The sequence below is a fragment of the Pleurodeles waltl genome, chromosome 8, assembly GCF_031143425.1.
Source record: "Pleurodeles waltl isolate 20211129_DDA chromosome 8, aPleWal1.hap1.20221129, whole genome shotgun sequence".
NCBI lineage: Eukaryota > Metazoa > Chordata > Amphibia > Caudata > Salamandridae > Pleurodeles > Pleurodeles waltl.
Genome location: NC_090447.1, coordinates 739016997 through 739158929, shown reverse-complemented (window position 1 = coordinate 739158929; position 141933 = coordinate 739016997).

Genomic DNA, 141933 nt, shown 5'->3' with positions numbered 1-141933 from the left:
GGAGACGTGGGGGAATGCTGGGTGGAAAGAAATTTGTGGCTCCTCTCAGATTCCAGAACTTTCTGCCACAGAAATGTGAGGAACATGTGTTTTTTTAGCCAAATTTTGAGGTTTGCAAAGGATTCTGGGTAACAGAACCTGGTCCGAGCCACACAAGTCACCCCATCTTGGATTCCCCTAGGTCTCTAGTTTTCAGAAATGCACAGGTTTGGTAGGTTTCCCTAGGTGGCGGCTGAGCTACAGGCCAAAATCTACAGGTAGGCACTTTGCAAAAAACACCTCTGTTTTCCTTCAAAAATTTGGCTGTGTCCACGTTGCGCTTTGGGGCGTTTCCTGTCGCGGGCGCAAGGCCTACCCACACAAGTGAGGTATCATTTCTATCGGGAGACGTGGGGAAACGCTGGGTGGAAGGAAATTTGTGGCTCCTCTCAGATTCCAGAACTTTCTGCCACAGAAATGTGAGGAACATGTGTTTTTTTAGCCAAATTTTGAGGTTTGCAAAGGATTCTGGGTAACAGAACCTGGTCCGAGCCACACAAGTCACCCCATCTTGGATTCCCCTAGGTCTCTAGTTTTCAGAAATGCACAGGTTTGGTAGGTTTCCCTAGGTGGCGGCTGAGCTACAGGCCAAAATCTACAGGTAGGCACTTTGCAAAAAACACCTCTGTTTTCCTTCAAAAATTTGGCTGTGTCCACGTTGCGCTTTGGGGCGTTTCCTGTCGCGGGCGCTAGGCCTACCCACACAAGTGAGGTATCATTTTTATCGGGAGACGTGGGGGAACGCTGGGTGAAAGGAAATTTGTGGCTCCTCTCAGATTCCAGAACTTTCTGCCACAGAAATGTGAGGAACATGTGTTTTTTTAGCCAAATTTTGAGGTTTGCAAAGGATTCTGGGTAACAGAACCTGGTCCGAGCCACACAAGTCACCCCATCTTGGATTCCCCTAGGTCTCTAGTTTTCAGAAATGCACAGGTTTGGTAGGTTTCCCTAGGTGGCGGCTGAGCTACAGGCCAAAATCTACAGGTAGGCACTTTGCAAAAAACACCTCTGTTTTCCTTCAAAAATTTGGCTGTGTCCACGTTGCGCTTTGGGGCGTTTCCTGTCGCGGGCGCTAGGCCTACCCACACAAGTGAGGTATCATTTTTATTGGGAGACGTGGGGGAATGCTGGGTGGAAGGAAATTTGTGGCTCCTCTCAGATTCCAGAACTTTCTGCCACAGAAATGTGAGGAACATGTGTTTTTTTAGCCAAATTTTGAGGTTTGCAAAGGATTCTGGGTAACAGAACCTGGTCCGAGCCACACAAGTCAACCCATCTTGGATTCCCCTAGGTCTCTAGTTTTCAGAAATGCACAGGTTTGGTAGGTCTCCCTAGGTGGCGGCTGAGCTACAGGCCAAAATCTACAGGTAGGCACTTTGCAAAAAACACCTCTGTTTTCCTTCAAAAATTTGGCTGTGTCCACGTTGCGCTTTGGGGCGTTTCCTGTCGCGGGCGCTAGGCCTACCCACACAAGTGAGGTATCATTTTTATCGGGAGACGTGGGGGAACGCTGGGTGGAAGGAAATTTGTGGCTCCTCTCAGATTCCAGAACTTTCTGCCACAGAAATGTGAGGAACATGTGTTTTTTTAGCCAAATTTTGAGGTTTGCAAAGGATTCTGGGTAACAGAACCTGGTCCGAGCCACACAAGTCACCCCATCTTGGATTCCCCTAGGTCTCTAGTTTTCAGAAATGCACAGGTTTGGTAGGTTTCCCTAGGTGGCGGCTGAGCTACAGGCCAAAATCTACAGGTAGGCACTTTGCAAAAAACACCTCTGTTTTCCTTCAAAAATTTGGCTGTGTCCACGTTGCGCTTTGGGGCGTTTCCTGTCGCGGGCGCTAGGCCTACCCACACAAGTGAGGTATCATTTTTATCGGGAGACGTGGGGGAACGCTGGGTGGAAGGAAATTTGTGGCTCCTCTCAGATTCCAGAACTTTCTGCCACAGAAATGTGAGGAACATGTGTTTTTTTAGCCAAATTTTGAGGTTTGCAAAGGATTCTGGGTAACAGAACCTGGTCCGAGCCACACAAGTCACCCCATCTTGGATTCCCCTAGGTCTCTAGTTTTCAGAAATGCACAGGTTTGGTAGGTTTCCCTAGGTGGCGGCTGAGCTACAGGCCAAAATCTACAGGTAGGCACTTTGCAAAAAACACCTCTGTTTTCCTTCAAAAATTTGGCTGTGTCCACGTTGCGCTTTGGGGCGTTTCCTGTCGCGGGCGCTAGGCCTACCCACACAAGTGAGGTATCATTTTTATCGGGAGACGTGGGGGAACGCTGGGTGGAAGGAAATTTGTGGCTCCTCTCAGATTCCAGAACTTTCTGCCACAGAAATGTGAGGAACATGTGTTTTTTTAGCCAAATTTTGAGGTTTGCAAAGGATTCTGGGTAACAGAACCTGGTCCGAGCCACACAAGTCACCCCATCTTGGATTCCCCTAGGTCTCTAGTTTTCAGAAATGCACAGGTTTGGTAGGTTTCCCTAGGTGGCGGCTGAGCTACAGGCCAAAATCTACAGGTAGGCACTTTGCAAAAAACACCTCTGTTTTCCTTCAAAAATTTGGCTGTGTCCACGTTGCGCTTTGGGGCGTTTCCTGTCGCGGGCGCTAGGCCTACCCACACAAGTGAGGTATCATTTTTATCGGGAGACGTGGGGGAACGCTGGGTGGAAGGAAATTTGTGGCTCCTCTCAGATTCCAGAACTTTCTGCCACAGAAATGTGAGGAACATGTGTTTTTTTAGCCAAATTTTGAGGTTTGCAAAGGATTCTGGGTAACAGAACCTGGTCCGAGCCACACAAGTCACCCCATCTTGGATTCCCCTAGGTCTCTAGTTTTCAGAAATGCACAGGTTTGGTAGGTTTCCCTAGGTGGCGGCTGAGCTACAGGCCAAAATCTACAGGTAGGCACTTTGCAAAAAACACCTCTGTTTTCCTTCAAAAATTTGGCTGTGTCCACGTTGCGCTTTGGGGCGTTTCCTGTCGCGGGCGCTAGGCCTACCCACACAAGTGAGGTATCATTTTTATCGGGAGACGTGGGGGAACGCTGGGTGGAAGGAAATTTGTGGCTCCTCTCAGATTCCAGAACTTTCTGCCACAGAAATGTGAGGAACATGTGTTTTTTTAGCCAAATTTTGAGGTTTGCAAAGGATTCTGGGTAACAGAACCTGGTCCGAGCCACACAAGTCACCCCATCTTGGATTCCCCTAGGTCTCTAGTTTTCAGAAATGCACAGGTTTGGTAGGTCTCCCTAGGTGGCGGCTGAGCTACAGGCCAAAATCTACAGGTAGGCACTTTGCAAAAAACACCTCTGTTTTCCTTCAAAAATTTGGCTGTGTCCACGTTGCGCTTTGGGGCGTTTCCTGTCGCAGGCGCTAGGCCTACCCACACAAGTGAGGTATCATTTTTATCGGGAGACGTGGGGGAACGCTGGGTGGAAGGAAATTTGTGGCTCCTCTCAGATTCCAGAACTTTCTGCCACAGAAATGTGAGGAACATGTGTTTTTTTAGCCAAATTTTGAGGTTTGCAAAGGATTCTGGTTAACAGAACCTGGTCCGAGCCACACAAGTCACCCCATCTTGGATTCCCCTAGGTCTCTAGTTTTCAGAAATGCACAGGTTTGGTAGGTTTCCCTAGGTGGCGGCTGAGCTACAGGCCAAAATCTACAGGTAGGCACTTTGCAAAAAACACCTCTGTTTTCCTTCAAAAATTTGGCTGTGTCCACGTTGCGCTTTGGGGTGTTTCCTGTCGCGGGCGCTAGGCCTACCCACACAAGTGAGGTATCATTTTTATCGGGAGACGTGGGGTAACGCTGGGTGGAAGGAAATTTGTGGCTCCTCTCAGATTCCAGAACTTTCTGCCACAGAAATGTGAGGAACATGTGTTTTTTTAGCCAAATTTTGAGGTTTGCAAAGGATTCTGGGTAACAGAACCTGGTCCGAGCCACACAAGTCACCCCATCTTGGATTCCCCTAGGTCTCTAGTTTTCAGAAATGCACAGGTTTGGTAGGTTTCCCTAGGTGGCGGCTGAGCTACAGGCCAAAATCTACAGGTAGGCACTTTGCAAAAAACACCTCTGTTTTCCTTCAAAAATTTGGCTGTGTCCTGCGCTTTGGGGCGTTTTATGTCGCGGGCGCAAGGCCTACCCACACAAGTGAGGTATCATTTCTATCGGGAGACGTGGGGAAACGCTGGGTGGAAGGAAATTTGTGGCTCCTCTCAGATTCCAGAACTTTCTGCCACAGAAATGTGAGGAACATGTGTTTTTTTAGCCAAATTTTGAGGTTTGCAAAGGATTCTGGGTAACAGAACCTGGTCCGAGCCACACAAGTCACCCCATCTTGGATTCCCCTAGGTCTCTAGTTTTCAGAAATGCACAGGTTTGGTAGGTTTCCGTAGGTGGCGGCTGAGCTACAGGCCAAAATCTACAGGTAGGCACTTTGCAAAAAACACCTCTGTTTTCCTTCAAAAATTTGGCTGTGTCCACGTTGCGCTTTGGGGCGTTTCCTGTCGCGGGCGCTAGGCCTACCCACACAAGTGAGGTATCATTTTTATCGGGAGACGTGGGGGAACGCTGGGTGAAAGGAAATTTGTGGCTCCTCTCAGATTCCAGAACTTTCTGCCACAGAAATGTGAGGAACATGTGTTTTTTTAGCCAAATTTTGAGGTTTGCAAAGGATTCTGGGTAACAGAACCTGGTCCGAGCCACACAAGTCACCCCATCTTGGATTCCCCTAGGTCTCTAGTTTTCAGAAATGCACAGGTTTGGTAGGTTTCCCTAGGTGACGGCTGAGCTACCGACCAAAATCTACAGGTAGGCACTTTGCAAAAAACACCTCTGTTTTCCTTCAAAAATTTGGCTGTGTCCACGTTGCGCTTTGGGGCGTTTCCTGTCGCGGGCGCTAGGCCTACCCATACAAGTGAGGTATCATTTTTATCGGGAGACGTGGGGGAACGCTGGGTGGAAGGAAATTTGTGGCTCCTCTCAGATTCCAGAACTTTCTGCCACAGAAATGTGAGGAACATGTGTTTTTTTAGCCAAATTTTGAGGTTTGCAAAGGATTCTGGGTAACAGAACCTGGTCCGAGCCACACAAGTCACCCCATCTTGGATTCCCCTAGGTCTCTAGTTTTCAGAAATGCACAGGTTTGGTAGGTTTCCATAGGTGGCGGCTGAGCTACAGGCCAAAATCTACAGGTAGGCACTTTGCAAAAAACACCTCTGTTTTCCTTCAAAAATTTGGCTGTGTCCACGTTGCGCTTTGGGGCGTTTCCTGTCGCGGGCGCTAGGCCTACCCACACAAGTGAGGTATCATTTTTATCGGGAGACGTGGGGGAACGCTGGGTGGAAGGAAATTTGTGGCTCCTCTCAGATTCCAGAACTTTCTGCCACAGAAATGTGAGGAACATGTGTTTTTTTAGCCAAATTTTGAGGTTTGCAAAGGATTCTGGGTAACAGAACCTGGTCCGAGCCACACAAGTCACCCCATCTTGGATTCCCCTAGGTCTCTAGTTTTCAGAAATGCACAGGTTTGGTAGGTCTCCCTAGGTGGCGGCTGAGCTACAGGCCAAAATCTACAGGTAGGCACTTTGCAAAAAACACCTCTGTTTTCCTTCAAAAATTTGGCTGTGTCCACGTTGCGCTTTGGGGCGTTTCCTGTCGCGGGCGCTAGGCCTACCCACACAAGTGAGGTATCATTTTTATCGGGAGACGTGGGGGAACGCTGGGTGGAAGGAAATTTGTGGCTCCTCTCAGATTCCAGAACTTTCTGCCACAGAAATGTGAGGAACATGTGGTTTTTTAGCCAAATTTTGAGGTTTGCAAAGGATTCTGGGTAACAGAACCTGGTCCGAGCCACACAAGTCACCCCATCTTGGATTCCCCTAGGTCTCTAGTTTTCAGAAATGCACAGGTTTGGTAGGTTTCCCTAGGTGGCGGCTGAGCTACAGGCCAAAATCTACAGGTAGGCACTTTGCAAAAAACACCTCTGTTTTCCTTCAAAAATTTGACTGTGTCAACGTTGCGCTTTGGGGCGTTTCCTGTCGCGGGCGCTAGGCCTACCCACACAAGTGAGGTATCATTTTTATCGGGAGACGTGGGGGAACGCTGGGTGGAAGGAAATTTGTGGCTCCTCTCAGATTCCAGAACTTTCTGCCACAGAAATGTGAGGAACATGTGTTTTTTTAGCCAAATTTTGAGGTTTGCAAAGGATTCTGGGTAACAGAACCTGGTCCGAGCCACACAAGTCACCCCATCTTGGATTCCCCTAGGTCTCTAGTTTTCAGAAATGCACAGGTTTGGTAGGTTTCCGTAGGTGGCGGCTGAGCTACAGGCCAAAATCTACAGGTAGGCACTTTGCAAAAAACACCTCTGTTTTCCTTCAAAAATTTGGCTGTGTCCACGTTGCGCTTTGGGGCGTTTCCTGTCGCGGGCGCTAGGCCTACCCACACAAGTGAGGTATCATTTTTATCGGGAGACGTGGGGGAACGCTGGGTGGAAGGAAATTTGTGGCTCCTCTCAGATTCCAGAACTTTCTGCCACAGAAATGTGATGAACATGTGTTTTTTTTAGCCAAATTTTGAGGTTTGCAAAGGATTCTGGGTAACAGAACCTGGTCCGAGCCACACAAGTCACCCCATCTTGGATTCCCCTAGGTCTCTAGTTTTCAGAAATGCACAGGTTTGGTAGGTTTCCCTAGGTGGCGGCTGAGCTACAGGCCAAAATCTACAGGTAGGCACTTTGCAAAAAACACCTCTGTTTTCCTTCAAAAATTTGGCTGTGTCCACGTTGCGCTTTGGGGCGTTTCCTGTCGCGGGCGCTAGGCCTACCCACACAAGTGAGGTATCATATTTATCGGGAGACGTGGGGGAACGCTGGGTGGAAGGAAATTTGTGTCTCCTCTCAGATTCCAGAACTTTCTGCCACAGAAATGTGAGGAACATGTGTTTTTTTAGCCAAATTTTGAGGTTTGCAAAGGATTCTGGGTAACAGAACCTGGTCCGAGCCACACAAGTCACCCCATCTTGGATTCCCCTAGGTCTCTAGTTTTCAGAAATGCACAGGTTTGGTAGGTCTCCCTAGGTGGCGGCTGAGCTACAGGCCAAAATCTACAGGTAGGCACTTTGCAAAAAACACCTCTGTTTTCCTTCAAAAATTTGGCTGTGTCCACGTTGCGCTTTGGGGCGTTTCCTGTCGCGGGCGCTAGGCCTACCCACACAAGTGAGGTATCATTTTTATCGGGAGACGTGGGGGAACGCTGGGTGGAAGGAAATTTGTGGCTCCTCTCAGATTCCAGAACTTTCTGCCACAGAAATGTGAGGAACATGTGTTTTTTTAGCCAAATTTTGAGGTTTGCAAAGGATTCTGGGTAACAGAACCTGGTCCGAGCCACACAAGTCACCCCATCTTGGATTCCCCTAGGTCTCTAGTTTTCAGAAATGCACAGGTTTGGTAGGTCTCCCTAGGTGGCGGCTGAGCTACAGGCCAAAATCTACAGGTAGGCACTTTGCAAAAAACACCTCTGTTTTCCTTCAAAAATTTGGCTGTGTCCACGTTGCGCTTTGGGGCGTTTCCTGTCGCGGGCGCTAGGCCTACCCACACAAGTGAGGTATCATTTTTATCGGGAGACGTGGGGGAACGCTGGGTGGAAGGAAATTTGTGGCTCCTCTCAGATTCGAGAACTTTCTGCCACAGAAATGTGAGGAACATGTGGTTTTTTAGCCAAATTTTGAGGTTTGCAAAGGATTCTGGGTAACAGAACCTGGTCCGAGCCACACAAGTCACCCCATCTTGGATTCCCCTAGGTCTCTAGTTTTCAGAAATGCACAGGTTTGGTAGGTTTCCCTAGGTGGCGGCTGAGCTACAGGCCAAAATCTACAGGTAGGCACTTTGCAAAAAACACCTCTGTTTTCCTTCAAAAATTTGGCTGTGTCCACGTTGCGCTTTGGGGCGTTTCCTGTCGCGGGCGCTAGGCCTACCCACACAAGTGAGGTATCATTTTTATCGGGAGACGTGGGGGAACGCTGGATGGAAGGAAATTTGTGGCTCCTATCAGATTCCAGAACTTTCTGCCACAGAAATGTGAGGAACATGTGTTTTTTTAGCCAAATTTTGAGGTTTGCAAAGGATTCTGGGTAACAGAACCTGGTCCGAGCCACACAAGTCACCCCATCTTGGATTCCCCTAGGTCTCTAGTTTTCAGAAATGCACAGGTTTGGTAGGTTTCCCTAGGTGGCGGCTGAGCTACAGGCCAAAATCTACAGGTAGGCACTTTGCAAAAAACACCTCTGTTTTCCTTCAAAAATGTGGCTGTGTCCACGTTGCGCTTTGGGGCGTTTCCTGTCGCGGGCGCTAGGCCTACCCACACAAGTGAGGTATCATTTTTATTGGGAGACGTGGGGGAATGCTGGGTGGAAAGAAATTTGTGGCTCCTCTCAGATTCCAGAACTTTCTGCCACAGAAATGTGAGGAACATGTGTTTTTTTAGCCAAATTTTGAGGTTTGCAAAGGATTCTGGGTAACAGAACCTGGTCCGAGCCACACAAGTCACCCCATCTTGGATTCCCCTAGGTCTCTAGTTTTCAGAAATGCACAGGTTTGGTAGGTTTCCCTAGGTGGCGGCTGAGCTACAGGCCAAAATCTACAGGTAGGCACTTTGCAAAAAACACCTCTGTTTTCCTTCAAAAATTTGGCTGTGTCCACGTTGCGCTTTGGGGCGTTTCCTTTCGCGGGCGCAAGGCCTACCCACACAAGTGAGGTATCATTTCTATCGGGAGACGTGGGGAAACGCTGGGTGGAAGGAAATTTGTGGCTCCTCTCAGATTCCAGAACTTTCTGCCACAGAAATGTGAGGAACATGTGTTTTTTTAGCCAAATTTTGAGGTTTGCAAAGGATTCTGGGTAACAGAACCTGGTCCGAGCCACACAAGTCACCCCATCTTGGATTCCCCTAGGTCTCTAGTTTTCAGAAATGCACAGGTTTGGTAGGTTTCCCTAGGTGGCGGCTGAGCTACAGGCCAAAATCTACAGGTAGGCACTTTGCAAAAAACACCTCTGTTTTCCTTCAAAAATTTGGCTGTGTCCACGTTGCGCTTTGGGGCGTTTCCTGTCGCGGGCGCTAGGCCTACCCACACAAGTGAGGTATCATTTTTATCGGGAGACGTGGGGGAACGCTGGGTGGAAGGAAATTTGTGGCTCCTCTCAGATTCCAGAACTTTCTGCCACAGAAATGTGAGGAACATGTGTTTTTTTAGCCAAATTTTGAGGTTTGCAAAGGATTCTGGGTAACAGAACCTGGTCCGAGCCACACAAGTCACCCCATCTTGGATTCCCCTAGGTCTCTAGTTTTCAGAAATGCACAGGTTTGGTAGGTTTCCCTAGGTGGCGGCTGAGCTACAGGCCAAAATCTACAGGTAGGCACTTTGCAAAAAACACCTCTGTTTTCCTTCAAAAATTTGGCTGTGTCCACGTTGCGCTTTGGGGCGTTTCCTGTCGCGGGCGCTAGGCCTACCCACACAAGTGAGGTATCATTTTTATCGGGAGACGTGGGGGAACGCTGGGTGGAAGGAAATTTGTGGCTCCTCTCAGATTCCAGAACTTTCTGCCACAGAAATGTGAGGAACATGTGTTTTTTTAGCCAAATTTTGAGGTTTGCAAAGGATTCTGGGTAACAGAACCTGGTCCGAGCCACACAAGTCACCCCATCTTGGATTCCCCTAGGTCTCTAGTTTTCAGAAATGCACAGGTTTGGTAGGTTTCCCTAGGTGGCGGCTGAGCTACAGGCCAAAATCTACAGGTAGGCACTTTGCAAAAAACACCTCTGTTTTCCTTCAAAAATTTGGCTGTGTCCACGTTGCGCTTTGGGGCGTTTCCTGTCGCGGGCGCTAGGCCTACCCACACAAGTGAGGTATCATTTTTATCGGGAGACGTGGGGGAACGCTGGGTGGAAGGAAATTTGTGGCTCCTCTCAGATTCCAGACCTTTCTGCCACAGAAATGTGAGGAACATGTGTTTTTTTAGCCAAATTTTGAGGTTTGCAAAGGATTCTGGGTAACAGAACCTGGTCCGAGCCACACAAGTCACCCCATCTTGGATTCCCCTAGGTCTCTAGTTTTCAGAAATGCACAGGTTTGGTAGGTTTCCCTAGGTGGCGGCTGAGCTACAGGCCAAAATCTACAGGTAGGCACTTTGCAAAAAACACCTCTGTTTTCCTTCAAAAATTTGGCTGTGTCCACGTTGCGCTTTGGGGCGTTTCCTGTCGCGGGCGCTAGGCCTACCCACACAAGTGAGGTATCATTTTTATCGGGAGACGTGGGGGAACGCTGGGTGGAAGGAAATTTGTGGCTCCTCTCAGATTCCAGAACTTTCTGCCACAGAAATGTGAGGAACATGTGTTTTTTTAGCCAAATTTTGAGGTTTGCAAAGGATTCTGGGTAACAGAACCTGGTCCGAGCCACACAAGTCACCCCATCTTGGATTCCCCTAGGTCTCTAGTTTTCAGAAATGCACAGGTTTGGTAGGTTTCCCTAGGTGGCGGCTGAGCTACAGGCCAAAATCTACAGGTAGGCACTTTGCAAAAAACACCTCTGTTTTCCTTCAAAAATTTGGCTGTGTCCACGTTGCGCTTTGGGGCGTTTCCTGTCGCGGGCGCTAGGCCTACCCACACAAGTGAGGTATCATTTTTATCGGGAGACGTGGGGGAACGCTGGGTGGAAGGAAATTTGTGGCTCCTCTCAGATTCCAGAACTTTCTGCCACAGAAATGTGAGGAACATGTGTTTTTTTAGCCAAATTTTGAGGTTTGCAAAGGATTCTGGGTAACAGAACCTGGTCCGAGCCACACCAGTCACCCCATCTTGGATTCCCCTAGGTCTCTAGTTTTCAGAAATGCACAGGTTTGGTAGGTTTCCCTAGGTGGCGGCTGAGCTACAGGCCAAAATCTACAGGTAGGCACTTTGCAAAAAACACCTCTGTTTTCCTTCAAAAATTTGGCTGTGTCCACGTTGCGCTTTGGGGCGTTTCCTGTCGCGGGCGCTAGGCCTACCCACACAAGTGAGGTATCATTTTTATCGGGAGACGTGGGGGAACGCTGGGTGGAAGGAAATTTGTGGCTCCTCTCAGATTCCAGAACTTTCTGCCACAGAAATGTGAGGAACATGTGTTTTTTTAGCCAAATTTTGAGGTTTGCAAAGGATTCTGGGTAACAGAACCTGGTCCGAGCCACACAAGTCACCCCATCTTGGATTCCCCTAGGTCTCTAGTTTTCAGAAATGCACAGGTTTGGTAGGTCTCCCTAGGTGGCGGCTGAGCTACAGGCCAAAATCTACAGGTAGGCACTTTGCAAAAAACACCTCTGTTTTCCTTCAAAAATTTGGCTGTGTCCACGTTGCGCTTTGGGGCGTTTCCTGTCGCAGGCGCTAGGCCTACCCACACAAGTGAGGTATCATTTTTATCGGGAGACGTGGGGGAACGCTGGGTGGAAGGAAATTTGTGGCTCCTCTCAGATTCCAGAACTTTCTGCCACAGAAATGTGAGGAACATGTGTTTTTTTAGCCAAATTTTGAGGTTTGCAAAGGATTCTGGTTAACAGAACCTGGTCCGAGCCACACAAGTCACCCCATCTTGGATTCCCCTAGGTCTCTAGTTTTCAGAAATGCACAGGTTTGGTAGGTTTCCCTAGGTGGCGGCTGAGCTACAGGCCAAAATCTACAGGTAGGCACTTTGCAAAAAACACCTCTGTTTTCCTTCAAAAATGTGGCTGTGTCCACGTTGCGCTTTGGGGTGTTTCCTGTCGCGGGCGCTAGGCCTACCCACACAAGTGAGGTATCATTTTTATCGGGAGACGTGGGGTAACGCTGGGTGGAAGGAAATTTGTGACTCCTCTCAGATTCCAGAACTTTCTGCCACAGAAATGTGAGGAACATGTGTTTTTTTAGCCAAATTTTGAGGTTTGCAAAGGATTCTGGGTAACAGAACCTGGTCCGAGCCACACAAGTCACCCCATCTTGGATTCCCCTAGGTCTCTAGTTTTCAGAAATGCACAGGTTTGGTAGGTTTCCCTAGGTGGCGGCTGAGCTACAGGCCAAAATCTACAGGTAGGCACTTTGCAAAAAACACCTCTGTTTTCCTTCAAAAATTTGGCTGTGTCCTGCGCTTTGGGGCGTTTTATGTCGCGGGCGCAAGGCCTACCCACACAAGTGAGGTATCATTTCTATCGGGAGACGTGGGGAAACGCTGGGTGGAAGGAAATTTGTGGCTCCTCTCAGATTCCAGAACTTTCTGCCACAGAAATGTGAGGAACATGTGTTTTTTTAGCCAAATTTTGAGGTTTGCAAAGGATTCTGGGTAACAGAACCTGGTCCGAGCCACACAAGTCACCCCATCTTGGATTCCCCTAGGTCTCTAGTTTTCAGAAATGCACAGGTTTGGTAGGTTTCCCTAGGTGGCGGCTGAGCTACAGGCCAAAATCTACAGGTAGGCACTTTGCAAAAAACACCTCTGTTTTCCTTCAAAAATTTGGCTGTGTCCACGTTGCGCTTTGGGGCGTTTCCTGTCGCGGGCGCTAGGCCTACCCACACAAGTGAGGTATCATTTTTATCGGGAGACGTGGGGGAACGCTGGGTGAAAGGAAATTTGTGGCTCCTCTCAGATTCCAGAACTTTCTGCCACAGAAATGTGAAGAACATGTGTTTTTTTAGCCAAATTTTGAGATTTGCAAAGGATTCTGGGTAACAGAACCTGGTCCGAGCCACACAAGTCACCCCATCTTGGATTCCCCTAGGTCTCTAGTTTTCAGAAATGCACAGGTTTGGTAGGTTTCCCTAGGTGACGGCTGAGCTACAGGCCAAAATCTACAGGTAGGCACTTTGCAAAAAACACCTCTGTTTTCCTTCAAAAATTTGGCTGTGTCCACGTTGCGCTTTGGGGCGTTTCCTGTCGCGGGCGCTAGGCCTACCCACACAAGTGAGGTATCATTTTTATCGGGAGACGTGGGGGAACGCTGGGTGGAAGGAAATTTGTGGCTCCTCTCAGATTCCAGAACTTTCTGCCACAGAAATGTGAGGAACATGTGTTTTTTTAGCCAAATTTTGAGGTTTGCAAAGGATTCTGGGTAACAGAACCTGGTCCGAGCCACACAAGTCACCCCATCTTGGATTCCCCTAGGTCTCTAGTTTTCAGAAATGCACAGGTTTGGTAGGTTTCCCTAGGTGGCGGCTGAGCTACAGGCCAAAATCTACAGGTAGGCACTTTGCAAAAAACACCTCTGTTTTCCTTCAAAAATTTGGCTGTGTCCACGTTGCGCTTTGGGGCGTTTCCTGTCGCGGGCGCTAGGCCTACCCACACAAGTGAGGTATCATTTTTATCGGGAGACGTGGGGGAACGCTGGGTGGAAGGAAATTTGTGGCTCCTCTCAGATTCCAGAACTTTCTGCCACAGAAATGTGAGGAACATGTGTTTTTTTAGCCAAATTTTGAGGTTTGCAAAGGATTCTGGGTAACAGAACCTGGTCCGAGCCACACCAGTCACCCCATCTTGGATTCCCCTAGGTCTCTAGTTTTCAGAAATGCACAGGTTTGGTAGGTTTCCCTAGGTGGCGGCTGAGCTACAGGCCAAAATCTACAGGTAGGCACTTTGCAAAAAACACCTCTGTTTTCCTTCAAAAATTTGGCTGTGTCCACGTTGCGCTTTGGGGCGTTTCCTGTCGCGGGCGCTAGGCCTACCCACACAAGTGAGGTATCATTTTTATCGGGAGACGTGGGGGAACGCTGGGTGGAAGGAAATTTGTGGCTCCTCTCAGATTCCAGAACTTTCTGCCACAGAAATTTGAGGAACATGTGTTTTTTTAGCCAAATTTTGAGGTTTGCAAAGGATTCTGGGTAACAGAACCTGGTCCGAGCCACACAAGTCACCCCATCTTGGATTCCCCTAGGTCTCTAGTTTTCAGAAATGCACAGGTTTGGTAGGTCTCCCTAGGTGGCGGCTGAGCTACAGGCCAAAATCTACAGGTAGGCACTTTGCAAAAAACACCTCTGTTTTCCTTCAAAAATTTGGCTGTGTCCACGTTGCGCTTTGGGGCGTTTCCTGTCGCAGGCGCTAGGCCTACCCACACAAGTGAGGTATCATTTTTATCGGGAGACGTGGGGGAACGCTGGGTGGAAGGAAATTTGTGGCTCCTCTCAGATTCCAGAACTTTCTGCCACAGAAATGTGAGGAACATGTGTTTTTTTAGCCAAATTTTGAGGTTTGCAAAGGATTCTGGTTAACAGAACCTGGTCCGAGCCACACAAGTCACCCCATCTTGGATTCCCCTAGGTCTCTAGTTTTCAGAAATGCACAGGTTTGGTAGGTTTCCCTAGGTGGCGGCTGAGCTACAGGCCAAAATCTACAGGTAGGCACTTTGCAAAAAACACCTCTGTTTTCCTTCAAAAATTTGGCTGTGTCCACGTTGCGCTTTGGGGTGTTTCCTGTCGCGGGCGCTAGGCCTACCCACACAAGTGAGGTATCATTTTTATCGGGAGACGTGGGGTAACGCTGGGTGGAAGGAAATTTGTGACTCCTCTCAGATTCCAGAACTTTCTGCCACAGAAATGTGAGGAACATGTGTTTTTTTAGCCAAATTTTGAGGTTTGCAAAGGATTCTGGGTAACAGAACCTGGTCCGAGCCACACAAGTCACCCCATCTTGGATTCCCCTAGGTCTCTAGTTTTCAGAAATGCACAGGTTTGGTAGGTTTCCCTAGGTGGCGGCTGAGCTACAGGCCAAAATCTACAGGTAGGCACTTTGCAAAAAACACCTCTGTTTTCCTTCAAAAATTTGGCTGTGTCCTGCGCTTTGGGGCGTTTTATGTCGCGGGCGCAAGGCCTACCCACACAAGTGAGGTATCATTTCTATCGGGAGACGTGGGGAAACGCTGGGTGGAAGGAAATGTGTGGCTCCTCTCAGATTCCAGAACTTTCTGCCACAGAAATGTGAGGAACATGTGTTTTTTTAGCCAAATTTTGAGGTTTGCAAAGGATTCTGGGTAACAGAACCTGGTCCGAGCCACACAAGTCACCCCATCTTGGATTCCCCTAGGTCTCTAGTTTTCAGAAATGCACAGGTTTGGTAGGTTTCCCTAGGTGGCGGCTGAGCTACAGGCCAAAATCTACAGGTAGGCACTTTGCAAAAAACACCTCTGTTTTCCTTCAAAAATTTGGCTGTGTCCACGTTGCGCTTTGGGGCGTTTCCTGTCGCGGGCGCTAGGCCTACCCACACAAGTGAGGTATCATTTTTATCGGGAGACGTGGGGGAACGCTGGGTGAAAGGAAATTTGTGGCTCCTCTCAGATTCCAGAACTTTCTGCCACAGAAATGTGAAGAACATGTGTTTTTTTAGCCAAATTTTGAGATTTGCAAAGGATTCTGGGTAACAGAACCTGGTCCGAGCCACACAAGTCACCCCATCTTGGATTCCCCTAGGTCTCTAGTTTTCAGAAATGCACAGGTTTGGTAGGTTTCCCTAGGTGACGGCTGAGCTACAGGCCAAAATCTACAGGTAGGCACTTTGCAAAAAACACCTCTGTTTTCCTTCAAAAATTTGGCTGTGTCCACGTTGCGCTTTGGGGCGTTTCCTGTCGCGGGCGCTAGGCCTACCCATACAAGTGAGGTATCATTTTTATCGGGAGACGTGGGGGAACGCTGGGTGGAAGGAAATTTGTGGCTCCTCTCAGATTCCAGAACTTTCTGCCACAGAAATGTGAGGAACATGTGTTTTTTTAGCCAAATTTTGAGGTTTGCAAAGGATTCTGGGTAACAGAACCTGGTCCGAGCCACACCAGTCACCCCATCTTGGATTCCCCTAGGTCTCTAGTTTTCAGAAATGCACAGGTTTGGTAGGTTTCCCTAGGTGGCGGCTGAGCTACAGGCCAAAATCTACAGGTAGGCACTTTGCAAAAAACACCTCTGTTTTCCTTCAAAAATTTGGCTGTGTCCACGTTGCGCTTTGGGGCGTTTCCTGTCGCGGGCGCTAGGCCTACCCACACAAGTGAGGTATCATTTTTATCGGGAGACGTGGGGGAACGCTGGGTGGAAGGAAATTTGTGGCTCCTCTCAGATTCCAGAACTTTCTGCCACAGAAATGTGAGGAACATGTGTTTTTTTAGCCAAATTTTGAGGTTTGCAAAGGATTCTGGGTAACAGAACCTGGTCCGAGCCACACAAGTCACCCCATCTTGGATTCCCCTAGGTCTCTAGTTTTCAGAAATGCACAGGTTTGGTAGGTCTCCCTAGGTGGCGGCTGAGCTACAGGCCAAAATCTACAGGTAGGCACTTTGCAAAGAACACCTCTGTTTTCCTTCAAAAATGTGGCTGTGTCCACGTTGCGCTTTGGGGCGTTTCCTGTCGCGGGCGCTAGGCCTACCCACACAAGTGAGGTATCATTTTTATCGGGAGACGTGGGGGAATGCTGGGTGGAAAGAAATTTGTGGCTCCTCTCAGATTCCAGAACTTTCTGCCACAGAAATGTGAGGAACATGTGTTTTTTTAGCCAAATTTTGAGGTTTGCAAAGGATTCTGGGTAACAGAACCTGGTCCGAGCCACACAAGTCACCCCATCTTGGATTCCCCTAGGTCTCTAGTTTTCAGAAATGCACAGGTTTGGTAGGTTTCCCTAGGTGGCGGCTGAGCTACAGGCCAAAATCTACAGGTAGGCACTTTGCAAAAAACACCTCTGTTTTCCTTCAAAAATTTGGCTGTGTCCACGTTGCGCTTTGGGGCGTTTCCTGTCGCGGGCGCTAGGCCTACCCACACAAGTGAGGTATCATTTTTATCGGGAGACGTGGGGGAACGCTGGGTGGAAGGAAATTTGTGGCTCCTCTCAGATTCCAGAACTTTCTGCCACAGAAATGTGAGGAACATGTGGTTTTTTAGCCAAATTTTGAGGTTTGCAAAGGATTCTGGGTAACAGAACCTGGTCCGAGCCACACAAGTCACCCCATCTTGGATTCCCCTAGGTCTCTAGTTTTCAGAAATGCACAGGTTTGGTAGGTTTCCCTAGGTGGCTGATGAGCTACAGGCCAAAATCTACAGGTAGGCACTTTGCAAAAAACACCTCTGTTTTCCTTCAAAAATTTGACTGTGTCCACGTTGCGCTTTGGGGCGTTTCCTGTCGCGGGCGCTAGGCCTACCCACACAAGTGAGGTATCATTTTTATCGGGAGATGTGGGGGAACGCTGGGTGGAAGGAAATTTGTGGCTCCTCTCAGATTCCAGAACTTTCTGCCACAGAAATGTGAGGAACATGTGTTTTTTTAGCCAAATTTTGAGGTTTGCAAAGGATTCTGGGTAACAGAACCTGGTCCGAGCCACACAAGTCACCCCATCTTGGATTCCCCTAGGTCTCTAGTTTTCAGAAATGCACAGGTTTGGTAGGTTTACCTAGGTGGCGGCTGAGCTACAGGCCAAAATCTACAGGTAGGCACTTTGCAAGAAACACCTCTGTTTTCCTTCAAAAATGTGGCTGTGTCCACGTTGCGCTTTGGGGCGTTTCCTGTCGCGGGCGCTAGGCCTACCCACACAAGTGAGGTATCATTTTTATCGGGAGACGTGGGGGAATGCTGGGTGGAAAGAAATTTGTGGCTCCTCTCAGATTCCAGAACTTTCTGCCACAGAAATGTGAGGAACATGTGTTTTTTTAGCCAAATTTTGAGGTTTGCAAAGGATTCTGGGTAACAGAACCTGGTCCGAGCCACACAAGTCATCCCATCTTGGATTCCCCTAGGTCTCTAGTTTTCAGAAATGCACAGGTTTGGTAGGTTTCCCTAGGTGGCGGCTGAGCTACAGCCCAAAATCTACAGGTAGGCACTTTGAAAAAAACACCTCTGTTTTCCTTCAAAAATTTGGCTGTGTCCACGTTGCGCTTTGGGGCGTTTCCTGTCGCGGGCGCTAGGCCTACCCACACAAGTGAGGTATCATTTTTATCGGGAGACGTGGGGGAACGCTGGGTGGAAGGAAATTTGTGGCTCCTCTCAGATTCCAGAACTTTCTGCCACAGAAATGTGAGGAACATGTGTTTTTTTAGCCAAATTTTGAGGTTTGCAAAGGATTCTGGGTAACAGAACCTGGTCCGAGCCACACAAGTCACCCCATCTTGGATTCCCCTAGGTCTCTAGTTTTCAGAAATGCACAGGTTTGGTAGGTCTCCCTAGGTGGCGGCTGAGCTACAGGCCAAAATCTACAGGTAGGCACTTTGCAAAAAACACCTCTGTTTTCCTTCAAAAATTTGGCTGTGTCCACGTTGCGCTTTGGGGCGTTTCCTGTCGCGGGCGCTAGGCCTACCCACACAAGTGAGGTATCATTTTTATCGGGAGACGTGGGGGAACGCTGGGTGGAAGGAAATTTGTGGCTCCTCTCAGATTCGAGAACTTTCTGCCACAGAAATGTGAGGAACATATGGTTTTTTAGCCAAATTTTGAGGTTTGCAAAGGATTCTGGGTAACAGAACCTGGTCCGAGCCACACAAGTCACCCCATCTTGGATTCCCCTAGGTCTCTAGTTTTCAGAAATGCACAGGTTTGGTAGGTTTCCCTAGGTGGCGGCTGAGCTACAGGCCAAAATCTACAGGTAGGCACTTTGCAAAAAACACCTCTGTTTTCCTTCAAAAATTTGACTGTGTCCACGTTGCGCTTTGGGGCGTTTCCTGTCGCGGGCGCTAGGCCTACCCACACAAGTGAGGTATCATTTTTATCGGGAGACGTGGGGGAACGCTGGGTGGAAGGAAATTTGTGGCTCCTATCAGATTCCAGAACTTTCTGCCACAGAAATGTGAGGAACATGTGTTTTTTTAGCCAAATTTTGAGGTTTGCAAAGGATTCTGGGTAACAGAACCTGGTCCGAGCCACACAAGTCACCCCATCTTGGATTCCCCTAGGTCTCTAGTTTTCAGAAATGCACAGGTTTGGTAGGTTTCCCTAGGTGGCGGCTGAGCTACAGGCCAAAATCTACAGGTAGGCACTTTGCAAAAAACACCTCTGTTTTCCTTCAAAAATGTGGCTGTGTCCACGTTGCGCTTTGGGGCGTTTCCTGTCGCGGGCGCTAGGCCTACCCACACAAGTGAGGTATCATTTTTATCGGGAGACGTGGGGGAATGCTGGGTGGAAAGAAATTTGTGGCTCCTCTCAGATTCCAGAACTTTCTGCCACAGAAATGTGAGGAACATGTGTTTTTTTAGCCAAATTTTGAGGTTTGCAAAGGATTCTGGGTAACAGAACCTGGTCCGAGCCACACAAGTCACCCCATCTTGGATTCCCCTAGGTCTCTAGTTTTCAGAAATGCACAGGTTTGGTAGGTTTCCCTAGGTGGCGGCTGAGCTACAGGCCAAAATCTACAGGTAGGCACTTTGCAAAAAACACCTCTGTTTTCCTTCAAAAATTTGGCTGTGTCCACGTTGCGCTTTGGGGCGTTTCCTGTCGCGGGCGCAAGGCCTACCCACACAAGTGAGGTATCATTTCTATCGGGAGACGTGGGGAAACGCTGGGTGGAAGGAAATTTGTGGCTCCTCTCAGATTCCAGAACTTTCTGCCACAGAAATGTGAGGAACATGTGTTTTTTTAGCCAAATTTTGAGGTTTGCAAAGGATTCTGGGTAACAGAACCTGGTCCGAGCCACACAAGTCACCCCATCTTGGATTCCCCTAGGTCTCTAGTTTTCAGAAATGCACAGGTTTGGTAGGTTTCCCTAGGTGGCGGCTGAGCTACAGGCCAAAATCTACAGGTAGGCACTTTGCAAAAAACACCTCTGTTTTCCTTCAAAAATTTGGCTGTGTCCACGTTGCGCTTTGGGGCGTTTCCTGTCGCGGGCGCTAGGCCTACCCACACAAGTGAGGTATCATTTTTATCGGGAGACGTGGGGGAACGCTGGGTGAAAGGAAATTTGTGGCTCCTCTCAGATTCCAGAACTTTCTGCCACAGAAATGTGAGGAACATGTGTTTTTTTAGCCAAATTTTGAGGTTTGCAAAGGATTCTGGGTAACAGAACCTGGTCCGAGCCACACAAGTCACCCCATCTTGGATTCCCCTAGGTCTCTAGTTTTCAGAAATGCACAGGTTTGGTAGGTTTCCCTAGGTGGCGGCTGAGCTACAGGCCAAAATCTACAGGTAGGCACTTTGCAAAAAACACCTCTGTTTTCCTTCAAAAATTTGGCTGTGTCCACGTTGCGCTTTGGGGCGTTTCCTGTCGCGGGCGCTAGGCCTACCCACACAAGTGAGGTATCATTTTTATTGGGAGACGTGGGGGAATGCTGGGTGGAAGGAAATTTGTGGCTCCTCTCAGATTCCAGAACTTTCTGCCACAGAAATGTGAGGAACATGTGTTTTTTTAGCCAAATTTTGAGGTTTGCAAAGGATTCTGGGTAACAGAACCTGGTCCGAGCCACACAAGTCAACCCATCTTGGATTCCCCTAGGTCTCTAGTTTTCAGAAATGCACAGGTTTGGTAGGTCTCCCTAGGTGGCAGCTGAGCTACAGGCCAAAATCTACAGGTAGGCACTTTGCAAAAAACACCTCTGTTTTCCTTCAAAAATTTGGCTGTGTCCACGTTGCGCTTTGGGGCGTTTCCTGTCGCGGGCGCTAGGCCTACCCACACAAGTGAGGTATCATTTTTATCGGGAGACGTGGGGGAACGCTGGGTGGAAGGAAATTTGTGGCTCCTCTCAGATTCCAGAACTTTCTGCCACAGAAATGTGAGGAACATGTGTTTTTTTAGCCAAATTTTGAGGTTTGCAAAGGATTCTGGGTAACAGAACCTGGTCCGAGCCACACAAGTCACCCCATCTTGGATTCCCCTAGGTCTCTAGTTTTCAGAAATGCACAGGTTTGGTAGGTTTCCCTAGGTGGCGGCTGAGCTACAGGCCAAAATCTACAGGTAGGCACTTTGCAAAAAACACCTCTGTTTTCCTTCAAAAATTTGGCTGTGTCCACGTTGCGCTTTGGGGCGTTTCCTGTCGCGGGCGCTAGGCCTACCCACACAAGTGAGGTATCATTTTTATCGGGAGACGTGGGGGAACGCTGGGTGGAAGGAAATTTGTGGCTCCTCTCAGATTCCAGAACTTTCTGCCACAGAAATGTGAGGAACATGTGTTTTTTTAGCCAAATTTTGAGGTTTGCAAAGGATTCTGGGTAACAGAACCTGGTCCGAGCCACACAAGTCACCCCATCTTGGATTCCCCTAGGTCTCTAGTTTTCAGAAATGCACAGGTTTGGTAGGTTTCCCTAGGTGGCGGCTGAGCTACAGGCCAAAATCTACAGGTAGGCACTTTGCAAAAAACACCTCTGTTTTCCTTCAAAAATTTGGCTGTGTCCACGTTGCGCTTTGGGGCGTTTCCTGTCGCGGGCGCTAGGCCTACCCACACAAGTGAGGTATCATTTTTATCGGGAGACGTGGGGGAACGCTGGGTGGAAGGAAATTTGTGGCTCCTCTCAGATTCCAGAACTTTCTGCCACAGAAATGTGAGGAAAATGTGTTTTTTTAGCCAAATTTTGAGGTTTGCAAAGGATTCTGGGTAACAGAACCTGGTCCGAGCCACACAAGTCACCCCATCTTGGATTCCCCTAGGTCTCTAGTTTTCAGAAATGCACAGGTTTGGTAGGTTTCCCTAGGTGGCGGCTGAGCTACAGGCCAAAATCTACAGGTAGGCACTTTGCAAAAAACACCTCTGTTTTCCTTCAAAAATTTGGCTGTGTCCACGTTGCGCTTTGGGGCGTTTCCTGTCGCGGGCGCTAGGCCTACCCACACAAGTGAGGTATCATTTTTATCGGGAGACGTGGGGGAACGCTGGGTGGAAGGAAATTTGTGGCTCCTCTCAGATTCCAGAACTTTCTGCCACAGAAATGTGAGGAACATGTGTTTTTTTAGCCAAATTTTGAGGTTTGCAAAGGATTCTGGGTAACAGAACCTGGTCCGAGCCACACAAGTCACCCCATCTTGGATTCCCCTAGGTCTCTAGTTTTCAGAAATGCACAGGTTTGGTAGGTCTCCCTAGGTGGCGGCTGAGCTACAGGCCAAAATCTACAGGTAGGCACTTTGCAAAAAACACCTCTGTTTTCCTTCAAAAATTTGGCTGTGTCCACGTTGCGCTTTGGGGCGTTTCCTGTCGCAGGCGCTAGGCCTACCCACACAAGTGAGGTATCATTTTTATCGGGAGACGTGGGGGAACGCTGGGTGGAAGGAAATTTGTGGCTCCTCTCAGATTCCAGAACTTTCTGCCACAGAAATGTGAGTAACATGTGTTTTTTTAGCCAAATTTTGAGGTTTGCAAAGGATTCTGGTTAACAGAACCTGGTCCGAGCCACACAAGTCACCCCATCTTGGATTCCCCTAGGTCTCTAGTTTTCAGAAATGCACAGGTTTGGTAGGTTTCCCTAGGTGGCGGCTGAGCTACAGGCCAAAATCTACAGGTAGGCACTTTGCAAAAAACACCTCTGTTTTCCTTCAAAAATTTGGCTGTGTCCACGTTGCGCTTTGGGGTGTTTCCTGTCGCGGGCGCTAGGCCTACCCACACAAGTGAGGTATCATTTTTATCGGGAGACGTGGGGTAACGCTGGGTGGAAGGAAATTTGTGGCTCCTCTCAGATTCCAGAACTTTCTGCCACAGAAATGTGAGGAACATGTGTTTTTTTAGCCAAATTTTGAGGTTTGCAAAGGATTCTGGGTAACAGAACCTGGTCCGAGCCACACAAGTCACCCCATCTTGGATTCCCCTAGGTCTCTAGTTTTCAGAAATGCACAGGTTTGGTAGGTTTCCCTAGGTGGCGGCTGAGCTACAGGCCAAAATCTACAGGTAGGCACTTTGCAAAAAACACCTCTGTTTTCCTTCAAAAATTTGGCTGTGTCCTGCGCTTTGGGGCGTTTTATGTCGCGGGCGCAAGGCCTACCCACACAAGTGAGGTATCATTTCTATCGGGAGACGTGGGGAAACGCTGGGTGGAAGGAAATTTGTGGCTCCTCTCAGATTCCAGAACTTTCTGCCACAGAAATGTGAGGAACATGTGTTTTTTTAGCCAAATTTTGAGGTTTGCAAAGGATTCTGGGTAACAGAACCTGGTCCGAGCCACACAAGTCACCCCATCTTGGATTCCCCTAGGTCTCTAGTTTTCAGAAATGCACAGGTTTGGTAGGTTTCCGTAGGTGGCGGCTGAGCTACAGGCCAAAATCTACAGGTAGGCACTTTGCAAAAAACACCTCTGTTTTCCTTCAAAAATTTGGCTGTGTCCACGTTGCGCTTTGGGGCGTTTCCTGTCGCGGGCGCTAGGCCTACCCACACAAGTGAGGTATCATTTTTATCGGGAGACGTGGGGGAACGCTGGGTGAAAGGAAATTTGTGGCTCCTCTCAGATTCCAGAACTTTCTGCCACAGAAATGTGAGGAACATGTGTTTTTTTAGCCAAATTTTGAGGTTTGCAAAGGATTCTGGGTAACAGAACCTGGTCCGAGCCACACAAGTCACCCCATCTTGGATTCCCCTAGGTCTCTAGTTTTCAGAAATGCACAGGTTTGGTAGGTTTCCCTAGGTGACGGCTGAGCTACCGACCAAAATCTACAGGTAGGCACTTTGCAAAAAACACCTCTGTTTTCCTTCAAAAATTTGGCTGTGTCCACGTTGCGCTTTGGGGCGTTTCCTGTCGCGGGCGCTAGGCCTACCCATACAAGTGAGGTATCATTTTTATCGGGAGACGTGGGGGAACGCTGGGTGGAAGGAAATTTGTGGCTCCTCTCAGATTCCAGAACTTTCTGCCACAGAAATGTGAGGAACATGTGTTTTTTTAGCCAAATTTTGAGGTTTGCAAAGGATTCTGGGTAACAGAACCTGGTCCGAGCCACACAAGTCACCCCATCTTGGATTCCCCTAGGTCTCTAGTTTTCAGAAATGCACAGGTTTGGTAGGTTTCCATAGGTGGCGGCTGAGCTACAGGCCAAAATCTACAGGTAGGCACTTTGCAAAAAACACCTCTGTTTTCCTTCAAAAATTTGGCTGTGTCCACGTTGCGCTTTGGGGCGTTTCCTGTCGCGGGCGCTAGGCCTACCCACACAAGTGAGGTATCATTTTTATCGGGAGACGTGGGGGAACGCTGGGTGGAAGGAAATTTGTGGCTCCTCTCAGATTCCAGAACTTTCTGCCACAGAAATGTGAGGAACATGTGTTTTTTTAGCCAAATTTTGAGGTTTGCAAAGGATTCTGGGTAACAGAACCTGGTCCGAGCCACACAAGTCACCCCATCTTGGATTCCCCTAGGTCTCTAGTTTTCAGAAATGCACAGGTTTGGTAGGTCTCCCTAGGTGGCGGCTGAGCTACAGGCCAAAATCTACAGGTAGGCACTTTGCAAAAAACACCTCTGTTTTCCTTCAAAAATTTGGCTGTGTCCACGTTGCGCTTTGGGGCGTTTCCTGTCGCGGGCGCTAGGCCTACCCACACAAGTGAGGTATCATTTTTATCGGGAGACGTGGGGGAACGCTGGGTGGAAGGAAATTTGTGGCTCCTCTCAGATTCCAGAACTTTCTGCCACAGAAATGTGAGGAACATGTGGTTTTTTAGCCAAATTTTGAGGTTTGCAAAGGATTCTGGGTAACAGAACCTGGTCCGAGCCACACAAGTCACCCCATCTTGGATTCCCCTAGGTCTCTAGTTTTCAGAAATGCACAGGTTTGGTAGGTTTCCCTAGGTGGCGGCTGAGCTACAGGCCAAAATCTACAGGTAGGCACTTTGCAAAAAACACCTCTGTTTTCCTTCAAAAATTTGACTGTGTCAACGTTGCGCTTTGGGGCGTTTCCTGTCGCGGGCGCTAGGCCTACCCACACAAGTGAGGTATCATTTTTATCGGGAGACGTGGGGGAACGCTGGGTGGAAGGAAATTTGTGGCTCCTCTCAGATTCCAGAACTTTCTGCCACAGAAATGTGAGGAACATGTGTTTTTTTAGCCAAATTTTGAGGTTTGCAAAGGATTCTGGGTAACAGAACCTGGTCCGAGCCACACAAGTCACCCCATCTTGGATTCCCCTAGGTCTCTAGTTTTCAGAAATGCACAGGTTTGGTAGGTTTCCGTAGGTGGCGGCTGAGCTACAGGCCAAAATCTACAGGTAGGCACTTTGCAAAAAACACCTCTGTTTTCCTTCAAAAATTTGGCTGTGTCCACGTTGCGCTTTGGGGCGTTTCCTGTCGCGGGCGCTAGGCCTACCCACACAAGTGAGGTATCATTTTTATCGGGAGACGTGGGGGAACGCTGGGTGAAAGGAAATTTGTGGCTCCTCTCAGATTCCAGAACTTTCTGCCACAGAAATGTGAAGAACATGTGTTTTTTTAGCCAAATTTTGAGATTTGCAAAGGATTCTGGGTAACAGAACCTGGTCCGAGCCACACAAGTCACCCCATCTTGGATTCCCCTAGGTCTCTAGTTTTCAGAAATGCACAGGTTTGGTAGGTTTCCCTAGGTGACGGCTGAGCTACAGGCCAAAATCTACAGGTAGGCACTTTGCAAAAAACACCTCTGTTTTCCTTCAAAAATTTGGCTGTGTCCACGTTGCGCTTTGGGGCGTTTCCTGTCGCGGGCGCTAGGCCTACCCACACAAGTGAGGTATCATTTTTATCGGGAGACGTGGGGGAACGCTGGGTGGAAGGAAATTTGTGGCTCCTCTCAGATTCCAGAACTTTCTGCCACAGAAATGTGAGGAACATGTGTTTTTTTAGCCAAATTTTGAGGTTTGCAAAGGATTCTGGGTAACAGAACCTGGTCCGAGCCACACAAGTCACCCCATCTTGGATTCCCCTAGGTCTCTAGTTTTCAGAAATGCACAGGTTTGGTAGGTTTCCCTAGGTGGCGGCTGAGCTACAGGCCAAAATCTACAGGTAGGCACTTTGCAAAAAACACCTCTGTTTTCCTTCAAAAATTTGGCTGTGTCCACGTTGCGCTTTGGGGCGTTTCCTGTCGCGGGCGCTAGGCCTACCCACACAAGTGAGGTATCATTTTTATCGGGAGACGTGGGGGAACGCTGGGTGGAAGGAAATTTGTGGCTCCTCTCAGATTCCAGAACTTTCTGCCACAGAAATGTGAGGAACATGTGTTTTTTTAGCCAAATTTTGAGGTTTGCAAAGGATTCTGGGTAACAGAACCTGGTCCGAGCCACACCAGTCACCCCATCTTGGATTCCCCTAGGTCTCTAGTTTTCAGAAATGCACAGGTTTGGTAGGTTTCCCTAGGTGGCGGCTGAGCTACAGGCCAAAATCTACAGGTAGGCACTTTGCAAAAAACACCTCTGTTTTCCTTCAAAAATTTGGCTGTGTCCACGTTGCGCTTTGGGGCGTTTCCTGTCGCGGGCGCTAGGCCTACCCACACAAGTGAGGTATCATTTTTATCGGGAGACGTGGGGGAACGCTGGGTGGAAGGAAATTTGTGGCTCCTCTCAGATTCCAGAACTTTCTGCCACAGAAATTTGAGGAACATGTGTTTTTTTAGCCAAATTTTGAGGTTTGCAAAGGATTCTGGGTAACAGAACCTGGTCCGAGCCACACAAGTCACCCCATCTTGGATTCCCCTAGGTCTCTAGTTTTCAGAAATGCACAGGTTTGGTAGGTCTCCCTAGGTGGCGGCTGAGCTACAGGCCAAAATCTACAGGTAGGCACTTTGCAAAAAACACCTCTGTTTTCCTTCAAAAATTTGGCTGTGTCCACGTTGCGCTTTGGGGCGTTTCCTGTCGCAGGCGCTAGGCCTACCCACACAAGTGAGGTATCATTTTTATCGGGAGACGTGGGGGAACGCTGGGTGGAAGGAAATTTGTGGCTCCTCTCAGATTCCAGAACTTTCTGCCACAGAAATGTGAGGAACATGTGTTTTTTTAGCCAAATTTTGAGGTTTGCAAAGGATTCTGGTTAACAGAACCTGGTCCGAGCCACACAAGTCACCCCATCTTGGATTCCCCTAGGTCTCTAGTTTTCAGAAATGCACAGGTTTGGTAGGTTTCCCTAGGTGGCGGCTGAGCTACAGGCCAAAATCTACAGGTAGGCACTTTGCAAAAAACACCTCTGTTTTCCTTCAAAAATTTGGCTGTGTCCACGTTGCGCTTTGGGGTGTTTCCTGTCGCGGGCGCTAGGCCTACCCACACAAGTGAGGTATCATTTTTATCGGGAGACGTGGGGTAACGCTGGGTGGAAGGAAATTTGTGACTCCTCTCAGATTCCAGAACTTTCTGCCACAGAAATGTGAGGAACATGTGTTTTTTTAGCCAAATTTTGAGGTTTGCAAAGGATTCTGGGTAACAGAACCTGGTCCGAGCCACACAAGTCACCCCATCTTGGATTCCCCTAGGTCTCTAGTTTTCAGAAATGCACAGGTTTGGTAGGTTTCCCTAGGTGGCGGCTGAGCTACAGGCCAAAATCTACAGGTAGGCACTTTGCAAAAAACACCTCTGTTTTCCTTCAAAAATTTGGCTGTGTCCTGCGCTTTGGGGCGTTTTATGTCGCGGGCGCAAGGCCTACCCACACAAGTGAGGTATCATTTCTATCGGGAGACGTGGGGAAACGCTGGGTGGAAGGAAATGTGTGGCTCCTCTCAGATTCCAGAACTTTCTGCCACAGAAATGTGAGGAACATGTGTTTTTTTAGCCAAATTTTGAGGTTTGCAAAGGATTCTGGGTAACAGAACCTGGTCCGAGCCACACAAGTCACCCCATCTTGGATTCCCCTAGGTCTCTAGTTTTCAGAAATGCACAGGTTTGGTAGGTTTCCCTAGGTGGCGGCTGAGCTACAGGCCAAAATCTACAGGTAGGCACTTTGCAAAAAACACCTCTGTTTTCCTTCAAAAATTTGGCTGTGTCCACGTTGCGCTTTGGGGCGTTTCCTGTCGCGGGCGCTAGGCCTACCCACACAAGTGAGGTATCATTTTTATCGGGAGACGTGGGGGAACGCTGGGTGAAAGGAAATTTGTGGCTCCTCTCAGATTCCAGAACTTTCTGCCACAGAAATGTGAAGAACATGTGTTTTTTTAGCCAAATTTTGAGATTTGCAAAGGATTCTGGGTAACAGAACCTGGTCCGAGCCACACAAGTCACCCCATCTTGGATTCCCCTAGGTCTCTAGTTTTCAGAAATGCACAGGTTTGGTAGGTTTCCCTAGGTGACGGCTGAGCTACAGGCCAAAATCTACAGGTAGGCACTTTGCAAAAAACACCTCTGTTTTCCTTCAAAAATTTGGCTGTGTCCACGTTGCGCTTTGGGGCGTTTCCTGTCGCGGGCGCTAGGCCTACCCATACAAGTGAGGTATCATTTTTATCGGGAGACGTGGGGGAACGCTGGGTGGAAGGAAATTTGTGGCTCCTCTCAGATTCCAGAACTTTCTGCCACAGAAATGTGAGGAACATGTGTTTTTTTAGCCAAATTTTGAGGTTTGCAAAGGATTCTGGGTAACAGAACCTGGTCCGAGCCACACCAGTCACCCCATCTTGGATTCCCCTAGGTCTCTAGTTTTCAGAAATGCACAGGTTTGGTAGGTTTCCCTAGGTGGCGGCTGAGCTACAGGCCAAAATCTACAGGTAGGCACTTTGCAAAAAACACCTCTGTTTTCCTTCAAAAATTTGGCTGTGTCCACGTTGCGCTTTGGGGCGTTTCCTGTCGCGGGCGCTAGGCCTACCCACACAAGTGAGGTATCATTTTTATCGGGAGACGTGGGGGAACGCTGGGTGGAAGGAAATTTGTGGCTCCTCTCAGATTCCAGAACTTTCTGCCACAGAAATGTGAGGAACATGTGTTTTTTTAGCCAAATTTTGAGGTTTGCAAAGGATTCTGGGTAACAGAACCTGGTCCGAGCCACACAAGTCACCCCATCTTGGATTCCCCTAGGTCTCTAGTTTTCAGAAATGCACAGGTTTGGTAGGTCTCCCTAGGTGGCGGCTGAGCTACAGGCCAAAATCTACAGGTAGGCACTTTGCAAAGAACACCTCTGTTTTCCTTCAAAAATGTGGCTGTGTCCACGTTGCGCTTTGGGGCGTTTCCTGTCGCGGGCGCTAGGCCTACCCACACAAGTGAGGTATCATTTTTATCGGGAGACGTGGGGGAATGCTGGGTGGAAAGAAATTTGTGGCTCCTCTCAGATTCCAGAACTTTCTGCCACAGAAATGTGAGGAACATGTGTTTTTTTAGCCAAATTTTGAGGTTTGCAAAGGATTCTGGGTAACAGAACCTGGTCCGAGCCACACAAGTCACCCCATCTTGGATTCCCCTAGGTCTCTAGTTTTCAGAAATGCACAGGTTTGGTAGGTTTCCCTAGGTGGCGGCTGAGCTACAGGCCAAAATCTACAGGTAGGCACTTTGCAAAAAACACCTCTGTTTTCCTTCAAAAATTTGGCTGTGTCCACGTTGCGCTTTGGGGCGTTTCCTGTCGCGGGCGCTAGGCCTACCCACACAAGTGAGGTATCATTTTTATCGGGAGACGTGGGGGAACGCTGGGTGGAAGGAAATTTGTGGCTCCTCTCAGATTCCAGAACTTTCTGCCACAGAAATGTGAGGAACATGTGGTTTTTTAGCCAAATTTTGAGGTTTGCAAAGGATTCTGGGTAACAGAACCTGGTCCGAGCCACACAAGTCACCCCATCTTGGATTCCCCTAGGTCTCTAGTTTTCAGAAATGCACAGGTTTGGTAGGTTTCCCTAGGTGGCTGATGAGCTACAGGCCAAAATCTACAGGTAGGCACTTTGCAAAAAACACCTCTGTTTTCCTTCAAAAATTTGACTGTGTCCACGTTGCGCTTTGGGGCGTTTCCTGTCGCGGGCGCTAGGCCTACCCACACAAGTGAGGTATCATTTTTATCGGGAGATGTGGGGGAACGCTGGGTGGAAGGAAATTTGTGGCTCCTCTCAGATTCCAGAACTTTCTGCCACAGAAATGTGAGGAACATGTGTTTTTTTAGCCAAATTTTGAGGTTTGCAAAGGATTCTGGGTAACAGAACCTGGTCCGAGCCACACAAGTCACCCCATCTTGGATTCCCCTAGGTCTCTAGTTTTCAGAAATGCACAGGTTTGGTAGGTTTACCTAGGTGGCGGCTGAGCTACAGGCCAAAATCTACAGGTAGGCACTTTGCAAGAAACACCTCTGTTTTCCTTCAAAAATGTGGCTGTGTCCACGTTGCGCTTTGGGGCGTTTCCTGTCGCGGGCGCTAGGCCTACCCACACAAGTGAGGTATCATTTTTATCGGGAGACGTGGGGGAATGCTGGGTGGAAAGAAATTTGTGGCTCCTCTCAGATTCCAGAACTTTCTGCCACAGAAATGTGAGGAACATGTGTTTTTTTAGCCAAATTTTGAGGTTTGCAAAGGATTCTGGGTAACAGAACCTGGTCCGAGCCACACAAGTCATCCCATCTTGGATTCCCCTAGGTCTCTAGTTTTCAGAAATGCACAGGTTTGGTAGGTTTCCCTAGGTGGCGGCTGAGCTACAGCCCAAAATCTACAGGTAGGCACTTTGAAAAAAACACCTCTGTTTTCCTTCAAAAATTTGGCTGTGTCCACGTTGCGCTTTGGGGCGTTTCCTGTCGCGGGCGCTAGGCCTACCCACACAAGTGAGGTATCATTTTTATCGGGAGACGTGGGGGAACGCTGGGTGGAAGGAAATTTGTGGCTCCTCTCAGATTCCAGAACTTTCTGCCACAGAAATGTGAGGAACATGTGTTTTTTTAGCCAAATTTTGAGGTTTGCAAAGGATTCTGGGTAACAGAACCTGGTCCGAGCCACACAAGTCACCCCATCTTGGATTCCCCTAGGTCTCTAGTTTTCAGAAATGCACAGGTTTGGTAGGTCTCCCTAGGTGGCGGCTGAGCTACAGGCCAAAATCTACAGGTAGGCACTTTGCAAAAAACACCTCTGTTTTCCTTCAAAAATTTGGCTGTGTCCACGTTGCGCTTTGGGGCGTTTCCTGTCGCGGGCGCTAGGCCTACCCACACAAGTGAGGTATCATTTTTATCGGGAGACGTGGGGGAACGCTGGGTGGAAGGAAATTTGTGGCTCCTCTCAGATTCGAGAACTTTCTGCCACAGAAATGTGAGGAACATATGGTTTTTTAGCCAAATTTTGAGGTTTGCAAAGGATTCTGGGTAACAGAACCTGGTCCGAGCCACACAAGTCACCCCATCTTGGATTCCCCTAGGTCTCTAGTTTTCAGAAATGCACAGGTTTGGTAGGTTTCCCTAGGTGGCGGCTGAGCTACAGGCCAAAATCTACAGGTAGGCACTTTGCAAAAAACACCTCTGTTTTCCTTCAAAAATTTGACTGTGTCCACGTTGCGCTTTGGGGCGTTTCCTGTCGCGGGCGCTAGGCCTACCCACACAAGTGAGGTATCATTTTTATCGGGAGACGTGGGGGAACGCTGGGTGGAAGGAAATTTGTGGCTCCTATCAGATTCCAGAACTTTCTGCCACAGAAATGTGAGGAACATGTGTTTTTTTAGCCAAATTTTGAGGTTTGCAAAGGATTCTGGGTAACAGAACCTGGTCCGAGCCACACAAGTCACCCCATCTTGGATTCCCCTAGGTCTCTAGTTTTCAGAAATGCACAGGTTTGGTAGGTTTCCCTAGGTGGCGGCTGAGCTACAGGCCAAAATCTACAGGTAGGCACTTTGCAAAAAACACCTCTGTTTTCCTTCAAAAATGTGGCTGTGTCCACGTTGCGCTTTGGGGCGTTTCCTGTCGCGGGCGCTAGGCCTACCCACACAAGTGAGGTATCATTTTTATCGGGAGACGTGGGGGAATGCTGGGTGGAAAGAAATTTGTGGCTCCTCTCAGATTCCAGAACTTTCTGCCACAGAAATGTGAGGAACATGTGTTTTTTTAGCCAAATTTTGAGGTTTGCAAAGGATTCTGGGTAACAGAACCTGGTCCGAGCCACACAAGTCACCCCATCTTGGATTCCCCTAGGTCTCTAGTTTTCAGAAATGCACAGGTTTGGTAGGTTTCCCTAGGTGGCGGCTGAGCTACAGGCCAAAATCTACAGGTAGGCACTTTGCAAAAAACACCTCTGTTTTCCTTCAAAAATTTGGCTGTGTCCACGTTGCGCTTTGGGGCGTTTCCTGTCGCGGGCGCAAGGCCTACCCACACAAGTGAGGTATCATTTCTATCGGGAGACGTGGGGAAACGCTGGGTGGAAGGAAATTTGTGGCTCCTCTCAGATTCCAGAACTTTCTGCCACAGAAATGTGAGGAACATGTGTTTTTTTAGCCAAATTTTGAGGTTTGCAAAGGATTCTGGGTAACAGAACCTGGTCCGAGCCACACAAGTCACCCCATCTTGGATTCCCCTAGGTCTCTAGTTTTCAGAAATGCACAGGTTTGGTAGGTTTCCCTAGGTGGCGGCTGAGCTACAGGCCAAAATCTACAGGTAGGCACTTTGCAAAAAACACCTCTGTTTTCCTTCAAAAATTTGGCTGTGTCCACGTTGCGCTTTGGGGCGTTTCCTGTCGCGGGCGCTAGGCCTACCCACACAAGTGAGGTATCATTTTTATCGGGAGACGTGGGGGAACGCTGGGTGAAAGGAAATTTGTGGCTCCTCTCAGATTCCAGAACTTTCTGCCACAGAAATGTGAGGAACATGTGTTTTTTTAGCCAAATTTTGAGGTTTGCAAAGGATTCTGGGTAACAGAACCTGGTCCGAGCCACACAAGTCACCCCATCTTGGATTCCCCTAGGTCTCTAGTTTTCAGAAATGCACAGGTTTGGTAGGTTTCCCTAGGTGGCGGCTGAGCTACAGGCCAAAATCTACAGGTAGGCACTTTGCAAAAAACACCTCTGTTTTCCTTCAAAAATTTGGCTGTGTCCACGTTGCGCTTTGGGGCGTTTCCTGTCGCGGGCGCTAGGCCTACCCACACAAGTGAGGTATCATTTTTATTGGGAGACGTGGGGGAATGCTGGGTGGAAGGAAATTTGTGGCTCCTCTCAGATTCCAGAACTTTCTGCCACAGAAATGTGAGGAACATGTGTTTTTTTAGCCAAATTTTGAGGTTTGCAAAGGATTCTGGGTAACAGAACCTGGTCCGAGCCACACAAGTCAACCCATCTTGGATTCCCCTAGGTCTCTAGTTTTCAGAAATGCACAGGTTTGGTAGGTCTCCCTAGGTGGCAGCTGAGCTACAGGCCAAAATCTACAGGTAGGCACTTTGCAAAAAACACCTCTGTTTTCCTTCAAAAATTTGGCTGTGTCCACGTTGCGCTTTGGGGCGTTTCCTGTCGCGGGCGCTAGGCCTACCCACACAAGTGAGGTATCATTTTTATCGGGAGACGTGGGGGAACGCTGGGTGGAAGGAAATTTGTGGCTCCTCTCAGATTCCAGAACTTTCTGCCACAGAAATGTGAGGAACATGTGTTTTTTTAGCCAAATTTTGAGGTTTGCAAAGGATTCTGGGTAACAGAACCTGGTCCGAGCCACACAAGTCACCCCATCTTGGATTCCCCTAGGTCTCTAGTTTTCAGAAATGCACAGGTTTGGTAGGTTTCCCTAGGTGGCGGCTGAGCTACAGGCCAAAATCTACAGGTAGGCACTTTGCAAAAAACACCTCTGTTTTCCTTCAAAAATTTGGCTGTGTCCACGTTGCGCTTTGGGGCGTTTCCTGTCGCGGGCGCTAGGCCTACCCACACAAGTGAGGTATCATTTTTATCGGGAGACGTGGGGGAACGCTGGGTGGAAGGAAATTTGTGGCTCCTCTCAGATTCCAGAACTTTCTGCCACAGAAATGTGAGGAACATGTGTTTTTTTAGCCAAATTTTGAGGTTTGCAAAGGATTCTGGGTAACAGAACCTGGTCCGAGCCACACAAGTCACCCCATCTTGGATTCCCCTAGGTCTCTAGTTTTCAGAAATGCACAGGTTTGGTAGGTTTCCCTAGGTGGCGGCTGAGCTACAGGCCAAAATCTACAGGTAGGCACTTTGCAAAAAACACCTCTGTTTTCCTTCAAAAATTTGGCTGTGTCCACGTTGCGCTTTGGGGCGTTTCCTGTCGCGGGCGCTAGGCCTACCCACACAAGTGAGGTATCATTTTTATCGGGAGACGTGGGGGAACGCTGGGTGGAAGGAAATTTGTGGCTCCTCTCAGATTCCAGAACTTTCTGCCACAGAAATGTGAGGAAAATGTGTTTTTTTAGCCAAATTTTGAGGTTTGCAAAGGATTCTGGGTAACAGAACCTGGTCCGAGCCACACAAGTCACCCCATCTTGGATTCCCCTAGGTCTCTAGTTTTCAGAAATGCACAGGTTTGGTAGGTTTCCCTAGGTGGCGGCTGAGCTACAGGCCAAAATCTACAGGTAGGCACTTTGCAAAAAACACCTCTGTTTTCCTTCAAAAATTTGGCTGTGTCCACGTTGCGCTTTGGGGCGTTTCCTGTCGCGGGCGCTAGGCCTACCCACACAAGTGAGGTATCATTTTTATCGGGAGACGTGGGGGAACGCTGGGTGGAAGGAAATTTGTGGCTCCTCTCAGATTCCAGAACTTTCTGCCACAGAAATGTGAGGAACATGTGTTTTTTTAGCCAAATTTTGAGGTTTGCAAAGGATTCTGGGTAACAGAACCTGGTCCGAGCCACACAAGTCACCCCATCTTGGATTCCCCTAGGTCTCTAGTTTTCAGAAATGCACAGGTTTGGTAGGTCTCCCTAGGTGGCGGCTGAGCTACAGGCCAAAATCTACAGGTAGGCACTTTGCAAAAAACACCTCTGTTTTCCTTCAAAAATTTGGCTGTGTCCACGTTGCGCTTTGGGGCGTTTCCTGTCGCAGGCGCTAGGCCTACCCACACAAGTGAGGTATCATTTTTATCGGGAGACGTGGGGGAACGCTGGGTGGAAGGAAATTTGTGGCTCCTCTCAGATTCCAGAACTTTCTGCCACAGAAATGTGAGGAACATGTGTTTTTTTAGCCAAATTTTGAGGTTTGCAAAGGATTCTGGTTAACAGAACCTGGTCCGAGCCACACAAGTCACCCCATCTTGGATTCCCCTAGGTCTCTAGTTTTCAGAAATGCACAGGTTTGGTAGGTTTCCCTAGGTGGCGGCTGAGCTACAGGCCAAAATCTACAGGTAGGCACTTTGCAAAAAACACCTCTGTTTTCCTTCAAAAATTTGGCTGTGTCCACGTTGCGCTTTGGGGTGTTTCCTGTCGCGGGCGCTAGGCCTACCCACACAAGTGAGGTATCATTTTTATCGGGAGACGTGGGGTAACGCTGGGTGGAAGGAAATTTGTGGCTCCTCTCAGATTCCAGAACTTTCTGCCACAGAAATGTGAGGAACATGTGTTTTTTTAGCCAAATTTTGAGGTTTGCAAAGGATTCTGGGTAACAGAACCTGGTCCGAGCCACACAAGTCACCCCATCTTGGATTCCCCTAGGTCTCTAGTTTTCAGAAATGCACAGGTTTGGTAGGTTTCCCTAGGTGGCGGCTGAGCTACAGGCCAAAATCTACAGGTAGGCACTTTGCAAAAAACACCTCTGTTTTCCTTCAAAAATTTGGCTGTGTCCTGCGCTTTGGGGCGTTTTATGTCGCGGGCGCAAGGCCTACCCACACAAGTGAGGTATCATTTCTATCGGGAGACGTGGGGAAACGCTGGGTGGAAGGAAATTTGTGGCTCCTCTCAGATTCCAGAACTTTCTGCCACAGAAATGTGAGGAACATGTGTTTTTTTAGCCAAATTTTGAGGTTTGCAAAGGATTCTGGGTAACAGAACCTGGTCCGAGCCACACAAGTCACCCCATCTTGGATTCCCCTAGGTCTCTAGTTTTCAGAAATGCACAGGTTTGGTAGGTTTCCGTAGGTGGCGGCTGAGCTACAGGCCAAAATCTACAGGTAGGCACTTTGCAAAAAACACCTCTGTTTTCCTTCAAAAATTTGGCTGTGTCCACGTTGCGCTTTGGGGCGTTTCCTGTCGCGGGCGCTAGGCCTACCCACACAAGTGAGGTATCATTTTTATCGGGAGACGTGGGGGAACGCTGGGTGAAAGGAAATTTGTGGCTCCTCTCAGATTCCAGAACTTTCTGCCACAGAAATGTGAGGAACATGTGTTTTTTTAGCCAAATTTTGAGGTTTGCAAAGGATTCTGGGTAACAGAACCTGGTCCGAGCCACACAAGTCACCCCATCTTGGATTCCCCTAGGTCTCTAGTTTTCAGAAATGCACAGGTTTGGTAGGTTTCCCTAGGTGACGGCTGAGCTACCGACCAAAATCTACAGGTAGGCACTTTGCAAAAAACACCTCTGTTTTCCTTCAAAAATTTGGCTGTGTCCACGTTGCGCTTTGGGGCGTTTCCTGTCGCGGGCGCTAGGCCTACCCATACAAGTGAGGTATCATTTTTATCGGGAGACGTGGGGGAACGCTGGGTGGAAGGAAATTTGTGGCTCCTCTCAGATTCCAGAACTTTCTGCCACAGAAATGTGAGGAACATGTGTTTTTTTAGCCAAATTTTGAGGTTTGCAAAGGATTCTGGGTAACAGAACCTGGTCCGAGCCACACAAGTCACCCCATCTTGGATTCCCCTAGGTCTCTAGTTTTCAGAAATGCACAGGTTTGGTAGGTTTCCATAGGTGGCGGCTGAGCTACAGGCCAAAATCTACAGGTAGGCACTTTGCAAAAAACACCTCTGTTTTCCTTCAAAAATTTGGCTGTGTCCACGTTGCGCTTTGGGGCGTTTCCTGTCGCGGGCGCTAGGCCTACCCACACAAGTGAGGTATCATTTTTATCGGGAGACGTGGGGGAACGCTGGGTGGAAGGAAATTTGTGGCTCCTCTCAGATTCCAGAACTTTCTGCCACAGAAATGTGAGGAACATGTGTTTTTTTAGCCAAATTTTGAGGTTTGCAAAGGATTCTGGGTAACAGAACCTGGTCCGAGCCACACAAGTCACCCCATCTTGGATTCCCCTAGGTCTCTAGTTTTCAGAAATGCACAGGTTTGGTAGGTCTCCCTAGGTGGCGGCTGAGCTACAGGCCAAAATCTACAGGTAGGCACTTTGCAAAAAACACCTCTGTTTTCCTTCAAAAATTTGGCTGTGTCCACGTTGCGCTTTGGGGCGTTTCCTGTCGCGGGCGCTAGGCCTACCCACACAAGTGAGGTATCATTTTTATCGGGAGACGTGGGGGAACGCTGGGTGGAAGGAAATTTGTGGCTCCTCTCAGATTCCAGAACTTTCTGCCACAGAAATGTGAGGAACATGTGGTTTTTTAGCCAAATTTTGAGGTTTGCAAAGGATTCTGGGTAACAGAACCTGGTCCGAGCCACACAAGTCACCCCATCTTGGATTCCCCTAGGTCTCTAGTTTTCAGAAATGCACAGGTTTGGTAGGTTTCCCTAGGTGGCGGCTGAGCTACAGGCCAAAATCTACAGGTAGGCACTTTGCAAAAAACACCTCTGTTTTCCTTCAAAAATTTGACTGTGTCAACGTTGCGCTTTGGGGCGTTTCCTGTCGCGGGCGCTAGGCCTACCCACACAAGTGAGGTATCATTTTTATCGGGAGACGTGGGGGAACGCTGGGTGGAAGGAAATTTGTGGCTCCTCTCAGATTCCAGAACTTTCTGCCACAGAAATGTGAGGAACATGTGTTTTTTTAGCCAAATTTTGAGGTTTGCAAAGGATTCTGGGTAACAGAACCTGGTCCGAGCCACACAAGTCACCCCATCTTGGATTCCCCTAGGTCTCTAGTTTTCAGAAATGCACAGGTTTGGTAGGTTTCCGTAGGTGGCGGCTGAGCTACAGGCCAAAATCTACAGGTAGGCACTTTGCAAAAAACACCTCTGTTTTCCTTCAAAAATTTGGCTGTGTCCACGTTGCGCTTTGGGGCGTTTCCTGTCGCGGGCGCTAGGCCTACCCACACAAGTGAGGTATCATTTTTATCGGGAGACGTGGGGGAACGCTGGGTGGAAGGAAATTTGTGGCTCCTCTCAGATTCCAGAACTTTCTGCCACAGAAATGTGATGAACATGTGTTTTTTTTAGCCAAATTTTGAGGTTTGCAAAGGATTCTGGGTAACAGAACCTGGTCCGAGCCACACAAGTCACCCCATCTTGGATTCCCCTAGGTCTCTAGTTTTCAGAAATGCACAGGTTTGGTAGGTTTCCCTAGGTGGCGGCTGAGCTACAGGCCAAAATCTACAGGTAGGCACTTTGCAAAAAACACCTCTGTTTTCCTTCAAAAATTTGGCTGTGTCCACGTTGCGCTTTGGGGCGTTTCCTGTCGCGGGCGCTAGGCCTACCCACACAAGTGAGGTATCATATTTATCGGGAGACGTGGGGGAACGCTGGGTGGAAGGAAATTTGTGTCTCCTCTCAGATTCCAGAACTTTCTGCCACAGAAATGTGAGGAACATGTGTTTTTTTAGCCAAATTTTGAGGTTTGCAAAGGATTCTGGGTAACAGAACCTGGTCCGAGCCACACAAGTCACCCCATCTTGGATTCCCCTAGGTCTCTAGTTTTCAGAAATGCACAGGTTTGGTAGGTCTCCCTAGGTGGCGGCTGAGCTACAGGCCAAAATCTACAGGTAGGCACTTTGCAAAAAACACCTCTGTTTTCCTTCAAAAATTTGGCTGTGTCCACGTTGCGCTTTGGGGCGTTTCCTGTCGCGGGCGCTAGGCCTACCCACACAAGTGAGGTATCATTTTTATCGGGAGACGTGGGGGAACGCTGGGTGGAAGGAAATTTGTGGCTCCTCTCAGATTCCAGAACTTTCTGCCACAGAAATGTGAGGAACATGTGTTTTTTTAGCCAAATTTTGAGGTTTGCAAAGGATTCTGGGTAACAGAACCTGGTCCGAGCCACACAAGTCACCCCATCTTGGATTCCCCTAGGTCTCTAGTTTTCAGAAATGCACAGGTTTGGTAGGTCTCCCTAGGTGGCGGCTGAGCTACAGGCCAAAATCTACAGGTAGGCACTTTGCAAAAAACACCTCTGTTTTCCTTCAAAAATTTGGCTGTGTCCACGTTGCGCTTTGGGGCGTTTCCTGTCGCGGGCGCTAGGCCTACCCACACAAGTGAGGTATCATTTTTATCGGGAGACGTGGGGGAACGCTGGGTGGAAGGAAATTTGTGGCTCCTCTCAGATTCGAGAACTTTCTGCCACAGAAATGTGAGGAACATGTGGTTTTTTAGCCAAATTTTGAGGTTTGCAAAGGATTCTGGGTAACAGAACCTGGTCCGAGCCACACAAGTCACCCCATCTTGGATTCCCCTAGGTCTCTAGTTTTCAGAAATGCACAGGTTTGGTAGGTTTCCCTAGGTGGCGGCTGAGCTACAGGCCAAAATCTACAGGTAGGCACTTTGCAAAAAACACCTCTGTTTTCCTTCAAAAATTTGGCTGTGTCCACGTTGCGCTTTGGGGCGTTTCCTGTCGCGGGCGCTAGGCCTACCCACACAAGTGAGGTATCATTTTTATCGGGAGACGTGGGGGAACGCTGGATGGAAGGAAATTTGTGGCTCCTATCAGATTCCAGAACTTTCTGCCACAGAAATGTGAGGAACATGTGTTTTTTTAGCCAAATTTTGAGGTTTGCAAAGGATTCTGGGTAACAGAACCTGGTCCGAGCCACACAAGTCACCCCATCTTGGATTCCCCTAGGTCTCTAGTTTTCAGAAATGCACAGGTTTGGTAGGTTTCCCTAGGTGGCGGCTGAGCTACAGGCCAAAATCTACAGGTAGGCACTTTGCAAAAAACACCTCTGTTTTCCTTCAAAAATGTGGCTGTGTCCACGTTGCGCTTTGGGGCGTTTCCTGTCGCGGGCGCTAGGCCTACCCACACAAGTGAGGTATCATTTTTATTGGGAGACGTGGGGGAATGCTGGGTGGAAAGAAATTTGTGGCTCCTCTCAGATTCCAGAACTTTCTGCCACAGAAATGTGAGGAACATGTGTTTTTTTAGCCAAATTTTGAGGTTTGCAAAGGATTCTGGGTAACAGAACCTGGTCCGAGCCACACAAGTCACCCCATCTTGGATTCCCCTAGGTCTCTAGTTTTCAGAAATGCACAGGTTTGGTAGGTTTCCCTAGGTGGCGGCTGAGCTACAGGCCAAAATCTACAGGTAGGCACTTTGCAAAAAACACCTCTGTTTTCCTTCAAAAATTTGGCTGTGTCCACGTTGCGCTTTGGGGCGTTTCCTTTCGCGGGCGCAAGGCCTACCCACACAAGTGAGGTATCATTTCTATCGGGAGACGTGGGGAAACGCTGGGTGGAAGGAAATTTGTGGCTCCTCTCAGATTCCAGAACTTTCTGCCACAGAAATGTGAGGAACATGTGTTTTTTTAGCCAAATTTTGAGGTTTGCAAAGGATTCTGGGTAACAGAACCTGGTCCGAGCCACACAAGTCACCCCATCTTGGATTCCCCTAGGTCTCTAGTTTTCAGAAATGCACAGGTTTGGTAGGTTTCCCTAGGTGGCGGCTGAGCTACAGGCCAAAATCTACAGGTAGGCACTTTGCAAAAAACACCTCTGTTTTCCTTCAAAAATTTGGCTGTGTCCACGTTGCGCTTTGGGGCGTTTCCTGTCGCGGGCGCTAGGCCTACCCACACAAGTGAGGTATCATTTTTATCGGGAGACGTGGGGGAACGCTGGGTGGAAGGAAATTTGTGGCTCCTCTCAGATTCCAGAACTTTCTGCCACAGAAATGTGAGGAACATGTGTTTTTTTAGCCAAATTTTGAGGTTTGCAAAGGATTCTGGGTAACAGAACCTGGTCCGAGCCACACAAGTCACCCCATCTTGGATTCCCCTAGGTCTCTAGTTTTCAGAAATGCACAGGTTTGGTAGGTTTCCCTAGGTGGCGGCTGAGCTACAGGCCAAAATCTACAGGTAGGCACTTTGCAAAAAACACCTCTGTTTTCCTTCAAAAATTTGGCTGTGTCCACGTTGCGCTTTGGGGCGTTTCCTGTCGCGGGCGCTAGGCCTACCCACACAAGTGAGGTATCATTTTTATCGGGAGACGTGGGGGAACGCTGGGTGGAAGGAAATTTGTGGCTCCTCTCAGATTCCAGAACTTTCTGCCACAGAAATGTGAGGAACATGTGTTTTTTTAGCCAAATTTTGAGGTTTGCAAAGGATTCTGGGTAACAGAACCTGGTCCGAGCCACACAAGTCACCCCATCTTGGATTCCCCTAGGTCTCTAGTTTTCAGAAATGCACAGGTTTGGTAGGTTTCCCTAGGTGGCGGCTGAGCTACAGGCCAAAATCTACAGGTAGGCACTTTGCAAAAAACACCTCTGTTTTCCTTCAAAAATTTGGCTGTGTCCACGTTGCGCTTTGGGGCGTTTCCTGTCGCGGGCGCTAGGCCTACCCACACAAGTGAGGTATCATTTTTATCGGGAGACGTGGGGGAACGCTGGGTGGAAGGAAATTTGTGGCTCCTCTCAGATTCCAGACCTTTCTGCCACAGAAATGTGAGGAACATGTGTTTTTTTAGCCAAATTTTGAGGTTTGCAAAGGATTCTGGGTAACAGAACCTGGTCCGAGCCACACAAGTCACCCCATCTTGGATTCCCCTAGGTCTCTAGTTTTCAGAAATGCACAGGTTTGGTAGGTTTCCCTAGGTGGCGGCTGAGCTACAGGCCAAAATCTACAGGTAGGCACTTTGCAAAAAACACCTCTGTTTTCCTTCAAAAATTTGGCTGTGTCCACGTTGCGCTTTGGGGCGTTTCCTGTCGCGGGCGCTAGGCCTACCCACACAAGTGAGGTATCATTTTTATCGGGAGACGTGGGGGAACGCTGGGTGGAAGGAAATTTGTGGCTCCTCTCAGATTCCAGAACTTTCTGCCACAGAAATGTGAGGAACATGTGTTTTTTTAGCCAAATTTTGAGGTTTGCAAAGGATTCTGGGTAACAGAACCTGGTCCGAGCCACACAAGTCACCCCATCTTGGATTCCCCTAGGTCTCTAGTTTTCAGAAATGCACAGGTTTGGTAGGTTTCCCTAGGTGGCGGCTGAGCTACAGGCCAAAATCTACAGGTAGGCACTTTGCAAAAAACACCTCTGTTTTCCTTCAAAAATTTGGCTGTGTCCACGTTGCGCTTTGGGGCGTTTCCTGTCGCGGGCGCTAGGCCTACCCACACAAGTGAGGTATCATTTTTATCGGGAGACGTGGGGGAACGCTGGGTGGAAGGAAATTTGTGGCTCCTCTCAGATTCCAGAACTTTCTGCCACAGAAATGTGAGGAACATGTGTTTTTTTAGCCAAATTTTGAGGTTTGCAAAGGATTCTGGGTAACAGAACCTGGTCCGAGCCACACCAGTCACCCCATCTTGGATTCCCCTAGGTCTCTAGTTTTCAGAAATGCACAGGTTTGGTAGGTTTCCCTAGGTGGCGGCTGAGCTACAGGCCAAAATCTACAGGTAGGCACTTTGCAAAAAACACCTCTGTTTTCCTTCAAAAATTTGGCTGTGTCCACGTTGCGCTTTGGGGCGTTTCCTGTCGCGGGCGCTAGGCCTACCCACACAAGTGAGGTATCATTTTTATCGGGAGACGTGGGGGAACGCTGGGTGGAAGGAAATTTGTGGCTCCTCTCAGATTCCAGAACTTTCTGCCACAGAAATGTGAGGAACATGTGTTTTTTTAGCCAAATTTTGAGGTTTGCAAAGGATTCTGGGTAACAGAACCTGGTCCGAGCCACACAAGTCACCCCATCTTGGATTCCCCTAGGTCTCTAGTTTTCAGAAATGCACAGGTTTGGTAGGTCTCCCTAGGTGGCGGCTGAGCTACAGGCCAAAATCTACAGGTAGGCACTTTGCAAAAAACACCTCTGTTTTCCTTCAAAAATTTGGCTGTGTCCACGTTGCGCTTTGGGGCGTTTCCTGTCGCAGGCGCTAGGCCTACCCACACAAGTGAGGTATCATTTTTATCGGGAGACGTGGGGGAACGCTGGGTGGAAGGAAATTTGTGGCTCCTCTCAGATTCCAGAACTTTCTGCCACAGAAATGTGAGGAACATGTGTTTTTTTAGCCAAATTTTGAGGTTTGCAAAGGATTCTGGTTAACAGAACCTGGTCCGAGCCACACAAGTCACCCCATCTTGGATTCCCCTAGGTCTCTAGTTTTCAGAAATGCACAGGTTTGGTAGGTTTCCCTAGGTGGCGGCTGAGCTACAGGCCAAAATCTACAGGTAGGCACTTTGCAAAAAACACCTCTGTTTTCCTTCAAAAATTTGGCTGTGTCCACGTTGCGCTTTGGGGTGTTTCCTGTCGCGGGCGCTAGGCCTACCCACACAAGTGAGGTATCATTTTTATCGGGAGACGTGGGGTAACGCTGGGTGGAAGGAAATTTGTGACTCCTCTCAGATTCCAGAACTTTCTGCCACAGAAATGTGAGGAACATGTGTTTTTTTAGCCAAATTTTGAGGTTTGCAAAGGATTCTGGGTAACAGAACCTGGTCCGAGCCACACAAGTCACCCCATCTTGGATTCCCCTAGGTCTCTAGTTTTCAGAAATGCACAGGTTTGGTAGGTTTCCCTAGGTGGCGGCTGAGCTACAGGCCAAAATCTACAGGTAGGCACTTTGCAAAAAACACCTCTGTTTTCCTTCAAAAATTTGGCTGTGTCCTGCGCTTTGGGGCGTTTTATGTCGCGGGCGCAAGGCCTACCCACACAAGTGAGGTATCATTTCTATCGGGAGACGTGGGGAAACGCTGGGTGGAAGGAAATTTGTGGCTCCTCTCAGATTCCAGAACTTTCTGCCACAGAAATGTGAGGAACATGTGTTTTTTTAGCCAAATTTTGAGGTTTGCAAAGGATTCTGGGTAACAGAACCTGGTCCGAGCCACACAAGTCACCCCATCTTGGATTCCCCTAGGTCTCTAGTTTTCAGAAATGCACAGGTTTGGTAGGTTTCCCTAGGTGGCGGCTGAGCTACAGGCCAAAATCTACAGGTAGGCACTTTGCAAAAAACACCTCTGTTTTCCTTCAAAAATTTGGCTGTGTCCACGTTGCGCTTTGGGGCGTTTCCTGTCGCGGGCGCTAGGCCTACCCACACAAGTGAGGTATCATTTTTATCGGGAGACGTGGGGGAACGCTGGGTGAAAGGAAATTTGTGGCTCCTCTCAGATTCCAGAACTTTCTGCCACAGAAATGTGAAGAACATGTGTTTTTTTAGCCAAATTTTGAGATTTGCAAAGGATTCTGGGTAACAGAACCTGGTCCGAGCCACACAAGTCACCCCATCTTGGATTCCCCTAGGTCTCTAGTTTTCAGAAATGCACAGGTTTGGTAGGTTTCCCTAGGTGACGGCTGAGCTACAGGCCAAAATCTACAGGTAGGCACTTTGCAAAAAACACCTCTGTTTTCCTTCAAAAATTTGGCTGTGTCCACGTTGCGCTTTGGGGCGTTTCCTGTCGCGGGCGCTAGGCCTACCCATACAAGTGAGGTATCATTTTTATCGGGAGACGTGGGGGAACGCTGGGTGGAAGGAAATTTGTGGCTCCTCTCAGATTCCAGAACTTTCTGCCACAGAAATGTGAGGAACATGTGTTTTTTTAGCCAAATTTTGAGGTTTGCAAAGGATTCTGGGTAACAGAACCTGGTCCGAGCCACACCAGTCACCCCATCTTGGATTCCCCTAGGTCTCTAGTTTTCAGAAATGCACAGGTTTGGTAGGTTTCCCTAGGTGGCGGCTGAGCTACAGGCCAAAATCTACAGGTAGGCACTTTGCAAAAAACACCTCTGTTTTCCTTCAAAAATTTGGCTGTGTCCACGTTGCGCTTTGGGGCGTTTCCTGTCGCGGGCGCTAGGCCTACCCACACAAGTGAGGTATCATTTTTATCGGGAGACGTGGGGGAACGCTGGGTGGAAGGAAATTTGTGGCTCCTCTCAGATTCCAGAACTTTCTGCCACAGAAATGTGAGGAACATGTGTTTTTTTAGCCAAATTTTGAGGTTTGCAAAGGATTCTGGGTAACAGAACCTGGTCCGAGCCACACAAGTCACCCCATCTTGGATTCCCCTAGGTCTCTAGTTTTCAGAAATGCACAGGTTTGGTAGGTCTCCCTAGGTGGCGGCTGAGCTACAGGCCAAAATCTACAGGTAGGCACTTTGCAAAAAACACCTCTGTTTTCCTTCAAAAATTTGGCTGTGTCCACGTTGCGCTTTGGGGCGTTTCCTGTCGCAGGCGCTAGGCCTACCCACACAAGTGAGGTATCATTTTTATCGGGAGACGTGGGGGAACGCTGGGTGGAAGGAAATTTGTGGCTCCTCTCAGATTCCAGAACTTTCTGCCACAGAAATGTGAGGAACATGTGTTTTTTTAGCCAAATTTTGAGGTTTGCAAAGGATTCTGGTTAACAGAACCTGGTCCGAGCCACACAAGTCACCCCATCTTGGATTCCCCTAGGTCTCTAGTTTTCAGAAATGCACAGGTTTGGTAGGTTTCCCTAGGTGGCGGCTGAGCTACAGGCCAAAATCTACAGGTAGGCACTTTGCAAAAAACACCTCTGTTTTCCTTCAAAAATTTGGCTGTGTCCACGTTGCGCTTTGGGGTGTTTCCTGTCGCGGGCGCTAGGCCTACCCACACAAGTGAGGTATCATTTTTATCGGGAGACGTGGGGTAACGCTGGGTGGAAGGAAATTTGTGGCTCCTCTCAGATTCCAGAACTTTCTGCCACAGAAATGTGAGGAACATGTGTTTTTTTAGCCAAATTTTGAGGTTTGCAAAGGATTCTGGGTAACAGAACCTGGTCCGAGCCACACAAGTCACCCCATCTTGGATTCCCCTAGGTCTCTAGTTTTCAGAAATGCACAGGTTTGGTAGGTTTCCCTAGGTGGCGGCTGAGCTACAGGCCAAAATCTACAGGTAGGCACTTTGCAAAAAACACCTCTGTTTTCCTTCAAAAATTTGGCTGTGTCCACGTTGCGCTTTGGGGCGTTTCCTGTCGCGGGCGCTAGGCCTACCCACACAAGTGAGGTATCATTTTTATCGGGAGACGTGGGGGAACGCTGGGTGGAAGGAAATTTGTGGCTCCTCTCAGATTCCAGAACTTTCTGCCACAGAAATGTGAGGAACATGTGTTTTTTTAGCCAAATTTTGAGGTTTGCAAAGGATTCTGGGTAACAGAACCTGGTCCGAGCCACACAAGTCACCCCATCTTGGATTCCCCTAGGTCTCTAGTTTTCAGAAATGCACAGGTTTGGTAGGTTTCCCTAGGTGGCGGCTGAGCTACAGGCCAAAATCTACAGGTAGGCACTTTGCAAAAAACACCTCTGTTTTCCTTCAAAAATTTGGCTGTGTCCACGTTGCGCTTTGGGGCGTTTCCTGTCGCGGGCGCTAGGCCTACCCACACAAGTGAGGTATCATTTTTATCGGGAGACGTGGGGGAACGCTGGGTGGAAGGAAATTTGTGGCTCCTCTCAGATTCCAGACCTTTCTGCCACAGAAATGTGAGGAACATGTGTTTTTTTAGCCAAATTTTGAGGTTTGCAAAGGATTCTGGGTAACAGAACCTGGTCCGAGCCACACAAGTCACCCCATCTTGGATTCCCCTAGGTCTCTAGTTTTCAGAAATGCACAGGTTTGGTAGGTTTCCCTAGGTGGCGGCTGAGCTACAGGCCAAAATCTACAGGTAGGCACTTTGCAAAAAACACCTCTGTTTTCCTTCAAAAATTTGGCTGTGTCCACGTTGCGCTTTGGGGCGTTTCCTGTCGCGGGCGCTAGGCCTACCCACACAAGTGAGGTATCATTTTTATCGGGAGACGTGGGGGAACGCTGGGTGGAAGGAAATTTGTGGCTCCTCTCAGATTCCAGAACTTTCTGCCACAGAAATGTGAGGAACATGTGTTTTTTTAGCCAAATTTTGAGGTTTGCAAAGGATTCTGGGTAACAGAACCTGGTCCGAGCCACACAAGTCACCCCATCTTGGATTCCCCTAGGTCTCTAGTTTTCAGAAATGCACAGGTTTGGTAGGTTTCCCTAGGTGGCGGCTGAGCTACAGGCCAAAATCTACAGGTAGGCACTTTGCAAAAAACACCTCTGTTTTCCTTCAAAAATTTGGCTGTGTCCACGTTGCGCTTTGGGGCGTTTCCTGTCGCGGGCGCTAGGCCTACCCACACAAGTGAGGTATCATTTTTATCGGGAGACGTGGGGGAACGCTGGGTGGAAGGAAATTTGTGGCTCCTCTCAGATTCCAGAACTTTCTGCCACAGAAATGTGAGGAACATGTGTTTTTTTAGCCAAATTTTGAGGTTTGCAAAGGATTCTGGGTAACAGAACCTGGTCCGAGCCACACCAGTCACCCCATCTTGGATTCCCCTAGGTCTCTAGTTTTCAGAAATGCACAGGTTTGGTAGGTTTCCCTAGGTGGCGGCTGAGCTACAGGCCAAAATCTACAGGTAGGCACTTTGCAAAAAACACCTCTGTTTTCCTTCAAAAATTTGGCTGTGTCCACGTTGCGCTTTGGGGCGTTTCCTGTCGCGGGCGCTAGGCCTACCCACACAAGTGAGGTATCATTTTTATCGGGAGACGTGGGGGAACGCTGGGTGGAAGGAAATTTGTGGCTCCTCTCAGATTCCAGAACTTTCTGCCACAGAAATGTGAGGAACATGTGTTTTTTTAGCCAAATTTTGAGGTTTGCAAAGGATTCTGGGTAACAGAACCTGGTCCGAGCCACACAAGTCACCCCATCTTGGATTCCCCTAGGTCTCTAGTTTTCAGAAATGCACAGGTTTGGTAGGTCTCCCTAGGTGGCGGCTGAGCTACAGGCCAAAATCTACAGGTAGGCACTTTGCAAAAAACACCTCTGTTTTCCTTCAAAAATTTGGCTGTGTCCACGTTGCGCTTTGGGGCGTTTCCTGTCGCAGGCGCTAGGCCTACCCACACAAGTGAGGTATCATTTTTATCGGGAGACGTGGGGGAACGCTGGGTGGAAGGAAATTTGTGGCTCCTCTCAGATTCCAGAACTTTCTGCCACAGAAATGTGAGGAACATGTGTTTTTTTAGCCAAATTTTGAGGTTTGCAAAGGATTCTGGTTAACAGAACCTGGTCCGAGCCACACAAGTCACCCCATCTTGGATTCCCCTAGGTCTCTAGTTTTCAGAAATGCACAGGTTTGGTAGGTTTCCCTAGGTGGCGGCTGAGCTACAGGCCAAAATCTACAGGTAGGCACTTTGCAAAAAACACCTCTGTTTTCCTTCAAAAATTTGGCTGTGTCCACGTTGCGCTTTGGGGTGTTTCCTGTCGCGGGCGCTAGGCCTACCCACACAAGTGAGGTATCATTTTTATCGGGAGACGTGGGGTAACGCTGGGTGGAAGGAAATTTGTGACTCCTCTCAGATTCCAGAACTTTCTGCCACAGAAATGTGAGGAACATGTGTTTTTTTAGCCAAATTTTGAGGTTTGCAAAGGATTCTGGGTAACAGAACCTGGTCCGAGCCACACAAGTCACCCCATCTTGGATTCCCCTAGGTCTCTAGTTTTCAGAAATGCACAGGTTTGGTAGGTTTCCCTAGGTGGCGGCTGAGCTACAGGCCAAAATCTACAGGTAGGCACTTTGCAAAAAACACCTCTGTTTTCCTTCAAAAATTTGGCTGTGTCCTGCGCTTTGGGGCGTTTTATGTCGCGGGCGCAAGGCCTACCCACACAAGTGAGGTATCATTTCTATCGGGAGACGTGGGGAAACGCTGGGTGGAAGGAAATTTGTGGCTCCTCTCAGATTCCAGAACTTTCTGCCACAGAAATGTGAGGAACATGTGTTTTTTTAGCCAAATTTTGAGGTTTGCAAAGGATTCTGGGTAACAGAACCTGGTCCGAGCCACACAAGTCACCCCATCTTGGATTCCCCTAGGTCTCTAGTTTTCAGAAATGCACAGGTTTGGTAGGTTTCCCTAGGTGGCGGCTGAGCTACAGGCCAAAATCTACAGGTAGGCACTTTGCAAAAAACACCTCTGTTTTCCTTCAAAAATTTGGCTGTGTCCACGTTGCGCTTTGGGGCGTTTCCTGTCGCGGGCGCTAGGCCTACCCACACAAGTGAGGTATCATTTTTATCGGGAGACGTGGGGGAACGCTGGGTGAAAGGAAATTTGTGGCTCCTCTCAGATTCCAGAACTTTCTGCCACAGAAATGTGAAGAACATGTGTTTTTTTAGCCAAATTTTGAGATTTGCAAAGGATTCTGGGTAACAGAACCTGGTCCGAGCCACACAAGTCACCCCATCTTGGATTCCCCTAGGTCTCTAGTTTTCAGAAATGCACAGGTTTGGTAGGTTTCCCTAGGTGACGGCTGAGCTACAGGCCAAAATCTACAGGTAGGCACTTTGCAAAAAACACCTCTGTTTTCCTTCAAAAATTTGGCTGTGTCCACGTTGCGCTTTGGGGCGTTTCCTGTCGCGGGCGCTAGGCCTACCCATACAAGTGAGGTATCATTTTTATCGGGAGACGTGGGGGAACGCTGGGTGGAAGGAAATTTGTGGCTCCTCTCAGATTCCAGAACTTTCTGCCACAGAAATGTGAGGAACATGTGTTTTTTTAGCCAAATTTTGAGGTTTGCAAAGGATTCTGGGTAACAGAACCTGGTCCGAGCCACACCAGTCACCCCATCTTGGATTCCCCTAGGTCTCTAGTTTTCAGAAATGCACAGGTTTGGTAGGTTTCCCTAGGTGGCGGCTGAGCTACAGGCCAAAATCTACAGGTAGGCACTTTGCAAAAAACACCTCTGTTTTCCTTCAAAAATTTGGCTGTGTCCACGTTGCGCTTTGGGGCGTTTCCTGTCGCGGGCGCTAGGCCTACCCACACAAGTGAGGTATCATTTTTATCGGGAGACGTGGGGGAACGCTGGGTGGAAGGAAATTTGTGGCTCCTCTCAGATTCCAGAACTTTCTGCCACAGAAATGTGAGGAACATGTGTTTTTTTAGCCAAATTTTGAGGTTTGCAAAGGATTCTGGGTAACAGAACCTGGTCCGAGCCACACAAGTCACCCCATCTTGGATTCCCCTAGGTCTCTAGTTTTCAGAAATGCACAGGTTTGGTAGGTCTCCCTAGGTGGCGGCTGAGCTACAGGCCAAAATCTACAGGTAGGCACTTTGCAAAAAACACCTCTGTTTTCCTTCAAAAATTTGGCTGTGTCCACGTTGCGCTTTGGGGCGTTTCCTGTCGCAGGCGCTAGGCCTACCCACACAAGTGAGGTATCATTTTTATCGGGAGACGTGGGGGAACGCTGGGTGGAAGGAAATTTGTGGCTCCTCTCAGATTCCAGAACTTTCTGCCACAGAAATGTGAGGAACATGTGTTTTTTTAGCCAAATTTTGAGGTTTGCAAAGGATTCTGGTTAACAGAACCTGGTCCGAGCCACACAAGTCACCCCATCTTGGATTCCCCTAGGTCTCTAGTTTTCAGAAATGCACAGGTTTGGTAGGTTTCCCTAGGTGGCGGCTGAGCTACAGGCCAAAATCTACAGGTAGGCACTTTGCAAAAAACACCTCTGTTTTCCTTCAAAAATTTGGCTGTGTCCACGTTGCGCTTTGGGGTGTTTCCTGTCGCGGGCGCTAGGCCTACCCACACAAGTGAGGTATCATTTTTATCGGGAGACGTGGGGTAACGCTGGGTGGAAGGAAATTTGTGGCTCCTCTCAGATTCCAGAACTTTCTGCCACAGAAATGTGAGGAACATGTGTTTTTTTAGCCAAATTTTGAGGTTTGCAAAGGATTCTGGGTAACAGAACCTGGTCCGAGCCACACAAGTCACCCCATCTTGGATTCCCCTAGGTCTCTAGTTTTCAGAAATGCACAGGTTTGGTAGGTTTCCCTAGGTGGCGGCTGAGCTACAGGCCAAAATCTACAGGTAGGCACTTTGCAAAAAACACCTCTGTTTTCCTTCAAAAATTTGGCTGTGTCCTGCGCTTTGGGGCGTTTTATGTCGCGGGCGCAAGGCCTACCCACACAAGTGAGGTATCATTTCTATCGGGAGACGTGGGGAAACGCTGGGTGGAAGGAAATTTGTGGCTCCTCTCAGATTCCAGAACTTTCTGCCACAGAAATGTGAGGAACATGTGTTTTTTTAGCCAAATTTTGAGGTTTGCAAAGGATTCTGGGTAACAGAACCTGGTCCGAGCCACACAAGTCACCCCATCTTGGATTCCCCTAGGTCTCTAGTTTTCAGAAATGCACAGGTTTGGTAGGTTTCCCTAGGTGGCGGCTGAGCTACAGGCCAAAATCTACAGGTAGGCACTTTGCAAAAAACACCTCTGTTTTCCTTCAAAAATTTGGCTGTGTCCACGTTGCGCTTTGGGGCGTTTCCATTCGCAGGCGCTAGGCCTACCCACACAAGTGAGGTATCATTTTTATCGGGAGACGTGGGGGAACGCTGGGTGAAAGGAAATTTGTGGCTCCTCTCAGATTCCAGAACTTTCTGCCACAGAAATGTGAAGAACATGTGTTTTTTTAGCCAAATTTTGAGGTTTGCAAAGGATTCTGGGTAACAGAACCTGGTCCGAGCCACACAAGTCACCCCATCTTGGATTCCCCTAGGTCTCTAGTTTTCAGAAATGCACAGGTTTGGTAGGTTTCCCTAGGTGACGGCTGAGCTACAGGCCAAAATCTACAGGTAGGCACTTTGCAAAAAACACCTCTGTTTTCCTTCAAAAATTTGGCTGTGTCCACGTTGCGCTTTGGGGCGTTTCCTGTCGCGGGCGCTAGGCCTACCCATACAAGTGAGGTATCATTTTTATCGGGAGACGTGGGGGAACGCTGGGTGGAAGGAAATTTGTGGCTCCTCTCAGATTCCAGAACTTTCTGCCACAGAAATGTGAGGAACATGTGTTTTTTTAGCCAAATTTTGAGGTTTGCAAAGGATTCTGGGTAACAGAACCTGGTCCGAGCCACACAAGTCACCCCATCTTGGATTCCCCTAGGTCTCTAGTTTTCAGAAATGCACAGGTTTGGTAGGTTTCCATAGGTGGCGGCTGAGCTACAGGCCAAAATCTACAGGTAGGCACTTTGCAAAAAACACCTCTGTTTTCCTTCAAAAATTTGGCTGTGTCCACGTTGCGCTTTGGGGCGTTTCCTGTCGCGGGCGCTAGGCCTACCCACACAAGTGAGGTATCATTTTTATCGGGAGACGTGGGGGAACGCTGGGTGGAAGGAAATTTGTGGCTCCTCTCAGATTCCAGAACTTTCTGCCACAGAAATGTGAGGAACATGTGTTTTTTTAGCCAAATTTTGAGGTTTGCAAAGGATTCTGGGTAACAGAACCTGGTCCGAGCCACACAAGTCACCCCATCTTGGATTCCCCTAGGTCTCTAGTTTTCAGAAATGCACAGGTTTGGTAGGTCTCCCTAGGTGGCGGCTGAGCTACAGGCCAAAATCTACAGGTAGGCACTTTGCAAAAAACACCTCTGTTTTCCTTCAAAAATTTGGCTGTGTCCACGTTGCGCTTTGGGGCGTTTCCTGTCGCGGGCGCTAGGCCTACCCACACAAGTGAGGTATCATTTTTATCGGGAGACGTGGGGGAACGCTGGGTGGAAGGAAATTTGTGGCTCCTCTCAGATTCCAGAACTTTCTGCCACAGAAATGTGAGGAACATGTGGTTTTTTAGCCAAATTTTGAGGTTTGCAAAGGATTCTGGGTAACAGAACCTGGTCCGAGCCACACAAGTCACCCCATCTTGGATTCCCCTAGGTCTCTAGTTTTCAGAAATGCACAGGTTTGGAAGGTTTCCCTAGGTGGCGGCTGAGCTACAGGCCAAAATCTACAGGTAGGCACTTTGCAAAAAACACCTCTGTTTTCCTTCAAAAATTTGACTGTGTCAACGTTGCGCTTTGGGGCGTTTCCTGTCGCGGGCGCTAGGCCTACCCACACAAGTGAGGTATCATTTTTATCGGGAGACGTGGGGGAACGCTGGGTGGAAGGAAATTTGTGGCTCCTCTCAGATTCCAGAACTTTCTGCCACAGAAATGTGAGGAACATGTGTTTTTTTAGCCAAATTTTGAGGTTTGCAAAGGATTCTGGGTAACAGAACCTGGTCCGAGCCACACAAGTCACCCCATCTTGGATTCCCCTAGGTCTCTAGTTTTCAGAAATGCACAGGTTTGGTAGGTTTCCGTAGGTGGCGGCTGAGCTACAGGCCAAAATCTACAGGTAGGCACTTTGCAAAAAACACCTCTGTTTTCCTTCAAAAATTTGGCTGTGTCCACGTTGCGCTTTGGGGCGTTTCCTGTCGCGGGCGCTAGGCCTACCCACACAAGTGAGGTATCATTTTTATCGGGAGACGTGGGGGAACGCTGGGTGGAAGGAAATTTGTGGCTCCTCTCAGATTCCAGAACTTTCTGCCACAGAAATGTGAGGAACATGTGTTTTTTTAGCCAAACTTTGAGGTTTGCAAAGGATTCTGGGTAACAGAACCTGGTCCGAGCCACACAAGTCACCCCATCTTGGATTCCCCTAGGTCTCTAGTTTTCAGAAATGCACAGGTTTGGTAGGTTTCCCTAGGTGGCGGCTGAGCTACAGGCCAAAATCTACAGGTAGGCACTTTGCAAAAAACACCTCTGTTTTCCTTCAAAAATTTGGCTGTGTCCACGTTGCGCTTTGGGGCGTTTCCTGTCGCGGGCGCTAGGCCTACCCACACAAGTGAGGTATCATTTTTATCGGGAGACGTGGGGGAACGCTGGGTGGAAGGAAATTTGTGGCTCCTCTCAGATTCCAGAACTTTCTGCCACAGAAATGTGAGGAACATGTGTTTTTTTAGCCAAATTTTGAGGTTTGCAAAGGATTCTGGGTAACAGAACCTGGTCCGAGCCACACAAGTCACCCCATCTTGGATTCCCCTAGGTCTCTAGTTTTCAGAAATGCACAGGTTTGGTAGGTCTCCCTAGGTGGCGGCTGAGCTACAGGCCAAAATCTACAGGTAGGCACTTTGCAAAAAACACCTCTGTTTTCCTTCAAAAATTTGGCTGTGTCCACGTTGCGCTTTGGGGCGTTTCCTGTCGCGGGCGCTAGGCCTACCCACACAAGTGAGGTATCATTTTTATCGGGAGACGTGGGGGAACGCTGGGTGGAAGGAAATTTGTGGCTCCTCTCAGATTCCAGAACTTTCTGCCACAGAAATGTGAGGAACATGTGTTTTTTTAGCCAAATTTTGAGGTTTGCAAAGGATTCTGGGTAACAGAACCTGGTCCGAGCCACACAAGTCACCCCATCTTGGATTCCCCTAGGTCTCTAGTTTTCAGAAATGCACAGGTTTGGTAGGTCTCCCTAGGTGGCGGCTGAGCTACAGGCCAAAATCTACAGGTAGGCACTTTGCAAAAAACACCTCTGTTTTCCTTCAAAAATTTGGCTGTGTCCACGTTGCGCTTTGGGGCGTTTCCTGTCGCGGGCGCTAGGCCTACCCACACAAGTGAGGTATCATTTTTATCGGGAGACGTGGGGGAACGCTGGGTGGAAGGAAATTTGTGGCTCCTCTCAGATTCCAGAACTTTCTGCCACAGAAATGTGAGGAACATGTGTTTTTTTAGCCAAATTTTGAGGTTTGCAAAGGATTCTGGGTAACAGAACCTGGTCCGAGCCACACAAGTCACCCCATCTTGGATTCCCCTAGGTCTCTAGTTTTCAGAAATGCACAGGTTTGGTAGGTTTCCCTAGGTGGCGGCTGAGCTACAGGCCAAAATCTACAGGTAGGCACTTTGCAAAAAACACCTCTGTTTTCCTTCAAAAATTTGGCTGTGTCCACGTTGCGCTTTGGGGCGTTTCCTGTCGCGGGCGCTAGGCCTACCCACACAAGTGAGGTATAATTTTTATCGGGAGACGTGGGGGAACGCTGGGTGGAAGGAAATTTGTGGCTCCTCTCAGATTCCAGAACTTTCTGCCACAGAAATGTGAGGAACATGTGTTTTTTTTGCCAAATTTTGAGGTTTGCAAAGGATTCTGGGTAACAGAACCTGGTCCGAGCCACACAAGTCACCCCATCTTGGATTCCCCTAGGTCTCTAGTTTTCAGAAATGCACAGGTTTGGTAGGTTTCCCTAGGTGGCGGCTGAGCTACAGGCCAAAATCTACAGGTAGGCACTTTGCAAAAAACACCTCTGTTTTCCTTCAAAAATTTGGCTGTGTCCACGTTGCGCTTTGGGGCGTTTCCTGTCGCGGGCGCTAGGCCTACCCACACAAGTGAGGTATCATTTTTATCGGGAGACGTGGGGGAACGCTGGGTGGAAGGAAATTTGTGGCTCCTCTCAGATTCCAGAACTTTCTGCCACAGAAATGTGAGGAACATGTGTTTTTTTAGCCAAATTTTGAGGTTTGCAAAGGATTCTGGGTAACAGAACCTGGTCCGAGCCACACAAGTCACCCCATCTTGGATTCCCCTAGGTCTCTAGTTTTCAGAAATGCACAGGTTTGGTAGGTCTCCCTAGGTGGCGGCTGAGCTACAGGCCAAAATCTACAGGTAGGCACTTTGCAAAAAACACCTCTGTTTTCCTTCAAAAATTTGGCTGTGTCCACGTTGCGCTTTGGGGCGTTTCCTGTCGCGGGCGCTAGGCCTACCCACACAAGTGAGGTATCATTTTTATCGGGAGACGTGGGGGAACGCTGGGTGGAAGGAAATTTGTGGCTCCTCTCAGATTCCAGAACTTTCTGCCACAGAAATGTGAGGAACATGTGTTTTTTTAGCCAAATTTTGAGGTTTGCAAAGGATTCTGGGTAACAGAACCTGGTCCGAGCCACACAAGTCACCCCATCTTGGATTCCCCTAGGTCTCTAGTTTTCAGAAATGCACAGGTTTGGTAGGTCTCCCTAGGTGGCGGCTGAGCTACAGGCCAAAATCTACAGGTAGGCACTTTACAAAAAACACCTCTGTTTTCCTTCAAAAATTTGGCTGTGTCCACGTTGCGCTTTGGGGCGTTTCCTGTCACGGGCGCTAGGCCTACCCACACAAGTGAGGTATCATTTTTATCGGGAGACGTGGGGGAACGCTGGGTGGAAGGAAATTTGTGGCTCCTCTCAGATTCCAGAACTTTCTGCCACAGAAATGTGAGGAACATGTGTTTTTTTAGCCAAATTTTGAGGTTTGCAAAGGATTCTGGGTAACAGAACCTGGTCCGAGCCACACAAGTCACCCCATCTTGGATTCCCCTAGGTCTCTAGTTTTCAGAAATGCACAGGTTTGGTAGGTTTCCCTAGGTGGCGGCTGAGCTACAGGCCAAAATCTACAGGTAGGCACTTTGCAAAAAACACCTCTGTTTTCCTTCAAAAATTTGGCTGTGTCCACGTTGCGCTTTGGGGCGTTTCCTGTCGCGGGCGCTAGGCCTACCCACACAAGTGAGGTATCATTTTTATCGGGAGACGTGGGGGAACGCTGGGTGGAAGGAAATTTGTGGCTCCTCTCAGATTCCAGAACTTTCTGCCACAGAAATGTGAGGAACATGTGTTTTTTTAGCCAAATTTTGAGGTTTGCAAAGGATTCTGGGTAACAGAACCTGGTCCGAGCCACACAAGTCACCCCATCTTGGATTCCCCTAGGTCTCTAGTTTTCAGAAATGCACAGGTTTGGTAGGTTTCCCTAGGTGGCGGCTGAGCTACAGGCCAAAATCTACAGGTAGGCACTTTGCAAAAAACACCTCTGTTTTCCTTCAAAAATTTGGCTGTGTCCACGTTGCGCTTTGGGGCGTTTCCTGTCGCGGGCGCTAGGCCTACCCACACAAGTGAGGTATCATTTTTATCGGGAGACGTGGGGGAACGCTGGGTGGAAGGAAATTTGTGGCTCCTCTCAGATTCCAGACCTTTCTGCCACAGAAATGTGAGGAACATGTGTTTTTTTAGCCAAATTTTGAGGTTTGCAAAGGATTCTGGGTAACAGAACCTGGTCCGAGCCACACAAGTCACCCCATCTTGGATTCCCCTAGGTCTCTAGTTTTCAGAAATGCACAGGTTTGGTAGGTTTCCCTAGGTGGCGGCTGAGCTACAGGCCAAAATCTACAGGTAGGCACTTTGCAAAAAACACCTCTGTTTTCCTTCAAAAATTTGGCTGTGTCCACGTTGCGCTTTGGGGCGTTTCCTGTCGCGGGCGCTAGGCCTACCCACACAAGTGAGGTATCATTTTTATCGGGAGACGTGGGGGAACGCTGGGTGGAAGGAAATTTGTGGCTCCTCTCAGATTCCAGAACTTTCTGCCACAGAAATGTGAGGAACATGTGTTTTTTTAGCCAAATTTTGAGGTTTGCAAAGGATTCTGGGTAACAGAACCTGGTCCGAGCCACACAAGTCACCCCATCTTGGATTCCCCTAGGTCTCTAGTTTTCAGAAATGCACAGGTTTGGTAGGTTTCCCTAGGTGGCGGCTGAGCTACAGGCCAAAATCTACAGGTAGGCACTTTGCAAAAAACACCTCTGTTTTCCTTCAAAAATTTGGCTGTGTCCACGTTGCGCTTTGGGGCGTTTCCTGTCGCGGGCGCTAGGCCTACCCACACAAGTGAGGTATCATTTTTATCGGGAGACGTGGGGGAACGCTGGGTGGAAGGAAATTTGTGGCTCCTCTCAGATTCCAGAACTTTCTGCCACAGAAATGTGAGGAACATGTGTTTTTTTAGCCAAATTTTGAGGTTTGCAAAGGATTCTGGGTAACAGAACCTGGTCCGAGCCACACCAGTCACCCCATCTTGGATTCCCCTAGGTCTCTAGTTTTCAGAAATGCACAGGTTTGGTAGGTTTCCCTAGGTGGCGGCTGAGCTACAGGCCAAAATCTACAGGTAGGCACTTTGCAAAAAACACCTCTGTTTTCCTTCAAAAATTTGGCTGTGTCCACGTTGCGCTTTGGGGCGTTTCCTGTCGCGGGCGCTAGGCCTACCCACACAAGTGAGGTATCATTTTTATCGGGAGACGTGGGGGAACGCTGGGTGGAAGGAAATTTGTGGCTCCTCTCAGATTCCAGAACTTTCTGCCACAGAAATGTGAGGAACATGTGTTTTTTTAGCCAAATTTTGAGGTTTGCAAAGGATTCTGGGTAACAGAACCTGGTCCGAGCCACACAAGTCACCCCATCTTGGATTCCCCTAGGTCTCTAGTTTTCAGAAATGCACAGGTTTGGTAGGTCTCCCTAGGTGGCGGCTGAGCTACAGGCCAAAATCTACAGGTAGGCACTTTGCAAAAAACACCTCTGTTTTCCTTCAAAAATTTGGCTGTGTCCACGTTGCGCTTTGGGGCGTTTCCTGTCGCAGGCGCTAGGCCTACCCACACAAGTGAGGTATCATTTTTATCGGGAGACGTGGGGGAACGCTGGGTGGAAGGAAATTTGTGGCTCCTCTCAGATTCCAGAACTTTCTGCCACAGAAATGTGAGGAACATGTGTTTTTTTAGCCAAATTTTGAGGTTTGCAAAGGATTCTGGTTAACAGAACCTGGTCCGAGCCACACAAGTCACCCCATCTTGGATTCCCCTAGGTCTCTAGTTTTCAGAAATGCACAGGTTTGGTAGGTTTCCCTAGGTGGCGGCTGAGCTACAGGCCAAAATCTACAGGTAGGCACTTTGCAAAAAACACCTCTGTTTTCCTTCAAAAATTTGGCTGTGTCCACGTTGCGCTTTGGGGTGTTTCCTGTCGCGGGCGCTAGGCCTACCCACACAAGTGAGGTATCATTTTTATCGGGAGACGTGGGGTAACGCTGGGTGGAAGGAAATTTGTGACTCCTCTCAGATTCCAGAACTTTCTGCCACAGAAATGTGAGGAACATGTGTTTTTTTAGCCAAATTTTGAGGTTTGCAAAGGATTCTGGGTAACAGAACCTGGTCCGAGCCACACAAGTCACCCCATCTTGGATTCCCCTAGGTCTCTAGTTTTCAGAAATGCACAGGTTTGGTAGGTTTCCCTAGGTGGCGGCTGAGCTACAGGCCAAAATCTACAGGTAGGCACTTTGCAAAAAACACCTCTGTTTTCCTTCAAAAATTTGGCTGTGTCCTGCGCTTTGGGGCGTTTTATGTCGCGGGCGCAAGGCCTACCCACACAAGTGAGGTATCATTTCTATCGGGAGACGTGGGGAAACGCTGGGTGGAAGGAAATTTGTGGCTCCTCTCAGATTCCAGAACTTTCTGCCACAGAAATGTGAGGAACATGTGTTTTTTTAGCCAAATTTTGAGGTTTGCAAAGGATTCTGGGTAACAGAACCTGGTCCGAGCCACACAAGTCACCCCATCTTGGATTCCCCTAGGTCTCTAGTTTTCAGAAATGCACAGGTTTGGTAGGTTTCCCTAGGTGGCGGCTGAGCTACAGGCCAAAATCTACAGGTAGGCACTTTGCAAAAAACACCTCTGTTTTCCTTCAAAAATTTGGCTGTGTCCACGTTGCGCTTTGGGGCGTTTCCTGTCGCGGGCGCTAGGCCTACCCACACAAGTGAGGTATCATTTTTATCGGGAGACGTGGGGGAACGCTGGGTGAAAGGAAATTTGTGGCTCCTCTCAGATTCCAGAACTTTCTGCCACAGAAATGTGAAGAACATGTGTTTTTTTAGCCAAATTTTGAGATTTGCAAAGGATTCTGGGTAACAGAACCTGGTCCGAGCCACACAAGTCACCCCATCTTGGATTCCCCTAGGTCTCTAGTTTTCAGAAATGCACAGGTTTGGTAGGTTTCCCTAGGTGACGGCTGAGCTACAGGCCAAAATCTACAGGTAGGCACTTTGCAAAAAACACCTCTGTTTTCCTTCAAAAATTTGGCTGTGTCCACGTTGCGCTTTGGGGCGTTTCCTGTCGCGGGCGCTAGGCCTACCCATACAAGTGAGGTATCATTTTTATCGGGAGACGTGGGGGAACGCTGGGTGGAAGGAAATTTGTGGCTCCTCTCAGATTCCAGAACTTTCTGCCACAGAAATGTGAGGAACATGTGTTTTTTTAGCCAAATTTTGAGGTTTGCAAAGGATTCTGGGTAACAGAACCTGGTCCGAGCCACACCAGTCACCCCATCTTGGATTCCCCTAGGTCTCTAGTTTTCAGAAATGCACAGGTTTGGTAGGTTTCCCTAGGTGGCGGCTGAGCTACAGGCCAAAATCTACAGGTAGGCACTTTGCAAAAAACACCTCTGTTTTCCTTCAAAAATTTGGCTGTGTCCACGTTGCGCTTTGGGGCGTTTCCTGTCGCGGGCGCTAGGCCTACCCACACAAGTGAGGTATCATTTTTATCGGGAGACGTGGGGGAACGCTGGGTGGAAGGAAATTTGTGGCTCCTCTCAGATTCCAGAACTTTCTGCCACAGAAATGTGAGGAACATGTGTTTTTTTAGCCAAATTTTGAGGTTTGCAAAGGATTCTGGGTAACAGAACCTGGTCCGAGCCACACAAGTCACCCCATCTTGGATTCCCCTAGGTCTCTAGTTTTCAGAAATGCACAGGTTTGGTAGGTCTCCCTAGGTGGCGGCTGAGCTACAGGCCAAAATCTACAGGTAGGCACTTTGCAAAAAACACCTCTGTTTTCCTTCAAAAATTTGGCTGTGTCCACGTTGCGCTTTGGGGCGTTTCCTGTCGCAGGCGCTAGGCCTACCCACACAAGTGAGGTATCATTTTTATCGGGAGACGTGGGGGAACGCTGGGTGGAAGGAAATTTGTGGCTCCTCTCAGATTCCAGAACTTTCTGCCACAGAAATGTGAGGAACATGTGTTTTTTTAGCCAAATTTTGAGGTTTGCAAAGGATTCTGGTTAACAGAACCTGGTCCGAGCCACACAAGTCACCCCATCTTGGATTCCCCTAGGTCTCTAGTTTTCAGAAATGCACAGGTTTGGTAGGTTTCCCTAGGTGGCGGCTGAGCTACAGGCCAAAATCTACAGGTAGGCACTTTGCAAAAAACACCTCTGTTTTCCTTCAAAAATTTGGCTGTGTCCACGTTGCGCTTTGGGGTGTTTCCTGTCGCGGGCGCTAGGCCTACCCACACAAGTGAGGTATCATTTTTATCGGGAGACGTGGGGTAACGCTGGGTGGAAGGAAATTTGTGGCTCCTCTCAGATTCCAGAACTTTCTGCCACAGAAATGTGAGGAACATGTGTTTTTTTAGCCAAATTTTGAGGTTTGCAAAGGATTCTGGGTAACAGAACCTGGTCCGAGCCACACAAGTCACCCCATCTTGGATTCCCCTAGGTCTCTAGTTTTCAGAAATGCACAGGTTTGGTAGGTTTCCCTAGGTGGCGGCTGAGCTACAGGCCAAAATCTACAGGTAGGCACTTTGCAAAAAACACCTCTGTTTTCCTTCAAAAATTTGGCTGTGTCCACGTTGCGCTTTGGGGCGTTTCCTGTCGCGGGCGCTAGGCCTACCCACACAAGTGAGGTATCATTTTTATCGGGAGACGTGGGGGAACGCTGGGTGGAAGGAAATTTGTGGCTCCTCTCAGATTCCAGAACTTTCTGCCACAGAAATGTGAGGAACATGTGTTTTTTTAGCCAAATTTTGAGGTTTGCAAAGGATTCTGGGTAACAGAACCTGGTCCGAGCCACACAAGTCACCCCATCTTGGATTCCCCTAGGTCTCTAGTTTTCAGAAATGCACAGGTTTGGTAGGTTTCCCTAGGTGGCGGCTGAGCTACAGGCCAAAATCTACAGGTAGGCACTTTGCAAAAAACACCTCTGTTTTCCTTCAAAAATTTGGCTGTGTCCACGTTGCGCTTTGGGGCGTTTCCTGTCGCGGGCGCTAGGCCTACCCACACAAGTGAGGTATCATTTTTATCGGGAGACGTGGGGGAACGCTGGGTGGAAGGAAATTTGTGGCTCCTCTCAGATTCCAGACCTTTCTGCCACAGAAATGTGAGGAACATGTGTTTTTTTAGCCAAATTTTGAGGTTTGCAAAGGATTCTGGGTAACAGAACCTGGTCCGAGCCACACAAGTCACCCCATCTTGGATTCCCCTAGGTCTCTAGTTTTCAGAAATGCACAGGTTTGGTAGGTTTCCCTAGGTGGCGGCTGAGCTACAGGCCAAAATCTACAGGTAGGCACTTTGCAAAAAACACCTCTGTTTTCCTTCAAAAATTTGGCTGTGTCCACGTTGCGCTTTGGGGCGTTTCCTGTCGCGGGCGCTAGGCCTACCCACACAAGTGAGGTATCATTTTTATCGGGAGACGTGGGGGAACGCTGGGTGGAAGGAAATTTGTGGCTCCTCTCAGATTCCAGAACTTTCTGCCACAGAAATGTGAGGAACATGTGTTTTTTTAGCCAAATTTTGAGGTTTGCAAAGGATTCTGGGTAACAGAACCTGGTCCGAGCCACACAAGTCACCCCATCTTGGATTCCCCTAGGTCTCTAGTTTTCAGAAATGCACAGGTTTGGTAGGTTTCCCTAGGTGGCGGCTGAGCTACAGGCCAAAATCTACAGGTAGGCACTTTGCAAAAAACACCTCTGTTTTCCTTCAAAAATTTGGCTGTGTCCACGTTGCGCTTTGGGGCGTTTCCTGTCGCGGGCGCTAGGCCTACCCACACAAGTGAGGTATCATTTTTATCGGGAGACGTGGGGGAACGCTGGGTGGAAGGAAATTTGTGGCTCCTCTCAGATTCCAGAACTTTCTGCCACAGAAATGTGAGGAACATGTGTTTTTTTAGCCAAATTTTGAGGTTTGCAAAGGATTCTGGGTAACAGAACCTGGTCCGAGCCACACCAGTCACCCCATCTTGGATTCCCCTAGGTCTCTAGTTTTCAGAAATGCACAGGTTTGGTAGGTTTCCCTAGGTGGCGGCTGAGCTACAGGCCAAAATCTACAGGTAGGCACTTTGCAAAAAACACCTCTGTTTTCCTTCAAAAATTTGGCTGTGTCCACGTTGCGCTTTGGGGCGTTTCCTGTCGCGGGCGCTAGGCCTACCCACACAAGTGAGGTATCATTTTTATCGGGAGACGTGGGGGAACGCTGGGTGGAAGGAAATTTGTGGCTCCTCTCAGATTCCAGAACTTTCTGCCACAGAAATGTGAGGAACATGTGTTTTTTTAGCCAAATTTTGAGGTTTGCAAAGGATTCTGGGTAACAGAACCTGGTCCGAGCCACACAAGTCACCCCATCTTGGATTCCCCTAGGTCTCTAGTTTTCAGAAATGCACAGGTTTGGTAGGTCTCCCTAGGTGGCGGCTGAGCTACAGGCCAAAATCTACAGGTAGGCACTTTGCAAAAAACACCTCTGTTTTCCTTCAAAAATTTGGCTGTGTCCACGTTGCGCTTTGGGGCGTTTCCTGTCGCAGGCGCTAGGCCTACCCACACAAGTGAGGTATCATTTTTATCGGGAGACGTGGGGGAACGCTGGGTGGAAGGAAATTTGTGGCTCCTCTCAGATTCCAGAACTTTCTGCCACAGAAATGTGAGGAACATGTGTTTTTTTAGCCAAATTTTGAGGTTTGCAAAGGATTCTGGTTAACAGAACCTGGTCCGAGCCACACAAGTCACCCCATCTTGGATTCCCCTAGGTCTCTAGTTTTCAGAAATGCACAGGTTTGGTAGGTTTCCCTAGGTGGCGGCTGAGCTACAGGCCAAAATCTACAGGTAGGCACTTTGCAAAAAACACCTCTGTTTTCCTTCAAAAATTTGGCTGTGTCCACGTTGCGCTTTGGGGTGTTTCCTGTCGCGGGCGCTAGGCCTACCCACACAAGTGAGGTATCATTTTTATCGGGAGACGTGGGGTAACGCTGGGTGGAAGGAAATTTGTGACTCCTCTCAGATTCCAGAACTTTCTGCCACAGAAATGTGAGGAACATGTGTTTTTTTAGCCAAATTTTGAGGTTTGCAAAGGATTCTGGGTAACAGAACCTGGTCCGAGCCACACAAGTCACCCCATCTTGGATTCCCCTAGGTCTCTAGTTTTCAGAAATGCACAGGTTTGGTAGGTTTCCCTAGGTGGCGGCTGAGCTACAGGCCAAAATCTACAGGTAGGCACTTTGCAAAAAACACCTCTGTTTTCCTTCAAAAATTTGGCTGTGTCCTGCGCTTTGGGGCGTTTTATGTCGCGGGCGCAAGGCCTACCCACACAAGTGAGGTATCATTTCTATCGGGAGACGTGGGGAAACGCTGGGTGGAAGGAAATTTGTGGCTCCTCTCAGATTCCAGAACTTTCTGCCACAGAAATGTGAGGAACATGTGTTTTTTTAGCCAAATTTTGAGGTTTGCAAAGGATTCTGGGTAACAGAACCTGGTCCGAGCCACACAAGTCACCCCATCTTGGATTCCCCTAGGTCTCTAGTTTTCAGAAATGCACAGGTTTGGTAGGTTTCCCTAGGTGGCGGCTGAGCTACAGGCCAAAATCTACAGGTAGGCACTTTGCAAAAAACACCTCTGTTTTCCTTCAAAAATTTGGCTGTGTCCACGTTGCGCTTTGGGGCGTTTCCTGTCGCGGGCGCTAGGCCTACCCACACAAGTGAGGTATCATTTTTATCGGGAGACGTGGGGGAACGCTGGGTGAAAGGAAATTTGTGGCTCCTCTCAGATTCCAGAACTTTCTGCCACAGAAATGTGAAGAACATGTGTTTTTTTAGCCAAATTTTGAGATTTGCAAAGGATTCTGGGTAACAGAACCTGGTCCGAGCCACACAAGTCACCCCATCTTGGATTCCCCTAGGTCTCTAGTTTTCAGAAATGCACAGGTTTGGTAGGTTTCCCTAGGTGACGGCTGAGCTACAGGCCAAAATCTACAGGTAGGCACTTTGCAAAAAACACCTCTGTTTTCCTTCAAAAATTTGGCTGTGTCCACGTTGCGCTTTGGGGCGTTTCCTGTCGCGGGCGCTAGGCCTACCCATACAAGTGAGGTATCATTTTTATCGGGAGACGTGGGGGAACGCTGGGTGGAAGGAAATTTGTGGCTCCTCTCAGATTCCAGAACTTTCTGCCACAGAAATGTGAGGAACATGTGTTTTTTTAGCCAAATTTTGAGGTTTGCAAAGGATTCTGGGTAACAGAACCTGGTCCGAGCCACACCAGTCACCCCATCTTGGATTCCCCTAGGTCTCTAGTTTTCAGAAATGCACAGGTTTGGTAGGTTTCCCTAGGTGGCGGCTGAGCTACAGGCCAAAATCTACAGGTAGGCACTTTGCAAAAAACACCTCTGTTTTCCTTCAAAAATTTGGCTGTGTCCACGTTGCGCTTTGGGGCGTTTCCTGTCGCGGGCGCTAGGCCTACCCACACAAGTGAGGTATCATTTTTATCGGGAGACGTGGGGGAACGCTGGGTGGAAGGAAATTTGTGGCTCCTCTCAGATTCCAGAACTTTCTGCCACAGAAATGTGAGGAACATGTGTTTTTTTAGCCAAATTTTGAGGTTTGCAAAGGATTCTGGGTAACAGAACCTGGTCCGAGCCACACAAGTCACCCCATCTTGGATTCCCCTAGGTCTCTAGTTTTCAGAAATGCACAGGTTTGGTAGGTCTCCCTAGGTGGCGGCTGAGCTACAGGCCAAAATCTACAGGTAGGCACTTTGCAAAAAACACCTCTGTTTTCCTTCAAAAATTTGGCTGTGTCCACGTTGCGCTTTGGGGCGTTTCCTGTCGCAGGCGCTAGGCCTACCCACACAAGTGAGGTATCATTTTTATCGGGAGACGTGGGGGAACGCTGGGTGGAAGGAAATTTGTGGCTCCTCTCAGATTCCAGAACTTTCTGCCACAGAAATGTGAGGAACATGTGTTTTTTTAGCCAAATTTTGAGGTTTGCAAAGGATTCTGGTTAACAGAACCTGGTCCGAGCCACACAAGTCACCCCATCTTGGATTCCCCTAGGTCTCTAGTTTTCAGAAATGCACAGGTTTGGTAGGTTTCCCTAGGTGGCGGCTGAGCTACAGGCCAAAATCTACAGGTAGGCACTTTGCAAAAAACACCTCTGTTTTCCTTCAAAAATTTGGCTGTGTCCACGTTGCGCTTTGGGGTGTTTCCTGTCGCGGGCGCTAGGCCTACCCACACAAGTGAGGTATCATTTTTATCGGGAGACGTGGGGTAACGCTGGGTGGAAGGAAATTTGTGGCTCCTCTCAGATTCCAGAACTTTCTGCCACAGAAATGTGAGGAACATGTGTTTTTTTAGCCAAATTTTGAGGTTTGCAAAGGATTCTGGGTAACAGAACCTGGTCCGAGCCACACAAGTCACCCCATCTTGGATTCCCCTAGGTCTCTAGTTTTCAGAAATGCACAGGTTTGGTAGGTTTCCCTAGGTGGCGGCTGAGCTACAGGCCAAAATCTACAGGTAGGCACTTTGCAAAAAACACCTCTGTTTTCCTTCAAAAATTTGGCTGTGTCCTGCGCTTTGGGGCGTTTTATGTCGCGGGCGCAAGGCCTACCCACACAAGTGAGGTATCATTTCTATCGGGAGACGTGGGGAAACGCTGGGTGGAAGGAAATTTGTGGCTCCTCTCAGATTCCAGAACTTTCTGCCACAGAAATGTGAGGAACATGTGTTTTTTTAGCCAAATTTTGAGGTTTGCAAAGGATTCTGGGTAACAGAACCTGGTCCGAGCCACACAAGTCACCCCATCTTGGATTCCCCTAGGTCTCTAGTTTTCAGAAATGCACAGGTTTGGTAGGTTTCCCTAGGTGGCGGCTGAGCTACAGGCCAAAATCTACAGGTAGGCACTTTGCAAAAAACACCTCTGTTTTCCTTCAAAAATTTGGCTGTGTCCACGTTGCGCTTTGGGGCGTTTCCATTCGCAGGCGCTAGGCCTACCCACACAAGTGAGGTATCATTTTTATCGGGAGACGTGGGGGAACGCTGGGTGAAAGGAAATTTGTGGCTCCTCTCAGATTCCAGAACTTTCTGCCACAGAAATGTGAAGAACATGTGTTTTTTTAGCCAAATTTTGAGGTTTGCAAAGGATTCTGGGTAACAGAACCTGGTCCGAGCCACACAAGTCACCCCATCTTGGATTCCCCTAGGTCTCTAGTTTTCAGAAATGCACAGGTTTGGTAGGTTTCCCTAGGTGACGGCTGAGCTACAGGCCAAAATCTACAGGTAGGCACTTTGCAAAAAACACCTCTGTTTTCCTTCAAAAATTTGGCTGTGTCCACGTTGCGCTTTGGGGCGTTTCCTGTCGCGGGCGCTAGGCCTACCCATACAAGTGAGGTATCATTTTTATCGGGAGACGTGGGGGAACGCTGGGTGGAAGGAAATTTGTGGCTCCTCTCAGATTCCAGAACTTTCTGCCACAGAAATGTGAGGAACATGTGTTTTTTTAGCCAAATTTTGAGGTTTGCAAAGGATTCTGGGTAACAGAACCTGGTCCGAGCCACACAAGTCACCCCATCTTGGATTCCCCTAGGTCTCTAGTTTTCAGAAATGCACAGGTTTGGTAGGTTTCCATAGGTGGCGGCTGAGCTACAGGCCAAAATCTACAGGTAGGCACTTTGCAAAAAACACCTCTGTTTTCCTTCAAAAATTTGGCTGTGTCCACGTTGCGCTTTGGGGCGTTTCCTGTCGCGGGCGCTAGGCCTACCCACACAAGTGAGGTATCATTTTTATCGGGAGACGTGGGGGAACGCTGGGTGGAAGGAAATTTGTGGCTCCTCTCAGATTCCAGAACTTTCTGCCACAGAAATGTGAGGAACATGTGTTTTTTTAGCCAAATTTTGAGGTTTGCAAAGGATTCTGGGTAACAGAACCTGGTCCGAGCCACACAAGTCACCCCATCTTGGATTCCCCTAGGTCTCTAGTTTTCAGAAATGCACAGGTTTGGTAGGTCTCCCTAGGTGGCGGCTGAGCTACAGGCCAAAATCTACAGGTAGGCACTTTGCAAAAAACACCTCTGTTTTCCTTCAAAAATTTGGCTGTGTCCACGTTGCGCTTTGGGGCGTTTCCTGTCGCGGGCGCTAGGCCTACCCACACAAGTGAGGTATCATTTTTATCGGGAGACGTGGGGGAACGCTGGGTGGAAGGAAATTTGTGGCTCCTCTCAGATTCCAGAACTTTCTGCCACAGAAATGTGAGGAACATGTGGTTTTTTAGCCAAATTTTGAGGTTTGCAAAGGATTCTGGGTAACAGAACCTGGTCCGAGCCACACAAGTCACCCCATCTTGGATTCCCCTAGGTCTCTAGTTTTCAGAAATGCACAGGTTTGGAAGGTTTCCCTAGGTGGCGGCTGAGCTACAGGCCAAAATCTACAGGTAGGCACTTTGCAAAAAACACCTCTGTTTTCCTTCAAAAATTTGACTGTGTCAACGTTGCGCTTTGGGGCGTTTCCTGTCGCGGGCGCTAGGCCTACCCACACAAGTGAGGTATCATTTTTATCGGGAGACGTGGGGGAACGCTGGGTGGAAGGAAATTTGTGGCTCCTCTCAGATTCCAGAACTTTCTGCCACAGAAATGTGAGGAACATGTGTTTTTTTAGCCAAATTTTGAGGTTTGCAAAGGATTCTGGGTAACAGAACCTGGTCCGAGCCACACAAGTCACCCCATCTTGGATTCCCCTAGGTCTCTAGTTTTCAGAAATGCACAGGTTTGGTAGGTTTCCGTAGGTGGCGGCTGAGCTACAGGCCAAAATCTACAGGTAGGCACTTTGCAAAAAACACCTCTGTTTTCCTTCAAAAATTTGGCTGTGTCCACGTTGCGCTTTGGGGCGTTTCCTGTCGCGGGCGCTAGGCCTACCCACACAAGTGAGGTATCATTTTTATCGGGAGACGTGGGGGAACGCTGGGTGGAAGGAAATTTGTGGCTCCTCTCAGATTCCAGAACTTTCTGCCACAGAAATGTGAGGAACATGTGTTTTTTTAGCCAAACTTTGAGGTTTGCAAAGGATTCTGGGTAACAGAACCTGGTCCGAGCCACACAAGTCACCCCATCTTGGATTCCCCTAGGTCTCTAGTTTTCAGAAATGCACAGGTTTGGTAGGTTTCCCTAGGTGGCGGCTGAGCTACAGGCCAAAATCTACAGGTAGGCACTTTGCAAAAAACACCTCTGTTTTCCTTCAAAAATTTGGCTGTGTCCACGTTGCGCTTTGGGGCGTTTCCTGTCGCGGGCGCTAGGCCTACCCACACAAGTGAGGTATCATTTTTATCGGGAGACGTGGGGGAACGCTGGGTGGAAGGAAATTTGTGGCTCCTCTCAGATTCCAGAACTTTCTGCCACAGAAATGTGAGGAACATGTGTTTTTTTAGCCAAATTTTGAGGTTTGCAAAGGATTCTGGGTAACAGAACCTGGTCCGAGCCACACAAGTCACCCCATCTTGGATTCCCCTAGGTCTCTAGTTTTCAGAAATGCACAGGTTTGGTAGGTCTCCCTAGGTGGCGGCTGAGCTACAGGCCAAAATCTACAGGTAGGCACTTTGCAAAAAACACCTCTGTTTTCCTTCAAAAATTTGGCTGTGTCCACGTTGCGCTTTGGGGCGTTTCCTGTCGCGGGCGCTAGGCCTACCCACACAAGTGAGGTATCATTTTTATCGGGAGACGTGGGGGAACGCTGGGTGGAAGGAAATTTGTGGCTCCTCTCAGATTCCAGAACTTTCTGCCACAGAAATGTGAGGAACATGTGTTTTTTTAGCCAAATTTTGAGGTTTGCAAAGGATTCTGGGTAACAGAACCTGGTCCGAGCCACACAAGTCACCCCATCTTGGATTCCCCTAGGTCTCTAGTTTTCAGAAATGCACAGGTTTGGTAGGTCTCCCTAGGTGGCGGCTGAGCTACAGGCCAAAATCTACAGGTAGGCACTTTGCAAAAAACACCTCTGTTTTCCTTCAAAAATTTGGCTGTGTCCACGTTGCGCTTTGGGGCGTTTCCTGTCGCGGGCGCTAGGCCTACCCACACAAGTGAGGTATCATTTTTATCGGGAGACGTGGGGGAACGCTGGGTGGAAGGAAATTTGTGGCTCCTCTCAGATTCCAGAACTTTCTGCCACAGAAATGTGAGGAACATGTGTTTTTTTAGCCAAATTTTGAGGTTTGCAAAGGATTCTGGGTAACAGAACCTGGTCCGAGCCACACAAGTCACCCCATCTTGGATTCCCCTAGGTCTCTAGTTTTCAGAAATGCACAGGTTTGGTAGGTTTCCCTAGGTGGCGGCTGAGCTACAGGCCAAAATCTACAGGTAGGCACTTTGCAAAAAACACCTCTGTTTTCCTTCAAAAATTTGGCTGTGTCCACGTTGCGCTTTGGGGCGTTTCCTGTCGCGGGCGCTAGGCCTACCCACACAAGTGAGGTATAATTTTTATCGGGAGACGTGGGGGAACGCTGGGTGGAAGGAAATTTGTGGCTCCTCTCAGATTCCAGAACTTTCTGCCACAGAAATGTGAGGAACATGTGTTTTTTTTGCCAAATTTTGAGGTTTGCAAAGGATTCTGGGTAACAGAACCTGGTCCGAGCCACACAAGTCACCCCATCTTGGATTCCCCTAGGTCTCTAGTTTTCAGAAATGCACAGGTTTGGTAGGTTTCCCTAGGTGGCGGCTGAGCTACAGGCCAAAATCTACAGGTAGGCACTTTGCAAAAAACACCTCTGTTTTCCTTCAAAAATTTGGCTGTGTCCACGTTGCGCTTTGGGGCGTTTCCTGTCGCGGGCGCTAGGCCTACCCACACAAGTGAGGTATCATTTTTATCGGGAGACGTGGGGGAACGCTGGGTGGAAGGAAATTTGTGGCTCCTCTCAGATTCCAGAACTTTCTGCCACAGAAATGTGAGGAACATGTGTTTTTTTAGCCAAATTTTGAGGTTTGCAAAGGATTCTGGGTAACAGAACCTGGTCCGAGCCACACAAGTCACCCCATCTTGGATTCCCCTAGGTCTCTAGTTTTCAGAAATGCACAGGTTTGGTAGGTCTCCCTAGGTGGCGGCTGAGCTACAGGCCAAAATCTACAGGTAGGCACTTTGCAAAAAACACCTCTGTTTTCCTTCAAAAATTTGGCTGTGTCCACGTTGCGCTTTGGGGCGTTTCCTGTCGCGGGCGCTAGGCCTACCCACACAAGTGAGGTATCATTTTTATCGGGAGACGTGGGGGAACGCTGGGTGGAAGGAAATTTGTGGCTCCTCTCAGATTCCAGAACTTTCTGCCACAGAAATGTGAGGAACATGTGTTTTTTTAGCCAAATTTTGAGGTTTGCAAAGGATTCTGGGTAACAGAACCTGGTCCGAGCCACACAAGTCACCCCATCTTGGATTCCCCTAGGTCTCTAGTTTTCAGAAATGCACAGGTTTGGTAGGTCTCCCTAGGTGGCGGCTGAGCTACAGGCCAAAATCTACAGGTAGGCACTTTACAAAAAACACCTCTGTTTTCCTTCAAAAATTTGGCTGTGTCCACGTTGCGCTTTGGGGCGTTTCCTGTCACGGGCGCTAGGCCTACCCACACAAGTGAGGTATCATTTTTATCGGGAGACGTGGGGGAACGCTGGGTGGAAGGAAATTTGTGGCTCCTCTCAGATTCCAGAACTTTCTGCCACAGAAATGTGAGGAACATGTGTTTTTTTAGCCAAATTTTGAGGTTTGCAAAGGATTCTGGGTAACAGAACCTGGTCCGAGCCACACAAGTCACCCCATCTTGGATTCCCCTAGGTCTCTAGTTTTCAGAAATGCACAGGTTTGGTAGGTTTCCCTAGGTGGCGGCTGAGCTACAGGCCAAAATCTACAGGTAGGCACTTTGCAAAAAACACCTCTGTTTTCCTTCAAAAATTTGGCTGTGTCCACGTTGCGCTTTGGGGCGTTTCCTGTCGCGGGCGCAAGGCCTACCCACACAAGTGAGGTATCATTTCTATCGGGAGACGTGGGGAAACGCTGGGTGGAAGGAAATTTGTGGCTCCTCTCAGATTCCAGAACTTTCTGCCACAGAAATGTGAGGAACATGTGTTTTTTTAGCCAAATTTTGAGGTTTGCAAAGGATTCTGGGTAACAGAACCTGGTCCGAGCCACACAAGTCACCCCATCTTGGATTCCCCTAGGTCTCTAGTTTTCAGAAATGCACAGGTTTGGTAGGTTTCCCTAGGTGGCGGCTGAGCTACAGGCCAAAATCTACAGGTAGGCACTTTGAAAAAAAACACCTCTGTTTTCCTTCAAAAATTTGGCTATGTCCACGTTGCGCTTTGGGGCGTTTCCTGTCGCGGGCGCTAGGCCTACCCACACAAGTGAGGTATCATTTTTATCGGGAGACGTGGGGGAACGCTGGGTGGAAGGAAATTTGTGGCTCCTCTCAGATTCCAGAACTTTCTGCCACAGAAATGTGAGGAACATGTGTTTTTTTTAGCCAAATTTTGAGGTTTGCAAAGGATTCTGGGTAACAGAACCTGGTCCGAGCCACACAAGTCACCCCATCTTGGATTCCCCTAGGTCTCTAGTTTTCAGAAATGCACAGGTTTGGTAGGTTTCCCTAGGTGGCGGCTGAGCTACAGGCCAAAATCTACAGGTAGGCACTTTGAAAAAAAACACCTCTGTTTTCCTTCAAAAATTTGGCTATGTCCACGTTGCGCTTTGGGGCGTTTCCTGTCGCGGGCGCTAGGCCTACCCACACAAGTGAGGTATCATTTTTATCGGGAGACGTGGGGGAACGCTGGGTGGAAGGAAATTTGTGGCTCCTCTCAGATTCCAGAACTTTCTGCCACAGAAATGTGAGGAACATGTGTTTTTTTTAGCCAAATTTTGAGGTTTGCAAAGGATTCTGGGTAACAGAACCTGGTCCGAGCCACACAAGTCACCCCATCTTGGATTCCCCTAGGTCTCTAGTTTTCAGAAATGCACAGGTTTGGTAGGTTTCCCTAGGTGGCGGCTGAGCTACAGGCCAAAATCTACAGGTAGGCACTTTGAAAAAAAACACCTCTGTTTTCCTTCAAAAATTTGGCTGTGTCCACGTTGCGCTTTGGGGCGTTTCCTGTCGCGGGCGCTAGGCCTACCCACACAAGTGAGGTATCATTTTTATCGGGAGACGTGGGGGAACGCTGGGTGGAAGGAAATTTGTGGCTCCTCTCAGATTCCAGAACTTTCTGCCACAGAAATGTGAGGAACATGTGTTTTTTTTAGCCAAATTTTGAGGTTTGCAAAGGATTCTGGGTAACAGAACCTGGTCCGAGCCACACAAGTCACCCCATCTTGGATTCCCCTAGGTCTCTAGTTTTCAGAAATGCACAGGTTTGGTAGGTTTCCCTAGGTGGCGGCTGAGCTACAGGCCAAAATCTACAGGTAGGCACTTTGCAAAAAACACCTCTGTTTTCCTTCAAAAATTTGGCTGTGTCCACGTTGCGCTTTGGGGCGTTTCCTGTCGCGGGCGCTAGGCCTACCCACACAAGTGAGGTATCATTTTTATCGGGAGACGTGGGGGAACGCTGGGTGGAAGGAAATTTGTGGCTCCTCTCAGATTCCAGAACTTTCTGCCACAGAAATGTGAGGAACATGTGTTTTTTTAGCCAAATTTTGAGGTTTGCAAAGGATTCTGGGTAACAGAACCTGGTCCGAGCCACACAAGTCACCCCATCTTGGATTCCCCTAGGTCTCTAGTTTTCAGAAATGCACAGGTTTGGTAGGTTTCCCTAGGTGGCGGCTGAGCTACAGGCCAAAATCTACAGGTAGGCACTTTGCAAAAAACACCTCTGTTTTCCTTCAAAAATTTGGCTGTGTCCACGTTGCGCTTTGGGGCGGTTCCTGTCGCGGGCGCTAGGCCTACCCACACAAGTGAGGTATCATTTTTATCGGGAGACGTTGGGGAACGCTGGGTGGAAGGAAATTTGTGGCTCCTCTCAGATTCCAGAACTTTCTGCCACAGAAATGTGAGGAACATGTGGTTTTTTAGCCAAATTTTGAGGTTTGCAAAGGATTCTGGGTAACAGAACCTGGTCCGAGCCACACAAGTCACCCCATCTTGGAGTCCCCTAGGTCTCTAGTTTTCAGAAATGCACAGGTTTGGTAGGTTTCCCTAGGTGGCGGCTGAGCTACAGGCCAAAATCTACAGGTAGGCACTTTGCAAAAAACACCTCTGTTTTCCTTCAAAAATTTGGCTGTGTCCACGTTGCGCTTTGGGGCGTTTCCTGTCGCGGGCGCTAGGCCTACCCACACAAGTGAGGTATCATTTTTATCGGGAGACGTGGGGGAACGCTGGGTGGAAGGAAATTTGTGGCCCCTCTCAGATTCCAGAACTTTCTGCCACAGAAATGTGAGGAACATGTGTTTTTTTAGCCAAATTTTGAGGTTTGCAAAGGATTCTGGGTAATAGAACCTGGTCCGAGCCACACAAGTCACCCCATCTTGGATTCCCGTAGGTCTCTAGTTTTCAGAAATGCACAGGTTTGGTAGGTTTCCCTAGGTGGCGGCTGAGCTACAGGCCAAAATCTACAGGTAGGCACTTTGCAAAAAACACCTCTGTTTTCCTTCAAAAATTTGGCTGTGTCCACGTTGAGCTTTGGGGCGTTTCCTGTCGCGGGCGCAAGGCCTACCCACACAAGTGAGGTATCATTTTTATCGGGAGACGTGGGGGAACGCTGGGTGGAAGGAAATTTGTGGCTCCTCTCAGATTCCAGAACTTTCTGCCACAGAAATGTGAGGAACATGTGTTTTTTTAGCCAAATTTTGAGGTTTGCAAAGGATTCTGGGTAATAGAACCTGGTCCGAGCCACACAAGTCACCCCATCTTGGATTCCCCTAGGTCTCTAGTTTTCAGAAATGCACAGGTTTGGTAGGTTTCCCTAGGTGGCGGCTGAGCTACAGGCCAAAATCTACAGGTAGGCACTTTGCAAAAAACACCTCTGTTTTCCTTCAAAAATTTGGCTGTGTCCACGTTGCGCTTTGGGGCGTTTCCTGTCGCGGGCGCAAGGCCTACCCACACAAGTGAGGTATCATTTTTATCGGGAGACGTGGGGGAACGCTGGGTGGAAGGAAATTTGTGGCTCCTCTCAGATTCCAGAACTTTCTGCCACAGAAATGTGAGGAACATGTGGTTTTTTAGCCAAATTTTGAGGTTTGCAAAGGATTCTGGGTAACAGAACCTGGTCCGAGCCACACAAGTCACCCCATCTTGGATTCCCCTAGGTCTCTAGTTTTCAGAAATGCACAGGTTTGGTAGGTCTCCCTAGGTGGCGGCTGAGCTACAGGCCAAAATCTACAGGTAGGCACTTTGCAAAAAACACCTCTGTTTTCCTTCAAAAATTTGGCTGTGTCCACGTTGCGCTTTGGGGCGTTTCCTGTCGCGGGCGCTAGGCCTACCCACACAAGTGAGGTATCATTTTTATCGGGAGACGTGGGGGAACGCTGGGTGGAAGGAAATTTGTGGCTCCTCTCAGATTCCAGAACTTTCTGCCACAGAAATGTGAGGAACATGTGTTTTTTTAGCCAAACTTTGAGGTTTGCAAAGGATTCTGGGTAACAGAACCTGGTCCGAGCCACACAAGTCACCCCATCTTGGATTCCCCTAGGTCTCTAGTTTTCAGAAATGCACAGGTTTGGTAGGTCTCCCTAGGTGGCGGCTGAGCTACAGGCCAAAATCTACAGGTAGGCACTTTGCAAAAAACACCTCTGTTTTCCTTCAAAAATTTGGCTGTGTCCACGTTGCGCTTTGGGGCGTTTCCTGTCGCGGGCGCTAGGCCTACCCACACAAGTGAGGTATCATTTTTATCGGGAGACGTGGGGGAACGCTGGGTGGAAGGAAATTTGTGGCTCCTCTCAGATTCCAGAACTTTCTGCCACAGAAATGTGAGGAACATGTGTTTTTTTAGCCAAACTTTGAGGTTTGCAAAGGATTCTGGGTAACAGAACCTGGTCCGAGCCACACAAGTCACCCCATCTTGGATTCCCCTAGGTCTCTAGTTTTCAGAAATGCACAGGTTTGGTAGGTTTCCCTAGGTGGCGGCTGAGCTACAGGCCAAAATCTACAGGTAGGCACTTTGCAAAAAACACCTCTGTTTTCCTTCAAAAATTTGGCTGTGTCCACGTTGCGCTTTGGGGCGTTTCCTGTCGCGGGCGCTAGGCCTACCCACACAAGTGAGGTATCATTTTTATCGGGAGACGTGGGGGAACGCTGGGTGGAAGGAAATTTGTGGCTCCTCTCAGATTCCAGAACTTTCTGCCACAGAAATGTGAGGAACATGTGTTTTTTTAGCCAAATTTTGAGGTTTGCAAAGGATTCTGGGTAACAGAACCTGGTCCGAGCCACACAAGTCACCCCATCTTGGATTCCCCTAGGTCTCTAGTTTTCAGAAATGCACAGGTTTGGTAGGTCTCCCTAGGTGGCGGCTGAGCTACAGGCCAAAATCTACAGGTAGGCACTTTGCAAAAAACACCTCTGTTTTCCTTCAAAAATTTGGCTGTGTCCACGTTGCGCTTTGGGGCGTTTCCTGTCGCGGGCGCTAGGCCTACCCACACAAGTGAGGTATCATTTTTATCGGGAGACGTGGGGGAACGCTGGGTGGAAGGAAATTTGTGGCTCCTCTCAGATTCCAGAACTTTCTGCCACAGAAATGTGAGGAACATGTGGTTTTTTAGCCAAATTTTGAGGTTTGCAAAGGATTCTGGGTAACAGAACCTGGTCCGAGCCACACAAGTCACCCCATCTTGGATTCCCCTAGGTCTCTAGTTTTCAGAAATGCACAGGTTTGGTAGGTTTCCCTAGGTGGCGGCTGAGCTACAGGCCAAAATCTACAGGTAGGCACTTTGCAAAAAACACCTCTGTTTTCCTTCAAAAATTTGACTGTGTCAACGTTGCGCTTTGGGGCGTTTCCTGTCGCGGGTGCTAGGCCTACCCACACAAGTGAGGTATCATTTTTATCGGGAGACGTGGGGGAACGCTGGGTGGAAGGAAATTTGTGGCTCCTCTCACATTCCAGAACTTTCTGCCACAGAAATGTGAGGAACATGTGTTTTTTTAGCCAAATTTTGAGGTTTGCAAAGGATTCTGGGTAACAGAACCTGGTCCGAGCCACACAAGTCACCCCATCTTGGATTCCCCTAGGTCTCTAGTTTTCAGAAATGCACAGGTTTGGTAGGTTTCCATAGGTGGCGGCTGAGCTACAGGCCAAAATCTACAGGTAGGCACTTTGCAAAAAACACCTCTGTTTTCCTTCAAAAATGTGGCTGTGTCCACGTTGCGCTTTGGGGCGTTTCCTGTCGCGGGCGCTAGGCCTACCCACACAAGTGAGGTATCATTTTTATCGGGAGACGTGGGGGAACGCTGGGTGGAAGGAAATTTGTGGCTCCTCTCAGATTCCAGAACTTTCTGCCACAGAAATGTGATGAACATGTGTTTTTTTTAGCCAAATTTTGAGGTTTGCAAAGGATTCTGGGTAACAGAACCTGGTCCGAGCCACACAAGTCACCCCATCTTGGATTCCCCTAGGTCTCTAGTTTTCAGAAATGCACAGGTTTGGTAGGTTTCCCTAGGTGGCGGCTGAGCTACAGGCCAAAATCTACAGGTAGGCACTTTGCAAAAAACACCTCTGTTTTCCTTCAAAAATTTGGCTGTGTCCACGTTGCGCTTTGGGGCGTTTCCTGTCGCGGGCGCTAGGCCTACCCACACAAGTGAGGTATCATATTTATCGGGAGACGTGGGGGAACGCTGGGTGGAAGGAAATTTGTGTCTCCTCTCAGATTCCAGAACTTTCTGCCACAGAAATGTGAGGAACATGTGTTTTTTTAGCCAAATTTTGAGGTTTGCAAAGGATTCTGGGTAACAGAACCTGGTCCGAGCCACACAAGTCACCCCATCTTGGATTCCCCTAGGTCTCTAGTTTTCAGAAATGCACAGGTTTGGTAGGTCTCCCTAGGTGGCGGCTGAGCTACAGGCCAAAATCTACAGGTAGGCACTTTGCAAAAAACACCTCTGTTTTCCTTCAAAAATTTGGCTGTGTCCACGTTGCGCTTTGGGGCGTTTCCTGTCGCGGGCGCTAGGCCTACCCACACAAGTGAGGTATCATTTTTATCGGGAGACGTGGGGGAACGCTGGGTGGAAGGAAATTTGTGGCTCCTCTCAGATTCCAGAACTTTCTGCCACAGAAATGTGAGGAACATGTGTTTTTTTAGCCAAACTTTGAGGTTTGCAAAGGATTCTGGGTAACAGAACCTGGTCCGAGCCACACAAGTCACCCCATCTTGGATTCCCCTAGGTCTCTAGTTTTCAGAAATGCACAGGTTTGGTAGGTCTCCCTAGGTGGCGGCTGAGCTACAGGCCAAAATCTACAGGTAGGCACTTTGCAAAAAACACCTCTGTTTTCCTTCAAAAATTTGGCTGTGTCCACGTTGCGCTTTGGGGCGTTTCCTGTCGCGGGCGCTAGGCCTACCCACACAAGTGAGGTATCATTTTTATCGGGAGACGTGGGGGAACGCTGGGTGGAAGGAAATTTGTGGCTCCTCTCAGATTCCAGAACTTTCTGCCACAGAAATGTGAGGAACATGTGTTTTTTTAGCCAAATTTTGAGGTTTGCAAAGGATTCTGGGTAACAGAACCTGGTCCGAGCCACACAAGTCACCCCATCTTGGATTCCCCTAGGTCTCTAGTTTTCAGAAATGCACAGGTTTGGTAGGTCTCCCTAGGTGGCGGCTGAGCTACAGGCCAAAATCTACAGGTAGGCACTTTGCAAAAAACACCTCTGTTTTCCTTCAAAAATTTGGCTGTGTCCACGTTGCGCTTTGGGGCGTTTCCTGTCGCGGGCGCTAGGCCTACCCACACAAGTGAGGTATCATTTTTATCGGGAGACGTGGGGGAACGCTGGGTGGAAGGAAATTTGTGGCTCCTCTCAGATTCCAGAACTTTCTGCCACAGAAATGTGAGGAACATGTGTTTTTTTAGCCAAATTTTGAGGTTTGCAAAGGATTCTGGGTAACAGAACCTGGTCCGAGCCACACAAGTCACCCCATCTTGGATTCCCCTAGGTCTCTAGTTTTCAGAAATGCACAGGTTTGGTAGGTTTCCCTAGGTGGCGGCTGAGCTACAGGCCAAAATCTACAGGTAGGCACTTTGCAAAAAACACCTCTGTTTTCCTTCAAAAATTTGGCTGTGTCCACGTTGCGCTTTGGGGCGTTTCCTGTCGCGGGCGCTAGGCCTACCCACACAAGTGAGGTATAATTTTTATCGGGAGACGTGGGGGAACGCTGGGTGGAAGGAAATTTGTGGCTCCTCTCAGATTCCAGAACTTTCTGCCACAGAAATGTGAGGAACATATGTTTTTTTTGCCAAATTTTGAGGTTTGCAAAGGATTCTGGGTAACAGAACCTGGTCCGAGCCACACAAGTCACCCCATCTTGGATTCCCCTAGGTCTCTAGTTTTCAGAAATGCACAGGTTTGGTAGGTTTCCCTAGGTGGCGGCTGAGCTACAGGCCAAAATCTACAGGTAGGCACTTTGCAAAAAACACCTCTGTTTTCCTTCAAAAATTTGGCTGTGTCCACGTTGCGTTTTGGGGCGTTTCCTGTTGCGGGCGCTAGGCCTACCCACACAAGTGAGGTATCATTTTTATCGGGAGACGTGGGGGAACGCTGGGTGGAAGGAAATTTGTGGCTCCTCTCAGATTCCAGAACTTTCTGCCACAGAAATGTGAGGAACATGTGTTTTTTTAGCCAAATTTTGAGGTTTGCAAAGGATTCTGGGTAACAGAACCTGGTCCGAGCCACACAAGTCACCCCATCTTGGATTCCCCTAGGTCTCTAGTTTTCAGAAATGCACAGGTTTGGTAGGTCTCCCTAGGTGGCGGCTGAGCTACAGGCCAAAATCTACAGGTAGGCACTTTGCAAAAAACACCTCTGTTTTCCTTCAAAAATTTGGCTGTGTCCACGTTGCGCTTTGGGGCGTTTCCTGTCGCGGGCGCTAGGCCTACCCACACAAGTGAGGTATCATTTTTATCGGGAGACGTGGGGGAACGCTGGGTGGAAGGAAATTTGTGGCTCCTCTCAGATTCCAGAACTTTCTGCCACAGAAATGTGAGGAACATGTGTTTTTTTAGCCAAATTTTGAGGTTTGCAAAGGATTCTGGGTAACAGAACCTGGTCCGAGCCACACAAGTCACCCCATCTTGGATTCCCCTAGGTCTCTAGTTTTCAGAAATGCACAGGTTTGGTAGGTCTCCCTAGGTGGCGACTGAGCTACAGGCCAAAATCTACAGGTAGGCACTTTGCAAAAAACACCTCTGTTTTCCTTCAAAAATTTGGCTGTGACACGTTGCGCTTTGGGGCGTTTCCTGTTGCGGGCGCTATGCCTACCCACACAAGTGAGGTATCATTTTTATCGGGAGACGTGGGGGAACGCTGGGTGGAAGGAAATTTGTGGCTCCTCTCAGATTCCAGAACTTTCTGCCACAGAAATGTGAGGAACATGTGTTTTTTTAGCCAAATTTTGAGGTTTGCAAAGGATTCTGGGAAACAGAACCTGGTCCGAGCCACACAAGTCACCCCATCTTGGATTCCCCTAGGTCTCTAGTTTTCAGAAATGCACAGGTTTGGTAGGTTTCCCTAGGTGGCGGCTGAGCTACAGGCCAAAATCTACAGGTAGGCACTTTGCAAAAAACACCTCTGTTTTCCTTCAAAAATTTGGCTGTGTCCACGTTGCGCTTTGGGGCGTTTCCTGTCGCGGGCGCTAGGCCTACCCACACAAGTGAGGTATCATTTTTATCGGGAGACGTGGGGTAACGCTGGGTGGAAGGAAATTTGTGGCTCCTCTCAGATTCCAGAACTTTCTGCCACAGAAATGTGAGGAACATGTGTTTTTTTAGCCAAATTTTGAGGTTTGCAAAGGATTCTGGGTAACAGAATCTGGTCCGAGCCACACAAGTCACCCCATCTTGGATTCCCCTAGGTCTCTAGTTTTCAGAAATGCACAGGTTTGGTAGGTTTCCCTAGGTGGCGGCTGAGCTACAGGCCAAAATCTACAGGTAGGCACTTTGCAAAAAACACCTCTGTTTTCCTTCAAAAATTTGGCTGTGTCCACGTTGCGCTTTGGGGCGTTTCCTGTCGCTGGCGCAAGGCCTACCCACACAAGTGAGGTATCATTTCTATCGGGAGACGTGGGGAAACGCTGGGTGGAAGGAAATTTGTGGCTCCTCTCAGATTCCAGAACTTTCTGCCACAGAAATGTGAGGAACATGTGTTTTTTTAGCCAAATTTTGAGGTTTGCAAAGGATTCTGGGTAACAGAACCTGGTCCGAGCCACACAAGTCACCCCATCTTGGATTCCCCTAGGTCTCTAGTTTTCAGAAATGCACAGGTTTGGTAGGTTTCCCTAGGTGGCGGCTGAGCTACAGGCCAAAATCTACAGGTAGGCACTTTGAAAAAAAACACCTCTGTTTTCCTTCAAAAATTTGGCTGTGTCCACGTTGCGCTTTGGGGCGTTTCCTGTCGCGGGCGCTAGGCCTACCCACACAAGTGAGGTATCATTTTTATCGGGAGACGTGGGGGAACGCTGGGTGGAAGGAAATTTGTGGCTCCTCTCAGATTCCAGAACTTTCTGCCACAGAAATGTGAGGAACAAGTGTTTTTTTTAGCCAAATTTTGAGGTTTGCAAAGGATTCTGGGTAACAGAACCTGGTCCGAGCCACACAAGTCACCCCATCTTGGATTCCCCTAGGTCTCTAGTTTTCAGAAATGCACAGGTTTGGTAGGTTTCCCTAGGTGGCGGCTGAGCTACAGGCCAAAATCTACAGGTAGGCACTTTGAAAAAAAACACCTCTGTTTTCCTTCAAAAATTTGGCTGTGTCCACGTTGCGCTTTGGGGCGTTTCCTGTCGCGGGCGCTAGGCCTACCCACACAAGTGAGGTATCATTTTTATCGGGAGACGTGGGGGAACGCTGGGTGGAAGGAAATTTGTGGCTCCTCTCAGATTCCAGAACTTTCTGCCACAGAAATGTGAGGAACATGTGTTTTTTTTAGCCAAATTTTGAGGTTTGCAAAGGATTCTGGGTAACAGAACCTGGTCCGAGCCACACAAGTCACCCCATCTTGGATTCCCCTAGGTCTCTAGTTTTCAGAAATGCACAGGTTTGGTAGGTTTCCCTAGGTGGCGGCTGAGCTACAGGCCAAAATCTACAGGTAGGCACTTTGCAAAAAACACCTCTGTTTTCCTTCAAAAATTTGGCTGTGTCCACGTTGCGCTTTGGGGCGTTTCCTGTCGCGGGCGCTAGGCCTACCCACACAAGTGAGGTATCATTTTTATCGGGAGACGTGGGGGAACGCTGGGTGGAAGGAAATTTGTGGCTCCTCTCAGATTCCAGAACTTTCTGCCACAGAAATGTGAGGAACATGTGTTTTTTTAGCCAAATTTTGAGGTTTGCAAAGGATTCTGGGTAACAGAACCTGGTCCGAGCCACACAAGTCACCCCATCTTGGATTCCCCTAGGTCTCTAGTTTTCAGAAATGCACAGGTTTGGTAGGTTTCCCTAGGTGGCGGCTGAGCTACAGGCCAAAATCTACAGGTAGGCACTTTGCAAAAAACACCTCTGTTTTCCTTCAAAAATTTGGCTGTGTCCACGTTGCGCTTTGGGGCGGTTCCTGTCGCGGGCGCTAGGCCTACCCACACAAGTGAGGTATCATTTTTATCGGGAGACGTTGGGGAACGCTGGGTGGAAGGAAATTTGTGGCTCCTCTCAGATTCCAGAACTTTCTGCCACAGAAATGTGAGGAACATGTGGTTTTTTAGCCAAATTTTGAGGTTTGCAAAGGATTCTGGGTAACAGAACCTGGTCCGAGCCACACAAGTCACCCCATCTTGGAGTCCCCTAGGTCTCTAGTTTTCAGAAATGCACAGGTTTGGTAGGTTTCCCTAGGTGGCGGCTGAGCTACAGGCCAAAATCTACAGGTAGGCACTTTGCAAAAAACACCTCTGTTTTCCTTCAAAAATTTGGCTGTGTCCACGTTGCGCTTTGGGGCGTTTCCTGTCGCGGGCGCTAGGCCTACCCACACAAGTGAGGTATCATTTTTATCGGGAGACGTGGGGGAACGCTGGGTGGAAGGAAATTTGTGGCCCCTCTCAGATTCCAGAACTTTCTGCCACAGAAATGTGAGGAACATGTGTTTTTTTAGCCAAATTTTGAGGTTTGCAAAGGATTCTGGGTAATAGAACCTGGTCCGAGCCACACAAGTCACCCCATCTTGGATTCCCGTAGGTCTCTAGTTTTCAGAAATGCACAGGTTTGGTAGGTTTCCCTAGGTGGCGGCTGAGCTACAGGCCAAAATCTACAGGTAGGCACTTTGCAAAAAACACCTCTGTTTTCCTTCAAAAATTTGGCTGTGTCCACGTTGCGCTTTGGGGCGTTTCCTGTCGCGGGCGCAAGGCCTACCCACACAAGTGAGGTATCATTTTTATCGGGAGACGTGGGGGAACGCTGGGTGGAAGGAAATTTGTGGCTCCTCTCAGATTCCAGAACTTTCTGCCACAGAAATGTGAGGAACATGTGTTTTTTTAGCCAAATTTTGAGGTTTGCAAAGGATTCTGGGTAATAGAACCTGGTCCGAGCCACACAAGTCACCCCATCTTGGATTCCCCTAGGTCTCTAGTTTTCAGAAATGCACAGGTTTGGTAGGTTTCCCTAGGTGGCGGCTGAGCTACAGGCCAAAATCTACAGGTAGGCACTTTGCAAAAAACACCTCTGTTTTCCTTCAAAAATTTGGCTGTGTCCACGTTGCGCTTTGGGGCGTTTCCTGTCGCGGGCGCAAGGCCTACCCACACAAGTGAGGTATCATTTTTATCGGGAGACGTGGGGGAACGCTGGGTGGAAGGAAATTTGTGGCTCCTCTCAGATTCCAGAACTTTCTGCCACAGAAATGTGAGGAACATGTGTTTTTTTAGCCAAATTTTGAGGTTTGCAAAGGATTCTGGGTAATAGAACCTGGTCCGAGCCACACAAGTCACCCCATCTTGGATTCCCCTAGGTCTCTAGTTTTCAGAAATGCACAGGTTTGGTAGGTTTCCCTAGGTGGCGGCTGAGCTACAGGCCAAAATCTACAGGTAGGCACTTTGCAAAAAACACCTCTGTTTTCCTTCAAAAATTTGGCTGTGTCCACGTTGCGCTTTGGGGCGTTTCCTGTCGCGGGCGCTAGGCCTACCCACACAAGTGAGGTATAATTTTTATCGGGAGACGTGGGGGAACGCTGGGTGGAAGGAAATTTGTGGCTCCTCTCAGATTCCAGAACTTTCTGCCACAGAAATGTGAGGAACATGTGTTTTTTTAGCCAAACTTTGAGGTTTGCAAAGGATTCTGGGTAACAGAACCTGGTCCGAGCCACACAAGTCACCCCATCTTGGATTCCCCTAGGTCTCTAGTTTTCAGAAATGCACAGGTTTGGTAGGTTTCCCTAGGTGGCGGCTGAGCTACAGGCCAAAATCTACAGGTAGGCACTTTGCAAAAAACACCTCTGTTTTCCTTCAAAAATTTGGCTGTGTCCACGTTGCGCTTTGGGGCGTTTCCTGTCGCAGGCGCTAGGCCTACCCACACAAGTGAGGTATCATTTTTATCGGGAGATGTGGGGGAACGCTGGGTGGAAGGAAATTTGTGGCTCCTCTCAGATTCCAGAACTTTCTGCCACAGAAATGTGAGGAACATGTGTTTTTTTAGCCAAATTTTGAGGTTTGCAAAGGATTCTGGGTAACAGAACCTGGTCCGAGCCACACAAGTCACCCCATCTTGGATTCCCCTAGGTCTCTAGTTTTCAGAAATGCACAGGTTTGGTAGGTCTCCCTAGGTGGCGGCTGAGCTACAGGCCAAAATCTACAGGTAGGCACTTTGCAAAAAACACCTCTGTTTTCCTTCAAAAATTTGGCTGTGTCCACGTTGCGCTTTGGGGCGTTTCCTGTCGCGGGCGCTAGGCCTACCCACACAAGTGAGGTATCATTTTTATCGGGAGACGTGGGGGAACGCTGGGTGGAAGGAAATTTGTGGCTCCTCTCAGATTCCAGAACTTTCTGCCACAGAAATGTGAGGAACATGTGTTTTTTTAGCCAAATTTTGAGGTTTGCAAAGGATTCTGGGTAACAGAACCTGGTCCGAGCCACACAAGTCACCCCATCTTGGATTCCCCTAGGTCTCTAGTTTTCAGAAATGCACAGGTTTGGTAGGTTTCCCTAGGTGGCGGCTGAGCTACAGGCCAAAATCTACAGGTAGGCACTTTGCAAAAAACACCTCTGTTTTCCTTCAAAAATTTGGCTGTGTCCACGTTGCGCTTTGGGGCGTTTCCTGTCGCGGGCGCTAGGCCTACCCACACAAGTGAGGTATCATTTTTATCGGGAGACGTGGGGGAACGCTGGGTGGAAGGAAATTTGTGGCTCCTCTCAGATTCCAGAACTTTCTGCCACAGAAATGTGAGGAACATGTGTTTTTTTAGCCAAATTTTGAGGTTTGCAAAGGATTCTGGGTAACAGAACCTGGTCCGAGGCACACAAGTCACCCCATCTTGGATTCCCCTAGGTCTCTAGTTTTCAGAAATGTACAGGTTTGGTAGGTTTCCCTAGGTGGCGGCTGAGCTACAGGCCAAAATCTACAGGTAGGCACTTTGCAAAAAACACCTCTGTTTTCCTTCAAAAATTTGGCTGTGTCCACGTTGCGCTTTGGGGCGTTTCCTGTCGCGGGCGCTAGGCCTACCCACACAAGTGAGGTATCATTTTTATCGGGAGACGTGGGGGAACGCTGGGTGGAAGGAAATTTGTGGCTCCTCACAGATTCCAGAACTTTCTGCCACAGAAATGTGAGGAACATGTGTTTTTTTAGCCAAATTTTGAGGTTTGCAAAGGATTCTGGGTAACAGAACCTGGTCCGAGCCACACAAGTCACCCCATCTTGGATTCCCCTAGGTCTCTAGTTTTCAGAAATGCACAGGTTTGGTAGGTTTCCCTAGGTGGCGGCTGAGCTACAGGCCAAAATCTACAGGTAGGCACTTTGCAAAAAACACCTCTGTTTTCCTTCAAAAATTTGGCTGTGTCCACGTTGCGCTTTGGTGCGTTTCCTGTCGCGGGCGCTAGGCCTACCCACACAAGTGAGGTATCATTTTTATCGGGAGACGTGGGGGAACGCTGGGTGGAAGGAAATTTGTGGCTCCTCTCAGATTCCAGAACTTTCTGCCACAGAAATGTGAGGAACATGTGTTTTTTTAGCCAAATTTTGAGGTTTGCAAAGGATTCTGGGTAACAGAACCTGGTCCGAGCCACACAAGTCACCCCATCTTGGATTCCCCTAGGTCTCTAGTTTTCAGAAATGCACAGGTTTGGTAGGTTTCCCTAGGTGGCGGCTGAGCTACAGGCCAAAATCTACAGGTAGGCACTTTGCAAAAAACACCTCTGTTTTCCTTCAAAAATTTGGCTGTGTCCACGTTGCGCTTTGGGGCGTTTCCTGTCGCGGGCGCTAGGCCTACCCACACAAGTGAGGTATCATTTTTATCGGGAGACGTGGGGTAACGCTGGGTGGAAGGAAATTTGTGGCTCCTCTCAGATTCCAGAACTTTCTGCCACAGAAATGTGAGGAACATGTGTTTTTTTAGCCAAATTTTGAGGTTTGCAAAGGATTCTGGGTAACAGAACCTGGTCCGAGCCACACAAGTCACCCCATCTTGGATTCCCCTAGGTCTCTAGTTTTCAGAAATGCACAGGTTTGGTAGGTCTCCCTAGGTGGCGGCTGAGCTACAGGCCAAAATCTACAGGTAGGCACTTTGCAAAAAACACCTCTGTTTTCCTTCAAAAATTTGGCTGTGTCCACGTTGCGCTTTGGGGCGTTTCCTGTCGCGGGCGCTAGGCCTACCCACACAAGTGAGGTATCATTTTTATCGGGAGACGTGGGGGAACGCTGGGTGGAAGGAAATTTGTGGCTCCTCTCAGATTCCAGAACTTTCTGCCACAGAAATGTGAGGAACATGTGTTTTTTTAGCCAAATTTTGAGGTTTGCAAAGGATTCTGGGTAACAGAACCTGGTCCGAGCCACACAAGTCACCCCATCTTGGATTCCCCTAGGTCTCTAGTTTTCAGAAATGCACAGGTTTGGTAGGTTTCCCTAGGTGGCGGCTGAGCTACAGGCCAAAATCTACAGGTAGGCACTTTGCAAAAAACACCTCTGTTTTCCTTCAAAAATTTGGCTGTGTCCACGTTGCGCTTTGGGGCGTTTCCTGTCGCGGGCGCTAGGCCTACCCACACAAGTGAGGTATCATTTTTATCAGGAGACGTGGGGGAACGCTGGGTGGAAGGAAATTTGTGGCTCCTCTCAGATTCCAGAACTTTCTGCCACAGAAATGTGAGGAACATGTGTTTTTTTAGCCAAATTTTGAGGTTTGCAAAGGATTCTGGGTAACAGAACCTGGTCCGAGCCACACAAGTCACCCCATCTTGGATTCCCCTAGGTCTCTAGTTTTCAGAAATGCACAGGTTTGGTAGGTTTCCCTAGGTGGCGGCTGAGCTACAGGCCAAAATCTACAGGTAGGCACTTTGCAAAAAACACCTCTGTTTTCCTTCAAAAATTTGGCTGTGTCCACGTTGCGCTTTGGGGCGTTTCCTGTCGCGGGCGCTAGGCCTACCCACACAAGTGAGGTATCATTTTTATCGGGAGACGTGGGGTAACGCTGGGTGGAAGGAAATTTGTGGCTCCTCACAGATTCCAGAACTTTCTGCCACAGAAATGTGAGGAACATGTGTTTTTTTAGCCAAATTTTGAGGTTTGCAAAGGATTCTGGGTAACAGAACCTGGTCCGAGCCACACAAGTCACCCCATCTTGGATTCCCCTAGGTCTCTAGTTTTCAGAAATGCACAGGTTTGGTAGGTTTCCCTAGGTGGCGGCTGAGCTACAGGCCAAAATCTACAGGTAGGCACTTTGCAAAAAACACCTCTGTTTTCCTTCAAAAATTTGGCTGTGTCCACGTTGCGCTTTGGGGCGTTTCCTGTCGCGGGCGCTAGGCCTACCCACACAAGTGAGGTATCATTTTTATCGGGAGACGTGGGGGAACGCTGGGTGGAAGGAAATTTGTGGCTCCTCTCAGATTCCAGAACTTTCTGCCACAGAAATGTGAGGAACATGTGTTTTTTTAGCCAAATTTTGAGGTTTGCAAAGGATTCTGGGTAACAGAACCTGGTCCGAGCCACACAAGTCACCCCATCTTGGATTCCCCTAGGTCTCTAGTTTTCAGAAATGCACAGGTTTGGTAGGTCTCCCTAGGTGGCGGCTGAGCTACAGGCCAAAATCTACAGGTAGGCACTTTGCAAAAAACACCTCTGTTTTCCTTCAAAAATTTGGCTGTGTCCACGTTGCGCTTTGGGGCGTTTCCTGTCGCGGGCGCTAGGCCTACCCACACAAGTGAGGTATCATTTTTATCGGGAGACGTGGGGGAACGCTGGGTGGAAGGAAATTTGTGGCTCCTCTCAGATTCCAGAACTTTCTGCCACAGAAATGTGAGGAACATGTGTTTTTTTAGCCAAATTTTGAGGTTTGCAAAGGATTCTGGGTAACAGAACCTGGTCCGAGCCACACAAGTCACCCCATCTTGGATTCCCCTAGGTCTCTAGTTTTCAGAAATGCACAGGTTTGGTAGGTTTCCCTAGGTGGCGGCTGAGCTACAGGCCAAAATCTACAGGTAGGCACTTTGCAAAAAACACCTCTGTTTTCCTTCAAAAATTTGGCTGTGTCCACGTTGCGCTTTGGGGCGTTTCCTGTCGCGGGCGCTAGGCCTACCCACACAAGTGAGGTATCATTTTTATCGGGAGACGTGGGGGAACGCTGGGTGGAAGGAAATTTGTGGCTCCTCTCAGATTCCAGAACTTTCTGCCACAGAAATGTGAGGAACATGTGTTTTTTTAGCCAAATTTTGAGGTTTGCAAAGGATTCTGGGTAACAGAACCTGGTCCGAGCCACACAAGTCACCCCATCTTGGATTCCCCTAGGTCTCTAGTTTTCAGAAATGCACAGGTTTGGTAGGTCTCCCTAGGTGGCGGCTGAGCTACAGGCCAAAATCTACAGGTAGGCACTTTGCAAAAAACACCTCTGTTTTCCTTCAAAAATTTGGCTGTGTCCACGTTGCGCTTTGGGGCGTTTCCTGTCGCGGGCGCTAGGCCTACCCACACAAGTGAGGTATCATTTTTATCGGGAGACGTGGGGGAACGCTGGGTGGAAGGAAATTTGTGGCTCCTCTCAGATTCCAGAACTTTCTGCCACAGAAATGTGAGGAACATGTGTTTTTTTAGCCAAATTTTGAGGTTTGCAAAGGATTCTGGGTAACAGAACCTGGTCCGAGCCACACAAGTCACCCCATCTTGGATTCCCCTAGGTCTCTAGTTTTCAGAAATGCACAGGTTTGGTAGGTTTCCCTAGGTGGCGGCTGAGCTACAGGCCAAAATCTACAGGTAGGCACTTTGCAAAAAACACCTCTGTTTTCCTTCAAAAATTTGGCTGTGTCCACGTTGCGCTTTGGGGCGTTTCCTGTCGCGGGCGCTAGGCCTACCCACACAAGTGAGGTATCATTTTTATTGGGAGACGTGGGGTAACGCTGGGTGGAAGGAAATTTGTGGCTCCTCTCAGATTCCAGAACTTTCTGCCACAGAAATGTGAGGAACATGTGTTTTTTTAGCCAAATTTTGAGGTTTGCAAAGGATTCTGGGTAACAGAACCTGGTCCGAGCCACACAAGTCACCCCATCTTGGATTCCCCTAGGTCTCTAGTTTTCAGAAATGCACAGGTTTGGTAGGTCTCCCTAGGTGGCGGCTGAGCTACAGGCCAAAATCTACAGGTAGGCACTTTGCAAAAAACACCTCTGTTTTCCTTCAAAAATTTGGCTGTGTCCACGTTGCGCTTTGGGGCGTTTCCTGTCGCGGGCGCTAGGCCTACCCACACAAGTGAGGTATCATTTTTATCGGGAGACGTGGGGGAACGCTGGGTGGAAGGAAATTTGTGGCTCCTCTCAGATTCCAGAACTTTCTGCCACAGAAATGTGAGGAACATGTGTTTTTTTAGCCAAATTTTGAGGTTTGCAAAGGATTCTGGGTAACAGAACCTGGTCCGAGCCACACAAGTCACCCCATCTTGGATTCCCCTAGGTCTCTAGTTTTCAGAAATGCACAGGTTTGGTAGGTTTCCCTAGGTGGCGGCTGAGCTACAGGCCAAAATCTACAGGTAGGCACTTTGCAAAAAACACCTCTGTTTTCCTTCAAAAATTTGGCTGTGTCCACGTTGCGCTTTGGGGCGTTTCCTGTCGCGGGCGCTAGGCCTACCCACACAAGTGAGGTATCATTTTTATCGGGAGACGTGGGGGAACGCTGGGTGGAAGGAAATTTGTGGCTCCTCTCAGATTCCAGAACTTTCTGCCACAGAAATGTGAGGAACATGTGTTTTTTTAGCCAAATTTTGAGGTTTGCAAAGGATTCTGAGTAACAGAACCTGGTCCGAGCCACACAAGTCACCCCATCTTGGATTCCCCTAGGTCTCTAGTTTTCAGAAATGCACAGGTTTGGTAGGTTTCCCTAGGTGGCGGCTGAGCTACAGGCCAAAATCTACAGGTAGGCACTTTGCAAAAAACACCTCTGTTTTCCTTCAAAAATTTGGCTGTGTCCACGTTGCGCTTTGGGGCGTTTCCTGTCGCGGGCGCTAGGCCTACCCACACAAGTGAGGTATCATTTTTATCGGGAGACGTGGGGGAACGCTGGGTGGAAGGAAATTTGTGGCTCCTCTCAGATTCCAGAACTTTCTGCCACAGAAATGTGAGGAACATGTGTTTTTTTTAGCCAAATTTTGAGGTTTGCAAAGGATTCTGGGTAACAGAACCTGGTCCGAGCCACACAAGTCACCCCATCTTGGATTCCCCTAGGTCTCTAGTTTTCAGAAATGCACAGGTTTGGTAGGTTTCCCTAGGTGGCGGCTGAGCTACAGGCCAAAATCTACAGGTAGGCACTTTGCAAAAAACACCTCTGTTTTCCTTCAAAAATTTGGCTGTGTCCACGTTGCGCTTTGGGGCGTTTCCTGTCGCGGGCGCTAGGCCTACCCACACAAGTGAGGTATAATTTTTATCGGGAGACGTGGGGGAACGCTGGGTGGAAGGAAATTTGTGGCTCCTCTCAGATTCCAGAACTTTCTGCCACAGAAATGTGAGGAACATATGTTTTTTTTGCCAAATTTTGAGGTTTGCAAAGGATTCTGGGTAACAGAACCTGGTCCGAGCCACACAAGTCACCCCATCTTGGATTCCCCTAGGTCTCTAGTTTTCAGAAATGCACAGGTTTGGTAGGTTTCCCTAGGTGGCGGCTGAGCTACAGGCCAAAATCTACAGGTAGGCACTTTGCAAAAAACACCTCTGTTTTCCTTCAAAAATTTGGCTGTGTCCACGTTGCGTTTTGGGGCGTTTCCTGTTGCGGGCGCTAGGCCTACCCACACAAGTGAGGTATCATTTTTATCGGGAGACGTGGGGGAACGCTGGGTGGAAGGAAATTTGTGGCTCCTCTCAGATTCCAGAACTTTCTGCCACAGAAATGTGAGGAACATGTGTTTTTTTAGCCAAATTTTGAGGTTTGCAAAGGATTCTGGGTAACAGAACCTGGTCCGAGCCACACAAGTCACCCCATCTTGGATTCCCCTAGGTCTCTAGTTTTCAGAAATGCACAGGTTTGGTAGGTCTCCCTAGGTGGCGGCTGAGCTACAGGCCAAAATCTACAGGTAGGCACTTTGCAAAAAACACCTCTGTTTTCCTTCAAAAATTTGGCTGTGTCCACGTTGCGCTTTGGGGCGTTTCCTGTCGCGGGCGCTAGGCCTACCCACACAAGTGAGGTATCATTTTTATCGGGAGACGTGGGGGAACGCTGGGTGGAAGGAAATTTGTGGCTCCTCTCAGATTCCAGAACTTTCTGCCACAGAAATGTGAGGAACATGTGTTTTTTTAGCCAAATTTTGAGGTTTGCAAAGGATTCTGGGTAACAGAACCTGGTCCGAGCCACACAAGTCACCCCATCTTGGATTCCCCTAGGTCTCTAGTTTTCAGAAATGCACAGGTTTGGTAGGTCTCCCTAGGTGGCGACTGAGCTACAGGCCAAAATCTACAGGTAGGCACTTTGCAAAAAACACCTCTGTTTTCCTTCAAAAATTTGGCTGTGACACGTTGCGCTTTGGGGCGTTTCCTGTTGCGGGCGCTATGCCTACCCACACAAGTGAGGTATCATTTTTATCGGGAGACGTGGGGGAACGCTGGGTGGAAGGAAATTTGTGGCTCCTCTCAGATTCCAGAACTTTCTGCCACAGAAATGTGAGGAACATGTGTTTTTTTAGCCAAATTTTGAGGTTTGCAAAGGATTCTGGGAAACAGAACCTGGTCCGAGCCACACAAGTCACCCCATCTTGGATTCCCCTAGGTCTCTAGTTTTCAGAAATGCACAGGTTTGGTAGGTTTCCCTAGGTGGCGGCTGAGCTACAGGCCAAAATCTACAGGTAGGCACTTTGCAAAAAACACCTCTGTTTTCCTTCAAAAATTTGGCTGTGTCCACGTTGCGCTTTGGGGCGTTTCCTGTCGCGGGCGCTAGGCCTACCCACACAAGTGAGGTATCATTTTTATCGGGAGACGTGGGGTAACGCTGGGTGGAAGGAAATTTGTGGCTCCTCTCAGATTCCAGAACTTTCTGCCACAGAAATGTGAGGAACATGTGTTTTTTTAGCCAAATTTTGAGGTTTGCAAAGGATTCTGGGTAACAGAATCTGGTCCGAGCCACACAAGTCACCCCATCTTGGATTCCCCTAGGTCTCTAGTTTTCAGAAATGCACAGGTTTGGTAGGTTTCCCTAGGTGGCGGCTGAGCTACAGGCCAAAATCTACAGGTAGGCACTTTGCAAAAAACACCTCTGTTTTCCTTCAAAAATTTGGCTGTGTCCACGTTGCGCTTTGGGGCGTTTCCTGTCGCTGGCGCAAGGCCTACCCACACAAGTGAGGTATCATTTCTATCGGGAGACGTGGGGAAACGCTGGGTGGAAGGAAATTTGTGGCTCCTCTCAGATTCCAGAACTTTCTGCCACAGAAATGTGAGGAACATGTGTTTTTTTAGCCAAATTTTGAGGTTTGCAAAGGATTCTGGGTAACAGAACCTGGTCCGAGCCACACAAGTCACCCCATCTTGGATTCCCCTAGGTCTCTAGTTTTCAGAAATGCACAGGTTTGGTAGGTTTCCCTAGGTGGCGGCTGAGCTACAGGCCAAAATCTACAGGTAGGCACTTTGAAAAAAAACACCTCTGTTTTCCTTCAAAAATTTGGCTGTGTCCACGTTGCGCTTTGGGGCGTTTCCTGTCGCGGGCGCTAGGCCTACCCACACAAGTGAGGTATCATTTTTATCGGGAGACGTGGGGGAACGCTGGGTGGAAGGAAATTTGTGGCTCCTCTCAGATTCCAGAACTTTCTGCCACAGAAATGTGAGGAACAAGTGTTTTTTTTAGCCAAATTTTGAGGTTTGCAAAGGATTCTGGGTAACAGAACCTGGTCCGAGCCACACAAGTCACCCCATCTTGGATTCCCCTAGGTCTCTAGTTTTCAGAAATGCACAGGTTTGGTAGGTTTCCCTAGGTGGCGGCTGAGCTACAGGCCAAAATCTACAGGTAGGCACTTTGAAAAAAAACACCTCTGTTTTCCTTCAAAAATTTGGCTGTGTCCACGTTGCGCTTTGGGGCGTTTCCTGTCGCGGGCGCTAGGCCTACCCACACAAGTGAGGTATCATTTTTATCGGGAGACGTGGGGGAACGCTGGGTGGAAGGAAATTTGTGGCTCCTCTCAGATTCCAGAACTTTCTGCCACAGAAATGTGAGGAACATGTGTTTTTTTTAGCCAAATTTTGAGGTTTGCAAAGGATTCTGGGTAACAGAACCTGGTCCGAGCCACACAAGTCACCCCATCTTGGATTCCCCTAGGTCTCTAGTTTTCAGAAATGCACAGGTTTGGTAGGTTTCCCTAGGTGGCGGCTGAGCTACAGGCCAAAATCTACAGGTAGGCACTTTGCAAAAAACACCTCTGTTTTCCTTCAAAAATTTGGCTGTGTCCACGTTGCGCTTTGGGGCGTTTCCTGTCGCGGGCGCTAGGCCTACCCACACAAGTGAGGTATCATTTTTATCGGGAGACGTGGGGGAACGCTGGGTGGAAGGAAATTTGTGGCTCCTCTCAGATTCCAGAACTTTCTGCCACAGAAATGTGAGGAACATGTGTTTTTTTAGCCAAATTTTGAGGTTTGCAAAGGATTCTGGGTAACAGAACCTGGTCCGAGCCACACAAGTCACCCCATCTTGGATTCCCCTAGGTCTCTAGTTTTCAGAAATGCACAGGTTTGGTAGGTTTCCCTAGGTGGCGGCTGAGCTACAGGCCAAAATCTACAGGTAGGCACTTTGCAAAAAACACCTCTGTTTTCCTTCAAAAATTTGGCTGTGTCCACGTTGCGCTTTGGGGCGGTTCCTGTCGCGGGCGCTAGGCCTACCCACACAAGTGAGGTATCATTTTTATCGGGAGACGTTGGGGAACGCTGGGTGGAAGGAAATTTGTGGCTCCTCTCAGATTCCAGAACTTTCTGCCACAGAAATGTGAGGAACATGTGGTTTTTTAGCCAAATTTTGAGGTTTGCAAAGGATTCTGGGTAACAGAACCTGGTCCGAGCCACACAAGTCACCCCATCTTGGAGTCCCCTAGGTCTCTAGTTTTCAGAAATGCACAGGTTTGGTAGGTTTCCCTAGGTGGCGGCTGAGCTACAGGCCAAAATCTACAGGTAGGCACTTTGCAAAAAACACCTCTGTTTTCCTTCAAAAATTTGGCTGTGTCCACGTTGCGCTTTGGGGCGTTTCCTGTCGCGGGCGCTAGGCCTACCCACACAAGTGAGGTATCATTTTTATCGGGAGACGTGGGGGAACGCTGGGTGGAAGGAAATTTGTGGCCCCTCTCAGATTCCAGAACTTTCTGCCACAGAAATGTGAGGAACATGTGTTTTTTTAGCCAAATTTTGAGGTTTGCAAAGGATTCTGGGTAATAGAACCTGGTCCGAGCCACACAAGTCACCCCATCTTGGATTCCCGTAGGTCTCTAGTTTTCAGAAATGCACAGGTTTGGTAGGTTTCCCTAGGTGGCGGCTGAGCTACAGGCCAAAATCTACAGGTAGGCACTTTGCAAAAAACACCTCTGTTTTCCTTCAAAAATTTGGCTGTGTCCACGTTGCGCTTTGGGGCGTTTCCTGTCGCGGGCGCAAGGCCTACCCACACAAGTGAGGTATCATTTTTATCGGGAGACGTGGGGGAACGCTGGGTGGAAGGAAATTTGTGGCTCCTCTCAGATTCCAGAACTTTCTGCCACAGAAATGTGAGGAACATGTGTTTTTTTAGCCAAATTTTGAGGTTTGCAAAGGATTCTGGGTAATAGAACCTGGTCCGAGCCACACAAGTCACCCCATCTTGGATTCCCCTAGGTCTCTAGTTTTCAGAAATGCACAGGTTTGGTAGGTTTCCCTAGGTGGCGGCTGAGCTACAGGCCAAAATCTACAGGTAGGCACTTTGCAAAAAACACCTCTGTTTTCCTTCAAAAATTTGGCTGTGTCCACGTTGCGCTTTGGGGCGTTTCCTGTCGCGGGCGCAAGGCCTACCCACACAAGTGAGGTATCATTTTTATCGGGAGACGTGGGGGAACGCTGGGTGGAAGGAAATTTGTGGCTCCTCTCAGATTCCAGAACTTTCTGCCACAGAAATGTGAGGAACATGTGTTTTTTTAGCCAAATTTTGAGGTTTGCAAAGGATTCTGGGTAATAGAACCTGGTCCGAGCCACACAAGTCACCCCATCTTGGATTCCCCTAGGTCTCTAGTTTTCAGAAATGCACAGGTTTGGTAGGTTTCCCTAGGTGGCGGCTGAGCTACAGGCCAAAATCTACAGGTAGGCACTTTGCAAAAAACACCTCTGTTTTCCTTCAAAAATTTGGCTGTGTCCACGTTGCGCTTTGGGGCGTTTCCTGTCGCGGGCGCTAGGCCTACCCACACAAGTGAGGTATAATTTTTATCGGGAGACGTGGGGGAACGCTGGGTGGAAGGAAATTTGTGGCTCCTCTCAGATTCCAGAACTTTCTGCCACAGAAATGTGAGGAACATGTGTTTTTTTAGCCAAACTTTGAGGTTTGCAAAGGATTCTGGGTAACAGAACCTGGTCCGAGCCACACAAGTCACCCCATCTTGGATTCCCCTAGGTCTCTAGTTTTCAGAAATGCACAGGTTTGGTAGGTTTCCCTAGGTGGCGGCTGAGCTACAGGCCAAAATCTACAGGTAGGCACTTTGCAAAAAACACCTCTGTTTTCCTTCAAAAATTTGGCTGTGTCCACGTTGCGCTTTGGGGCGTTTCCTGTCGCAGGCGCTAGGCCTACCCACACAAGTGAGGTATCATTTTTATCGGGAGATGTGGGGGAACGCTGGGTGGAAGGAAATTTGTGGCTCCTCTCAGATTCCAGAACTTTCTGCCACAGAAATGTGAGGAACATGTGTTTTTTTAGCCAAATTTTGAGGTTTGCAAAGGATTCTGGGTAACAGAACCTGGTCCGAGCCACACAAGTCACCCCATCTTGGATTCCCCTAGGTCTCTAGTTTTCAGAAATGCACAGGTTTGGTAGGTCTCCCTAGGTGGCGGCTGAGCTACAGGCCAAAATCTACAGGTAGGCACTTTGCAAAAAACACCTCTGTTTTCCTTCAAAAATTTGGCTGTGTCCACGTTGCGCTTTGGGGCGTTTCCTGTCGCGGGCGCTAGGCCTACCCACACAAGTGAGGTATCATTTTTATCGGGAGACGTGGGGGAACGCTGGGTGGAAGGAAATTTGTGGCTCCTCTCAGATTCCAGAACTTTCTGCCACAGAAATGTGAGGAACATGTGTTTTTTTAGCCAAATTTTGAGGTTTGCAAAGGATTCTGGGTAACAGAACCTGGTCCGAGCCACACAAGTCACCCCATCTTGGATTCCCCTAGGTCTCTAGTTTTCAGAAATGCACAGGTTTGGTAGGTTTCCCTAGGTGGCGGCTGAGCTACAGGCCAAAATCTACAGGTAGGCACTTTGCAAAAAACACCTCTGTTTTCCTTCAAAAATTTGGCTGTGTCCACGTTGCGCTTTGGGGCGTTTCCTGTCGCGGGCGCTAGGCCTACCCACACAAGTGAGGTATCATTTTTATCGGGAGACGTGGGGGAACGCTGGGTGGAAGGAAATTTGTGGCTCCTCTCAGATTCCAGAACTTTCTGCCACAGAAATGTGAGGAACATGTGTTTTTTTAGCCAAATTTTGAGGTTTGCAAAGGATTCTGGGTAACAGAACCTGGTCCGAGGCACACAAGTCACCCCATCTTGGATTCCCCTAGGTCTCTAGTTTTCAGAAATGTACAGGTTTGGTAGGTTTCCCTAGGTGGCGGCTGAGCTACAGGCCAAAATCTACAGGTAGGCACTTTGCAAAAAACACCTCTGTTTTCCTTCAAAAATTTGGCTGTGTCCACGTTGCGCTTTGGGGCGTTTCCTGTCGCGGGCGCTAGGCCTACCCACACAAGTGAGGTATCATTTTTATCGGGAGACGTGGGGGAACGCTGGGTGGAAGGAAATTTGTGGCTCCTCACAGATTCCAGAACTTTCTGCCACAGAAATGTGAGGAACATGTGTTTTTTTAGCCAAATTTTGAGGTTTGCAAAGGATTCTGGGTAACAGAACCTGGTCCGAGCCACACAAGTCACCCCATCTTGGATTCCCCTAGGTCTCTAGTTTTCAGAAATGCACAGGTTTGGTAGGTTTCCCTAGGTGGCGGCTGAGCTACAGGCCAAAATCTACAGGTAGGCACTTTGCAAAAAACACCTCTGTTTTCCTTCAAAAATTTGGCTGTGTCCACGTTGCGCTTTGGTGCGTTTCCTGTCGCGGGCGCTAGGCCTACCCACACAAGTGAGGTATCATTTTTATCGGGAGACGTGGGGGAACGCTGGGTGGAAGGAAATTTGTGGCTCCTCTCAGATTCCAGAACTTTCTGCCACAGAAATGTGAGGAACATGTGTTTTTTTAGCCAAATTTTGAGGTTTGCAAAGGATTCTGGGTAACAGAACCTGGTCCGAGCCACACAAGTCACCCCATCTTGGATTCCCCTAGGTCTCTAGTTTTCAGAAATGCACAGGTTTGGTAGGTTTCCCTAGGTGGCGGCTGAGCTACAGGCCAAAATCTACAGGTAGGCACTTTGCAAAAAACACCTCTGTTTTCCTTCAAAAATTTGGCTGTGTCCACGTTGCGCTTTGGGGCGTTTCCTGTCGCGGGCGCTAGGCCTACCCACACAAGTGAGGTATCATTTTTATCGGGAGACGTGGGGTAACGCTGGGTGGAAGGAAATTTGTGGCTCCTCTCAGATTCCAGAACTTTCTGCCACAGAAATGTGAGGAACATGTGTTTTTTTAGCCAAATTTTGAGGTTTGCAAAGGATTCTGGGTAACAGAACCTGGTCCGAGCCACACAAGTCACCCCATCTTGGATTCCCCTAGGTCTCTAGTTTTCAGAAATGCACAGGTTTGGTAGGTCTCCCTAGGTGGCGGCTGAGCTACAGGCCAAAATCTACAGGTAGGCACTTTGCAAAAAACACCTCTGTTTTCCTTCAAAAATTTGGCTGTGTCCACGTTGCGCTTTGGGGCGTTTCCTGTCGCGGGCGCTAGGCCTACCCACACAAGTGAGGTATCATTTTTATCGGGAGACGTGGGGGAACGCTGGGTGGAAGGAAATTTGTGGCTCCTCTCAGATTCCAGAACTTTCTGCCACAGAAATGTGAGGAACATGTGTTTTTTTAGCCAAATTTTGAGGTTTGCAAAGGATTCTGGGTAACAGAACCTGGTCCGAGCCACACAAGTCACCCCATCTTGGATTCCCCTAGGTCTCTAGTTTTCAGAAATGCACAGGTTTGGTAGGTTTCCCTAGGTGGCGGCTGAGCTACAGGCCAAAATCTACAGGTAGGCACTTTGCAAAAAACACCTCTGTTTTCCTTCAAAAATTTGGCTGTGTCCACGTTGCGCTTTGGGGCGTTTCCTGTCGCGGGCGCTAGGCCTACCCACACAAGTGAGGTATCATTTTTATCAGGAGACGTGGGGGAACGCTGGGTGGAAGGAAATTTGTGGCTCCTCTCAGATTCCAGAACTTTCTGCCACAGAAATGTGAGGAACATGTGTTTTTTTAGCCAAATTTTGAGGTTTGCAAAGGATTCTGGGTAACAGAACCTGGTCCGAGCCACACAAGTCACCCCATCTTGGATTCCCCTAGGTCTCTAGTTTTCAGAAATGCACAGGTTTGGTAGGTTTCCCTAGGTGGCGGCTGAGCTACAGGCCAAAATCTACAGGTAGGCACTTTGCAAAAAACACCTCTGTTTTCCTTCAAAAATTTGGCTGTGTCCACGTTGCGCTTTGGGGCGTTTCCTGTCGCGGGCGCTAGGCCTACCCACACAAGTGAGGTATCATTTTTATCGGGAGACGTGGGGTAACGCTGGGTGGAAGGAAATTTGTGGCTCCTCACAGATTCCAGAACTTTCTGCCACAGAAATGTGAGGAACATGTGTTTTTTTAGCCAAATTTTGAGGTTTGCAAAGGATTCTGGGTAACAGAACCTGGTCCGAGCCACACAAGTCACCCCATCTTGGATTCCCCTAGGTCTCTAGTTTTCAGAAATGCACAGGTTTGGTAGGTTTCCCTAGGTGGCGGCTGAGCTACAGGCCAAAATCTACAGGTAGGCACTTTGCAAAAAACACCTCTGTTTTCCTTCAAAAATTTGGCTGTGTCCACGTTGCGCTTTGGGGCGTTTCCTGTCGCGGGCGCTAGGCCTACCCACACAAGTGAGGTATCATTTTTATCGGGAGACGTGGGGGAACGCTGGGTGGAAGGAAATTTGTGGCTCCTCTCAGATTCCAGAACTTTCTGCCACAGAAATGTGAGGAACATGTGTTTTTTTAGCCAAATTTTGAGGTTTGCAAAGGATTCTGGGTAACAGAACCTGGTCCGAGCCACACAAGTCACCCCATCTTGGATTCCCCTAGGTCTCTAGTTTTCAGAAATGCACAGGTTTGGTAGGTCTCCCTAGGTGGCGGCTGAGCTACAGGCCAAAATCTACAGGTAGGCACTTTGCAAAAAACACCTCTGTTTTCCTTCAAAAATTTGGCTGTGTCCACGTTGCGCTTTGGGGCGTTTCCTGTCGCGGGCGCTAGGCCTACCCACACAAGTGAGGTATCATTTTTATCGGGAGACGTGGGGGAACGCTGGGTGGAAGGAAATTTGTGGCTCCTCTCAGATTCCAGAACTTTCTGCCACAGAAATGTGAGGAACATGTGTTTTTTTAGCCAAATTTTGAGGTTTGCAAAGGATTCTGGGTAACAGAACCTGGTCCGAGCCACACAAGTCACCCCATCTTGGATTCCCCTAGGTCTCTAGTTTTCAGAAATGCACAGGTTTGGTAGGTTTCCCTAGGTGGCGGCTGAGCTACAGGCCAAAATCTACAGGTAGGCACTTTGCAAAAAACACCTCTGTTTTCCTTCAAAAATTTGGCTGTGTCCACGTTGCGCTTTGGGGCGTTTCCTGTCGCGGGCGCTAGGCCTACCCACACAAGTGAGGTATCATTTTTATCGGGAGACGTGGGGGAACGCTGGGTGGAAGGAAATTTGTGGCTCCTCTCAGATTCCAGAACTTTCTGCCACAGAAATGTGAGGAACATGTGTTTTTTTAGCCAAATTTTGAGGTTTGCAAAGGATTCTGGGTAACAGAACCTGGTCCGAGCCACACAAGTCACCCCATCTTGGATTCCCCTAGGTCTCTAGTTTTCAGAAATGCACAGGTTTGGTAGGTCTCCCTAGGTGGCGGCTGAGCTACAGGCCAAAATCTACAGGTAGGCACTTTGCAAAAAACACCTCTGTTTTCCTTCAAAAATTTGGCTGTGTCCACGTTGCGCTTTGGGGCGTTTCCTGTCGCGGGCGCTAGGCCTACCCACACAAGTGAGGTATCATTTTTATCGGGAGACGTGGGGGAACGCTGGGTGGAAGGAAATTTGTGGCTCCTCTCAGATTCCAGAACTTTCTGCCACAGAAATGTGAGGAACATGTGTTTTTTTAGCCAAATTTTGAGGTTTGCAAAGGATTCTGGGTAACAGAACCTGGTCCGAGCCACACAAGTCACCCCATCTTGGATTCCCCTAGGTCTCTAGTTTTCAGAAATGCACAGGTTTGGTAGGTTTCCCTAGGTGGCGGCTGAGCTACAGGCCAAAATCTACAGGTAGGCACTTTGCAAAAAACACCTCTGTTTTCCTTCAAAAATTTGGCTGTGTCCACGTTGCGCTTTGGGGCGTTTCCTGTCGCGGGCGCTAGGCCTACCCACACAAGTGAGGTATCATTTTTATTGGGAGACGTGGGGTAACGCTGGGTGGAAGGAAATTTGTGGCTCCTCTCAGATTCCAGAACTTTCTGCCACAGAAATGTGAGGAACATGTGTTTTTTTAGCCAAATTTTGAGGTTTGCAAAGGATTCTGGGTAACAGAACCTGGTCCGAGCCACACAAGTCACCCCATCTTGGATTCCCCTAGGTCTCTAGTTTTCAGAAATGCACAGGTTTGGTAGGTCTCCCTAGGTGGCGGCTGAGCTACAGGCCAAAATCTACAGGTAGGCACTTTGCAAAAAACACCTCTGTTTTCCTTCAAAAATTTGGCTGTGTCCACGTTGCGCTTTGGGGCGTTTCCTGTCGCGGGCGCTAGGCCTACCCACACAAGTGAGGTATCATTTTTATCGGGAGACGTGGGGGAACGCTGGGTGGAAGGAAATTTGTGGCTCCTCTCAGATTCCAGAACTTTCTGCCACAGAAATGTGAGGAACATGTGTTTTTTTAGCCAAATTTTGAGGTTTGCAAAGGATTCTGGGTAACAGAACCTGGTCCGAGCCACACAAGTCACCCCATCTTGGATTCCCCTAGGTCTCTAGTTTTCAGAAATGCACAGGTTTGGTAGGTTTCCCTAGGTGGCGGCTGAGCTACAGGCCAAAATCTACAGGTAGGCACTTTGCAAAAAACACCTCTGTTTTCCTTCAAAAATTTGGCTGTGTCCACGTTGCGCTTTGGGGCGTTTCCTGTCGCGGGCGCTAGGCCTACCCACACAAGTGAGGTATCATTTTTATCGGGAGACGTGGGGGAACGCTGGGTGGAAGGAAATTTGTGGCTCCTCTCAGATTCCAGAACTTTCTGCCACAGAAATGTGAGGAACATGTGTTTTTTTAGCCAAATTTTGAGGTTTGCAAAGGATTCTGAGTAACAGAACCTGGTCCGAGCCACACAAGTCACCCCATCTTGGATTCCCCTAGGTCTCTAGTTTTCAGAAATGCACAGGTTTGGTAGGTTTCCCTAGGTGGCGGCTGAGCTACAGGCCAAAATCTACAGGTAGGAACTTTGCAAAAAACACCTCTGTTTTCCTTCAAAAATTTGGCTGTGTCCACGTTGCGCTTTGGGGCGTTTCCTGTCGCGGGCGCTAGGCCTACCCACACAAGTGAGGTATCATTTTTATCGGGAGACGTGGGGTAACGCTGGGTGGAAGGAAATTTGTGGCTCCTCACAGATTCCAGAACTTTCTGCCACAGAAATGTGAGGAACATGTGTTTTTTTAGCCAAATTTTGAGGTTTGCAAAGGATTCTGGGTAACAGAACCTGGTCCGAGCCACACAAGTCACCCCATCTTGGATTCCCCTAGGTCTCTAGTTTTCAGAAATGCACAGGTTTGGTAGGTTTCCCTAGGTGGCGGCTGAGCTACAGGCCAAAATCTACAGGTAGGCACTTTGCAAAAAACACCTCTGTTTTCCTTCAAAAATTTGGCTGTGTCCACGTTGCGCTTTGGGGCGTTTCCTGTCGCGGGCGCTAGGCCTACCCACACAAGTGAGGTATCATTTTTATCGGGAGACGTGGGGGAACGCTGGGTGGAAGGAAATTTGTGGCTCCTCTCAGATTCCAGAACTTTCTGCCACAGAAATGTGAGGAACATGTGTTTTTTTAGCCAAATTTTGAGGTTTGCAAAGGATTCTGGTTAACAGAACCTGGTCCGAGCCACACAAGTCACCCCATCTTGGATTCCCCTAGGTCTCTAGTTTTCAGAAATGCACAGGTTTGGTAGGTCTCCCTAGGTGGCGGCTGAGCTACAGGCCAAAATCTACAGGTAGGCACTTTGCAAAAAACACCTCTGTTTTCCTTCAAAAATTTGGCTGTGTCCACGTTGCGCTTTGGGGCGTTTCCTGTCGCGGGCGCTAGGCCTACCCACACAAGTGAGGTATCATTTTTATCGGGAGACGTGGGGGAACGCTGGGTGGAAGGAAATTTGTGGCTCCTCTCAGATTCCAGAACTTTCTGCCACAGAAATGTGAGGAACATGTGTTTTTTTAGCCAAATTTTGAGGTTTGCAAAGGATTCTGGGTAACAGAACCTGGTCCGAGCCACACAAGTCACCCCATCTTGGATTCCCCTAGGTCTCTAGTTTTCAGAAATGCACAGGTTTGGTAGGTTTCCCTAGGTGGCGGCTGAGCTACAGGCCAAAATCTACAGGTAGGCACTTTGCAAAAAACACCTCTGTTTTCCTTCAAAAATTTGGCTGTGTCCACGTTGCGCTTTGGGGCGTTTCCTGTCGCGGGCGCTAGGCCTACCCACACAAGTGAGGTATCATTTTTATCAGGAGACGTGGGGGAACGCTGGGTGGAAGGAAATTTGTGGCTCCTCTCAGATTCCAGAACTTTCTGCCACAGAAATGTGAGGAACATGTGTTTTTTTAGCCAAATTTTGAGGTTTGCAAAGGATTCTGGGTAACAGAACCTGGTCCGAGCCACACAAGTCACCCCATCTTGGATTCCCCTAGGTCTCTAGTTTTCAGAAATGCACAGGTTTGGTAGGTTTCCCTAGGTGGCGGCTGAGCTACAGGCCAAAATCTACAGGTAGGCACTTTGCAAAAAACACCTCTGTTTTCCTTCAAAAATTTGGCTGTGTCCACGTTGCGCTTTGGGGCGTTTCCTGTCGCGGGCGCTAGGCCTACCCACACAAGTGAGGTATCATTTTTATTGGGAGACGTGGGGTAACGCTGGGTGGAAGGAAATTTGTGGCTCCTCTCAGATTCCAGAACTTTCTGCCACAGAAATGTGAGGAACATGTGTTTTTTTAGCCAAATTTTGAGGTTTGCAAAGGATTCTGGGTAACAGAACCTGGTCCGAGCCACACAAGTCACCCCATCTTGGATTCCCCTAGGTCTCTAGTTTTCAGAAATGCACAGGTTTGGTAGGTCTCCCTAGGTGGCGGCTGAGCTACAGGCCAAAATCTACAGGTAGGCACTTTGCAAAAAACACCTCTGTTTTCCTTCAAAAATTTGGCTGTGTCCACGTTGCGCTTTGGGGCGTTTCCTGTCGCGGGCGCTAGGCCTACCCACACAAGTGAGGTATCATTTTTATCGGGAGACGTGGGGGAACGCTGGGTGGAAGGAAATTTGTGGCTCCTCTCAGATTCCAGAACTTTCTGCCACAGAAATGTGAGGAACATGTGTTTTTTTAGCCAAATTTTGAGGTTTGCAAAGGATTCTGGGTAACAGAACCTGGTCCGAGCCACACAAGTCACCCCATCTTGGATTCCCCTAGGTCTCTAGTTTTCAGAAATGCACAGGTTTGGTAGGTTTCCCTAGGTGGCGGCTGAGCTACAGGCCAAAATCTACAGGTAGGCACTTTGCAAAAAACACCTCTGTTTTCCTTCAAAAATTTGGCTGTGTCCACGTTGCGCTTTGGGGCGTTTCCTGTCGCGGGCGCTAGGCCTACCCACACAAGTGAGGTATCATTTTTATCGGGAGACGTGGGGGAACGCTGGGTGGAAGGAAATTTGTGGCTCCTCTCAGATTCCAGAACTTTCTGCCACAGAAATGTGAGGAACATGTGTTTTTTTAGCCAAATTTTGAGGTTTGCAAAGGATTCTGAGTAACAGAACCTGGTCCGAGCCACACAAGTCACCCCATCTTGGATTCCCCTAGGTCTCTAGTTTTCAGAAATGCACAGGTTTGGTAGGTTTCCCTAGGTGGCGGCTGAGCTACAGGCCAAAATCTACAGGTAGGAACTTTGCAAAAAACACCTCTGTTTTCCTTCAAAAATTTGGCTGTGTCCACGTTGCGCTTTGGGGCGTTTCCTGTCGCGGGCGCTAGGCCTACCCACACAAGTGAGGTATCATTTTTATCGGGAGACGTGGGGTAACGCTGGGTGGAAGGAAATTTGTGGCTCCTCACAGATTCCAGAACTTTCTGCCACAGAAATGTGAGGAACATGTGTTTTTTTAGCCAAATTTTGAGGTTTGCAAAGGATTCTGGGTAACAGAACCTGGTCCGAGCCACACAAGTCACCCCATCTTGGATTCCCCTAGGTCTCTAGTTTTCAGAAATGCACAGGTTTGGTAGGTTTCCCTAGGTGGCGGCTGAGCTACAGGCCAAAATCTACAGGTAGGCACTTTGCAAAAAACACCTCTGTTTTCCTTCAAAAATTTGGCTGTGTCCACGTTGCGCTTTGGGGCGTTTCCTGTCGCGGGCGCTAGGCCTACCCACACAAGTGAGGTATCATTTTTATCGGGAGACGTGGGGGAACGCTGGGTGGAAGGAAATTTGTGGCTCCTCTCAGATTCCAGAACTTTCTGCCACAGAAATGTGAGGAACATGTGTTTTTTTAGCCAAATTTTGAGGTTTGCAAAGGATTCTGGTTAACAGAACCTGGTCCGAGCCACACAAGTCACCCCATCTTGGATTCCCCTAGGTCTCTAGTTTTCAGAAATGCACAGGTTTGGTAGGTCTCCCTAGGTGGCGGCTGAGCTACAGGCCAAAATCTACAGGTAGGCACTTTGCAAAAAACACCTCTGTTTTCCTTCAAAAATTTGGCTGTGTCCACGTTGCGCTTTGGGGCGTTTCCTGTCGCGGGCGCTAGGCCTACCCACACAAGTGAGGTATCATTTTTATCGGGAGACGTGGGGGAACGCTGGGTGGAAGGAAATTTGTGGCTCCTCTCAGATTCCAGAACTTTCTGCCACAGAAATGTGAGGAACATGTGTTTTTTTAGCCAAATTTTGAGGTTTGCAAAGGATTCTGGGTAACAGAACCTGGTCCGAGCCACACAAGTCACCCCATCTTGGATTCCCCTAGGTCTCTAGTCTTCAGAAATGCACAGGTTTGGTAGGTTTCCCTAGGTGGCGGCTGAGCTACAGGCCAAAATCTACAGGTAGGCACTTTGCAAAAAACACCTCTGTTTTCCTTCAAAAATTTGGCTGTGTCCACGTTGCGCTTTGGGGCGTTTCCTGTCGCGGGCGCTAGGCCTACCCACACAAGTGAGGTATCATTTTTATCGGGAGACGTGGGGTAACGCTGGGTGGAAGGAAATTTGTGGCTCCTCTCAGATTCCAGAACTTTCTGCCACAGAAATGTGAGGAACATGTGTTTTTTTAGCCAAATTTTGAGGTTTGCAAAGGATTCTGGGTAACAGAACCTGGTCCGAGCCACACAAGTCACCCCATCTTGGATTCCCCTAGGTCTCTAGTTTTCAGAAATGCACAGGTTTGGTAGGTCTCCCTAGGTGGCGGCTGAGCTACAGGCCAAAATCTACAGGTAGGCACTTTGCAAAAAACACCTCTGTTTTCCTTCAAAAATTTGGCTGTGTCCACGTTGCGCTTTGGGGCGTTTCCTGTCGCGGGCGCTAGGCCTACCCACACAAGTGAGGTATCATTTTTATCGGGAGACGTGGGGGAACGCTGGGTGGAAGGAAATTTGTGGCTCCTCTCAGATTCCAGAACTTTCTGCCACAGAAATGTGAGGAACATGTGTTTTTTTAGCCAAATTTTGAGGTTTGCAAAGGATTGTGGGTAACAGAACCTGGTCCGAGCCACACAAGTCACCCCATCTTGGATTCCCCTAGGTCTCTAGTTTTCAGAAATGCACAGGTTTGGTAGGTTTCCCTAGGTGGCGGCTGAGCTACAGGCCAAAATCTACAGGTAGGCACTTTGCAAAAAACACCTCTGTTTTCCTTCAAAAATTTGGCTGTGTCCACGTTGCGCTTTGGGGCGTTTCCTGTCGCGGGCGCAAGGCCTACCCACACAAGTGAGGTATCATTTCTATCGGGAGACGGGGGGAAACGCTGGGTGGAAGGAAATTTGTGGCTCCTCTCAGATTCCAGAACTTTCTGCCACAGAAATGTGAGGAACATGTGTTTTTTTAGCCAAATTTTGAGGTTTGCAAAGGATTCTGGGTAACAGAACCTGGTCCGAGCCACACAAGTCACCCCATCTTGGATTCCCCTAGGTCTCTAGTTTTCAGAAATGCACAGGTTTGGTAGGTTTCCCTAGGTGGCGGCTGAGCTACAGGCCAAAATCTACAGGTAGGCACTTTGCAAAAAACACCTCTGTTTTCCTTCAAAAATTTGGCTGTGTCCACGTTGCGCTTTGGGGCGTTTCCTGTCGCGGGCGCTAGGCCTACCCACACAAGTGAGGTATCATTTTTATCGGGAGACGTGGGGGAACGCTGGGTGGAAGGAAATTTGTGGCTCCTCTCAGATTCCAGAACTTTCTGCCACAGAAATGTGAGGAACATGTGTTTTTTTAGCCAAATTTTGAGGTTTGCAAAGGATTCTGGGTAACAGAACCTGGTCCGAGCCACACAAGTCACCCCATCTTGGATTCCCCTAGGTCTCTAGTTTTCAGAAATACACAGGTTTGGTAGGTCTCCCTAGGTGGCGGCTGAGCTACAGGCCAAAATCTACAGGTAGGCACTTTGCAAAAAACACCTCTGTTTTCCTTCAAAAATTTGGCTGTGTCCACGTTGCGCTTTGGGGTGTTTCCTGTCGCGGGCGCTAGGCCTACCCACACAAGTGAGGTATCATTTTTATCGGGAGACGTGGGGGAACGCTGGGTGGAAGGAAATTTGTGGCTCCTCTCAGATTCCAGAACTTTCTGCCACAGAAATGTGAGGAACATGTGTTTTTTTAGCCAAATTTTGAGGTTTGCAAAGGATTCTGGGTAACAGAACCTGGTCCGAGCCACACAAGTCACCCCATCTTGGATTCCCCTAGGTCTCTAGTTTTCAGAAATGCACAGGTTTGGTAGGTCTCCCTAGGTGGCGGCTGAGCTACAGGCCAAAATCTACAGGTAGGCACTTTGCAAAAAACACCTCTGTTTTCCTTCAAAAATTTGGCTGTGTCCACGTTGCGCTTTGGGGCGTTTCCTGTCGCGGGCGCTAGGCCTACCCACACAAGTGAGGTATCATTTTTATCGGGAGACGTGGGGGAACGCTGGGTGGAAGGAAATTTGTGGCTCCTCTCAGATTCCAGAACTTTCTGCCACAGAAATGTGAGGAACATGTGTTTTTTTAGCCAAATTTTGAGGTTTGCAAAGGATTGTGGGTAACAGAACCTGGTCCGAGCCACACAAGTCACCCCATCTTGGATTCCCCTAGGTCTCTAGTTTTCAGAAATGCACAGGTTTGGTAGGTTTCCCTAGGTGGCGGCTGAGCTACAGGCCAAAATCTACAGGTAGGCACTTTGCAAAAAACACCTCTGTTTTCCTTCAAAAATTTGGCTGTGTCCACGTTGCGCTTTGGGGCGTTTCCTGTCGCGGGCGCAAGGCCTACCCACACAAGTGAGGTATCATTTCTATCGGGAGACGGGGGGAAACGCTGGGTGGAAGGAAATTTGTGGCTCCTCTCAGATTCCAGAACTTTCTGCCACAGAAATGTGAGGAACATGTGTTTTTTTAGCCAAATTTTGAGGTTTGCAAAGGATTCTGGGTAACAGAACCTGGTCCGAGCCACACAAGTCACCCCATCTTGGATTCCCCTAGGTCTCTAGTTTTCAGAAATGCACAGGTTTGGTAGGTTTCCCTAGGTGGCGGCTGAGCTACAGGCCAAAATCTACAGGTAGGCACTTTGCAAAAAACACCTCTGTTTTCCTTCAAAAATTTGGCTGTGTCCACGTTGCGCTTTGGGGCGTTTCCTGTCGCGGGCGCTAGGCCTACCCACACAAGTGAGGTATCATTTTTATCGGGAGACGTGGGGGAACGCTGGGTGGAAGGAAATTTGTGGCTCCTCTCAGATTCCAGAACTTTCTGCCACAGAAATGTGAGGAACATGTGTTTTTTTAGCCAAATTTTGAGGTTTGCAAAGGATTCTGGGTAACAGAACCTGGTCCGAGCCACACAAGTCACCCCATCTTGGATTCCCCTAGGTCTCTAGTTTTCAGAAATACACAGGTTTGGTAGGTCTCCCTAGGTGGCGGCTGAGCTACAGGCCAAAATCTACAGGTAGGCACTTTGCAAAAAACACCTCTGTTTTCCTTCAAAAATTTGGCTGTGTCCACGTTGCGCTTTGGGGTGTTTCCTGTCGCGGGCGCTAGGCCTACCCACACAAGTGAGGTATCATTTTTATCGGGAGACGTGGGGGAACGCTGGGTGGAAGGAAATTTGTGGCTCCTCTCAGATTCCAGAACTTTCTGCCACAGAAATGTGAGGAACATGTGTTTTTTTAGCCAAATTTTGAGGTTTGCAAAGGATTCTGGGTAACAGAACCTGGTCCGAGCCACACAAGTCACCCCATCTTGGATTCCCCTAGGTCTCTAGTTTTCAGAAATGCACAGGTTTGGTAGGTCTCCCTAGGTGGCGGCTGAGCTACAGGCCAAAATCTACAGGTAGGCACTTTGCAAAAAACACCTCTGTTTTCCTTCAAAAATTTGGCTGTGTCCACGTTGCGCTTTGGGGCGTTTCCTGTCGCGGGCGCTAGGCCTACCCACACAAGTGAGGTATCATTTTTATCGGGAGACGTGGGGGAACGCTGGGTGGAAGGAAATTTGTGGCTCCTCTCAGATTCCAGAACTTTCTGCCACAGAAATGTGAGGAACATGTGTTTTTTTAGCCAAATTTTGAGGTTTGCAAAGGATTGTGGGTAACAGAACCTGGTCCGAGCCACACAAGTCACCCCATCTTGGATTCCCCTAGGTCTCTAGTTTTCAGAAATGCACAGGTTTGGTAGGTTTCCCTAGGTGGCGGCTGAGCTACAGGCCAAAATCTACAGGTAGGCACTTTGCAAAAAACACCTCTGTTTTCCTTCAAAAATTTGGCTGTGTCCACGTTGCGCTTTGGGGCGTTTCCTGTCGCGGGCGCAAGGCCTACCCACACAAGTGAGGTATCATTTCTATCGGGAGACGGGGGGAAACGCTGGGTGGAAGGAAATTTGTGGCTCCTCTCAGATTCCAGAACTTTCTGCCACAGAAATGTGAGGAACATGTGTTTTTTTAGCCAAATTTTGAGGTTTGCAAAGGATTCTGGGTAACAGAACCTGGTCCGAGCCACACAAGTCACCCCATCTTGGATTCCCCTAGGTCTCTAGTTTTCAGAAATGCACAGGTTTGGTAGGTTTCCCTAGGTGGCGGCTGAGCTACAGGCCAAAATCTACAGGTAGGCACTTTGAAAAAAAACACCTCTGTTTTCCTTCAAAAATTTGGCTGTGTCCACGTTGCGCTTTGGGGCGTTTCCTGTCGCGGGCGCTAGGCCTACCCACACAAGTGAGGTATCATTTTTATCGGGAGACGTGGGGGAACGCTGGGTGGAAGGAAATTTGTGGCTCCTCTCAGATTCCAGAACTTTCTGCCACAGAAATGTGAGGAACATGTGTTTTTTTAGCCAAATTTTGAGGTTTGCAAAGGATTCTGGGTAACAGAACCTGGTCCGAGCCACACAAGTCACCCCATCTTGGATTCCCCTAGGTCTCTAGTTTTCAGAAATACACAGGTTTGGTAGGTCTCCCTAGGTGGCGGCTGAGCTACAGGCCAAAATCTACAGGTAGGCACTTTGCAAAAAACACCTCTGTTTTCCTTCAAAAATTTGGCTGTGTCCACGTTGCGCTTTGGGGTGTTTCCTGTCGCGGGCGCTAGGCCTACCCACACAAGTGAGGTATCATTTTTATCGGGAGACGTGGGGGAACGCTGGGTGGAAGGAAATTTGTGGCTCCTCTCAGATTCCAGAACTTTCTGCCACAGAAATGTGAGGAACATGTGTTTTTTTAGCCAAATTTTGAGGTTTGCAAAGGATTCTGGGTAACAGAACCTGGTCCGAGCCACACAAGTCACCCCATCTTGGATTCCCCTAGGTCTCTAGTTTTCAGAAATGCACAGGTTTGGTAGGTCTCCCTAGGTGGCGGCTGAGCTACAGGCCAAAATCTACAGGTAGGCACTTTGCAAAAAACACCTCTGTTTTCCTTCAAAAATTTGGCTGTGTCCACGTTGCGCTTTGGGGCGTTTCCTGTCGCGGGCGCTAGGCCTACCCACACAAGTGAGGTATCATTTTTATCGGGAGACGTGGGGGAACGCTGGGTGGAAGGAAATTTGTGGCTCCTCTCAGATTCCAGAACTTTCTGCCACAGAAATGTGAGGAACATGTGTTTTTTTAGCCAAATTTTGAGGTTTGCAAAGGATTCTGGGTAACAGAACCTGGTCCGAGCCACACAAGTCACCCCATCTTGGATTCCCCTAGGTCTCTAGTTTTCAGAAATGCACAGGTTTGGTAGGTTTCCCTAGGTGGCGGCTGAGCTACAGGCCAAAATCTACAGGTAGGCACTTTGCAAAAAACACCTCTGTTTTCCTTCAAAAATTTGGCTGTGTCCACGTTGCGCTTTGGGGCGTTTCCTGTCGCGGGCGCTAGGCCTACCCACACAAGTGAGGTATCATTTTTATCGGGAGACGTGGGGGAACGCTGGGTGGAAGGAAATTTGTGGCTCCTCTCAGATTCCAGAACTTTCTGCCACAGAAATGTGAGGAACATGTGTTTTTTTAGCCAAATTTTGAGGTTTGCAAAGGATTCTGGGTAACAGAACCTGGTCCGAGCCACACAAGTCACCCCATCTTGGATTCCCCTAGGTCTCTAGTTTTCAGAAATGCACAGGTTTGGTAGGTTTCCCTAGGTGGCGGCTGAGCTACAGGCCGAAATCTACAGGTAGGCACTTTGCAAAAAACACCTCTGTTTTCCTTCAAAAATTTGGCTGTGTCCACGTTGCGCTTTGGGGCGTTTCCTGTCGCGGGCGCTAGGCCTACCCACACAAGTGAGGTATCATTTTTATCGGGAGACGTGGGGGAACGCTGGGTGGAAGGAAATTTGTGGCTCCTCTCAGATTCCAGAACTTTCTGCCACAGAAATGTGAGGAACATGTGTTTTTTTAGCCAAATTTTGAGGTTTGCAAAGGATTCTGGGTAACAGAACCTGGTCCGAGCCACACAAGTCACCCCATCTTGGATTCCCCTAGGTCTCTAGTTTTCAGAAATGCACAGGTTTGGTAGGTTTCCCTAGGTGGCGGCTGAGCTACAGGCCAAAATCTACAGGTAGGCACTTTGCAAAAAACACCTCTGTTTTCCTTCAAAAATGTGGCTGTGTCCACGTTGCGCTTTGGGGCGTTTCCTGTCGCGGGCGCTAGGCCTACCCACACAAGTGAGGTATCATTTTTATTGGGAGACGTGGGGGAATGCTGGGTGGAAGGAAATTTGTGGCTCCTCTCAGATTCCAGAACTTTCTGCCACAGAAATGTGAGGAACATGTGTTTTTTTAGCCAAATTTTGAGGTTTGCAAAGGATTCTGGGTAACAGAACCTGGTCCGAGCCACACAAGTCACCCCATCTTGGATTCCCCTAGGTCTCTAGTTTTCAGAAATGCACAGGTTTGGTAGGTTTCCCTAGGTGGCGGCTGAGCTACAGGCCAAAATCTACAGGTAGGCACTTTGCAAAAAACACCTCTGTTTTCCTTCAAAAATTTGGCTGTGTCCACGTTGCGCTTTGGGGCGTTTCCTGTCGCGGGCGCTAGGCCTACCCACACAAGTGAGGTATCATTTTTATCGGGAGACGTGGGGGAACGCTGGGTGGAAGGAAATTTGTGGCTCCTCTCAGATTCCAGAACTTTCTGCCACAGAAATGTGAGGAACATGTGTATTTTTAGGCAAATTTTGAGGTTTGCAAAGGATTCTGGGTAACAGAACCTGGTCCGAGCCACACAAGTCACCCCATCTTGGATTCCCCTAGGTCTCTAGTTTTCAGAAATGCACAGGTTTGGTAGGTTTCCCTAGGTGGCGGCTGAGCTACAGGCCAAAATCTACAGGTAGGCACTTTGCAAAAAACACCTCTGTTTTCCTTCAAAAATTTGGCTGTGTCCACGTTGCACTTTGGGGCGTTTCCTGTCGCGGGCGCTAGGCTTACCCACACAAGTGAGGTATCATTTTTATCGGGAGACGTGGGGGAACGCTGGGTGAAAGGAAATTTGTGGCTCCTCTCAGATTCCAGAACTTTCTGCCACAGAAATGTGAGGAACATGTGTTTTTTTAGCCAAATTTTGAGGTTTGCAAAGGATTCTGGGTAACAGAACCTGGTCCGAGCCACACAAGTCACCCCATCTTGGATTCCCCTAGGTCTCTAGTTTTCAGAAATGCACAGGTTTGGTAGGTTTCCCTAGGTGGCGGCTGAGCTACAGGCCAAAATCTACAGGTAGGCACTTTGCAAAAAACACCTCTGTTTTCCTTCAAAAATTTGGCTGTGTCCACGTTGCGCTTTTGGGCGTTTCCTGTCGCGGGCGCTAGGGCTACCCACACAAGTGAGGTATCATTTTTATCGGGAGACGTTGGGGAACGCTGGGTGGAAGGAAATTTGTGGCTCCTCTCAGATTCCAGAACTTTCTGCCACAGAAATGTGAGGAACATGTGTTTTTTAGCCAAATTTTGAGGTTTGCAAAGGATTCTGGGTAACAGAACCTGGTCCGAGCCACACAAGTCACCCCATCTTGGATTCCCCTAGGTCTCTAGTTTTCAGAAATGCACAGGTTTGGTAGGTTTCCCTAGGTGGCGGCTGAGCTACAGGCCAAAATCTACAGGTAGGCACTTTGCAAAAAACACCTCTGTTTTCCTTCAAAAATTTGGCTGTGTCCACGTTGCGCTTTGGGGCGTTTCCTGTCGCGGGCGCTAGGCCTACCCACACAAGTGAGGTATAATTTTTATTGGGAGACGTGGGGGAATGCTGGGTGGAAGGAAATTTGTGGCTCCTCTCAGATTCCAGAACTTTCTGCCACAGAAATGTGAGGAACATGTGTTTTTTTAGCCAAATTTTGAGGTTTGCAAAGGATTCTGGGTAACAGAACCTGGTCCGAGCCACACAAGTCACCCCATCTTGGATTCCCCTAGGTCTCTAGTTTTCAGAAATGCACAGGTTTGGTAGGTTTCCCTAGGTGGCGGCTGAGCTACAGGCCAAAATCTACAGGTAGGCACTTTGCAAAAAACACCTCTGTTTTCCTTCAAAAATTTGGCTGTGTCCACGTTGCGCTTTGGGGCGTTTCCTGTCGCGGGCGCAAGGCCTACCCACACAAGTGAGGTATCATTTTTATCGGGAGACGTGGGGGAACGCTGGGTGGAAGGAAATTTGTGGGTCCTCTCAGATTCCAGAACTTTCTGCCACAGAAATGTGAGGAACATGTGTTTTTTTAGCCAAATTTTGAGGTTTGCAAAGGATTCTGGGTAACAGAACCTGGTCCGAGCCACACAAGTCACCCCATCTTGGATTCCCCTAGGTCTCTAGTTTTCAGAAATGCACAGGTTTGGTAGGTTTCCCTAGGTGGCGGCTGAGCTACAGGCCAAAATCTACAGGTAGGCACTTTGCAAAAAACACCTCTGTTTTCCTTAAAAAATTTGGCTGTGTCCACGTTGCGCTTTGGGGCGTTTCCTGTCGCGGGCGCTAGGCCTACCCACACAAGTGAGGTATCATTTTTATCGGGAGACGTGGGGGAACGCTGGGTGGAAGGAAATTTGTGGCTCCTCTCAGATTCCAGAACTTTCTGCCACAGAAATGTGAGGAACATGTGTTTTTTTAGCCAAATTTTGAGGTTTGCAAAGGATTCTGGGTAACAGAACCTGGTCCGAGCCACACAAGTCACCCCATCTTGGATTCCCCTAGGTCTCTAGTTTTCAGAAATGCACAGGTTTGGTAGGTCTCCCTAGGTGGCGGCTGAGCTACAGGCCAAAATCTACAGGTAGGCACTTTGCAAAAAACACCTCTGTTTTCCTTCAAAAATTTGGCTGTGTCCACGTTGCGCTTTGGGGCGTTTCCTGTCGCGGGCGCTAGGCCTACCCACACAAGTGAGGTATCATTTTTATCGGGAGACGTGGGGGAACGCTGGGTGGAAGGAAATTTGTGGCTCCTCTCAGATTCCAGAACTTTCTGCCACAGAAATGTGAGGAACATGTGTTTTTTTAGCCAAATTTTGAGGTTTGCAAAGGATTCTGGGTAACAGAACCTGGTCCGAGCCACACAAGTCACCCCATCTTGGATTCCCCTAGGTCTCTAGTTTTCAGAAATGCACAGGTTTGGTAGGTCTCCCTAGGTGGCGGCTGAGCTACAGGCCAAAATCTACAGGTAGGCACTTTGCAAAAAACACCTCTGTTTTCCTTCAAAAATTTGGCTGTGTCCACGTTGCGCTTTGGGGCGTTTCCTGTCGCGGGCGCTAGGCCTAACCACACAAGTGAGGTATCATTTTTATCGGGAGACGTGGGGGAACGCTGGGTGGAAGGAAATTTGTGGCTCCTCTCAGATTCCAGAACTTTCTGCCACAGAAATGTGAGGAACATGTGGTTTTTTAGCCAAATTTTGAGGTTTGCAAAGGATTCTGGGTAACAGAACCTGGTCCGAGCCACACAAGTCACCCCATCTTGGATTCCCCTAGGTCTCTAGTTTTCAGAAATGCACAGGTTTGGTAGGTTTCCCTAGGTGGCGGCTGAGCTACAGGCCAAAATCTACAGGTAGGCACTTTGCAAAAAACACCTCTGTTTTCCTTCAAAAATTTGGCTGTGTCCACGTTGCGCTTTGGGGCGTTTCCTGTCGCGGGCGCTAGGCCTACCCACACAAGTGAGGTATCATTTTTATCGGGAGACGTGGGGGAACGCTGGGTGGAAGGAAATTTGTGGCTCCTCTCAGATTCCAGAACTTTCTGCCACAGAAATGTGAGGAACATGTGTTTTTTTAGCCAAATTTTGAGGTTTGCAAAAGATTCTGGGTAACAGAACCTGGTCCGAGCCACACAAGTCACCCCATCTTGGATTCCCCTAGGTCTCTAGTTTTCAGAAATGCACAGGTTTGGTAGGTTTCCCTAGGTGGCGGCTGAGCTACAGGCCAAAATCTACAGGTAGGCACTTTGCAAAAAACACCTCTGTTTTCCTTCAAAAATTTGGCTGTGTCCACGTTGCGCTTTGGGGCGTTTCCTGTCGCGGGCGCTAGGCCTACCCACACAAGTGAGGTATCATTTTTATCGGGAGACGTGGGGGAACGCTGGGTGAAAGGAAATTTGTGGCTCCTCTCAGATTCCAGAACTTTCTGCCACAGAAATGTGAGGAACATGTGTTTTTTTAGCCAAATTTTGAGGTTTGCAAAGGATTCTGGGTAACAGAACCTGGTCCGAGCCACACAAGTCACCCCATCTTGGATTCCCCTAGGTCTCTAGTTTTCAGAAATGCACAGGTTTGGTAGGTTTCCCTAGGTGGCGGCTGAGCTACAGGCCAAAATCTACAGGTAGGCACTTTGCAAAAAACACCTCTGTTTTCCTTCAAAAATTTGGCTGTGTCCACGTTGCGCTTTGGGGCGTTTCCTGTCGCGGGCGCTAGGCCTACCCACACAAGTGAGGTATCATTTTTATCGGGAGACGTTGGGGAACGCTGGGTGGAAGGAAATTTGTGGCTCCTCTCAGATTCCAGAACTTTCTGCCACAGAAATGTGAGGAACATGTGTTTTTTAGCCAAATTTTGAGGTTTGCAAAGGATTCTGGGTAACAGAACCTGGTCCGAGCCACACAAGTCACCCCATCTTGGATTCCCCTAGGTCTCTAGTTTTCAGAAATGCACAGGTTTGGTAGGTTTCCCTAGGTGGCGGCTGAGCTACAGGCCAAAATCTACAGGTAGGCACTTTGCAAAAAACACCTCTGTTTTCCTTCAAAAATTTGGCTGTGTCCACGTTGCGCTTTGGGGCGTTTCCTGTCGCGGGCGCTAGGCCTACCCACACAAGTGAGGTATCATTTTTATTGGGAGACGTGGGGGAATGCTGGGTGGAAGGAAATTTGTGGCTCCTCTCAGATTCCAGAACTTTCTGCCACAGAAATGTGAGGAACATGTGTTTTTTTAGCCAAATTTTGAGGTTTGCAAAGGATTCTGGGTAACAGAACCTGGTCCGAGCCACACAAGTCACCCCATCTTGGATTCCCCTAGGTCTCTAGTTTTCAGAAATGCACAGGTTTGGTAGGTTTCCCTAGGTGGCGGCTGAGCTACAGGCCAAAATCTACAGGTAGGCACTTTGCAAAAAACACCTCTGTTTTCCTTCAAAAATTTGGCTGTGTCCACGTTGCGCTTTGGGGCGTTTCCTGTCGCGGGCGCAAGGCCTACCCACACAAGTGAGGTATCATGTTTATCGGGAGACGTGGGGGAACGCTGGGTGGAAGGAAATTTGTGGCTCCTCTCAGATTCCAGAACTTTCTGCCACAGAAATGTGAGGAACATGTGTTTTTTTAGCCAAATTTTGAGGTTTGCAAAGGATTCTGGGTAACAGAACCTGGTCCGAGCCACACAAGTCACCCCATCTTGGATTCCCCTAGGTCTCTAGTTTTCAGAAATGCACAGGTTTGGTAGGTTTCCCTAGGTGGCGGCTGAGCTACAGGCCAAAATCTACAGGTAGGCACTTTGCAAAAAACACCTCTGTTTTCCTTCAAAAATTTGGCTGTGTCCACGTTGCGCTTTGGGGCGTTTCCTGTCGCGGGCGCTAGGCCTACCCACACAAGTGAGGTATCATTTTTATCGGGAGACGTGGGGGAACGCTGGGTGGAAGGAAATTTGTGGCTCCTCTCAGATTCCAGAACTTTCTGCCACAGAAATGTGAGGAACATGTGTTTTTTTAGCCAAATTTTGAGGTTTGCAAAGGATTCTGGGTAACAGAACCTGGTCCGAGCCACACAAGTCACCCCATCTTGGATTCCCCTAGGTCTCTAGTTTTCAGAAATGCACAGGTTTGGTAGGTCTCCCTAGGTGGCGGCTGAGCTACAGGCCAAAATCTACAGGTAGGCACTTTGCAAAAAACACCTCTGTTTTCCTTCAAAAATTTGGCTGTGTCCACGTTGCGCTTTGGGGCGTTTCCTGTCGCGGGCGCTAGGCCTACCCACACAAGTGAGGTATCATTTTTATCGGGAGACGTGGGGGAACGCTGGGTGGAAGGAAATTTGTGGCTCCTCTCAGATTCCAAAACTTTCTGCCACAGAAATGTGAGGAACATGTGTTTTTTTAGCCAAATTTTGAGGTTTGCAAAGGATTCTGGGTAACAGAACCTGGTCCGAGCCACACAAGTCACCCCATCTTGGATTCCCCTAGGTCTCTAGTTTTCAGAAATGCACAGGTTTGGTAGGTCTCCCTAGGTGGCGGCTGAGCTACAGGCCAAAATCTACAGGTAGGCACTTTGCAAAAAACACCTCTGTTTTCCTTCAAAAATTTGGCTGTGTCCACGTTGCGCTTTGGGGCGTTTCCTGTCGCGGGCGCTAGGCCTACCCACACAAGTGAGGTATCATTTTTATCGGGAGACGTGGGGGAACGCTGGGTGGAAGGAAATTTGTGGCTCCTCTCAGATTCCAGAACTTTCTGCCACAGAAATGTGAGGAACATGTGGTTTTTTAGCCAAATTTTGAGGTTTGCAAAGGATTCTGGGTAACAGAACCTGGTCCGAGCCACACAAGTCACCCCATCTTGGATTCCGCTAGGTCTCTAGTTTTCAGAAATGCACAGGTTTGGTAGGTCTCCCTAGGTGGCGGCTGAGCTACAGGCCAAAATCTACAGGTAGGCACTTTGCAAAAAACACCTCTGTTTTCCTTCAAAAATTTGGCTGTGTCCACGTTGCGCTTTGGGGCGTTTCCTGTCGCGGGCGCTAGGCCTACCCACACAAGTGAGGTATCATTTTTATCGGGAGACGTGGGGGAACGCTGGGTGGAAGGAAATTTGTGGCTCCTCTCAGATTCCAGAACTTTCTGCCACAGAAATGTGAGGAACATGTGTTTTTTTAGCCAAATTTTGAGGTTTGCAAAGGATTCTGGGTAACAGAACCTGGTCCGAGCCACACAAGTCACCCCATCTTGGATTCCCCTAGGTCTCTAGTTTTGAGAAATGCACAGGTTTGGTAGGTTTCCCTAGGTGGCGGCTGAGCTACAGGCCAAAATCTACAGGTAGGCACTTTGCAAAAAACACCTCTGTTTTCCTTCAAAAATTTGGCTGTGTCCACGTTGCGCTTTGGGGCGTTTCCTGTCGCAGGCGCTAGGCCTACCCACACAAGTGAGGTATCATTTTTATCGGGAGACGTGGGGGAACGCTGGGTGGAAGGAAATTTGTGGCTCCTCTCAGATTCCAGAACTTTCTGCCACAGAAATGTGAGGAACATGTGGTTTTTTAGCCAAATTTTGAGGTTTGCAAAGGATTCTGGGTAACAGAACCTGGTCCGAGCCACACAAGTCACCCCATCTTGGATTCCCCTAGGTCTCTAGTTTTCAGAAATGCACAGGTTTGGTAGGTTTCCCTAGGTGGCGGCTGAGCTACAGGTCAAAATCTACAGGTAGGCACTTTGCAAAAAACACCTCTGTTTTCCTTCAAAAATGTGGCTGTGTCCACGTTGCGCTTTGGGGCGTTTCCTGTCGCGGGCGCTAGGCCTACCCACACAAGTGAGGTATCATTTTTATTGGGAGACGTGGGGGAATGCTGGGTGGAAGGAAATTTGTGGCTCCTCTCAGATTCCAGAACTTTCTGCCACAGAAATGTGAGGAACATGTGTTTTTTTAGCCAAATTTTGAGGTTTGCAAAGGATTCTGGGTAACAGAACCTGGTCCGAGCCACACAAGTCACCCCATCTTGGATTCCCCTAGGTCTCTGGTTTTCAGAAATGCACAGGTTTGGTAGGTTTCCCTAGGTGGCGGCTGAGCTACAGGCCAAAATCTACAGGTAGGCACTTTGCAAAAAACACCTCTGTTTTCCTTCAAAAATTTGGCTGTGTCCACGTTGCGCTTTGGGGCGTTTCCTGTCGCGGGCGCTAGGCCTACCCACACAAGTGAGGTATCATTTTTATCGGGAGACGTGGGGGAACGCTGGGTGGAAGGAAATTTGTGGCTCCTCTCAGATTCCAGATTTTTCTGCCACAGAAATGTGAGGAACATGTGTTTTTTTTAGCCAAATTTTGAGGTTTGCAAAGGATTCTGGGTAACAGAACCTGGTCCGAGCCACACAAGTCACCCCATCTTGGATTCCCCTAGGTCTCTAGTTTTCAGAAATGCACAGGTTTGGTAGGTTTCCCTAGGTGGCGGCTGAGCTACAGGCCAAAATCTACAGGTAGGCACTTTGCAAAAAACACCTCTGTTTTCCTTCAAAAATTTGGCTGTGTCCACGTTGCGCTTTGGGGCGGTTCCTGTCGCGGGCGCTAGGCCTACCCACACAAGTGAGGTATCATTTTTATCGGGAGACGTGGGGGAACGCTGGGTGGAAGGAAATTTGTGGCTCCTCTCAGATTCCAGAACTTTCTGCCACAGAAATGTGAGGAACATGTGTTTTTTTAGCCAAATTTTGAGGTTTGCAAAGGATTCTGGGTAACAGAACCTGGTCCGAGCCACACAAGTCACCCCATCTTGGATTCCCCTAGGTCTCTAGTTTTCAGAAATGCACAGGTTTGGTAGGTTTCCCTAGGTGGCGGCTGAGCTACAGGCCAAAATCTACAGGTAGGCACTTTGCAAAAAACACCTCTGTTTTCCTTCAAAAATTTGGCTGTGTCCACGTTGCGCTTTGGGGCGTTTCCTGTCGCGGGCGCTAGGCCTACCCACACAAGTGAGGTATCATTTTTATCGGGAGACGTGGGGGAACGCTGGGTGGAAGGAAATTTGTGGCTCCTCTCAGATTCCAGAACTTTCTGCCACAGAAATGTGAGGAACATGTGTTTTTTTAGCCAAATTTTGAGGTTTGCAAAGGATTCTGGGTAACAGAACCTGGTCCGAGCCACACAAGTCACCCCATCTTGGATTCCCCTAGGTCTCTAGTTTTCAGAAATGCACAGGTTTGGTAGGTCTCCCTAGGTGGCGGCTGAGCTACAGGCCAAAATCTACAGGTAGGCACTTTGCAAAAAACACCTCTGTTTTCCTTCAAAAATTTGGCTGTGTCCACGTTGCGCTTTGGGGCGTTTCCTGTCGCGGGCGCTAGGCCTACCCACACAAGTGAGGTATCATTTTTATCGGGAGACGTGGGGGAACGCTGGGTGGAAGGAAATTTGTGGCTCCTCTCAGATTCCAGAACTTTCTGCCACAGAAATGTGAGGAACATGTGGTTTTTTAGCCAAATTTTGAGGTTTGCAAAGGATTCTGGGTAACAGAACCTGGTCCGAGCCACACAAGTCACCCCATCTTGGATTCCGCTAGGTCTCTAGTTTTCAGAAATGCACAGGTTTGGTAGGTCTCCCTAGGTGGCGGCTGAGCTACAGGCCAAAATCTACAGGTAGGCACTTTGCAAAAAACACCTCTGTTTTCCTTCAAAAATTTGGCTGTGTCCACGTTGCGCTTTGGGGCGTTTCCTGTCGCGGGTGCTAGGCCTACCCACACAAGTGAGGTATCATTTTTATCGGGAGACGTGGGGGAACGCTGGGTGGAAGGACATTTGTGGCTCCTCTCAGATTCCAGAACTTTCTGCCACAGAAATGTGAGGAACATGTGTTTTTTTAGCCAAATTTTGAGGTTTGCAAAGGATTCTGGGTAACAGAACCTGGTCCGAGCCACACAAGTCACCCCATCTTGGATTCCCCTAGGTCTCTAGTTTTGAGAAATGCACAGGTTTGGTAGGTTTCCCTAGGTGACGGCTGAGCTACAGGCCAAAATCTACAGGTAGGCACTTTGCAAAAAACACCTCTGTTTTCCTTCAAAAATTTGGCTGTGTCCACGTTGCGCTTTGGGGCGTTTCCTGTCGCGGGCGCTAGGCCTACCCACACAAGTGAGGTATCATTTTTATCGGGAGACGTGGGGGAACGCTGGGTGGAAGGAAATTTGTGGCTCCTCTCAGATTCCAGAACTTTCTGCCACAGAAATGTGAGGAACATGTGGTTTTTTAGCCAAATTTTGAGGTTTGCAAAGGATTCTGGGTAACAGAACCTGGTCCGAGCCACACAAGTCACCCCATCTTGGATTCCCCTAGGTCTCTAGTTTTCAGAAATGCACAGGTTTGGTAGGTTTCCCTAGGTGGCGGCTGAGCTACAGGTCAAAATCTACAGGTAGGCACTTTGCAAAAAACACCTCTGTTTTCCTTCAAAAATGTGGCTGTGTCCACGTTGCGCTTTGGGGCGTTTCCTGTCGCGGGCGCTAGGCCTACCCACACAAGTGAGGTATCATTTTTATTGGGAGACGTGGGGGAATGCTGGGTGGAAGGAAATTTGTGGCTCCTCTCAGATTCCAGAACTTTCTGCCACAGAAATGTGAGGAACATGTGTTTTTTTAGCCAAATTTTGAGGTTTGCAAAGGATTCTGGGTAACAGAACCTGGTCCGAGCCACACAAGTCACCCCATCTTGGATTCCCCTATGTCTCTGGTTTTCAGAAATGCACAGGTTTGGTAGGTTTCCCTAGGTGGCGGCTGAGCTACAGGCCAAAATCTACAGGTAGGCACTTTGCAAAAAACACCTCTGTTTTCCTTCAAAAATTTGGCTGTGTCCACGTTGCGCTTTGGGGCGTTTCCTGTCGCGGGCGCTAGGCCTACCCACACAAGTGAGGTATCATTTTTATCGGGAGACGTGGGGGAACGCTGGGTGGAAGGAAATTTGTGGCTCCTCTCAGATTCCAGAACTTTCTGCCACAGAAATGTGAGGAACATGTGTTTTTTTTAGCCAAATTTTGAGGTTTGCAAAGGATTCTGGGTAACAGAACCTGGTCCGAGCCACACAAGTCACCCCATCTTGGATTCCCCTAGGTCTCTAGTTTTCAGAAATGCACAGGTTTGGTAGGTTTCCCTAGGTGGCGGCTGAGCTACAGGCCAAAATCTACAGGTAGGCACTTTGCAAAAAACACCTCTGTTTTCCTTAAAAAATTTGGCTGTGTCCATGTTGCGCTTTGGGGCGTTTCCTGTCGCGGGCGCTAGGCCTACCCACACAAGTGAGGTATCATTTTTATCGGGAGACGTGGGGGAACGCTGGGTGGAAGGAAATTTGTGGCTCCTCTCAGATTCCAGAACTTTCTGCCACAGAAATGTGAGGAACATGTGGTTTTTTAGCCAAATTTTGAGGTTTGCAAAGGATTCTGGGTAACAGAACCTGGTCCGAGCCACACAAGTCACCCCATCTTGGATTCCCCTAGGTCTCTAGTTTTCAGAAATTCACAGGTTTGGTAGGTTTCCCTAGGTGGCGGCTGAGCTACAGGCCAAAATCTACAGGTAGGCACTTTGCAAAAAACACCTCTGTTTTCCTTCAAAAATTTGGCTGTGTCCACGTTGCGCTTTGGGGCGTTTCCTGTCGCGGGCGCAAGGCCTACCCACACAAGTGAGGTATCATTTTTATCGGGAGACGTGGGGGAACGCTGGGTGGAAGGAAATTTGTGGGTCCTCTCAGATTCCAGAACTTTCTGCCACAGAAATGTGAGGAACATGTGTTTTTTTAGCCAAATTTTGAGGTTTGCAAAGGATTCTGGGTAACAGAACCTGGTCCGAGCCACACAAGTCACCCCATCTTGGATTCCCCTAGGTCTCTAGTTTTCAGAAATGCACAGGTTTGGTAGGTTTCCCTAGGTGGCGGCTGAGCTACAGGCCAAAATCTACAGGTAGGCACTTTGCAAAAAACACCTCTGTTTTCCTTAAAAAATTTGGCTGTGTCCACGTTGCGCTTTGGGGCGTTTCCTGTCGCGGGCGCTAGGCCTACCCACACAAGTGAGGTATCATTTTTATCGGGAGACGTGGGGGAACGCTGGGTGGAAGGAAATTTGTGGCTCCTCTCAGATTCCAGAACTTTCTGCCACAGAAATGTGAGGAACATGTGTTTTTTTAGCCAAATTTTGAGGTTTGCAAAGGATTCTGGGTAACAGAACCTGGTCCGAGCCACACAAGTCACCCCATCTTGGATTCCCCTAGGTCTCTAGTTTTCAGAAATGCACAGGTTTGGTAGGTCTCCCTAGGTGGCGGCTGAGCTACAGGCCAAAATCTACAGGTAGGCACTTTGCAAAAAACACCTCTGTTTTCCTTCAAAAATTTGGCTGTGTCCACGTTGCGCTTTGGGGCGTTTCCTGTCGCGGGCGCTAGGCCTACCCACACAAGTGAGGTATCATTTTTATCGGGAGACGTGGGGGAACGCTGGGTGGAAGGAAATTTGTGGCTCCTCTCAGATTCCAGAACTTTCTGCCACAGAAATGTGAGGAACATGTGTTTTTTTAGCCAAATTTTGAGGTTTGCAAAGGATTCTGGGTAACAGAACCTGGTCCGAGCCACACAAGTCACCCCATCTTGGATTCCCCTAGGTCTCTAGTTTTCAGAAATGCACAGGTTTGGTAGGTCTCCCTAGGTGGCGGCTGAGCTACAGGCCAAAATCTACAGGTAGGCACTTTGCAAAAAACACCTCTGTTTTCCTTCAAAAATTTGGCTGTGTCCACGTTGCGCTTTGGGGCGTTTCCTGTCGCGGGCGCTAGGCCTAACCACACAAGTGAGGTATCATTTTTATCGGGAGACGTGGGGGAACGCTGGGTGGAAGGAAATTTGTGGCTCCTCTCAGATTCCAGAACTTTCTGCCACAGAAATGTGAGGAACATGTGGTTTTTTAGCCAAATTTTGAGGTTTGCAAAGGATTCTGGGTAACAGAACCTGGTCCGAGCCACACAAGTCACCCCATCTTGGATTCCCCTAGGTCTCTAGTTTTCAGAAATGCACAGGTTTGGTAGGTTTCCCTAGGTGGCGGCTGAGCTACAGGCCAAAATCTACAGGTAGGCACTTTGCAAAAAACACCTCTGTTTTCCTTCAAAAATTTGGCTGTGTCCACGTTGCGCTTTGGGGCGTTTCCTGTCGCGGGCGCTAGGCCTACCCACACAAGTGAGGTATCATTTTTATCGGGAGACGTGGGGGAACGCTGGGTGGAAGGAAATTTGTGGCTCCTCTCAGATTCCAGAACTTTCTGCCACAGAAATGTGAGGAACATGTGTTTTTTTAGCCAAATTTTGAGGTTTGCAAAAGATTCTGGGTAACAGAACCTGGTCCGAGCCACACAAGTCACCCCATCTTGGATTCCCCTAGGTCTCTAGTTTTCAGAAATGCACAGGTTTGGTAGGTTTCCCTAGGTGGCGGCTGAGCTACAGGCCAAAATCTACAGGTAGGCACTTTGCAAAAAACACCTCTGTTTTCCTTCAAAAATTTGGCTGTGTCCACGTTGCGCTTTGGGGCGTTTCCTGTCGCGGGCGCTAGGCCTACCCACACAAGTGAGGTATCATTTTTATCGGGAGACGTGGGGGAACGCTGGGTGAAAGGAAATTTGTGGCTCCTCTCAGATTCCAGAACTTTCTGCCACAGAAATGTGAGGAACATGTGTTTTTTTAGCCAAATTTTGAGGTTTGCAAAGGATTCTGGGTAACAGAACCTGGTCCGAGCCACACAAGTCACCCCATCTTGGATTCCCCTAGGTCTCTAGTTTTCAGAAATGCACAGGTTTGGTAGGTTTCCCTAGGTGGCGGCTGAGCTACAGGCCAAAATCTACAGGTAGGCACTTTGCAAAAAACACCTCTGTTTTCCTTCAAAAATTTGGCTGTGTCCACGTTGCGCTTTGGGGCGTTTCCTGTCGCGGGCGCTAGGCCTACCCACACAAGTGAGGTATCATTTTTATCGGGAGACGTTGGGGAACGCTGGGTGGAAGGAAATTTGTGGCTCCTCTCAGATTCCAGAACTTTCTGCCACAGAAATGTGAGGAACATGTGTTTTTTAGCCAAATTTTGAGGTTTGCAAAGGATTCTGGGTAACAGAACCTGGTCCGAGCCACACAAGTCACCCCATCTTGGATTCCCCTAGGTCTCTAGTTTTCAGAAATGCACAGGTTTGGTAGGTTTCCCTAGGTGGCGGCTGAGCTACAGGCCAAAATCTACAGGTAGGCACTTTGCAAAAAACACCTCTGTTTTCCTTCAAAAATTTGGCTGTGTCCACGTTGCGCTTTGGGGCGTTTCCTGTCGCGGGCGCTAGGCCTACCCACACAAGTGAGGTATCATTTTTATTGGGAGACGTGGGGGAATGCTGGGTGGAAGGAAATTTGTGGCTCCTCTCAGATTCCAGAACTTTCTGCCACAGAAATGTGAGGAACATGTGTTTTTTTAGCCAAATTTTGAGGTTTGCAAAGGATTCTGGGTAACAGAACCTGGTCCGAGCCACACAAGTCACCCCATCTTGGATTCCCCTAGGTCTCTAGTTTTCAGAAATGCACAGGTTTGGTAGGTTTCCCTAGGTGGCGGCTGAGCTACAGGCCAAAATCTACAGGTAGGCACTTTGCAAAAAACACCTCTGTTTTCCTTCAAAAATTTGGCTGTGTCCACGTTGCGCTTTGGGGCGTTTCCTGTCGCGGGCGCAAGGCCTACCCACACAAGTGAGGTATCATGTTTATCGGGAGACGTGGGGGAACGCTGGGTGGAAGGAAATTTGTGGCTCCTCTCAGATTCCAGAACTTTCTGCCACAGAAATGTGAGGAACATGTGTTTTTTTAGCCAAATTTTGAGGTTTGCAAAGGATTCTGGGTAACAGAACCTGGTCCGAGCCACACAAGTCACCCCATCTTGGATTCCCCTAGGTCTCTAGTTTTCAGAAATGCACAGGTTTGGTAGGTTTCCCTAGGTGGCGGCTGAGCTACAGGCCAAAATCTACAGGTAGGCACTTTGCAAAAAACACCTCTGTTTTCCTTCAAAAATTTGGCTGTGTCCACGTTGCGCTTTGGGGCGTTTCCTGTCGCGGGCGCTAGGCCTACCCACACAAGTGAGGTATCATTTTTATCGGGAGACGTGGGGGAACGCTGGGTGGAAGGAAATTTGTGGCTCCTCTCAGATTCCAGAACTTTCTGCCACAGAAATGTGAGGAACATGTGTTTTTTTAGCCAAATTTTGAGGTTTGCAAAGGATTCTGGGTAACAGAACCTGGTCCGAGCCACACAAGTCACCCCATCTTGGATTCCCCTAGGTCTCTAGTTTTCAGAAATGCACAGGTTTGGTAGGTCTCCCTAGGTGGCGGCTGAGCTACAGGCCAAAATCTACAGGTAGGCACTTTGCAAAAAACACCTCTGTTTTCCTTCAAAAATTTGGCTGTGTCCACGTTGCGCTTTGGGGCGTTTCCTGTCGCGGGCGCTAGGCCTACCCACACAAGTGAGGTATCATTTTTATCGGGAGACGTGGGGGAACGCTGGGTGGAAGGAAATTTGTGGCTCCTCTCAGATTCCAAAACTTTCTGCCACAGAAATGTGAGGAACATGTGTTTTTTTAGCCAAATTTTGAGGTTTGCAAAGGATTCTGGGTAACAGAACCTGGTCCGAGCCACACAAGTCACCCCATCTTGGATTCCCCTAGGTCTCTAGTTTTCAGAAATGCACAGGTTTGGTAGGTCTCCCTAGGTGGCGGCTGAGCTACAGGCCAAAATCTACAGGTAGGCACTTTGCAAAAAACACCTCTGTTTTCCTTCAAAAATTTGGCTGTGTCCACGTTGCGCTTTGGGGCGTTTCCTGTCGCGGGCGCTAGGCCTACCCACACAAGTGAGGTATCATTTTTATCGGGAGACGTGGGGGAACGCTGGGTGGAAGGAAATTTGTGGCTCCTCTCAGATTCCAGAACTTTCTGCCACAGAAATGTGAGGAACATGTGGTTTTTTAGCCAAATTTTGAGGTTTGCAAAGGATTCTGGGTAACAGAACCTGGTCCGAGCCACACAAGTCACCCCATCTTGGATTCCGCTAGGTCTCTAGTTTTCAGAAATGCACAGGTTTGGTAGGTCTCCCTAGGTGGCGGCTGAGCTACAGGCCAAAATCTACAGGTAGGCACTTTGCAAAAAACACCTCTGTTTTCCTTCAAAAATTTGGCTGTGTCCACGTTGCGCTTTGGGGCGTTTCCTGTCGCGGGCGCTAGGCCTACCCACACAAGTGAGGTATCATTTTTATCGGGAGACGTGGGGGAACGCTGGGTGGAAGGAAATTTGTGGCTCCTCTCAGATTCCAGAACTTTCTGCCACAGAAATGTGAGGAACATGTGTTTTTTTAGCCAAATTTTGAGGTTTGCAAAGGATTCTGGGTAACAGAACCTGGTCCGAGCCACACAAGTCACCCCATCTTGGATTCCCCTAGGTCTCTAGTTTTGAGAAATGCACAGGTTTGGTAGGTTTCCCTAGGTGGCGGCTGAGCTACAGGCCAAAATCTACAGGTAGGCACTTTGCAAAAAACACCTCTGTTTTCCTTCAAAAATTTGGCTGTGTCCACGTTGCGCTTTGGGGCGTTTCCTGTCGCAGGCGCTAGGCCTACCCACACAAGTGAGGTATCATTTTTATCGGGAGACGTGGGGGAACGCTGGGTGGAAGGAAATTTGTGGCTCCTCTCAGATTCCAGAACTTTCTGCCACAGAAATGTGAGGAACATGTGGTTTTTTAGCCAAATTTTGAGGTTTGCAAAGGATTCTGGGTAACAGAACCTGGTCCGAGCCACACAAGTCACCCCATCTTGGATTCCCCTAGGTCTCTAGTTTTCAGAAATGCACAGGTTTGGTAGGTTTCCCTAGGTGGCGGCTGAGCTACAGGTCAAAATCTACAGGTAGGCACTTTGCAAAAAACACCTCTGTTTTCCTTCAAAAATGTGGCTGTGTCCACGTTGCGCTTTGGGGCGTTTCCTGTCGCGGGCGCTAGGCCTACCCACACAAGTGAGGTATCATTTTTATTGGGAGACGTGGGGGAATGCTGGGTGGAAGGAAATTTGTGGCTCCTCTCAGATTCCAGAACTTTCTGCCACAGAAATGTGAGGAACATGTGTTTTTTTAGCCAAATTTTGAGGTTTGCAAAGGATTCTGGGTAACAGAACCTGGTCCGAGCCACACAAGTCACCCCATCTTGGATTCCCCTAGGTCTCTGGTTTTCAGAAATGCACAGGTTTGGTAGGTTTCCCTAGGTGGCGGCTGAGCTACAGGCCAAAATCTACAGGTAGGCACTTTGCAAAAAACACCTCTGTTTTCCTTCAAAAATTTGGCTGTGTCCACGTTGCGCTTTGGGGCGTTTCCTGTCGCGGGCGCTAGGCCTACCCACACAAGTGAGGTATCATTTTTATCGGGAGACGTGGGGGAACGCTGGGTGGAAGGAAATTTGTGGCTCCTCTCAGATTCCAGATTTTTCTGCCACAGAAATGTGAGGAACATGTGTTTTTTTTAGCCAAATTTTGAGGTTTGCAAAGGATTCTGGGTAACAGAACCTGGTCCGAGCCACACAAGTCACCCCATCTTGGATTCCCCTAGGTCTCTAGTTTTCAGAAATGCACAGGTTTGGTAGGTTTCCCTAGGTGGCGGCTGAGCTACAGGCCAAAATCTACAGGTAGGCACTTTGCAAAAAACACCTCTGTTTTCCTTCAAAAATTTGGCTGTGTCCACGTTGCGCTTTGGGGCGGTTCCTGTCGCGGGCGCTAGGCCTACCCACACAAGTGAGGTATCATTTTTATCGGGAGACGTGGGGGAACGCTGGGTGGAAGGAAATTTGTGGCTCCTCTCAGATTCCAGAACTTTCTGCCACAGAAATGTGAGGAACATGTGTTTTTTTAGCCAAATTTTGAGGTTTGCAAAGGATTCTGGGTAACAGAACCTGGTCCGAGCCACACAAGTCACCCCATCTTGGATTCCCCTAGGTCTCTAGTTTTCAGAAATGCACAGGTTTGGTAGGTTTCCCTAGGTGGCGGCTGAGCTACAGGCCAAAATCTACAGGTAGGCACTTTGCAAAAAACACCTCTGTTTTCCTTCAAAAATTTGGCTGTGTCCACGTTGCGCTTTGGGGCGTTTCCTGTCGCGGGCGCTAGGCCTACCCACACAAGTGAGGTATCATTTTTATCGGGAGACGTGGGGGAACGCTGGGTGGAAGGAAATTTGTGGCTCCTCTCAGATTCCAGAACTTTCTGCCACAGAAATGTGAGGAACATGTGTTTTTTTAGCCAAATTTTGAGGTTTGCAAAGGATTCTGGGTAACAGAACCTGGTCCGAGCCACACAAGTCACCCCATCTTGGATTCCCCTAGGTCTCTAGTTTTCAGAAATGCACAGGTTTGGTAGGTCTCCCTAGGTGGCGGCTGAGCTACAGGCCAAAATCTACAGGTAGGCACTTTGCAAAAAACACCTCTGTTTTCCTTCAAAAATTTGGCTGTGTCCACGTTGCGCTTTGGGGCGTTTCCTGTCGCGGGCGCTAGGCCTACCCACACAAGTGAGGTATCATTTTTATCGGGAGACGTGGGGGAACGCTGGGTGGAAGGAAATTTGTGGCTCCTCTCAGATTCCAGAACTTTCTGCCACAGAAATGTGAGGAACATGTGGTTTTTTAGCCAAATTTTGAGGTTTGCAAAGGATTCTGGGTAACAGAACCTGGTCCGAGCCACACAAGTCACCCCATCTTGGATTCCGCTAGGTCTCTAGTTTTCAGAAATGCACAGGTTTGGTAGGTCTCCCTAGGTGGCGGCTGAGCTACAGGCCAAAATCTACAGGTAGGCACTTTGCAAAAAACACCTCTGTTTTCCTTCAAAAATTTGGCTGTGTCCACGTTGCGCTTTGGGGCGTTTCCTGTCGCGGGTGCTAGGCCTACCCACACAAGTGAGGTATCATTTTTATCGGGAGACGTGGGGGAACGCTGGGTGGAAGGACATTTGTGGCTCCTCTCAGATTCCAGAACTTTCTGCCACAGAAATGTGAGGAACATGTGTTTTTTTAGCCAAATTTTGAGGTTTGCAAAGGATTCTGGGTAACAGAACCTGGTCCGAGCCACACAAGTCACCCCATCTTGGATTCCCCTAGGTCTCTAGTTTTGAGAAATGCACAGGTTTGGTAGGTTTCCCTAGGTGACGGCTGAGCTACAGGCCAAAATCTACAGGTAGGCACTTTGCAAAAAACACCTCTGTTTTCCTTCAAAAATTTGGCTGTGTCCACGTTGCGCTTTGGGGCGTTTCCTGTCGCGGGCGCTAGGCCTACCCACACAAGTGAGGTATCATTTTTATCGGGAGACGTGGGGGAACGCTGGGTGGAAGGAAATTTGTGGCTCCTCTCAGATTCCAGAACTTTCTGCCACAGAAATGTGAGGAACATGTGGTTTTTTAGCCAAATTTTGAGGTTTGCAAAGGATTCTGGGTAACAGAACCTGGTCCGAGCCACACAAGTCACCCCATCTTGGATTCCCCTAGGTCTCTAGTTTTCAGAAATGCACAGGTTTGGTAGGTTTCCCTAGGTGGCGGCTGAGCTACAGGTCAAAATCTACAGGTAGGCACTTTGCAAAAAACACCTCTGTTTTCCTTCAAAAATGTGGCTGTGTCCACGTTGCGCTTTGGGGCGTTTCCTGTCGCGGGCGCTAGGCCTACCCACACAAGTGAGGTATCATTTTTATTGGGAGACGTGGGGGAATGCTGGGTGGAAGGAAATTTGTGGCTCCTCTCAGATTCCAGAACTTTCTGCCACAGAAATGTGAGGAACATGTGTTTTTTTAGCCAAATTTTGAGGTTTGCAAAGGATTCTGGGTAACAGAACCTGGTCCGAGCCACACAAGTCACCCCATCTTGGATTCCCCTATGTCTCTGGTTTTCAGAAATGCACAGGTTTGGTAGGTTTCCCTAGGTGGCGGCTGAGCTACAGGCCAAAATCTACAGGTAGGCACTTTGCAAAAAACACCTCTGTTTTCCTTCAAAAATTTGGCTGTGTCCACGTTGCGCTTTGGGGCGTTTCCTGTCGCGGGCGCTAGGCCTACCCACACAAGTGAGGTATCATTTTTATCGGGAGACGTGGGGGAACGCTGGGTGGAAGGAAATTTGTGGCTCCTCTCAGATTCCAGAACTTTCTGCCACAGAAATGTGAGGAACATGTGTTTTTTTTAGCCAAATTTTGAGGTTTGCAAAGGATTCTGGGTAACAGAACCTGGTCCGAGCCACACAAGTCACCCCATCTTGGATTCCCCTAGGTCTCTAGTTTTCAGAAATGCACAGGTTTGGTAGGTTTCCCTAGGTGGCGGCTGAGCTACAGGCCAAAATCTACAGGTAGGCACTTTGCAAAAAACACCTCTGTTTTCCTTAAAAAATTTGGCTGTGTCCATGTTGCGCTTTGGGGCGTTTCCTGTCGCGGGCGCTAGGCCTACCCACACAAGTGAGGTATCATTTTTATCGGGAGACGTGGGGGAACGCTGGGTGGAAGGAAATTTGTGGCTCCTCTCAGATTCCAGAACTTTCTGCCACAGAAATGTGAGGAACATGTGGTTTTTTAGCCAAATTTTGAGGTTTGCAAAGGATTCTGGGTAACAGAACCTGGTCCGAGCCACACAAGTCACCCCATCTTGGATTCCCCTAGGTCTCTAGTTTTCAGAAATTCACAGGTTTGGTAGGTTTCCCTAGGTGGCGGCTGAGCTACAGGCCAAAATCTACAGGTAGGCACTTTGCAAAAAACACCTCTGTTTTCCTTCAAAAATTTGGCTGTGTCCACGTTGCGCTTTGGGGCGGTTCCTGTCGCGGGCGCTAGGCCTACCCACACAAGTGAGGTATCATTTTTATCGGGAGACGTGGGGGAACGCTGGGTGGAAGGAAATTTGTGGCTCCTCTCAGATTCCAGAACTTTCTGCCACAGAAATGTGAGGAACATGTGTTTTTTTAGCCAAATTTTGAGGTTTGCAAAGGATTCTGGGTAACAGAACCTGGTGCGAGCCACACAAGTCACCCCATCTTGGATTCCCCTAGGTCTCTAGTTTTCAGAAATGCACAGGTTTGGTAGGTTTCCCTAGGTGGCGGCTGAGCTACAGGCCAAAATCTACAGGTAGGCACTTTGCAAAAAACACCTCTGTTTTCCTTCAAAAATTTGGCTGTGTCCACGTTGCGCTTTGGGGCGTTTCCTGTCGCAGGCGCTAGGCCTACCCACACAAGTGAGGTATCATTTTTATCGGGAGACGTGGGGGAACGCTGGGTGGAAGGAAATTTGTGGCTCCTCTCAGATTCCAGAACTTTCTGCCACAGAAATGTGAGGAACATGTGTTTTTTTAGCCAAATTTTGAGGTTTGCAAAGGATTCTGGGTAACAGAACCTGGTCCGAGCCACACAAGTCACCCCATCTTGGATTCCCCTAGGTCTCTAGTTTTGAGAAATGCACAGGTTTGGTAGGTTTCCCTAGGTGGCGGCTGAGCTACAGGCCAAAATCTACAGGTAGGCACTTTGCAAAAAACACCTCTGTTTTCCTTCAAAAATTTGGCTGTGTCCACGTTGCGCTTTGGGGCGTTTCCTGTCGCGGGCGCTAGGCCTACCCACACAAGTGAGGTATCATTTTTATCGGGAGACGTGGGGGAACGCTGGGTGGAAGGAAATTTGTGGCTCCTCTCAGATTCCAGAACTTTCTGCCACAGAAATGTGAGGAACATGTGGTTTTTTAGCCAAATTTTGAGGTTTGCAAAGGATTCTGGGTAACAGAACCTGGTCCGAGCCACACAAGTCACCCCATCTTGGATTCCCCTAGGTCTCTAGTTTTCAGAAATGCACAGATTTGGTAGGTTTCCCTAGGTGGCGGCTGAGCTACAGGTCAAAATCTACAGGTAGGCACTTTGCAAAAAACACCTCTGTTTTCCTTCAAAAATGTGGCTGTGTCCACGTTGCGCTTTGGGGCGTTTCCTGTCGCGGGCGCTAGGCCTACCCACACAAGTGAGGTATCATTTTTATTGGGAGACGTGGGGGAATGCTGGGTGGAAGGAAATTTGTGGCTCCTCTCAGATTCCAGAACTTTCTGCCACAGAAATGTGAGGAACATGTGTTTTTTTAGCCAAATTTTGAGGTTTGCAAAGGATTCTGGGTAACAGAACCTGGTCCGAGCCACACAAGTCACCCCATCTTGGATTCCCCTAGGTCTCTAGTTTTCAGAAATGCACAGGTTTGGTAGGTTTCCCTAGGTGGCGGCTGAGCTACAGGCCAAAATCTACAGGTAGGCACTTTGCAAAAAACACCTCTGTTTTCCTTCAAAAATTTGGCTGTGTCCACGTTGCGCTTTGGGGCGTTTCCTGTCGCGGGCGCTAGGCCTACCCACACAAGTGAGGTATCATTTTTATCGGGAGACGTGGGGGAACGCTGGGTGGAAGGAAATTTGTGGCTCCTCTCAGATTCCAGAACTTTCTGCCACAGAAATGTGAGGAACATGTGTTTTTTTTAGCCAAATTTTGAGGTTTGCAAAGGATTCTGGGTAACAGAACCTGGTCCGAGCCACACAAGTCACCCCATCTTGGATTCCCCTAGGTCTCTAGTTTTCAGAAATGCACAGGTTTGGTAGGTTTCCCTAGGTGGCGGCTGAGCTACAGGCCAAAATCTACAGGTAGGCACTTTGCAAAAAACACCTCTGTTTTCCTTAAAAAATTTGGCTGTGTCCATGTTGCGCTTTGGGGCGTTTCCTGTCGCGGGCGCTAGGCCTACCCACACAAGTGAGGTATCATTTTTATCGGGAGACGTGGGGGAACGCTGGGTGGAAGGAAATTTGTGGCTCCTCTCAGATTCCAGAACTTTCTGCCACAGAAATGTGAGGAACATGTGTTTTTTTAGCCAAATTTTGAGGTTTGCAAAGGATTCTGGGTAACAGAACCTGGTCCGAGCCACACAAGTCACCCCATCTTGGATTCCCCTAGGTCTCTAGTTTTCAGAAATTCACAGGTTTGGTAGGTTTCCCTAGGTGGCGGCTGAGCTACAGGCCAAAATCTACAGGTAGGCACTTTGCAAAAAACACCTCTGTTTTCCTTCAAAAATTTGGCTGTGTCCACGCTGCGCTTTGGGGCGGTTCCTGTCGCGGGCGCTAGGCCTACCCACACAAGTGAGGTATCATTTTTATCGGGAGACGTGGGGGAACGCTGGGTGGAAGGAAATTTGTGGCTCCTCTCAGATTCCAGAACTTTCTGCCACAGAAATGTGAGGAACATGTGTTTTTTTAGCCAAATTTTGAGGTTTGCAAAGGATTCTGGGTAACAGAACCTGGTCCGAGCCACACAAGTCACCCCATCTTGGATTCCCCTAGGTCTTTAGTTTTCAGAAATGCACAGGTTTGGTAGGTTTCCCTAGGTGGCGGCTGAGCTACAGGCCAAAATCTACAGGTAGGCACTTTGCAAAAAACACCTCTGTTTTCCTTCAAAAATTTGGCTGTGTCCACGTTGCGCTTTGGGGCGTTTCCTGTCGCGGGCGCTAGGCCTACCCACACAAGTGAGGTATCATTTTTATCGGGAGACGTGGGGGAACGCTGGGTGGAAGGAAATTTGTGGCTCCTCTCAGATTCCAGAACTTTCTGCCACAGAAATGTGAGGAACATGTGTTTTTTTTAGCCAAATTTTGAGGTTTGCAAAGGATTCTGGGTAACAGAACCTGGTCCGAGCCACACAAGTCACCCCATCTTGGATTCCCCTAGGTCTCTAGTTTTCAGAAATGCACAGGTTTGGTAGGTTTCCCTAGGTGGCGGCTGAGCTACAGGCCAAAATCTACAGGTAGGCACTTTGCAAAAAACACCTCTGTTTTCCTTAAAAAATTTGGCTGTGTCCATGTTGCGCTTTGGGGCGTTTCCTGTCGCGGGCGCTAGGCCTACCCACACAAGTGAGGTATCATTTTTATCGGGAGACGTGGGGGAACGCTGGGTGGAAGGAAATTTGTGGCTCCTCTCAGATTCCAGAACTTTCTGCCACAGAAATGTGAGGAAAATGTGTTTTTTTAGCCAAATTTTGAGGTTTGCAAAGGATTCTGGGTAACAGAACCTGGTCCGAGCCACACAAGTCACCCCATCTTGGATTCCCCTAGGTCTCTAGTTTTCAGAAATTCACAGGTTTGGTAGGTTTCCCTAGGTGGCGGCTGAGCTACAGGCCAAAATCTACAGGTAGGCACTTTGCAAAAAACACCTCTGTTTTCCTTCAAAAATTTGGCTGTGTCCACGTTGCGCTTTGGGGCGGTTCCTGTCGCGGGCGCTAGGCCTACCCACACATGTGAGGTATCATTTTTATCGGGAGACGTGGGGGAACGCTGGGTGGAAGGAAATTTGTGGCTCCTCTCAGATTCCAGAACTTTCTGCCACAGAAATGTGAGGAACATGTGTTTTTTTAGCCAAATTTTGAGGTTTGCAAAGGATTCTGGGTAACAGAACCTGGTCCGAGCCACACAAGTCACCCCATCTTGGATTCCCCTAGGTCTCTAGTTTTCAGAAATGCACAGGTTTGGTAGGTTTCCCTAGGTGGCGGCTGAGCTACAGGCCAAAATCTACAGGTAGGCACTTTGCAAAAAACACCTCTGTTTTCCTTCAAAAATTTGGCTGTGTCCACGTTGCGCTTTGGGGCGGTTCCTGTCGCGGGCGCTAGGCCTACCCACACAAGTGAGGTATCATTTTTATCGGGAGACGTTGGGGAACGCTGGGTGGAAGGAAATTTGTGGCTCCTCTCAGATTCCAGAACTTTCTGCCACAGAAATGTGAGGAACATGTGGTTTTTTAGCCAAATTTTGAGGTTTGCAAAGGATTCTGGGTAACAGAACCTGGTCCGAGCCACACAAGTCACCCCATCTTGGAGTCCCCTAGGTCTCTAGTTTTCAGAAATGCACAGGTTTGGTAGGTTTCCCTAGGTGGCGGCTGAGCTACAGGCCAAAATCTACAGGTAGGCACTTTGCAAAAAACACCTCTGTTTTCCTTCAAAAATTTGGCTGTGTCCACGTTGCGCTTTGGGGCGTTTCCTGTCGCGGGCGCTAGGCCTACCCACACAAGTGAGGTATCATTTTTATTGGGAGACGTGGGGGAATGCTGGGTGGAAGGAAATTTGTGGCTCCTCTCAGATTCCAGAACTTTCTGCCACAGAAATTTGAGGAACATGTGTTTTTTTAGCCAAATTTTGAGGTTTGCAAAGGATTCTGGGTAACAGAACCTGGTCCGAGCCACACAAGTCACCCCATCTTGGATTCCCCTAGGTCTCTAGTTTTCAGAAATGCACAGGTTTGGTAGGTTTCCCTAGGTGGCGGCTGAGCTACAGGCCAAAATCTACAGGTAGGCACTTTGCAAAAAACACCTCTGTTTTCCTTCAAAAATTTGGCTGTGTCCACGTTGCGCTTTGGGGCATTTCCTGTCGCGGGCGCAAGGCCTACCCACACAAGTGAGGTATCATTTTTATCGGGAGACGTGGGGGAACGCTGGGTGGAAGGAAATTTGTGGCTCCTCTCAGATTCCAGAACTTTCTGCCACAGAAATGTGAGGAACATGTGTTTTTTTAGCCAAATTTTGAGGTTTGCAAAGGATTCTGGGTAACAGAATCTGGTCCGAGCCACACAAGTCACCCCATCTTGGATTCCCCTAGGTCTCTAGTTTTCAGAAATGCACAGGTTTGGTAGGTTTCCCTAGGTGGCGGCTGAGCTACAGGCCAAAATCTACAGGTAGGCACTTTGCAAAAAACACCTCTGTTTTCCTTCAAAAATTTGGCTGTGTCCACGTTGCGCTTTGGGGCGTTTCCTGTCGCGGGCGCTAGGCCTACCCACACAAGTGAGGTATCATTTTTATCGGGAGACGTGGGGGAACGCTGGGTGAAAGGAAATTTGTGGCTCCTCTCAGATTCCAGAACTTTCTGCCACAGAAATGTGAGGAACATGTGTTTTTTTAGCCAAATTTTGAGGTTTGCAAAGGATTCTGGGTAACAGAACCTGGTCCGAGCCACACAAGTCACCCCATCTTGGATTCCCCTAGGTCTCTAGTTTTGAGAAATGCACAGGTTTGGTAGGTCTCCCTAGGTGGCGGCTGAGCTACAGGCCAAAATCTACAGGTAGGCACTTTGCAAAAAACACCTCTGTTTTCCTTCAAAAATTTGGCTGTGTCCACGTTGCGCTTTGGGGCGTTTCCTGTCGCGGGCGCTAGGCCTACCCACACAAGTGAGGTATCATTTTTATCGGGAGACGTGGGGGAACGCTGGGTGGAAGGAAATTTGTGGCTCCTCTCAGATTCCAGAACTTTCTGCCACAGAAATGTGAGGAACATGTGTTTTTTTAGCCAAATTTTGAGGTTTGCAAAGGATTCTGGGTAACAGAACCTGGTCCGAGCCACACAAGTCACCCCATCTTGGATTCCCCTAGGTCTCTAGTTTTCAGAAATGCACAGGTTTGGTAGGTTTCCCTAGGTGGCGGCTGAGCTACAGGCCAAAATCTACAGGTAGGCACTTTGCAAAAAACACCTCTGTTTTCCTTCAAAAATTTGGCTGTGTCCACGTTGCGCTTTGGGGCGTTTCCTGTCGCGGGCGCTAGGCCTACCCACACAAGTGAGGTATCATTTTTATCGGGAGACGTGGTGGAACGCTGGGTGGAAGGAAATTTGTGGCTCCTCTCAGATTCCAGAACTTTCTGCCACAGAAATGTGAGGAACATGTGGTTTTTTAGCCAAATTTTGAGGTTTGCAAAGGATTCTGGGTAACAGAACCTGGTCCGAGCCACACAAGTCACCCCACCTTGGATTCCCCTAGGTCTCTAGTTTTCAGAAATGCACAGGTTTGGTAGGTCTCCCTAGGTGGCGGCTGAGCTACAGGCCAAAATCTACAGGTAGGCACTTTGCAAAAAACACCTCTGTTTTCCTTCAAAAATTTGGCTGTGTCCACGTTGCGCTTTGGGACGTTTCCTCTCGCGGGCGCTAGGCCTACCCACACAAGTGAGGTATCATTTTTATCGGGAGACGTTGGGGAACGCTGGGTGGAAGGAAATTTGTGGCTCCTCTCAGATTCCAGAACTTTCTGCCACAGAAATGTGAGGAACATGTGGTTTTTTAGCCAAATTTTGAGGTTTGCAAAGGATTCTGGGTAACAGAACCTGGTCCGAGCCACACAAGTCACCCCATCTTGGAGTCCCCTAGGTCTCTAGTTTTCAGAAATGCACAGGTTTGGTAGGTTTCCCTAGGTGGCGGCTGAGCTACAGGCCAAAATCTACAGGTAGGCACTTTGCAAAAAACACCTCTGTTTTCCTTCAAAAATTTGGCTGTGTCCACGTTGCGCTTTGGGGCGTTTCCTGTCGCGGGCGCTAGGCCTACCCACACAAGTGAGGTATCATTTTTATTGGGAGACGTGGGGGAATGCTGGGTGGAAGGAAATTTGTGGCTCCTCTCAGATTCCAGAACTTTCTGCCACAGAAATTTGAGGAACATGTGTTTTTTTAGCCAAATTTTGAGGTTTGCAAAGGATTCTGGGTAACAGAACCTGGTCCGAGCCACACAAGTCACCCCATCTTGGATTCCCCTAGGTCTCTAGTTTTCAGAAATGCACAGGTTTGGTAGGTTTCCCTAGGTGGCGGCTGAGCTACAGGCCAAAATCTACAGGTAGGCACTTTGCAAAAAACACCTCTGTTTTCCTTCAAAAATTTGGCTGTGTCCACGTTGCGCTTTGGGGCATTTCCTGTCGCGGGCGCAAGGCCTACCCACACAAGTGAGGTATCATTTTTATCGGGAGACGTGGGGGAACGCTGGGTGGAAGGAAATTTGTGGCTCCTCTCAGATTCCAGAACTTTCTGCCACAGAAATGTGAGGAACATGTGTTTTTTTAGCCAAATTTTGAGGTTTGCAAAGGATTCTGGGTAACAGAATCTGGTCCGAGCCACACAAGTCACCCCATCTTGGATTCCCCTAGGTCTCTAGTTTTCAGAAATGCACAGGTTTGGTAGGTTTCCCTAGGTGGCGGCTGAGCTACAGGCCAAAATCTACAGGTAGGCACTTTGCAAAAAACACCTCTGTTTTCCTTCAAAAATTTGGCTGTGTCCACGTTGCGCTTTGGGGCGTTTCCTGTCGCGGGCGCTAGGCCTACCCACACAAGTGAGGTATCATTTTTATCGGGAGACGTGGGGGAACGCTGGGTGAAAGGAAATTTGTGGCTCCTCTCAGATTCCAGAACTTTCTGCCACAGAAATGTGAGGAACATGTGTTTTTTTAGCCAAATTTTGAGGTTTGCAAAGGATTCTGGGTAACAGAACCTGGTCCGAGCCACACAAGTCACCCCATCTTGGATTCCCCTAGGTCTCTAGTTTTCAGAAATGCACAGGTTTGGTAGGTCTCCCTAGGTGGCGGCTGAGCTACAGGCCAAAATCTACAGGTAGGCACTTTGCAAAAAACACCTCTGTTTTCCTTCAAAAATTTGGCTGTGTCCACGTTGCGCTTTGGGGCGTTTCCTGTCGCGGGCGCTAGGCCTACCCACACAAGTGAGGTATCATTTTTATCGGGAGACGTGGGGGAACGCTGGGTGGAAGGAAATTTGTGGCTCCTCTCAGATTCCAGAACTTTCTGCCACAGAAATGTGAGGAACATGTGTTTTTTTAGCCAAATTTTGAGGTTTGCAAAGGATTCTGGGTAACAGAACCTGGTCCGAGCCACACAAGTCACCCCATCTTGGATTCCCCTAGGTCTCTAGTTTTCAGAAATGCACAGGTTTGGTAGGTTTCCCTAGGTGGCGGCTGAGCTACAGGCCAAAATCTACAGGTAGGCACTTTGCAAAAAACACCTCTGTTTTCCTTCAAAAATTTGGCTGTGTCCACGTTGCGCTTTGGGGCGTTTCCTGTCGCGGGCGCTAGGCCTACCCACACAAGTGAGGTATCATTTTTATCGGGAGACGTGGGGGAACGCTGGGTGGAAGGAAATTTGTGGCTCCTCTCAGATTCCAGAACTTTCTGCCACAGAATGTGAGGAACATGTGGTTTTTTAGCCAAATTTTGAGGTTTGCAAAGGATTCTGGGTAACAGAACCTGGTCCGAGCCACACAAGTCACCCCACCTTGGATTCCCCTAGGTCTCTAGTTTTCAGAAATGCACAGGTTTGGTAGGTCTCCCTAGGTGGCGGCTGAGCTACAGGCCAAAATCTACAGGTAGGCACTTTGCAAAAAACACCTCTGTTTTCCTTCAAAAATTTGGCTGTGTCCACGTTGCGCTTTGGGGCGTTTCCTCTCGCGGGCGCTAGGCCTACCCACACAAGTGAGGTATCATTTTTATCGGGAGACGTGGGGGAACGCTGGGTGGAAGGAAATTTGTGGCTCCTCTCAGATTCCAGAACTTTCTGCCACAGAAATGTGAGGAACATGTGTTTTTTTAGCCAAATTTTGAGGTTTGCAAAGGATTCTGGGTAACAGAACCTGGTCCGAGCCACACAAGTCACCCCATCTTGGATTCCCCTAGGTCTCTAGTTTTCAGAAATGCACAGGTTTGGTAGGTTTCCCTAGGTGGCGGCTGAGCTACAGGCCAAAATCTACAGGTAGGCACTTTGCAAAAAACACCTCTGTTTTCCTTCAAAAATGTGGCTGTGTCCACGTTGCGCTTTGGGGCGTTTCCTGTCGCGGGCGCTAGGCCTACCCACACAAGTGAGGTATCATTTTTATTGGGAGACGTGGGGAATGCTGGGTGGAAGGAAATTTGTGGCTCCTCTCAGATTCCAGAACTTTCTGCCACAGAAATGTGAGGAACATGTGTTTTTTTAGCCAAATTTTGAGGTTTGCAAAGGATTCTGGGTAACAGAACCTGGTCCGAGCCACACAAGTCACCCCATCTTGGATTCCCCTAGGTCTCTAGTTTTCAGAAATGCACAGGTTTGGTAGGTTTCCCTAGGTGGCGGCTGAGCTACAGGCCAAAATCTACAGGTAGGCACTTTGCAAAAAACACCTCTGTTTTCCTTCAAAAATTTGGCTGTGTCCACGTTGCGCTTTGGGGCGTTTCCTGTCGCTGGCGCAAGGCCTACCCACACAAGTGAGGTATCATTTTTATCGGGAGACGTGGGGGAACGCTGGGTGGAAGGAAATTTGTGGCTCCTCTCAGATTCCAGAACTTTCTGCCACAGAAATGTGAGGAACATGTGTTTTTTTAGCCAAATTTTGAGGTTTGCAAAGGATTCTGGGTAACAGAACCTGGTCCGAGCCACACAAGTCACCCCATCTTGGATTCCCCTAGGTCTCTAGTTTTCAGAAATGCACAGGTTTGGTAGGTTTCCCTAGGTGGCGGCTGAGCTACAGGCCAAAATCT